A 120,280-nucleotide genomic window follows, 5' to 3' on the forward strand; every position below is an offset into this window, starting at 1 on the left:
TATTGTATCACTGTACATGTGCTCTGCACTTCCTATGAGTCTTTCCTTTAATCGAATATCTACCCCAACACTACCCATAATTAGCCTAATGGGACATATACTGTTTCAAGTTGTTTATGAATACCACAAAATATTTTTATACTAATTGTTAACGGAAAGTCCCTTCCAAATGTGCAGAGTGGCTATACACCACCATCTTGGGGAAGATGCCTTATGCCTCACTCTGTGGTATTCATCCACAACCTCACGGCGCTGCACCGCTTGCGGTTACGTAACTAACGCAAACATTTCCGCATACAGGAGTACCTTGCACTTTCGTCTGGTTCGGGACCAGAGCGTGGACGAATGTAAAAAATGGACGAATGTCAAAGCAGAGCCTTTATTTAGCTTGCACATTTAATAACTAGAGTGAATGTAGAATGTACATGCAAATAACTACAGTCACTATTTAATACATGCGTGCGAAACCTAAATAATCAGAAATAAAAGAAAAATTTATGTAAGAATACATACGAAATATGTCAATGGGAGAGTGGTGGTAGGAGACTTGCTGCGGAGCATTGACATATTTCATTGCTTCCTTTTAGTACCTTTCACGCGACGGTCAATGGTAGAGTGTATAGCAGATCGTATAATAATAAAATGTATAAAAGTGTAATGTTTAATATAATGTATAAGGTAATATATAGTATCGTAATTGTATAGTGAATATACAGCAGTGTGGTATACAGTAGTGTGGGTAGAATAATACATAGTGTAATATTACAATGTATAGTCTAAGGTATAGGGTGGTGTATAGTAATACAGTATATAAATTAATGTTGGGTTTGTCTATGGCAGTATATAGTACGGGGTAGACCCGTGTGATGGTAGAGAAAAAAGTTTAGCTGGAGGCATATAATATTTTTGCGACATAGAATTGTAATGTATGACTTACTATTAGTAGCTCAGCTTATTGGAGGGTATATTTAGTATATTGATGATACCGATGTAGTTTATATTTAAGTTTTTTTATTACGTGGTGGTTTAGCTGCTGCAGCCCCTTGCTATTAAAATTCCTTCCCTCTATTACTGCTAACCTTACTCCCTCCCTTTGATGCTGCTAATCCTGCATACTGCATAATGCACGGGCATAATATGACTTTGAAACCCCCCCACCTCCTACGCATTCCACAAGTAGTGACTAATCCCATATCTGCATTTCCCATAAATATGCTAAATTCCTCTTGATATGCAAATTCCTTTGTCAAGGCACCCCTTCCCCCTCCAACCCAGCTTAAATATACGCTGCCAAGCCTGGTGGTGCCCATTCAGACGCTGTCTTTCCGACAGACCTGTTCTTCACCTGAGGACGGCTGCTTGCGTTGTGGCCAAAACGTCGTGAGAATTATTTTATTATGTTTTATTTTTAATATTTTATTATTTCCCTTCTACGTGACTTTACCGAAAGAACCAAGAAGATGAATTCCTGCAGTCACGAAAGCTTTAAATCGAAAAATAAAACATAGGCCATTAACCTTATGCTTGACAAAGTACGATCCGAGGGAAAAATTGCAATTGTTTCTGCCATGTCATGAATAGCAAGCACTCACTTGGAAAATGGCCAAACTCTTCATTCAAGATATCTCTAGATATTAAACAATAGAGTCCACTTGTAACTTCACCAGAAGAAATGCTATGGGTCACTTGATGCAAAAAGCTCATCTCTTGGTGATAGTTGAAATCAGTATGGGCCATCACTTTACATTTTAATGCCTTGATCGCCAAATTGCAAGATGTGAAAAAAATAACATGCCTTTTGGAGGTCTTACAATCCTTTAGGCCGGAAATTTAAAGCAAATCTTGCATGTGTTTTGTCATGGAGGGAGACCTCAAATAGTCGAAGCAATGTTGAATCAATCAGTGCTTTGGTTACATATAGTGTAACTGAGACTTCAAACCAACATGCGAATTGCCACAGCTGCAGAAAATTCTGATGAAGCCAAGTTCGCCAAATGTTTAATGGATGTTGGAAATGGAAAGGTAACTGTGGATATATTACTTGTCCATTTAAAAAGTCAAATTCCAAATAAATACCGACTTTCATCTGAAAACCTTTGCAATCTCTGTTATAATGGCTATGAAGACCTAAGGGATAACTTCAAGGAGGCCATATGGGGTGCAAACCATGCCATCAGTTCTCCTAGAAAGAGTGTTGTTGATTTGATCAATTCAATGATGATGAACCATTTTCCTGATGAAGAAAACAGTTTACAAAAGCTCAGATACAGTGGATAATGAAATAATCTATCCTTTTGAATTCATCAACCATTCTGCATATCTACCGCACTTGCTCAAACTGAACGTTTGCTTCCGCATTATGCTCCTTTGGAATTTAGACACTGCGACGGAACACGCAATATCATCTTGACAATGAACAATTGCATAATTAATCAAAGCCATTGTTGTAAGTGGACCCCACTTTAAGGAGAAGCTATTGTCCTTCATTCCTCTGGCTCCAGCTGAAAAGAGATTTCCATTCTCAATGACAAGATAATTTCCAATTCATCACGCTTTTCAAGTCACCGCCAACAAGAGCCAAAGATAAACACGGCAGAAAATTGGAATCTTCCTCCTTTAGTTACTGTCTTTTACAATTTACCATATACTTGCCTTATCTTAGCCTTCATAGGTTACAATTGAAGCCCAAAGGCACCTAAGCCCTCCTGCAGGACCTATGAGATGAGGGCCCGTAGGCCCCAACATCTTCTAATTATAAAATAACACGAGAAAATGTGGTTATAATCAACAAAGTAAATACAAATAAATATTAAAGTATTTAATAATTGTTTATGAACTTAAATTATGATGATGCTGCACAGTCTCTGTCACTTAATCTCATCACTTTCTTTCTCTCTCGCTCACTCGATGCAGTTTTGTAGCGTTCCAGATGTAATTCACAGATAGCCAAAATCGCAAGTTGGTGAATATCGAGGGAACACTATATATCTACTGGGTGTACTTCATGTGAGTGTGTAATGCATGCGTGTATATTTTCTGTAATTGGTGTGTATACCTGCTGGGTGTACTGAGTGTGAGTGTGCAATGTATGTGTATATTGTATGTATTTTGAACTTTCACACCATATGTAGCCAAACGTGCTAATCGGAGGTGCATATTGTATGTAATGTATGTTTGCTGGGTGGACTGCATGTGTGTGTTTAATGTTTGTATATTTGTTTGGTGGACTGCGTGTGTGTAATGTGTGTGTGTATATCTGCTGGGTATACTGCATTTCGGTTTTTAAAGCGTGCATATATTGTGTATAATGTGTATGTATATTACGTGTAATGTATATCTACAGAATCAGTGAGATGGAGCAAAGACCCAAGACGCCGCCCGGTGCTGGTGGAACACACCAATGTGACCAGTGTCCATATGGCATGGACCAGACTGGACACATGCATCTGCACCAGAAATCACACACAGCCAAGAAGCCCTTCAAATGCACTGTGTGTGGGAAGGCATTTGGAAAGTCAACACAACTTCAAATTCACTATAGAACACACTCAGGCGAGACACCCTTCAAGTGCACTGTGTGTGAGAAGGCATTTAGACAGTTGTCACATCTTCAAATGCACCAGAGAACACACACTGGTGAAAAGCCCTTCAAATGCATTGTGTGTGGTAAAGCTTTTAAACAGTCAGCATCTCTTAATGTTCATCAGAGAACACACACAGGCGAGAAGCCCTTCAAGTGCACCCTGTGTGGAAAGGCATTTGCTGAGTCAGGACATTTTTATAAGCATCAGAGAACACACTCAGGTGAGAAGCCCTTCGTGTGCACTGTGTGTGGGAAGGCATTTAGCCAGTCATCTTATCTTCGTAATCATCAGAGAACACACACAGGCGAGAAGCCCTTCAAGTGTGCTTTGTGTGGGAAGGCATTTGCACGGTCAGAAGCCCGAAAGAGGCATGAGAAGATCCACAAGGAAACGGAGGTGGAAACGAGAAGTGAAAATCAAAGTGCTGCATTGAGCCCATCTGGCATGGAACAAGAACCGGAAGACAACCGCAGCTTCGCAACGTGGCGAGCAGTGAAGGTGGAATGTGAAGAAGTGAAGGTGGAATGTGAAGATGTGAAGGTGGATTGTGAAGAAGTGAAGGTGAAATGTGAAGTAAAGGTGAAATGTGAAGGTGAAATGTGAAGATTTAGATTTGACTCCAGAACCCGACCTCCAGGTGGTTGGAGGCAGCGTGAACCAGGAGGAGCATTCGGACTGAGGGAGAGCGAGGCGACCCCCAGGAGTTTGTCGATATGGAGGTGTAGGTGGAGTTTTTGGGGGAGCGTTGTGTTGCGAGTAAAATGGATGCATACGAGTCAGTGGTGTACAGTGAAACATGCTCCAGAGCCACAAGCAGAAATTTGAGATTTGAAACCAGTCCTGGCCAAGACAAAGGCGTGGGGCACCCACTGTTAAGGCAGCTCAGTTGAGTATCACCAAGCAGGAGCAGCACCAGCAGCAGCACCTGCGAATCTGCAGCACCAGCTGCAGCAGCAGAAGCAGTGAACAAGGGAGGATTTCCCAGCGGAGAGGACAATGTATTCATGTACGACATAAATATTCTCAATTGAGCAATACCCTGCACCTTATATGGAATGTGGCTCTGCGCCTGCCTCATGTGGTGTGCAGCAGTCTGGTTCTGGACAGCATACTGAAAGAGCTGCCCTTAGACTGAGCAGCAGATGGGGATTTGTGAGTTGCAGGGACTTGAAGGCCATCCTGACTCTACCAGCCTGAACCTGTTGACCCTCTGAGGCCTGTCGAATGGCATCTCGCTACTGTGCAGCTGCGTGTAGCTGTGTGTGCAGAAGTGCAGTGGCTGAGTGCAGCAGGACGCAGCTGCGTGTGTGGTGTAGCAGTGTATGTATGTTGAACTTATTTCACACCGTTCGTAGCCACTCATGCTCATCGGAGGTGCTAGCAGTGTGCTATGCTGTGACAGGTGCACACTGTTGTTGTGCCAAGTGTTCACTGTGCTGGGTGCATGCGAGGACGGGCTTGTGTCGGGGCGAGGTGTGTGCGGGTTTTTATTATATTCCCTGTATTTGTTCTGGGGGTGTGGCATTGATTGCAACAACCGCACCTCCCTTAACTTGGTAAGAGCCAAAATAAATCGCTCAAACCCCTAAATCTGTCTCGGCCCTGGTTTGTGCTGCCTTGCCTCCCTTGTTTGATATTGAGAGCCTCGGTAACCTTGAAGATTGCACGTGAACGGTGCACGTGTGGTTTGGATAAAACAAAATGCTGCTTAATCCAGAAACATCGGAGGTTCTGCTGGTTGACACTTGGGGTCAGTGGAAAGCATGAGTGGGAGGATCAGGTGTGGCGGCCGTGGACTCGAGGATTCAGTTTTCTACTCTTCTCAAGAACCTCGGCACCATACTCAACTGCGTGTAAAATATTGTTAGGTCCTGCAATTTCAATATCGGGCTCTACGACATCGACCACTATTGAGTCACACCATAGTCAATACAGTTGCGTGTAGCATAGGATCGACAAGGCTTGATTATTGCCACTTACTACGAGACATCTGGAAGAAAAAAACCTTACCAACCTGCAGCGTGTACAAAATTCTCTGGCATGTGTCGTGAGGTACTGCAAGATCCGACCATGCCTGTCCAGTGCTCGCTGAGCTACAATTGGCATCTGCTTGCCGAACGAATACATTATAAGGCCGCACTCATTTTACGCAAAGTGCTTGCTACAAATAAACCACAATACTTAGATGATTGTGTCAAGAGCATAAACCAGGGGTGTCCAAACTTTTTGCAAAAAGGGCCAAATTTGATAAAGTGAAGATGCCCGGGGGCCAATAGTTCCTTCTGAAATTGTTTTAACCACGAAAGTTATGTGAAAATACACTGTTATAAAAAAAAATTCAGTCAATTACCTTTAGTTTTCAAATGACAATGTAACCAAATATAAGCCACTCAGGCAGACGTGAACAACTCTAAAAACACAATTCTGCCTTTCATTCAGTCAGATAACATTGAACAAACTGTATAGAATACCTTAAATTTCCATGAGTTAAATATCTTTGCCACATGAACATTTTAAACAGGAATTATAAGTAATGCAAAGTGGTCTGTTATCATTAAACTTTAAAACAAGTAAATTTTGCCTTTGTCTTTTACAAGATCTTTCAAAAAGCAATAGTTTGTGTCACATCTACAGGCACATAACATCAACAGTTATAACCAAATCTTATTCAAGAGTTTAATAAAAACAAATGCCATAAGTCCAAGTGCATTAGTGTATTTTCGGCTTTTCACTGTTAATAGTGACAGATGTTACCATTCAAAACACTCAATTTCAGATTGGTCAAGGAACAGATAACTTGCTGACACTAATGAGAAGGGTGATACTGAGATCTAGATTTCAGTAAAGAGACCAGGTCTGGCTTGAGGGCAGTGGTTGAGATGCGTAAAATGTCACGCAAGTGGGAGTCACTCATCCTTGACCTCAATCGGTTCTTGTTTAAGTTCATGACTGAGAATATTTGCTCACACAAATATGTGGAGCCGAATAAGCTCAGCATTTTCTTAGTGAATGACCGCATTTCTGGAAACCTGCTTTTGTCCAGCTGCCGGTAAACGTCAACAAGAGAACACTGCTGGTGTTTTCCGCGGCACTCATTGTCACACTGCAGCTGTGGAGGAGCATCATCAGGGTCCACGGAGAAGGGAGAAGAGAAAAGCAACATGTCCTTTTCAATAACTGCAAAGTCCCGAAAGCGTTTGTAAAATTCCACAGAAAGATGCAATAGCTGTTGCATAACTCTTCATTTGTGCACCGATGTTGTCCTGTGGGAAACTGTCAATGACCTCTTTCAAAGCTGGGAAGTGTGTGGTGCAGGGCTCTGTTTGGGACAAGTGTCTTTGGAAAAGTTGCAGTTTGGTTCCAAAGGCCTTGATGTGAGCATATAGCTGGCTCACCACTGCATCTTTTCCTTGAAGATTAACATTCAGCACATTCAGATGCTTCGTTATGTCAACCAAAAAAGCCAGATTTGCCAGCCATACGCGATCGGACAGTTCTTCCATTGGTTGTCCCTTCTCACTCAAAAAATGTCCAATTTCCTCTTTGAGAGAGAAAAATCGCTGCAGTGTGGACCCCCGACTTAGCCACCTCACATCGTTGTGATATATTACGTCACCGTATTCAGCCTGGATGTCACGCAAGAACTGCTGAAACTGTCGGTATAGAGCTTTAGAATAAATAGACTTGATTGCCTTTGCCACTGGTTTCATAACATCGTCAAATTTGAGATGTTTGGCGCAGAGAGCCTGCTGGTGAATGATACAGTGAAGTTTAATAGCGTTACCTGCTTCTTCGCTGACTTTATTGCAGATCAGTGTGGACAATCCACTTCGCTCACCAGCCACGGCAGGTGCACCATTGGTAATGATCCCAGAAACTTTACTCCATGGTAGTTTCATATCATCAACAGCTTCACAAACAAACGAATAAATCTGTTCCTCTGGTTTGCCCTTTAAGGCTTTTGAGGTCAAGCAGCTCCTCGGTCACGTTCATGTTGTCATCAACTCCTCTTAAAAAAATAGGTAGTTGTGCAGTGTCAGATGCATCGGTGCTTTCATCGCAGGCTAATGAGAAATAATCAAAAGCCACTCCCCTGTCCCCCCAGTTGTCTCTGAATATCTGACGATATGTCCTCAACTCTCCGTGCCACAGTGTTGCATGCCAGGCAAACATGAATAAATTCTTGTTTCTTCTCGGGGCAATTGTTCTCCACCATTTTCATGACACAGTCTTTGATAAACGCACCTTCAGTAAAATGTTTGCCATGTTTAGCTATTAACATGGCCACTTCGTAGCTAGCTTTGGTGATGTTTTCCTTTGACTCACAGGCCCGCGTGAAGAATCGCTGTTGCGATGCCAGAGCAGCTTGGAGTTGCTTCACTTTTTCAGCATGGTCACTCCCTGTTAGCTTGTCGTATGTTGTAGCATGTTTAGTCTCGTAGTGTCTCTTTACGTTGAAATCCTTAAACAAGGCAACCGTCTCTTTACAAGTTAGACAAACACAATTGCCTCGATTTTCAGTGAAGAAGTATTGTAATTCCCACCGCTCCTGAAAGCGGCGGCCCTCACTGTCAACTTTTCTCTTTTTTTTGCAGTCACCATGGCAGAAATGATGCTAGAAGGGTTCGTGGCACGGATGCAGAGCCAGAGAGCATTAGAATAATGCTGCCACCGTGTGGTGAAAGAAGGAATTACATCTTTAAAATGGTATGATTTATTTATTCTGACAGAGCTAGCGAGCCATAAATAACACATTATAAGACCGAAACTGCGGGCCATATGAAATCTGACCACGGGCTGTGATTGGCCCACGGGCCGGACTTTGGACATGCCTGGCATAAACCATCACACGGACTCCGGTCATTCTTGCAGATAATTTTGCCTGGCCATCGAACAGACGGTCACTGCATCGCACACTTTCAGATATGCTTCTGCGACCACTCTTCTGATATTTGGAAGCCACTGGAGCTATGCACTTTTAAATCTAGATTGAATACTCATTTCTTTATAACTGCTTTGTGTTTAGTGTGTCCTTCCCCGCACCTCTGATCAGCACAGTTGGTTATATACGTTTAACACGTAGGCTTTCGTGAGCAATATCCATAATAGAGGTTTTTTTTTGGGTTAGATCGTGTAAATATATAAATGCGTCGTTAAAACCCACCATCACCCAACACAGCCAACCAGTAAGGGTTGTCACGTAAACAGAACGTGCCAGTTCGTCACTAGTACAGCACACCAGTGTGTTGGAGAGGCAAGCCACAACATTTACAATCTGAGTACGACGTTTTGCCAGAAATTATGACGAGCTTCATCAGGCGACAGCCAGATTTGTGGAGAAGTCTAACTGTTTCGTTCCTTATATAGAGGCGTAAATGTGGTGACCACACATTTATGCTATTCTTCACCTTGGTGGGCTCCTTAGTACCATTGATGCCAAATTAGGTACTGACCGTCAGAGTGGTGTAGTGATTTGTGCACTGCGCTATAAATCTGGAAACCTGAGTTCGATTCCCGCTCATGGCCTGCACCAGTGGCGATTATGTCAACCGGTTCTGGGCTGCCCCTAGGTCGATTCAGCCTCAAATTAGTGTACCTGGTGCGATGTCACACATCGCTACTCGGGAGATATAGGCGGTCAAGCATGGCGCTGGCTACCCACCCATCGTGTCCATGCAGGCCTTCATCGGTGGCTCACTAATAGAACTTGACTCAACATGTTAAGTCTGGGAATTCTTGGACAACGCAGAGTAGGAGGGCCCCTGCACGTGTGAAGTGGAGTCTGAGAAGATCTGTAACCAGGAGCGTGACACAGAGTCTCCATTGCGGTCACCTTACAGGCTTTTTTCGCTACAATAATGCATGCACAGCTGGAGGCGTCATCCAGCCAGAGATGAACTTTCAGTAAATTGCTGATTTCCAAAGTCGTAGGGATGCCTTTTTGCGAATGTGTTACTCCAGTTTTCTGATGATGTATTTAGTGATTGTGAGTCTCCGCGCTAACTGCTGTTTTATTTTTACGTTTAAAGCATATTAATTATTATATTAAGTTTCGTGTACCTTAATTTTTTTAAATTGCATTTTTGTTTAAATCCCCTCCCATGGTCGTTATTTTCACGAGCAACAGCTCGAATTGCGGTGATCGTTGATGAGCCGCTCGGGACTTTCACGCGGATGTCTCCACGCGGGCTGCCGGTGCCGGGCTTACCGCGACGGTGCTGATGAACAATCGCAACATCCGCTAGGGGCAGCCTCACGCTTGATCACATCCGGTCAGTCATCTGCCCAGGTTTTGGCTACGGCCAATGTCACTTCACCGTCTTTGTTGACTATGAAGCATGCGGTGCTCCTGTTTTTCTGCTGCCGTTCTTGTTGTAGCTGTTCTTGTTCCTTCTTGATTTGAAGCTTTCGTGACTGTAGGAATCCATACTCTTTGGTTCTTTCGGTAAAGTCACGTAGGTATAAAATGAAATAAATCAGGACGTTCCAGGCGCAACACAAGCGTCCATCATCAGGTGGGAAAGCACGTGGTCTGCTGCTGAGGCAGACGGACCATGCTCTTTGTTCTTGTGCCTGTTGCGGTTCTTGCTTCTATTATTGCTGTTGCTGCTGTTATTGCTACTGTTGTTGGTGCTGCTGTTGTTGCCGTTTCACATGGCAAGCGCAGGCTGCGTGTTGCAGCAATATGGGAAGCCCACGACAAAAAAGCATTCGGTTTTAGCTTCTCTGTGTGTTGTGAAGCAGGAGCAGGCTACGTAGGTCGACAGAGAGAGGCCACAGAGGCAACTCGTCTTTGAATTTAAAACACTTAATTAAAGTAAAATGGTTAAGACGTTTGAGTAGGAATTAGTAAACTAAAAATAAAGAAAAAGGATGAACATGAATACAGTAGTCTCATCTCTTCTCCAGCCTGTGTGGTGCCCATTTAGCCCCCTCTATCTGATCAAACACAAGCTGTTCAGGCATGCTTGCTGGACATGCGGGCTACGTGAACCAGCCAACGCAGCCTTGTCTGCCGGAGGAGCTCACCGATGGGACTTTGTCCAGATATTTCAAGGATTTGTGAGCTCCTCACACATTCCAACCTGCAGGTTAAACCCAGGATGGATCGTAGGCTGGCGAGTCTGAATGTTTCGAGCCGGCATAGATGTTCCATTAGCGGGGTCCAAATTTTGCAAGGGTAGAAAATGGACGGGAGATGACTGGTCGAGAAAACCCGGGAGCTTCGTGTGGAGCGAAAGACCAGGGACCTTCCACATGACAGTGTTAAGCAGCTGATGAAAATATCATGCAGCCCGACATCACGACGTGAAACACCTGTGATCAGAGACGCACGGAGTGGACTCCCTGACTCCACTTCCTGGTTCACCCCGCACCCTCAACTCCCCCCCGCACCCTCCACTCCCCCCCCGCACCCTCCACTCCCCCCCGCACCCTCCACTCCCCCCCGCACACTCCACTCCCCCCCCCGCACCCTCAACTCCCCCCCGCACCCCCCGCACCCTCCACTCCCCCCCCGCACCCTCCACTCCCCCCCGCACCCTCCACTCCCCCCCGCACCCTCCACTCCCCCCCGCACACTCCACTCCCCCCCCCGCACCCTCAACTCCCCCCCGCACCCCCCGCACCCTCCACTCCCCCCCCGCACCCTCCACTCCCCCCCCGCACCCTCCACTCCCCCCCCGCACCCTCCACTCCCCCCCGCACCCTCCACTCCCCCCCGCACCCTCAACTCCCCCCCGCACCCTCCACTCCCCCCCCGCACCCTCCACTCCCCCCCGCACCCTCCACTCCCCCCCGCACACTCCACTCCCCCCCCCGAACCCTCAACTCCCCCCCGCACCCTCCACTCCCCCCCCGCACCCTCCACTCCCCCCCGCACCCTCCACTCCCCCCCGCACCCTCTACTCCCCCCCGCACACTCCACTCCCCCCCCCGCACCCTCAACTCCCCCCCGCACCCCCCGCACCCTCCACTCCCCCCCGCACCCTCCCCCCCCCGCACCCTCCCCGCACCCTCCACACCCCCCCGCACCCTCCACGCACCCTCCACACCCCCCCCGCACCCTCCACCCCCCCCCGCACCCTCCACTCCCCCCCCGCACCCTCCACACCCCCCCGCACCCTCCACTCCCCCGCACCCTCCACTCCCCCCCCGCACCCTCCACCCTCCCCCCCCCGCACCCTCCCCCCCCGCCCGCACCCTCCACCCCCCCCCCGCACCCTCCCCCCCCGCCCGCACCCTCCACTCCCCCCCCGCACCCTCCACACCCCCCCGCACCCTCCACTCCCCCGCACCCTCCACTCCCCCCCCCGCACCCTCCCCCCCCCGCACCCTCCCCCCCCCCGCCCGCACCCTCCACCCCCCCCGCACCCTCCACCCCCCCCGCACCCTCCACTCCCCCCCCGCACCCCCCGCACCCTCCACCCCCCCGCACCCTCCACTCCCCCCCCCCGCACCCTCCACCCCCCGCACCCTCCCCCCCCGCACCCTCCACCCCCCCCCGCACCCTCCACTCCCCCCCCCCCGCACCCTCCCCCCCCGCACCCTCCCCCCCCCCCCGCACCCTCCACTCCCCCCCCCGCACCCTCCACCCCCCCCCGCACCCTCCACCCCCCCCCCCGCACCCTCCACCCCCCCCCGCACCCTCCACCCCCCCCCGCACCCAATTCCCACCCCCACCACTCTTCCCACTCGCCCCCCCCCTCACTCCCCCCACCCGCTCCCCACTCCCCCCACCCCCTCCCACTACCCCCCCCCCTCACTCTCCACTCCCCCTGCTCCCACTACCCCCGCTTCCCCCCACCCCTCTGAGCGCGTCTCTCGCCGATGACGTCACACGACGACCCCTGAACCAGGAAGTGAAGAGTCGGGCAGTCGACTCCGTGCGTCTCTGACCCGAGGTGCGGCGTTTACATCGCGGTGGTGGTGGTGGTTGTTGTGGTGGTGGTGGTTGTTGTGGTGGTTGTTGTGGTGGTTGTTGTGGTGGTGGTGGTTGTTGTGGTGGTGGTTGTTGTGGTGGTTGTTGTGGTGGTGGTGGTTGTTGTGGTGGTGGTGGTTGTTGTGGTGGTTGTTGTGGTGGTGGTGGTTGTTGTGGTGGTTGTTGTTGTGGTGGTGGTTGTTGTTGTGGTGGTGGTTGTTGTTGTGGTGGTTGTTGTGGTGGTGGTTGTTGTGGTGGCGGTTGTTGTGGTGGCGGTTGTTGTGGTGGTTGTTGTTGTGGTGGTTGTTGTTGTGGTGGTGGTTGTTGTGGTGGTGGTTGTTGTGGTGGTGGTTGTTGTGGTGGTGGTTGTTGTGGTGGCGGTGGTTGTTGTGGTGGTGGTTGTGGTGGTTGTTGTGGTGGTGGTTGTTGTGGTGGTGGTGGTTGTTGTGGTGGTGGTGGTTGTTGTGGTGGTAGTGTACTGTGTGAGTGTATTTTGTGTGTAATTTGTCATTTGAGGGTTCGCTCCCTGTAGGTCAACCACGTTATGTTTGCTGATGATCTGGTGATTGCTGCTCACTCAGAGGAGGAGTTAGAGGTGCCGCTGCTTGACCTGGAGCATGCTACTAAGAGGTGGGGCCTTTCCATCAGCCCCTCCAAACTAAGCACCCCCTCAACTACCCATTGGTGATGGGGCAGTTGTGGAGAGATTGGAGAGGTTTCCATACATGAGTAGTGTGCTAATGACCAGCTCTGGTTTGACAGCAGAGGTTTCACTGAATCAGTCAAGCAGCATTATGTTTTCATCGGCTGTGTAATGCTGCTGTCTGGAAGCTACCTGGTCTTTTGCTCCACACAAAGCTTCAGGTGTTCTCAGCCAGGGTCATGCCCTCCCTTTTCTATGCTTGCGAAACATGGACCCCCCCCCCCCGCACCTAATATAACATCTCCATCGGTTATAAACATTTAAGCTGGCCTGCCTATAATCCATCCTGGGTTTAACCAGCAGGCTGGATTGTGTGAGAAGCTAAAAAATCCTTTAAAGATCTGGACAAAGTCCCATCAGTGAGCTCATCCGGCAGGCAAGACTGCTTTTGCTTGTCATGTAGCTCGCATGCCCAGTAACCGCATGTCAAAGCAGCTTTTGTTTGGTTGGATAGACCAGGCTAAACGGGCACGACACAGGCTGGAGAAGAGATGGACTGATACGGTAAAGGATGGTGTGTATCTGAGTGGACTTTCCGAAGACTGGCACCAGCGGTATCAAGATCGGCCTTCATGGAGGAGGCTTGTGAAGTATGGTACAGTCAGTTGTAGTAAGTCGCCCTCCAACAACAACGGAGGTCATAGGAGCAATGATCACATAAACGAGTGGAGCGTCGGGCGGCTAAAATGCAGCAAGTTGGCACAGTAGTTGGCCCAGTAGGGGGCACAGCTGATGCATCTGCCAGGCACCTGGGCCTGTCTCGTGGCCTGTCAGCGAGCTTTTGACACTGTGGCCTCAAAGTTCACCTGGCCTGGCACAGGCGCCGTTGTGATGTCACCACCACTTAGTGGCGAATGGCAGTTGTTGTTTTTATTGGTGCATTGTGTGTACTGATTTGGATTCTGTATATTGTGTGCATTGTGTATGTATATTTCCTGGATGTACTGCGTGAGTGTGTAATGTGTGTATATTGTGTGCAATGTTTATGTATATCTCGTGGGTGTACTGCATGTGAGTATGTATATCTGCTGGGTGTACTACTTATAAGTGTATAATGTCTGTATATTGTGTGCAAAGTAATGTAATTAGTCATTTAAGAATCGTAAAATAATGCTTATAGCATCTCTAATGCACGTCATTCTCTGGTCACACTGTTCATTAAATTAATTTTAAGTTCTCCCTTGAAGTGGTTGAACTCAAGGCTTATGTTCTTGAGTTTGTCGGATTGATAATTACATACAAAGCGCGGTCGCCATGCATCTTTAGGCAGGGTTCGTATAACGGGATCATTACAAGCAGCAGATCTCAGGTGTTATCATTTCCGATCATTGGCGATAGTCGTGCATAACTCTGACAAATAACGGGGTGCCATGCCATGTAGGCACTTGTATACAAGTGCCTACATGGCGTGGCTATGGGAGGTGCCCAACCAGATCACATTTTTTTATGCATTCAGCTTCAGTCCATTGGATGCCATCCAGCAACTGACAATGATAACACAGATTTTTAAAGAGAAATGGATGATGCTGCTATGGCATCGGGCTCATAATGGCCGTAAAGCTGAGTATAATCTGCAAATGTGTGTAGATTAACCGCAAGTTAGTTTACCAATTCCAATAACTCAGAGATATAGATGATGAAAAGTATAGGGCCTACAGCAGACCCTTGTGGCACTTAACAAGTGACATGCACCTCCGATTAGCACAGTTGGCTACGTACGGTGCAAAAGAAGTTCAGCATACATACATGAACAGTTGATGATAAATGGCCATTGTGATACACTTTAAGTTCTGCCCATTAAGTATGAAACAAACAATGAAAGTGCAGTAACACAAATACCGAATCTTTGCTCAAGATGCTTCAGCAGTATCTATATATATATAAAATCGCGAATCTGTCTGTCTGTCTGTGTGTGTGTGTCACCGGACCATACGCACTTTTATTGGACGCCGGTTGCCCCTGGCAACGGGTAGCGACGCCTTCGCCGCTTTCATTGGACGGCGGTTGCCCCTGGCAACGGGTAGCGACGGGCCGCGGGGTGGACGCCATTTTTAATTCCCGTTAAAAATAGGCGCACGCATTAACACGCGACTCTGAGGTAAATTCATCTAAGTTTCACGTCCTCTTCACTCCCCCCCCCACCACAATGTGTGCTATTACTATTACAGGGTCGGTCGATTATTAAATTATAGCGATTACACAGTATTATTGTAGCGCGGGGGGGGGGGGGGGGGGACCGGCACCCGTACCCAGCGTCAGCCGGGTGGGAAAATCAGGCGAGGCGGGAGGCTCTGCACGGTGCTAGGCCTCGACACCCACCACGCCACTCTGAGGTAAATTCATACAAATTTCACGTCCTCTACAGAGTGGTGAGGGAGGCAGAGTGGCGAGGGAGGGAGAGTGGCGAGGGAGGGACTCAGCCTCAAAACGAGTAACTGGTGTGGCGTATTAACATCGCCACTGGGGAGACAAAGGCGGCCGGGCGTGGTGGATCCAAGTCCCGGGCAAAGCCGGGTCATGTCTATGTGTGTATGTGTTTATGTGTATGTCTGTGTGTCTGTATGTATGTGTGTATGTATGTGTGTGTATGTGTTTGTGTGTATGTATGTGTGTGTATGTATGTGGGTTTTTTGGTATGTGTTTATGTGTATGTCTGTGTGTCTGTATGTATGTGTGTATGTGTTTGTGTGTATGTATGTGTGTGTGTATGTATGTGTGTATGTGTTTCTGTGTATGTATGTGTGTGTATGTGTTTCTGTGTATGTATGTGTGTGTATGTATGTGTGTTATGTGTGTGTGTGTCTGCATGTATGTGTGTGTGTATTGTGTATGTGTTTGTATGTATGTGTGTGTTTGTGTGTATGTGTATGTGTGTGTATGTGTTTGTGTATGTGTGTGTATGTATGTGTGTGTATGTGTTTGTATGTGTTTGTGTGTTTACGCTCGCATTACACAAATGTGTTGCAGGTCTAAGGCGTTCCTCGCGCAGCATTGCCGCTTTATTATTTCAGTCGTTTACTGCCGTTAGCACCCTGAAAGTCGTGTGTGTCTGCAGCAAGCGCGTGTATGTGTACCTATGGACGCGCGCGCGTGTGTTGTGTAGGGGGAACGGTAGTGTAGTGCTTAGCGTGCTGTCTGTGTCTGTGTGTGTGTGTCTGTGTGTGTGTGTCTGTGTGTGTGTCTGTGTGTGTGCGTGTGTGGTGTGTGGGGAGCGGTAGTGTAGTGCTTAGCGTGCTGTCTGTGTGTCTGTGTGTGTGTGTGTCTGTCTGTGTCTGTCTGTGTGTGTCTGCGTGTGTCTGTGTGTGTGTCTGTGTGTGTGTGTGCGTGTGTGGTGTGTGAGGAGCGGTGGGTGTAGTGGTTAACGCTACGCTGCGCTACCAACCCGGCGAACCGAGTTCGATTCCCGCTCACGGCCACCACCGGTGACGATTATTTTAACCTCCCCTAGGTCGACTCAGCCTCAAACGAGTAACTGGTGTGGCGTATTAACATCGCCACTGGGGAGACAAAGGCGGCCGGGCGGGGTGGATCCAAGTCCCGGGCGAAGCCGGGTCATGTGTATGTGTGTATGTGTTTATGTGTGTCTGTGTGTCTGTATGTATGTGTGTATGTATGTGTGTGTATGTGTTTCTGTGTATGTATGTGTGTGTATGTATGTGTGTTATGTGTGTGTCTGTGTGTCTGCATGTATGTGTGTGTGTATTGTGTATGTGTTTGTGTGTATGTATGTGTGTGTTTGTGTGTATGTATGTGTATGTCTCTGTGTATGTATGTGTGTGTATGTGTGTGTATGTGTTTGTGTGTATGTGTGTGTATGTATGTGTGTGTATGTGTTTGTATGTGTTTGTGTGTTTACGCTCGCATTACACAAATGTGTTGCAGGTCTAAGGCGTTCCTCGCGCAGCATTGCCGCTTTATTATTTCAGTCGTTTACTGCCGTTAGCACCCTGAAAGTCGTGTGTGTCTGCAGCAAGCGCGTGTATGTGTACCTATGGACGCGCGCGCGTGTGTTGTGTAGGGGGAACGGTAGTGTAGTGCTTAGCGTGCTGTCTGTGTCTGTGTGTGTGTGTCTGTGTCTGTGTGTGTCTGTGTGTGTGCGTGTGTGTGTGCGTGTGTGGTGTGTGGGGAGCGGTAGTGTAGTGCTTAGCGTGCTGTCTGTGTGTCTGTGTGTGTGTGTGTCTGTCTGTGTCTGTCTGTGTGTGTCTGCGTGTGTCTATGTGTGTGTGTCTGTGTGTGTGTCTGTGCGTGTGTCGTGTGTGAGGAGCGGTGGATGTAGTGGTTAACGCTACGCTGCGCTACCAACCCGGTGAACCGAGTTCGATTCCCGCTCATGGCCACCACCGGTCAAGATTATTTGAACCTCCCCTAGGTCGACTCAGCCTCAAACGAGTAACTGGTGTGGCGTATTAACATCGCCACTGGGGAGACAAAGGCGGCCGGCCGTGGTGGATACAAGTCCCGGGCGAAGCCGGGTAGTACAGCTAGTAACAATATATACACGTTACACACACACTGGGTGTAATGCTTGTGAGTGTGTAATGTGTGTATTTACATACTAGCAGGAACCCGCGGAACTTCGGCGAGGATTTGGGTAGTCCCCGATTTACGAAGGGGGTCTGTCCCGAAGACATACACACATACACTGACATTCATATGTGCACACAAAAATAAAGATCCCCCATATAGTCTGAACAGACTGTTTGGGCAAGTGCTGTTAGCAAGCAGCACATCTGAAGGCCAAAACGGCTCACGAGGGGGTGAGTGGCCAGCACCACTCCAGCCTGCCTTTCTCTCCCCAGTGGTGTTGTTTACACACTGCAACAGATAGGCATTTGAGGTGAAGTAGACCTAGGTGCTGGGGATAATCGTCACAACTGTTAAGGCACACAAAAGACAGGTCCCCCATATAGCCTTAACAGAGGGTTGGGGCAAGTGCTGTTAGCGAGCACCTATGAAGGCCAGCACACGAGGGTGGGTGGGCAGCACCACGGCCGACCGCATTTGTCTCCCTAGTGGCGAAGTTTACACACTGCACTAGGTACTAATTTTAAGCTAAGTCGACCTTGGGGAGGCCCAGGAGTGGTTTCGAAAATCGTCACTGGAGTTGGGCGTGAGGGGGAATCGAACTCGGGTCGCCGGATTAGTCGAACAGTGTAGCACTAACTGCTACACTACTGCTCGTGACACACAAACGTGCACAAAACATATACACGCGCACATACAGACATTCTCAACACACACTCGCAGCGTTGACGTAAGGACTCATTACAGCTGGCGGAGGATCGCTCCGCCAAAGCAAATAGTCGGGTGGTTCGTTTCGCCAGTGCGAAGTAGGCATTTGCAAGCAGTTTTTTTTTCACGGAATTTGTTATCTCCGTGTTGTCGTTGGGCTTTTGTCCAATTAGTTTGTCGACTTACGATCAATTCAACCAATCAACAGGCCTCAGAAACAACCTCATAATAAAGGTTTTTGGGTTAGATCGCATAAGTATAAATGTCTCGAAATCCTCCACCACCGACACGCCCAATCAGTAAGAGATTTGTCACGTAAACAAAACGCCAAATAGTTACTACTTCAGCCCGCCGGTGTGTTGAAGAGTGAATCCACATTAGAAATCTGAGTACGACTTTCTGCTGGTAATTATATCTAGCATTATCGGGCGATTTGGCAGAATAGTGAAGCCATCCACCTGCTTCCGGTCTTAAATATAGAGCAGGATGACGTCATCACTGAACCCAATCAGGTACAGAGATCAGAGGCGGAGGAGGGGTGGGGGGTGTAATTATATAATAGATTAGTAATCCGTGAATGAGTGACTCCTTTTTAAGGAATTGTAATATGTATTACTTAATTACTGAACCAAATCAGGTGCAGAGATTAGTGGGGAGTAAGGGGGGGGGGGTGTTATTGCAATTATATACTAGATTAGTAATCAGTTAATTAGTATGTGTTTCCCCTATAAGGAATTGAAATATGTGTAGTGACATCGGGGATGTGACTGTATGGCGCCAGCCCGGAAGGGCCATGCTGTTCGAAGTTCCTACATCATGGACAGCATCGTGTGGGTGGCTGTGTGTAATACCAGCTCTAGCGGGGCTTGGCAAGCACCGGGATAGTGCGGGCACCACGCACAGCGTGTGGTGGGGGCTCTCCCAGGGGGGAGGGGGGGGAGTTTCAGCCCAGGAGTAGGGTTGCCCCGGGCCGTGGCACTTTGGTTGACCCCGTAGACACGTGATCCGGAATGTCCACACAGGGGGCCCCAGGTGGGCGGACTAGTGGGTGATCACGTGTCTGGGGAGAGCTCTTGAGAAGGATCGAGAGGGAACGAGAATACTCGAGAAGGCGAGTGGGGCCGAGGGCGGAGCGGTCCCGACCATAGGGGGATATAAAGCGGGTCCCTGAGAGGGACCGGGGTCGCATTCTACAAGCTGGAAGCTCAACATCCACAAGCTGGAAGCTCAACATCCACAAGCTGGAAGCTTAACATCTACAAGCTGGAAGCTCTACGTCTCAAGCTGAAGCTCTTCCTCCTATGAGGCAACCACGTGGTTGGAGACCCGAGTGAGGGTTCGATCCTTCGTAGCAGTAACTCTGGATAGTGTAGTTAGCTGGGTGGTCACCCACTCTAGGCTGTATCTGTTATGGTGTTACAATAAATGTGTTGCCTCTAAAAGGAACAACATTTGCGACTCAGTTGGACTCACTACAACTGGTGTCGGAAGTGGCCAATACGCTAGTTATTCAACTAGCTGTAGACTATGTCTACACGTCGCGGACCGAGTACCTGGATATTGGACGATGAGGACTTCATGCAACTTCAGAGAATGTGGGGAAGACGCTGCCAGTGGAGCCAGGCACCATCCAAGCGCTCGATGCTTTGCCGTCAGCAGTGGCGACCCTCCGGGAGGCGCACGAGCATCTTGCGGAGCTCCTGTTGGGCCACGTGGCTTCGGGCTGTCGCGTCCCACGTCGGCGCCTTCCGGCATCACCGCCATCCTGCTCTTCTTTACAACCTGAAGCATGTCGCGACGCACTCCACACTCGACCCCTGGCCTCACTTCACCCATCTAGGCAATTTGGTTCACGGCCTGATCGCGCGTCGGTACGGGAAAGTCCTACGCGTAATCACGAGGTGCATCAGCTCCGACCGGGTCAGCGGTCGGAACTGGCCCATCGAGTGGTGGCTGTTACCGAGGGTTCGTCTACGGTGCTTGGGTCTATCGAGGGTGTGGAATTAAGGATGCTGATCGACAGGTGCATCAGCAAATATTATTACGGTCCTGATTTTTTACATTCTGCCCCCTAAGTCTCAGGTTTTCGACCTCGTCAATGCGCTGTGTGTTGCTGCTGATGGCAGCTCATTGGGTATCATCGTTTGGATCACGGCCGAGGTATGCATCGCCGATATTAGCTTGTCGGGACAACTATGGTATAACGGCGCAGCCCCCCGTCCCGTTAGGGAGCGGCCAAGCAACAGGCCATTGAGAAAAATACTCGACCCCCACCGCTGACGGCGAAGCATCGAGCGGCCGGCTGGCGCCCTGCTCCGCCGGCAGCGTCTCCACCGCATCCTCCGGAGCTGTAGGTGGCACGAGGTCCTCGTTCTCGCTCTCTGACGTCCTGGTACGTGGTCTGCGACGTGTAGACATAGTCTACTGCTAGCTGAATATACTAGCGTGTTGGCCACTTCCGACACCAGTTGTAGTGAGTCCAACTGAGTCGCAGACGTTCTTTAGAGGCAACACATTTATTGTAACATCAACACGTTAACACGAAGAGGTAACTGCCCCTTCACCAGATACAGCCTAGGGTGATGACCACCCAACTAACTACACTATACGTAGGAGTTACAGCTACGAAGGTTCGGGTCCTCACTCGGGTCTCCGACCACGTGTTGATGCCTCATAGGACGTAGAGCTGCCAGCTTGTAGACGTAGGGCTTCCAGCATTCGCAACGATGAACCCCGGTCCCTCCCAACGGACCCACCTCATATCCCCGCCGGGTAGGGGCTGCTCCGCCCTTGGCCCCCGCCCGCCTTCTCTAGCATTCTAGCTCCCCCTCGATCCCTCTCGAGAGCTCTCCCTGGACACGTGATCACCCCCAGCTCCCCTCACCTGGGGCCCTCTCTATGGACACTCCAGATCGCGTGTCTACGGGGTCAACCAGAGTGCCATGGCCTGGGGCAACCCTGCCCCTGGGCTGACACTCTCCCACTTCCCCTGGTGGGAGCCCGCACTACACGCTATGCGTAGTGCCCATGCTATCCCAGCGTTCACCAAGCCCCATTGGGGCTGGTACTACACCCGCTTACGCGGTGTACGCGATGACGGTGTATCACACGCCGTGCTGTGCTAGAGCCAGCCTCACACAGCAACCCACCCGGTGCTGTTGGTGATGTAAGCACATCGCACGCCACAGCCCTCCCGGGCACCATACAGTGACATCCCCGATGTCACTACAAATAAATACAAGCCAGGAAGTGCCAAGTAGACACTGAATAAGGACTAAACGATGTTCTTATATATATGTAGTGAGATCGCGGATGTCACTGGGTGGTGCTGGCCCAAAAGGGGCACGGCGTGCGATGTACTTTGTTGTATGTGTTGGATTATGAAATTTTGATAAAAAAAATAAAAATAAAATAATTTTCCGGAAAATGTGCAAATCGCATTAATTATGTTAATGTCTGTATTAACATGCATAAATTATGATAATGTGTGTAATTATATGCATAAATTATTATAATCGCGGAGATCATCGTAGTAATTTATGCGGATGCTTGCGATTATGTTACTGTGAGCAGTTATGATAATTAGGCTTAGCTTCGTTTATCCAGTGTTATATCAATCAGGATAACACGATTATCATCAATTAAACGTTTACCGATTATCTTAGTGTGTTTATGTTATTTTAGGTCTCCAGTTTCAGATCTCATCACAGGATACAGTTATCAAGAATAAGACAGTTTTGCAGGGACTTGGAAAGAAGCACTCGAACAGTTGGTGTTAAGCAATTTTAATTATAAACAAACACATGACACTCTCTTATCCGAAAGCAAGTATACGTCAATAAATTCATGGGCAAGATTATGCAATTAACGAAATTGAATGACTAAAACATTTCTTATTCATGTAACTCGACGGCAGCAACTGCTTTGCACGATCAGTTGGTAGTGAACGCACCTCCTCGAAATGGCAACCCTTTTTTAAACGCAAAGAGAATTTTTTTTTAAGTCTTATTCGTGTGCGTGCTGTGTGTGCGTTGTCCCCTTGTAATATTAATTAATTCTTAGAGCCGGGAGTTGTGTCGTTAGCTTGTGTGGTGTGGGAGGATACAAACAGCGGCCAGAGGTTCCCTCTGGGTTGGGCGTGGCCGCAGCGAGTCGTGCTGCTCGGGTCGTGCTGCTCTTGCGCTCTCTCTCCCTCTACTGCTAGATGACGAGTTGGCACGACGCTCGGTGACGCCCGGATCGTGCTGCTGCTGTGGCTCACTGGGTGGTGGTCGGTCTGAGTATCAAACACACTGCGCATTCGATGGCACTTTCTCTCTCTTGGTGGCAGCCCCCGACTTCTCCACTGCTCGATTGATTGTTGAGTCGGCACGATGCTCGCCGTCGCTCTGGACGTCTTGTCTGTTCACACTGGTCGTTGGTAGGTGTGCCCTCAAACACACGGCGCATTCGATGGCGCTGTCCTCTTCCTCACAGCCGTTTGATCAGGCTTTCTCCACTGCTTCGCGCTCTCTGCTTTGCACGCTTGGTCGACGCTTGGCGATCTCCGCCCTTTTACAGGTTGATTGCTTGTCGTCACTCGTCACTCTCTCTGCTCCGTGCTTCCCTTGTTCGTGCAGCTGCCAGCTTCACTCGCACTTAACTTCGTTCTGCGAGAAGCGACACCTGCTATCGGCATCGGTGTTTCGTTTCCTCACGACGCTCCGCCAGCCGGAGCACGGCTGAAACCCAGCCCCGACCCAGGTTGAACTCAGACTTCTGCGACTCGAACGACCCCTCCTCGTTCCATCACTTCTCGAGGCATGATCTGTCCCAGCTCTCTTGCGAGCCCCGTCGCAACGCTGCGTCGCAAGCCGAGTTGCGAGACCGAGCGCGACTCGGACAGACTGCTCTCAGGCGGTCACTCTCTGACCCCTCGTCGTCCCATCTCTCCTCGAGGCACGATCTGCCCCAGCTCCCTTGCGAGCCCTGTCGCAACGCTGCGTCGCAAGCCGAGTTGCGAGACTGAGTGCGACTCGGACAGACTGCCCTCAGACTGTCACTTTAACGATGTCTCGTCGTCCCATCTCTTCTCTAGGCACGACCTGCCCCAGCTCTCTTGCGAGCCCTGTCGCAACGCCGCGTCGCACGCCGAGTTGCAAGACTGAGCGCGACTCGGGCAGACTGCCTGTTCGCTGTGTGCTTGTGCTTAACTCAAAACGTGACTCCCCTCTCTGCGCATTCTTTGCGAGAGAAAACAAACAGAAAAAAACAGATGTCTTTGGAATGTCAGGCACCGATTCTCCCCTGTGACCTTTTTGCTCCCTCCTTGCTTGCCAGACCCCGCTGGAAGACAAAGGTGGCTGAGGAGATGTTTGCAATACATTTATGTGGTCCTGTGTGTTACATTTATTCTTGAATTATATTTTATGAGTTCCTTCGGTCTTAGTATCGTGGTTATCATTCGTCTATGTTTAATTAATATTCGTAATGATTCTCGTCACATCATTATTTTGGGGCTTCGCCAAGTTTAGTTCTCCAGAGATTGGTGTTTTATTCTGAGTTATATTTTAATGTCCTGAGGTTAAGTGTAACTATGTTTCCACTTAAGCTTTCTGGAATTCGTACTCTTTAGTTTTTAGGAAGGTCATGTAGATAGGAAACATATAATTATAAATAATATGTATGCGGTGAATACGAGTAGTATAAGATAATTACTAATAAAAAAACCTATGGTTTGTTGGTTAATTCTTTGTTAAGTTTCTACTTTTCGGTAAGGAAAACGTTAAGAAAACGCGAGTGGCAAAAGTAGTTTTTCTCTGCTCGGCACCCCCTCCGTGCATCTCAAGATGTCTTGGGAGGTCAGGCCATCGATCTTTGTCCATCTGGATGTCTCTGACCTCTCTGTGACCGACTTCTTACCAGTTTAATGGCCGTTTCACAGATTCCTGGTGTGCTTGTAGTGGGTTGTTTTCATTATTTAATTAGAAAAAATATATATATATAGATATAATAAAAAAAAAAATTTCCTTAATTATTCTTAATATTAATAACGGAAAACAGGGCATAGATACAACAACTTACATTGCGGACATCACGTATGTAACGACATCGTGAATGTCACCGAGCACTGCCGGCTCTAGCGAGGCACGGCGTGCGATGCATTGTCATCGCGGACACCCCATAGGTGGGTGTAGTACCAGCCCTAGTGGGGGCTTGGTGAGCGCTGGGATAGCGCAGTGGCACCACGCGTGGCGTGCAGTGCTGACTCCTACCGGAGGGAGTGTGAGAGTGTCAGCCATGGGATGAGATTTCCCTGGGCCATGGCACTCTGGTTGACCCTGCAGGCACGTGACCGGTAAAGTCTACATGGGTCCCGCAGGTGGGGGCTAGGGGGTGGTCACGTGTCAGGGAAAAGATCCTATGGGAAGGGTCAAGATAGAGCTCTCTCGAAGGTGGGCGTGGCCAAAGGCGGAGCCGGCCACGACCCGGGAGCATATAAAACGGGTCCCCACAGGGACCGGGGTTCAGCGTTGCTACCTTAATCTGAAGATCTACGTTCTACTTCCAAGAAGAGTCTTCAAACACGTGGACCCGGATCCGAGCCGGGGTCCGGTCCATTGTAGCTAACTCCCAGTGTGTTAGTGTAGTTTAGCCAGGTGGTCCACCACCCTAGGCTGTTATCTGATAAAGGGGCAGCTACCCCTTTGTGTGTTACGTTTTGGTATAAATAAATGTGTTGCCTCCAAGTACGTCTACGACTTAGTTGAATCCACTACATATATATAATAGTTTTCTGCCTTTTGTTTCATAATACATTTTATTTATATAACCCTTTTTCTGATTTTTAAAGTGTTACATGAACAGGATAGGTGACATGTTATCATATAAAGCAACCATAAACACATGAAAAAACCTAGGTTTGCAGTTTATGAGTAAAACTCTACTATCGACACAATATATATACACGTAAAATGTAAAAACTTAAATATCTTGGTAACAGTAGCCAATCAGTTGTTTTAATTGTCATATTTGAATTCAGAAAATCTAAATACATAAACAGCACATTTCATCTCTGAAGCAGATGACGTCTAAAAAATTGTAGACCATTGTAACAGCAGATGAAAAGTGTAATTTCAGATTTGGTATCCACTCCATTATTCAGAAGCAGAGTGGGTCTCGTCCATTCTTTCTTTAAAGGCGTGAAGACAGCAGCAGAGTTTTTACAATATGGTCGATGGTTTGGGATTCGTGGCCTCACTCGCAGGGCGCTGAATCTTTGATGCACCGTTTGTGCATCAGGTGGCCCCATCGGCCATGCACGGTCCTGATTTAGTTGATGGGTCGACTATTGGCAGCGTAAAAAGGTTGAAACCGGGAGGTTCGACGGTAGGGTTCTGTACGAGATGTTTATTTTTGACGTCGGCCACAGTCCAGACTTTCTGCCATGTCTCGCCTTCATTTATATTTGTGAGGTGGAGTGAGGCTGCTGTGATCCAGAAAGGGTGCCGTGATTTTAGGCGGACAGGCGGTGTCGTGTTTATTTCCCGATGTATCGGAAGGTGCAGGTTGGCTAGAATTGTATTTGTTCAATAAAATAAATATTGTATGGACACCCTGTATTTTCTAGGTGTACTTCGTGTGCATGTTGAACGTATGTATATATTCTGTCATTTTCTAGGTGTACTGTGTGTGTGTGTGTGTTGAACGTATGTGTATGTTCTGTGTAATGTGTATATATGTCTGCTGGGTGTACTGCATGTGACTGTGTACTATGTATTATAGTGTATATTGTGTGTAATAAAAGTGCGTAATGTGTGTAATGTATATCTGCAGAATAAATGACATGGAGCAGAGACTGAATACAACGCCCGCTGCTAGAAGGCACCAATGCGACCAGTCTCCATATGACCCGAATGACACTGGACACATGAATCTGCACCAGAAATCGCACACGGCCAAGAAGCCCTTCAAGTGCACTTTGTGTGAAAAGTCATTTGGACAGTCATCACATCTTAAAGATCACCAGAGAATACACACAGGGGAGAAACCCTTCAAGTGCAATGTGTGTGGAAAGGCATTTGCAGAGTCAGGAAGTGTTCAGAAACATCAGCGAACACACTCAGGAAAGAAGCCTTTCAAGTGCACTGTGTGTGAGAAGGCATTTAGACAGTCATCACATCTTCAAATTCACCAGAGAACACACACAGGCGAGAAGCCCTTCAAGTGTACAGTGTGTGGGAAGGCATTTGCAGTATCAGGCAGTTTTCAGACACATCAGAAAACACACTCAGGCGAGAAGCCCTTTAAGTGCACTGTTTGTCAGAAGGCATTTAAACTGTCATCACATCTTCAAATTCACCAGATAACACATACAGGCGAGAAGCCATTCAAGTGTACTGTGTGTGGTAAAGGGTTTACACAATCAGGATCTCTTACTGCTCACCAGAGACAACATACGGGCGAGAAGCCCTTCAAGTGCACTCTGTGTGAGAAGGCATTCAAACTGTCATCATATCTTCAAATTCACCAAAGAACACACACAGGCGAGAAACCCTTCAAGTGTACTGTGTGTGGTAAAACCTTTACACAATCAGGGTCTCTTATCGTTCACCAGAGACAACACACAGGCGAGAAGCCCTTCACATGCACTATCTGTGGAAATGCTTTTGCAGAGTCAGAAAGTTTACAAAAGCATCAGAGAACACACACAGGCAAGAAGCTGTTCAAGTGCACTGTGTGTGAGAAAACATTTGGGGTGGCAGCATATCTTCAGAGACACCTGAAAACACACACAGGCAAAAAGCCATTCAAGTGCACTGTGTGTGGGAAGGCATTTGCACGATCAGAAGGCCGAAATAGACATGAGAAGATCCACAAGGAGACGGAGGTGGAAACGAGAAGTGAAAGTGAACGTGCTGCATTTAGCCCATTTCGCATGGAACAAGAACCAGAAGGCATCCACAGTTTTGAAACATGGCCAGGAGTGAAGGTGGAATGTGAAGACGTGAAGTTGGAATATGAAGGAGTGAAGGTGGAATATGAAGAAGTGAAGGTGGAATATGAAGAAGTGAAGGTGGAATATGAAGAAGTGAAGGTGAAAAGTGAAAATGAAGATTCAACTCCAGGACCCGACGTCCAGATGGATGGATGCAGCGTGAAGCAGGAGGAGGATTCAGACTGAGGCAACCCCCAGGAGTTGTACATATGGAGGTGTGAGTGGAATTTTTGGGGGAGTGGTGGTGTAGTGGTTAGCGCGCTGCTGTACAAACCCTGATGACCCAAGTTCGATTCCCGTTCAGGTCCACCAATACCAGTGGTGATTATCTGAACCAGTCCTGGGCCTCCCCTAGGTCGATTCAGCCTTAAATGAGTACCTGATATGGTGTGACCATCGTCATCACTGGGAAGACAAAGGCGGTCGGGCGTGATGCTGGTCACCCATCCCTAGTGTACCGTGCTGGCCTTCATTGGTGCTCGATAACAGCACTTGCCCAAAAAGTATGTTAAGGCTATGAGGGGGATCTTTGTCAATGGAGTGTTTAGACAATGCAGAGTAGGAAGGCCATACATGTGTAATAAAGGACGTTGACGACACACAGCTTGGTCTCCGTCTCTATTCTTGTTAGTTATGCCGCTCACACTCCGCCGGTCCCGACCATGGACCGGCTGTTTCACTGGCGCGCCCCGCACGCTCTTTCCGTCAGTTGCACTCCCGCACACCGTTAGCTGACGGTGTGCTTGGAGTCGTCTCCAGCCACGTGGCCGATGGCGCCGGAGACCTCCCACGGCTCGACGTGGTCCCACTTCGAGTCTATCCCAACTGCCACGAGCCTCTTCCGGATACCCCCTTATATTCCCCTCCCACGTCATCCAGTCTCCACCTTCCACCACTCCCTTTCCGAACCTTCCAGATCACTCCTACGCTCGCATTACACATGTGTAAAGTGGAGTCTGGAAAGATCTATAACCAGGAGCATGACACAAAGAGTCTCCATAGCAGTCACCTGACTCCCAGGCTTCTCTCACTACAAGAATAGATGCAGCTGTCGTCATCCAGCCAGAGATACAACTTTTTTTTTATGTATCTGCCTAAACATTTTGGAACCACCAAGGAAGTTTAGTTTCTTTGCATCTCCATGCTGCCATATCTGTCCTCACTTAAACTAAAGTTTAAGTTTGAATGTAATTTGACAACATAATTGCTAAGGACACTCAATTTATTTTGATGTTGACAAATCTGTGAAAAACTAGCTACTACTGGTCAAGACTAATTAGAGAATCTATCGAGATTGAAAGAAGTAAAAATAATTTTAACCGTTCGGATAGTGCTGCGCGGAAGCGAATCAAGTAATACATTGTTTAAATGCATGACTATACAGGTGTAATGGGTTCCGGAGACACTTGTAGAGGTAACTTCTTTATTACAATACAACACTCCAACAGTCCTGATACTCTGTTACAGCCTAGGAACACAGCCTACTCTAGCTACGCTCTGGGGTCGTCCGGCTACAATTACCCTAGAGGAGGCTACCTGACCCGACCCAGCCAAGGTGCGGGTCTAGACTCTGGCTTCCTCGGAACTCGCCCTTACAAGGGCGTAGAGCCAGGAGTCCCAGAGTCCCACCACTGGCCCGCACAGCGTCCCGGCCCTTACAAGAACAAGCGGGACGAGGGGGTCCAGGGTCCTAAGCTGGTTGGTCTTGGGTCTTGAGCTGCGACTGGCCCCGATCGGCCAGGGAGCGGCCCTTTTATCCCTCTTGCCCATCGAGGGGTGGGGTTGTGTGTGCTCCCAGATACCCCACAGCCCCCCGTTGGTGGCGCCAAGGGGCTTAGCTGTCTGGGTTGTCTGGGATCCTAGAGCCGGCGCCGACGGCTTAGCTGTCTAGGATCCTAGAGCCCCCAGCAGCCCCTCCCCTCTTGGGCTGGCACAGTGGCACCTCCCCTGGGGGTCCGAGGTACCTGCAGATGGGCCCTGTCCACCACTGCTGGTAAGTGTGGCCCACCTATGGCACTACACAGGGATTACCATTGGTACGGCTATTTTAATACAATGGACAGGCAGGGCAAGATCAAAGGGCTCGCATAATGCGCATTAATAATGTACGTTGACTCATGATTCCCCCCCCCCCCCCCCCCCCACTTTGCGTAAGAGCGCAGAAGTTTGGTCACCACATCTATGCCTCTATGTAAGGAACAGAACAGGTGGAGTTCTGCACAAATATGGCTGTTGCCTAATGAAGCTAGTTGTAATTGCTGGCAAAACGTACTCAGATTGTAAATCTTGTGGCTTGGATCTCCAACACACCGGTGTACTATACTAGTGAAGAATTGGCACGAAACCCCTTACTAGTTGGCTATGTTGGGTGGTGCTGGGTTTTAAGGACACATTTATATATTTATGCGATCTAACCCAAAAAACCCTAAAATGAATGTTGGATGTATTGTCATCTGGTGCCAGTGTAGTGGATTCAATTGAGTCGTTGACGTACTTCTTGAAGGCAACACATTTATTTACACCAACACATTAACACAAAGGGGTAACTGCCCCTTTTTACCAGATAACAGCCTATGGTGGTGGACCACCAGGCTAAACTAAACTAACCACACTGGGAATAGCTACAATGGACCAGACCCCAGCCTGGGTCCAGGTCCACGTGTTGGTGAATCTTCTCAGACGTAGAACGTAGATCTTCAGATGACAACAGTTACGCTGAACCCTGGTCCCTGTGGGGACCCGGTTTATATGCTCCCGGGTCGTGGCTGGCCCCGTCCTTGTTCACGGCCACCTTTGAGAAACCTCTTGTCGTTTTTCGACCTTTCCCGTAGGATCTCGCCCCGACGCGTGACCACCCCCTAGCCCCGACCTGGGGGCCCTGTGTATACTTTACTGGTCACGTGTCCTTCGGGGTCAACCAGTGCCATGGCCCACAGTAACCTTGTTCCTGTGGCCTGCACTCTCACACCCTACCCTGTAGTAGTCAGCACTGCACGCAGAGCGTAGTGACATCCACCCTACGTCCTTCCTTGTGGAAGAGATACGTAGATGACAGGTTCGTCATCTGGCCACATGGCCTGCCAGCACTGAACCAATTTCTCAACCACATCAATTCCATACAACCGTCTATCAAATTCACCATGAAAGTGGAAAAGGATGGCAAGCTACCATTCCTGGATGTTTTGATCGAGAAGAGACCTGATGGCTCGTTGAGACACTGTCTATAGGAAAAAAAAACCCACGGATGCCTATCTAAAGCCTGACTCCCACCACCATCCAGCCCAGAATTCCCTCATGACAACACTACACCATAGGGCCCTTTGCTTTTCTGACCAGTACCACCGAGCCAATGAGTTGGAGCACGTATACCAAGCCCTCAGGATGAACGGATACTCAGACCGTACAATCCACAAAGCTGTCTCCTCAGCCATGGGGAGACAACCTTCTGAGGATCCAACCATAACCATCACTTTACCATACATAGAAGGGTTTACCAAAATTTTAACAAACACAAGATCCAGGTTCGTTTCAACACAGTACACAAAATCCATGACGTGATCCCATCTGTAAAGGATGTGATTCCTGACATGCTATACCCTGGTGTCTACAAACTGAGTTGTGGTTGTAGCAGCAGTTACATTGGGGAAACGAAACGACATGTCTCGGACCGCGTTCGTGAACACAAGGCGGATCTGAAACACGGTAGGACCAATACCTCTGCCGTTGCTGATCATTGTTTAAACACTGTGGGGTCACACAAAATAGATTTTTCCAAGACGAAGGTACTCTGCAAACCTACCGGCTACCTTCAGAGATTTGTTCATGAAGCCATCCAGATATATAAACGTAGACATAACTTCAACCGAGAAGATGGATTACAAATTGAATAATCATTGGAAGGATGTTATTAACCAGGTAATGCCTCAACTGGTTGTTTCCATCGTACCTGCCGGTTTACTAGCACATTTCCCCCCCCCCCCCCCCATGTCCCACACTCGGCTTCTCACTTCTAGCCCCGCCCACTTCACACCCCCCCCCCCCCAGCTTCAAGTCCTCTTCCCTAAGCGCTCATGCAGCCCCCCCCTACCCCACACCCCCCCCACCTCTCTCTCCGCCGTTGTTTCCCCCCTTTCTTACCTATATAACCTCTTTCCACGGCAGCTCTCTCACCTACTTCAGCATTTTCTTGCTGTGGTTGTTCCACCTGATGAAGATTGATTGTGTTGTGATCGAAACGTCGTGATTTGTTTTATTTTATTTCTACTTACGTGACTTTACCGAAAGAACCAAAGAGTATGGATTCCTGCAGTCACGAAAGCTCCAAATCAAGATTGAACTCCTCCACTCACCACATCTCCTTGATTTATCAATCACCACCATGCAGGATGCACACACACTTCACTGACAATGTCACTTTTTATTAAACATTATCACCACCATCATCAACACCGCTATTATCACGTCGTATAAACAGGTACTAAAATGTAATTGGTAGCAGGGCTGCATTTACAAGAGCGAGGAATCCGAGATGCACAACCTATTTGCTGTACTGCAGTGTGCACGACATTGTAAACGTCATCACCATAATTTCCACCAACGACATAATCAACATTGTTCACCTTTTCACCGATATTGGCTTCATCAATTTAACATCACCACAGTTATCATCCGCATCACCACCACCACCACAACGGCACTTCTCATCACCAACCACCTCCGGGTTAGGGGCTGGGGCTACAGTCAATGTTAGGGCACCAGAGTCAGTGTTAGGGCGAGAATCGGTGATAAAAATAAGAGTCATGGTTAGGTTAGTGTCATGGTTAGGGGAAGGCCTAGTGTTAAGGGCTATGGTTAGGGGTAGTGCAATGGTTAGGGCTAGAGTCAGTGTTAGGTCTCAAGGCAGTGATAGGGCTACATACAGTGATAGGGCTAGAGTAGTGATAGGGCTAGACAGTGGATTGGGCTAGACAGTGGATAGGGCTAGAATCATGGTTAGAGGGTAAGCCTAGTGTTCGGGTCAGGGGTAGTGTGAGGGTTTAGCCATAGCACTAACAAAGACCCCCGTATAGCCTTAACATACTGTTGAGGCAAGTGCTGTTAGTGAGCAGCACCTATGAAGGCCGGCACGGCACACAATGAGGTGGGTGGCCAACACCAAAACCTTGATCTCTCCAGTGGCGATGATTTTTACACACTGCACCAAGTACTCATTTGAGGCCGAGTCGACTTAGGGGAGGCCCAGGACTGGTTCAAATAATCGTCACTGGTGTTGCCTGTGAGCGGGAATCGAACTTGGGCCAAAGGGTTCATAGTGCAGCGTAGCGCTAACCGCTACGACACTACCGCTCCTCACGGCTCAGTGCTTTGGCTAATCCCCATACAATATGGTGCTATGGGTTCAGACAGCACTGACAGACACAGCCACCTCAGTCTCTTCCCCGTGTCCCCCTCACAGAAGACGCATCCCCTCCTCCCCACGTCACTTCCCCCTCTCCGCATCCCCACGTCTCCCACGCTCCCTGTATCTCCTCTCCTCCCCATGTTTCCCCCTCCCGGCGTCTCCCCCTGCATGCTTCACACCATCTCTACCCTCGTGTACCTCCCTCTCCTCCCCGCGTTCAGCATGGGCAGGGAGAAGCGCAGGGGAACACTGGTAGAGACGTTCCCCTCCAGCACGAGGAAAATGCGGAACCACCAAAGCTTCCTGAACCAGTTCCCAGACCCCCGCGACTTGAGATCCTAAAACACCGTGAGGATGAGAGGGGGGGGGGGGGGGGAGAGATCGGTGAGATGTTAACTACCTCGCCTGGTATGCAGGAGTCCTAGGTTCGATCCCAACCAGGTCCCCTGCTGTATATTTGGAGTTTGCGTATCTCTCTGTCCCAGTCGTTGCATGAGTCATCCGGTTTTTTCCCCTCCACATTTAAAGTCAACGTCTCTACGAGTTTAGAGTATTTAGTTGGATGTGAAAAATTTGCACATGATGATAAGCCACTTCATTGAGCTATCATTTGAGATAGCCAGGTCGCTTCTGAAAAAGAGCTCTATAGCTCAGTGGGTCTTACCTGGTAAAATGTAGTTGGTTAATAGACTGTGAATGAGAGACCGACAATGAGAGTGTGAGCGAGTGGTGATCCACGGTTCATTCCTGCTCACGTTCAACGCCCATGACGATTATCTAAAGAGACAAAGACGGCCAGGCATGGTGTTCGCCACCCACCCCTTCGTGTGCCGTGCCGGCCTTCATAGGTGTTGCTCGCTAACAACTTGCTCAAACAGTCTGTTAAGGCTATATTGGGGATCTTTGTCTTTGTGCGAGTGGCTATGCGAGTGGTTGGGTCATGAAGTCCACATTCTCAGCCACCACATGCCCAAGCCAGCTTCTGTTTCGCCGGATAGAGGGGACTAAACGGGCGCACCATTGGCTAGAGAAGATGTGGAGCTGACGCGGTACAGGAGGATGTGGAGCCGATTGGACTTGCCGAAGACCAGGAGCAGCAGTGTCCAGATCTGCCTCATTGGAGGAGGCTCATGAAGGATGCTACTGGGCAGTTGGAGGCAATCGCCGTCTAACAACAGCGGAGGGCGGAGGAGCGACGCTCACAACAACGAGCGGAGTGCCGGATGGCTAAAATACAGCAAGTTGGCACAGTAGAGGACACAGGTGGTGTATCTAACGGCCATTTCAGTCAACGCATGGCACACGCAGGTCTGCGGTCACCTACCAACAGCGAGCCTTCCACACCTCGTGTGACGGCCTCAAAGGTACACCTAGCCGGGCACATGTGCCGTGGTGACATCACCGCCACTTAATTGGTGAACAGACGGTGCTGCTGTTATTTTCCGAGTGGCAAAAACAATTCCCTACCCTTCTCGGCTGGTAACACAGTAGTGGCTTCGAGCTATGGAGGATAGGTTGAGAGTCAAACCCTGACCAGGATTTGAACTTGCATTCCAGCCTCCTGGGAGCCAAGCACTCGAATGTGCCAGTGGCTCATGCGTCAAAAAAAATCCTTAAGGCAGGATTGGTTTTCAGTGCATGAGGTTAAAAGAACCCCCTACCTCTTCGGTGGTGCCGCACAGTAACGCTATGGTGGCCGAGCAACGCCATTGGGAGGGGGGGAAAGGTCGATTCCAATTGGCTGTTCCCCTCACGGCGATCGTAGCCACCACGGCGCCAATGGGGGGGTTCTGGGTGGGTGTAAGGGGCTGGTGATCCCTTCACCGCTTAACCACGGGGGAACCGAGACCAAACGAAGCTTGTGCCAGAGGCCCTGGGGGGACAGGCGTCTATGACATACCCTGGCCAAACCCCATTCGCCTGGACTTGTTGGAATACAGGAGGGGTTCGGTGGACCAGCTCTGGCTCCAGTCATCATGAGGGGTGAGTGGCTCTTCTTCTGAACAAAAGAATGAAGTGGGGCGTGGGAGCGTCGCGGTGAGGTATGGGAAGCTGTGAGTACCATGATATTATGGGCTCGTCTCCCCTTAAAAAAAAGGTCAGAAATAGTGATGGTGGTGGCTAACGCCACCACAGAAGATTAACATCAATGGAGGGATGCATGCAAGGCTGATGAGTCAGATGCCTTCTATGACCTGTCACAGGTGCGAGATAAAGTGGCCCCTCGGGATAGTCATCCTGTTGGGTGACTTTAATGCCCGAGTGGGTCATGATGCAGGAACCTGGGATAGAGCGATTGAGAAGCATGGGCCAGTTCAGCTCAATAACAATAGTAGGAGGCTGCTCGACTTCTGTGCAGCCCATGTGCTTGTAATCATGAACACGCTGTTCCAGCATCGGCGCATCCACACAACACCATGGATGCACGCCGGGTCCAGGCAAAAATATCTGCTGGACTACATAGTGATGGAACAGATAATGCAGGCCCATGTCCCAGACATCACGACCTACCGTGGAGCTGATCTGCCCACTATCGGATTGTCATCTTTAAGGTGCACCTGCCATTCTTCAACTTAGGTGGTGGGCATTCATATAAAACCTAACTCAAGCCCACAGTGGCGTGGTCTCAGCTTGCTGCTGATGAAAGTTGCAGGTGGGAATTTCATCATCGCATACAGCTGGGGTTGGCATCGTCCCCCATGACTGGTTGAATGAGTGAATGATTGGTTGAGTATATGCATGAACAGTTGAGTAAATATATAAATTAATGGTTGAACGAGTGAATGAATGGTTGAGTATAGGAATGGTCGAGTGAGTATATGAATGAATGGTTCAGTTTGTGAATTAATGGTTGCGTGAGTAAATTAATGGTTGCGTGAGTATAGGAATGAACTATCGGGCATGTGAATGGTTGAGTGAGTATATGAATGGAAGGTTGAGTGAGCATGTGAATGACCAGATGAATGAGCATGTGAATTACCAGTTCAGTGAGCATATAAATGAATGGTCCAGTGAGTATGTAAATTAACAGTTCAGTGAGTATATGGCCAGTTGAGTGAGTATATGAATGGTCTATTCAGCATATAAATGACCGGTTCAGGGAGTACATGAATGAACGGTGGAGTGGGTATATGAACGAGTGGTCAAGTGAGTCTATGGACGAATGGTCGAGTCAGTATATGAATGAACGCTTCAGCGAGTCTATGAATGAATGATTGAGTGAGTATATGAATAAACGGTCCAGTGAGTATATGAATGGATGGTTGAATGAGTACATGAATGAACAGTTCAGTGAGTATATGATTGAATGGTTGAGCGAGTGTGTGAATGTACAGTTTAAGTGAGTTTTCAAACAGTTGAATATATGAATGAATAGTTGACGTGAACAAGTGAATGACTTGTTCAGTGAGTATCTGGAAGGTTGAGTGATACTGGTAGGAACGAAGTGAACCAGCCTACAATAGATTATATCGTCCATCCGTGTAGCAACATCGCCCCCTACTGCAAACACTTGGCATGACCCTACAAAAACCTTTAGACTCAGTGAGGCTTTCCTGGCTAAACAAGTGTAACATTCCCTTATAATTCTCTGAGATAGCTTTTAATTAAAACTTTTAAATTAAAATTTAACTCACAGTGGCCTAAAGCCTACAGCTAGGCCTAAAGCCTAGAACTAGGCCTCAAACTCTCCCTTCGTATCGTACCCCCGCGTGTGTGCAAGGGAGTTAATGTTTAACAATGTTACATTCCCTGATGTTTTTAAATAGAAACATTTAAATTTAAAGCTTTTACATAAATAATAAAAACATTTAAATTACAAATTAACTCACAGCGGCCTAAAGCCTAGAACTAGGCCTCAAACTCTCCCTTCGTATCGTCCGATTAGGTGTAGCAACATCGCCTCCTACTGCAAACACTTGGCAGGACCCTACAAAAACCTTTAGACTCATTGGGGCTTTCCTGGCTAAACAAGTGTAATAATACATTATGTTTATATTCTTTGGTTATTCGTTCCTACCAGCCCACCCCGCAGGGTCCTGTTTTTATGATTGAACGTTTGAGTGAGCATGAATGGTTCAGTGAGTTTATAAAGGAATAGTCAAGTGAGCATATGAATGAATGGTTGAGTGACTTTATAAATGAACAGTTGAGTGAATACGAACGAGTGGGAGAACTCACGGTCGTGCAGGCCATGCTGTGGTAGGTGTAATGCAGGCGCGTCGTCACGTAGTACGCGGCCAGCACGTCGATGCTGTAGTGGTCGTGCGCTGCCAAGATGGCCACTACGCCGCTTGCCGCCAGCAGGAAACAGAGAATCCGGTACCAGAGCCAGCGTCGGGGGGAATCTGGAGGGTCAATGCACTACTCACTTACTCACTCGTACTCACACACTCACCGATCTACACACTCGCCCAAATAATCACTCACTTGCTGACTCAGGTACACACCTCACCAGGTACTCATTCACTCAGCTACTCACTCGTACACACTCAATGATTCTCACATGTACACACTGGCTCACCTCGCTCACTCACCCATGTGCAACCTCGCTCACTCACCCATGTGCACACTCATGTACACTCACTCATTCATGCTCGCTCACTTACTTGCTCACCCACTCGTTCACTCACCCACTTGTTCACTCACTCGCCATTAAATTGTCGGAAGAGTTTTTCGCTTTCTTGAGACCAACAGGAGTTGAAGACTTTTCTAAAACCTCTAAAATGTTGGCCTTGGCAGCTGCCTTGATCAGGCCTGTGAAGCAGTGGTGCTTGGCTGCACGTTGAAGGATCATTCCAACAGATTCCTCCATGGCCGTGGTGTAACTCGGTCATAGAGTCATCCTTGGGTTCTAGCGCGGTTTTGGTGCAGAGCGAATCAGTGAGATCTGAAGGCTGATATTGATCAATACAGGCCTAAGTTGGCTGTTTGTAAAGTCGTCAAGGACGCTTCTCGTTGATGACAGAGTTACCAATATGATCCAGTTATACAAAGCATAGATCAGGCGTGTAGCATTTTTTTCAGCGTGCCAACTTGAACGTGCCCCGGTCTTTTGCGTCGTAAAGCAGGTGATGGTCTTCTGCTGTTGCCCATTATGTCATTTGCTCACCTCTGCTTTACCATCGGCGTTGTAGCCCCGCCAAGGTATGGTGGCTATTGAAGTCGCCAACGTGAATGGTTGGGTGGCTTGGCGGTGGTCTTGCCGGATATGGCCATTCGGCACCTGGAGGCTTGTAATAATAATTTGAATGTGTAATGTGCATTCCATCCTAGGATCCCAATGCGCAATGCATGAAAAGCAGGAAACAAAAACAGAACCAGGGTGCAACCGACCAAACTAAAGAGCGAAGGGTCAGTTAAAAGAGATGGGGTTTCAAAGCAAACTTAAATATATCTATAAACGTTGATCACAGTTGCGCCATTGATCTTAATGGCAATGTAGTGGGGCGAGTTGTTGGGTGTGTTATGACCTGGGATAAAGTCCTTTAGGTCTGTCTTTACGTACGTTGCAAGGCAACGTTTCGGGTGGTGGCTTGCAGTAATGATGGTGTATCCACTTATCTTCAAGTGGGCGCACTCTCGATCTAGTTGGGATTTCTTCTGGCACCAGAATATCGATGTCATGAATCCTGAGAATCTTCACAATTTCATTGCATTTCACGCTTGAGAAGCCTTAAATGTTCAGCTGCATGATTCTCAGCGACGGACCGACAATTACATTACTTTGGCCATGAGAAGGACATTTTGTACTTTTGCTTTTCATCCGAGATGCCTTAGTGGGGCATTCGGCCGCCAATTTGATGACATTCGTTGTACTTTCACACGTAGCAGGGCAGGGAAGATAGCGATCAAGGTTGTCATCTTTTCACCCACTCACTCACGTATACACTCGCTCACTCATTCACCCACTCACCCACCCACCCACTCATTCACTCAACCACACATACACACTCAGCGGTTCATGTACACACTCGCTCACTCACGTACACGCTCGTAAATATATGAATGTATGAGTGAGTATATATCCGTATGCGTGAGCATTTATCTGTATGAGTGAATGAGTGAGCGACTCACACTCCTGGGCGAAAAGGCAGGTGAGGGTGAGCACTACGGTGTGCCCACTATAGAGGTAGTCCCCACACAGAGTGTGCGCCCCCGTGAGGCTGAGTCCACCGCCCGCGATCAGCTTCATCACGCGCCTCATCTGCAGCTCCACGTCGCCCAGCACCTAGGCGCACACACAATTACGGAGATTCAGTCACCCACTCATTCACTACCCAACTCCAGCACACACTCAGCCACTAAGCCATTCACCTACTCAAGCACCCACTCACTCACTCAGCCAGTCACCAACTCATTCACGCACTCAGTCACTCACCCACTCACTCAGCCAGTCACCCACCTACTCACCCACTCACTCAGCCACTCAATCACCCACCCACTCACTCAACCACTCACCCACTCACCTATCCACTCACTAAGCCAGCCACCCATTCATTCACGCATTGTCACTCACCCACTCACTTAGTCACCAACTAATTCACAAACTCACTCACCGACTCACGCAGCTAGTCACTCACTCACTCACCCACCCACCCACCCACTCACTAAGCCAGTCACCCACTCATTCACGCACTCATTCACGCACTCAGTCACTCACCCACCTACTCAGCCATTCACCCACCTACCTAGCCACTCACTCAATTACCCTCTCAATTACTCACTCAGCCACTCAATCACTCACTCACCCACTCATTCATTCAACCACTCAATCACTTACTCAGCCAGTTACCCACTCACTCACACCCTCAAGCACTCTCTCAGCCAGTCAGCCACTCAGTCACCCACTCACCTCATCTACTCATTCACACACTCAGTCACTCCCTCACCCTCTCAATCACTCACTCAACCAGTCACCCACTCACACTTACTCAGCCAGTCACACGCTCAGTCACGCGCTCAGTCACGCGCTCAGTCACGCGCTCAGTCACCCGCTCACCCACCCACTCACTCACTCAGCCAGTCGCTCATTCACACACTCAGCCACACACTCATCCACTCACTCATCCAGTCAGCCACCCACTCACTCAGTCACCCACTCACTCCGCCAGACACTCACTCACTCAGCCAGTCACTCACCCACGCCATCACTCACTCTCTCACTAACCAACTCACTCACCCACCCCCAAAGGCAAAGATCCCCAATATAGCCTTAACAGACTGTTGACAAGCACTTATGAAGGCCGGCACGGCACACGAGGGAGTGGGAAGCCAACACCATGCCCGGCCACCTTTGTATCCCCAGTGGTCATGTTTACACACCTCACCAGGTACTCGTTTGAGGCGAGTCGACTAGGGGCTAAGGCCCACGACCAGATCAGATAATCGCCACTGATGTTGGCCATGAACAGGAATCGAACTACGCACTAACTGTTGAGCTACCGCTCCCCACTCAGTGGTGAGGTAAATGCTGATGTGAGTGGTGGTATGAGTGAGTGGTGAGGTGAGTGCTGATGTGAGTGTTGGTATGAGTGAGTGGGAGGTGAGTGTGTGGGCGAGTGTGTGAGTGAGTGGGTGAGTAAGTGGGTGAGTAAGTGGGTGAGTAAGTGGGTAAGTGGGCGAGTGTGTGTGTGGGTGTAGGTGTGTGTGAGTAGGTGAGCATGAGTGAGTGTGTGAGTGTGTGAATGCGTGCGTGCTCGCTAACAGCACTTGCCCCAACAGTCTGTTAAGGCTATTGTCTTTGTGGGTGAGTGCTTGAGTTCGAGCGTGTGTGTGGGTGAGTGAGTGGGTGAGTGCTTGAGTGCGAGCGTGTGTGTGGGTGAGTGAGTGGGTGAGTGCTTGAGTGCGAGCGTGTGTGTGGGTGAGTGAGTGGGTGAGTGCTTAAGTGCGAGCGTATGTGTGGGTGAGTGAGTGGGTGAGTGCTTGAGTGCGAGCGTGTGTGTGGGTGAGTGAGTGGGTGAGTGCGAGCGTGTGTGTGGGTGAGTGGGTGAGTGATTGAGTGCGAGCGTGTGTGGGTGAGTGAGTGGGTGAGTGCTTGAGTGCGAGCGTGCGTGTGGGTGAGTGTTTGAGTGCGAGCGTGTGTGGGTGAGTGGGTGAGTGCTTGAGTGCGAGTGTGTGTGTGGGTGAGTGGGTGAGTGCTTGAGTGCGAGAGTGTGTGTGGGTGAGTGAGTGGGTGAGTGCTTGAGTGCGAGCGTGTGTGTGGGTGAGTGAGTGAGTGAGTGGCTGAGTGAGCGAGTGGCGAGGTGACACACCTTTGGGCTGCAGTGGAAGTGCCGTCCAGGCACGGGTAGGGTGGTGATGTACATGGTGACGCAGCGGTACAGGTACAGCGTGCCGATAATAAAGAAGTAGCGACGGCCGATGATAGACCTCAAACGCACGCAGAAACACAAAGACCACCACCCCCCATATAACCAGTCGTCTCACAGATTAATCTTGGAACTATAACTGATACCAATGAGGCAGTTTCCATAATATCGCGTGATCTTGCTGCGGCAATTTTAACTTGCGTACTTTATTTATTCAAGGGATGCCATGGTGGCTAGGATATGTTGTCTTCCACTTCTGGTATGCAGGAGGTCGTGGGATGGATCCTAAACCCTGACAATGCCTGCTGTATATTTGGAGTCTGCATCTCTCTCCGAGTGGTCACGTGAATTTTTCACCGGGTCCTGCAGTTTTACCCTTCCACATTTAGAATCAACGTCTGTACGAGTTTAGAATATTTGGCTACTGCTATACATCTCTACGTGATAAGCCACTACGTTGAGCTATCATTTGTGGCCAGGTTGCGTCTTAAAAAGAGCTACATAGCTCAGTGGGCCTTACCTCGTAAAATAAAAAAGGGTTCAGTTTATAGTTTAAAGCCTCACCAGGCTGTACAGGTAAGTGCTTTAGCAAGTAGCAGCACCTATGAACGCCAGCACTCTGGCACACGAGGGGGTGGGTGGCCAGCACCACGCCCGGGCGCCTTTGTTTCCCCAGTGGTGATGTCTACACATCACCCCGTGATACTCATTTGAAGCCAAGTCGACCTAGGGGAGGACCAGGTACAGGTTCAAATAACCATCACCAGTGGTGTTGGTGGTGGTAGCCATGAGTGGGATCGAATTCAGGTCGCCGAGTTCAAAGAGCAGTGTGAACCACTACACTACCGCTCCTCACTCTGAAACACACACGGGCACTGCACAGTTATTGTGTAGGAGTCTACAGTGTAGTCTATAGAGTAGTCTATAGTGTACTCGTAGGTGAGACAGGCCCACTGCGTATGTAGTTTATAGTGTAGTCTATAGCGTAGTAGTCTATAGTGTAGTAGTCTATCAGTATACCTGTGGGTGAGGAGACAGGCCCATTGCATGAACCACATGGAGACTAGGATGACACCGATGATCTCGCAGACAGAGAAGGCCCACTCCACATGGTTTATAGTGTAGTAGTCTATAGTCTAGTCTAAAGTAGTCTATTGCGCAGTAGTCTATCGCGCAGTAGTCTGTAGGGCAGTCTCCTCAGCCTATCCACTGCATCCAGGATCATCTCCAACCATCTAGACACAGTCTTGCCACTGGATACAGATGAGCTTGGACGAGAAAGTGAGGTCGGAGCTGCGAAACACTCCCCAACTTAAATCAAAATGGAAATCACAAGTAATGACATCATCATCCAAAGTCCTTTGGTGAGGGGCGAGCGATGAAGCAACAGGTGTGGATGCACTGTGAGCTGTAGCCGTGGACCCACACAAAAGCGGCTCAGGTTATCAGGTCGCTTTTCACTGGACTGAAGCGGCAGCAGAACTCGGCATCAGCCTGAGCGTCTGAAGCAGCCCTATTCAGGATCACACTGCTCACCTCCCCAGCACGAGGAAGTGGCTAGAAAAGGTGCCCTAATCAGTCTGCTTCACATTACCCTGGCCAGCCTACCACAGTTGAAAGGGATCCCACCTCAGTGGTCAAACAAACAAAATTAAAGTGACACCACTTAATATTGGTTCTTGGAATGTGCGCACACTTATGGACACAGCTGGACCAAATAGATCTGAGAGACGCGGCTCTCGTAGGCAGAAAACATGCCAAATACAACATTCACATTGCCGCCCTAAGTGAGACCTGGTTAGCTGACACGGGACAGATTGCAGAAGTTGGAGCCAGCTATACCTACCCTCTTTTGCAGTGGGCGTGGAAAAGCGAGACGCGACGCTGGTGTTGGTTTTGCAGTAAAATCTAACCTGGTCAACCAACTGTCAAGCTTACCCAAGGGTATAAACGACCGTTTGATGACCCTGAAGCTCCAACTACCAGGCAATACACAGGTCCCCATCATCAGTGCCGATGCACCGACCATGACTAACCCTGATGAGGTCAAAAACAAGTTCTCACCTGACCTGGAGACTGCAATTTCTGCTGTACCCAGCAAAGAGAAACGCATCAATCTCGGCGACTTCAGTGCCAAAGTTGGAACTGACCATCAGTCATGGAATGGGATCATAGATGCACGTGGTTTTAGCAAATGCAACAGCAATGGCCTTTTGCAATGAAGGACATGTGCTGTGCATGACCCACTGATCACAAACACTTTCTACTACCAAACCGCAAGTACACAACATGAATGCACCTACGGTCAAAACATTGGCACTTGATTGACTCTACATCAGGAGGAGAGACAGGCATGACATCTAAGTGACAAAGACCATGTGCGGTGCAGAATGCTGGACAGATCAGACGCATTATCTCTAAGATCAATATTCGGATCAAACCTCCCAGACGTCCACAATGCCAACAATCTTATAAGCACCTCAACATCTCTCGGCTGAAACAGGAGAGCATCCGGCAGAACTTTGCTGAAGCCCTAGACCACTGCTCGGAGTCCCTAAGCCTTGATTCTGATGATGCTGAGGCCGATAGGACAGCTCTCAGAAATCTGCTGCACTCGACGGTGCTTGCAACAGTTGGTACTGCCACACGCAAACACCACCACTGGTTCGGTTAAATTGATGCAGAGATTCAGGCACTCCTTGATGAGAAACATCGCCTGCACAGAGCCTGCCTGAATGACAGCAGCGTAGAGTCAAATAAAACTGCATTTCTCAACATCCGCAGGACTGTCCAGCTCAAGCTTAGAGCTACGCAGGATGCTTGGCTCAGTCAGAAAGTAGAGGAGATACAATCATATGCCAACAGAAACAACACAAAGCGTTTCTACAATGTACTCGAATCAGTCTATGGTCCACAACCCTCAGGAACCTCACCTATCCTGAGTGCAGATGGAACCACACTGCTTACAGAAAGACAAAATCCTTGCCAGATGGGCCAAACACAGCTCGGTCCTCAATCAGCCTTCATCCATAAATAAAAACGTCTTCAAGAGGCTGCCTCACATTTAAATGAACCTGTCACTTGCAGATCCACCCACTTTGAAGGAAACCAAAAAAAGCCATTAATCGCCTCTCATCGGGAAAAGCTCTGGGAGCTGATGCAATACCAGCGGAAGTCTACAAGGTGCGAGGGCCTTCTTTGGTTGAGAAGCTAACCAAGCTCTTCCAGTCATTGTGGAGACAAGAAGCTGTCTATCAGGAATTCAAGGATGCCTCGATTATCCACCTCTACACGAGGAAGGGCAATCGCCAAGCATTTGACAATCAGAAGTATATCCTTGCTGTCAATGGTGGGGAAATCAAGAATCCTCCTAAATAATCTAACAGAAAACATAGACCAACGCCTGCTGCCCAAGAGCCAGTGTTGGCTTCAGAAAAAGCCGTGGAACCACTGACATGGTGTTTGCAGCCCGCCAACTCCAAGAAAAATGCCAAGAGCAAAGCTCTGACCTGTAACTGACCTCTGTCGACCTGAGAAAGGCTTTCGACACAGTCAGCCACGAGAGCCTCTGGAAGATCACAGCAAAGTTTTGATGCCCAGACAAATTTATCACCATGATGCGGCAGTTGCATGATGACATGAAGGCAAGTGTGCAAGATCACCAAGAGTCCTCTGAACAGTTTTCAGTCACAAATGGAGTGAAGCAAGGCTGTGTTCTAGCATCAACCCTGTTCAGCACGATCTTCTCCACCACACTGCTAGATGCCTTCCCAAATGACCACACTGGGATCCGCTTCATCTACCGCTTTGACGGGGGCTGTTCAACCTGTAAAGGATGCAAGCCAAAACAAAGGTAGAGGAGGTGACTCTTCACGATCTTTTGTTTGCAGATGATTGCGCACTAGCTGCTGGCACACGCTTGCCAACCTGCAGACTCTCAAAGACGAGTTCTCAGCTGCATACGACAACTTCAGCCTCACAATCAGTACAAAGAAGACTGAAGTAACGTAACAACCTGCCCCCGGTAATCCTTACGTGGACCCAACCATTTCTGTGAAAGGTCAGAAACAGCTGTAGACAAATTCACCGACCTTGGCAGCACTCTGTCACGTGCTGTTCACATTCATGAAGAAATCAACAAGGATTGCCAAGGCTAGTGCAGCCTTTGGCCATCTGCGAGATTCCATGTGCAAAAGGACAGTCATCAAGCTGGCCACTAAATTGAAGGTTTACCAGGCAGTCATACCAACGACATGCCAGGAAACTCAGTCACTTTCACCTAAACTGTTTGAGGAAGCTCCTGGGGATCAAGTGGCAGGACAGAAACCCAAACAATGAAGTCCTCAGCCGTGTTGACATGCTGAGCATTCCCACACACCTTATGAAGCACAGCTCAGATGGGCCGGCCATGTGACCAGGATGCCTGCCACTCGTCTCCCGAAGCGGATCTTCTTTGGAGAGCTGAAGAATGGGAAGCGAGCACAAGGTAGGCCGAAAAAACGCTTCAAAGACACCCTGAAGGTCTCCCTCAAGAGCTTTAACATAGATCAAAAGTCATGGGAAACCCTTGCTCAGGATCGTCCGACCTGGCGAAACCTCATCTGGGATGGTGCTACCACCTCTGAAATGAGCAGGACCAAAAATACCATGGTGAAGAGACAACAGCGCAAGATGCGCATCAAGAGACCTGTCCCCCAGCAGGCTACTACCAACATATCATGCCCAGTGTGTCCCACAGAGTGTCCCGGGCTCAGATTGGCCTCTCCAGCCATCTGCGCTCTCACCGTACCCCAGACTCATCCCAATGAAGAGTATCATGGTCATCATCAACCTTTGATGGACGGACAAGGAGACCTGTGGGTGAGGCAGGCCCACTGTGTGAACCACATGAAGACTAGGATGACGCTGTTGATATCGCAGAGAAGGCCGACTACACGCGGTCTATAGTATATTAGTCTACAGTATGTAGTAGTCTATAGTGTAGTCTATTGTGTAAGAGTCTATACATCTTGACTTAAAGCTTTCGTGACTGCAGGAATTCAGATTCTTTAGGTCTTTCGGTAAAGTCACGTAGATAGGTTCAAAGAAAATAACAAAAAACGACGACGTTTCAATCGCAACACAAGCGGTCGTCTTCAGGCAACGCCTTTGACCTAAAGAATAGGAGTCTACAGATTAGTCTATTGTGTCGTAGTCTATCGTGTATGAGTCTATAGTGTACCCATGGGTGAGAGGCCCACTGTATGAACCACATGGAGACCAGCATGACACCGTTGATCTCGAAGACAGAGAAGGCCAACTCCACAGGGTCTATTTTATAGTCATCTATAGTAGTCTATTGTACCTGTGGGTGAGACACGCCCACTGTATGAACCACATGGAGACCAGGATGACGCCGTTGATCTCGCAGACAGAGAATGCCCACTTCACACGGTCGACGCGGTCAAAGAAGACATCGGGCAGCGGAGGGGACACCTCCTGGGGGAGAGCGAGAGAAAGAGGGAGCAATTTACTTGCCGACTCACAATTCACTCGCCGACTCACCATCAGCAACATACTCACCATCCAATACCAACATCCGCCATTCGCAACTAGGTGGCGGTGACGTCACCAGGGCACCTGTGCCAGATCAGGTGCACTTTTGAGGCCACGTGACATGTCGAAGGCTCGCTGCTGACAGGAGGTCGTGGGACAGACCCATCAGGTTCCATGGGCTAACCGACTGAGATGACTGGCCGATGCACTAGCTGTGCCCCCTGCTGTGCCAACTTGCTGTGTTTTAGCTACCCGGCGCTCTGCTCATTGTTGTAAGCGTCACTCCTCTGCCTTCCATTGTTGTTGGAGGCTATGAGTGTGTGGGGTGCCAGGCTATGAGCGAGTGTGTGGGGTGCTAGGTTATGAGTGAGTGTGTGGGGTGCTAGGTTATGAGCGAGTGTGTGGGGTGCCAGGCTATGAGTGAGTGTGTGGGGTGCCAGGTTATGAGTGTAAGTGTGTGGGGTGCCAGGTTATGAGTGAGTGTGTGGGGTGCTAGGTTATGAGTGTAAGTGTGTGGGGTGCCAGGTTATGAGTGTAAGTGTGTGGGGTGCCAGGTTATGAGTGTAAGTGTGTGGGGTGCCAGGTTATGAGTGTAAGTGTGTGGGGTGCCAGGTTATGAGTGTAAGTGTGTGGGGTGCCAGGTTATGAGTGTAAGTGTGTGGGGTGCCAGGTTATGAGTGTAAGTGTGTGGGGTGCCAGGTTATGAGTGTAAGTGTGTAGGGTGCCAGGTTATGAGTGAGTGTGTGGGGTGCCAGGTTATGAGTGTAAGTGTGTGGGGTGCCAGGTTATGAGTGAGTGTGTGGGGTGCCAGGTTATGAGTGTAAGTGTGTGGGGTGCCAGGTTATGAGTGTAAGTGTGTGGGGTGCCAGGTTATGAGTGTAAGTGTGTGGGGTGCCAGGTTATGAGTGTAAGTGTGTGGGGTGCCAGGTTATGAGTGTAAGTGTGTGGGGTGCCAGGTTATGAGTGTAAGTGTGTAGGGTGCCAGGTTATGAGTGAGTGTGTGGGGTGCCAGGTTATGAGTGTAAGTGTGTGGGGTGCCAGGCTATGAGTGTGAGTGTGTGGGGTGCTAGGTTATGAGTGTAAGTGTGTGGGGTGCCAGGTTATGAGTGTAAGTGTGTAGGGTGCCAGGTTATGAGTGTAAGTGTGTGGGGTGCCAGGTTATGAGTGTGAGTGTGTGGGGTGCCAGGTTATGAGTGTAAGTGTGTGGGGTGCCAGGTTATGAGTGTAAGTGTGTAGGGTGCCAGGTTATGAGTGTAAGTGTGTAGGGTGCCAGGTTATGAGTGTAAGTGTGTGGGGTGCCAGGCTATGAGTGTGAGTGTGTGGGGTGCCAGGTTATGAGTGTAAGTGTGTGGGGTGCCAGGCTATGAGTGAGTGTGTAGGGTGCCAGGCTATGAGTGAGTGTGTGGGGTGCCAGGCTATGAGTGTAAGTGTGTGGGGTGCCAGGCTATGAGTGAGTGTGTAGGGTGCCAGGCTATGAGTGTAAGTGTGTGGGGTGCCAGGTTATGAGTGTAAGTGTGTGGGGTGCCAGGTTATGAGTGTAAGTGTGTGGGGTGCCAGGCTATGAGTGTAAGTGTGTGGGGTGCCAGGTTATGAGTGTGAGTGTGTGGGGTGCCAGGTTATGAGTGTAAGTGTGTGGGGTGCCAGGTTATGAGTGTAAGTGTGTGGGGTGCCAGGCTATGAGCGAGTGTGTGGGGTGCCAGGTTATGAGTGTAAGTGTGTGGGGTGCCAGGTTATGAGTGTAAGTGTGTGGGGTGCCAGGTTATGAGTGTGAGTGTGTGGGGTGCCAGGTTATGAGTGTAAGTGTGTGGGGTGCCAGGTTATGAGTGTGAGTGTGTGGGGTGCCAGGTTATGAGTGTAAGTGTGTAGGGTGCCAGGTTATGAGTGTAAGTGTGTGGGGTGCTAGGTTATGATTGTAAGTGTGTGTAGGGTGCTAGGTTATGAGTGTAAGTGTGTGGGGTGCCAGGTTATGAGTGTGAGTGTGTGGGGTGCTAGGTTATGATTGTGTGTGTAGGGTGCTAGGTTATGAGTGTAAGTGTGTGGGGTGCCAGGTTATGAGTGTAAGTGTGTGGGGTGCCAGGTTATGAGTGTGAGTGTGTGGGGTGCCAGGTTATGAGTGTAAGTGTGTAGGGTGCCAGGTTATGAGTGAGTGTGTGGGGTGCCAGGTTATGAGTGTAAGTGTGTAGGGTGCCAGGTTATGAGTGTGAGTGTGTGGGGTGCCAGGTTATGAGTGTAAGTGTGTAGGGTGCCAGGTTATGAGTGTAAGTGTGTGGGGTGCCAGGTTATGAGTGTAAGTGTGTAGGGTGCCAGGTTATGAGTGTAAGTGTGTGGGGTGCCAGGTTATGAGTGTAAGTGTGTGGGGTGCCAGGTTATGAGTGAGTGTGTGGGGTGCCAGGTTATGAGTGTAAGTGTGTAGGGTGCCAGGTTATGAGTGTAAGTGTGTGGGGTGCCAGGTTATGAGTGTAAGTGTGTGGGGTGCCAGGTTATGAGTGTGAGTGTGTGGGGTGCCAGGTTATGAGTGTAAGTGTGTGGGGTGCCAGGCTATGAGTGAGTGTGTGGGGTGCCAGGCTATGAGTGTGAGTGTGTGGGGTGCTAGGCTATGAGCGAGTGTGTGTGGGGTGCCAGGTTATGAGTGTAAGTGTGTGGGGTGCCAGGTTATGAGTGTAAGTGTGTGGGGTGCCAGGTTATGAGTGTAAGTGTGTGGGGTGCCAGGTTATGAGTGTGAGTGTGTGGGGTGCCAGGTTATGAGTGTAAGTGTGTGGGGTGCCAGGCTATGAGTGAGTGTGTGGGGTGCCAGGCTATGAGTGTGAGTGTGTGGGGTGCTAGGCTATGAGCGAGTGTGTGTGGGGTGCCAGGTTATGAGTGTAAGTGTGTGGGGTGCCAGGCTATGAGCGAGTGTGTGTGGGGTGCCAGGTTATGAGTGTAAGTGTGTGGGGTGCTAGGCTATGAGTGTGTAGGGTGCCAGGCTATGAGCGAGTGTGTGGGGTGCCAGGTTATGAGTGTAAGTGTGTGGGGTGCTAGGCTATGAGTGAGTGTGTAGGGTGCCAGGCTATGAGCGAGTGTGTGTGGGGTGCCAGGTTATGAGTGTAAGTGTGTGGGGTGCTAGGCTATGAGTGAGTGTGTAGGGTGCCAGGCTATAAGCGAGTGTGTGGGGTGCTAGGCTATGAGTGAGTGTGTAGGGTGCCAGGCTATGAGCGAGTGTGTGGGGTGCCAGGTTATGAATGATTGTGTGGGGTGCCAGGCTATGTGCACGAGCCCCCCACCATGTCCGGCACGCGCTCGTGCACTACAGCGATGGCCACGCTGGTGGCCACGAGCGCGGACACGGCGTAGATGAAGGCAGCCGCCGTCTTCCTCCACTCGGGGGGCAGTGTGGAGCCCCCGGGGGGCCCCCCGCCCCCCCCTGCTCCTCCCACCACAGAGAGAGGGAGGAGGGGGGGGCCCCCGGGGGCCGGGGGAGGCGAGGGGGGGGGCCCCCCGGGGGCTCCGTGATGGAGGGCCGCGGGATCGCAGGGCGAAGGAGAAGGCAGCGAGAGGTCGGCGGCGAAGTCGGCGGAGACGCGGGAGCTGTGTGGGCAACGTCATTGTCATCAGCATCGTTATCATCGTCATAGTGACCATCATCATAGTGATCATCATCAACAGCATTGTCGTCAACAGCATCGTTAGCATCGTTATCATCGTCATAGTGATCATCGTCAACAGCATCGTCGTCATCAACAGCATCGTTAGCATCGTTATCATGGTCATAGTGATCATCGTCAACAGCATCGTCGTCATCAGCATCGTCGTCATGGTTATAATCAGCATCGTCGTCATAGTGATTATCGTCATCAGCACTCATCAGAATCGTCATTATCGACACCATCATCATCAGCATCGTTGTCACGATCGTCATCATCGGCATCGTTGTCATCAGCATCGTCGTCATGGTTATAATCGTCATCATCATCACTGTCATCAGAATCGTCATTATCGCCATCATCATCATCAGCATCGTTGACAACATTGTCACCATCGTCATCATCATTGTCATTATTAGCAGTCATCATCATAGCCAGCATCGTCAGTATCATTGTCAGCAGCGTCATCATCAGCATTCTTATCATCATCATCAACATCGTCAACATTGTCGTCATCAGCATTAGACGAGGGAGATAATATCTCACCAACATATGTTTGCTAAACTCAGAATCTATCTCTGTGTGAGTTTGTCTGTCTGTGTGTCTCTGTGCAAGTCTGGGCGAGTGTGTGAGTCTCTTTGAGTCTCATCTCACCTTCTCACTCCGTGTTCCCCTCTACCTCCTCCTTTCATCCCATTGCGGTGCCCGTCCATGGTGACCTGCACAGGGATCACTCCTCCCAGTCACTCAACACTCACTCATACACACACTCACTCATTCTCACTCATACAGATACTCACTCATACACACACTCACTCATACACACTCACTCATTCTCACTCATACACACACTCACTCATACACACACTCACTCACACACACACTCATACACACACTCACTCATTCTCATTCTCACTCATACACACACTCATTCTCACTCATACACTCACTCACTTATACACACACTCACTCATTCTCACTCATACACATACTCACTCATACACACACTCACTCATACATACACACACTCATTCTCACTCATACACTCACTCACTCATACATACACTCACTCATTCTCACACTCACTCATTCTCACTCATACACACACACACTCATTCAAACTCATACACTCACTTATACACACACTCACTTATTCTCACTCATACTCTCACTCACTCATTCTCTTTTATACACTCACTCATACACTCACTTATACACACACTCACTTATTCTCACTCATACTCTCACTCACTCATTCTCTTTTATACACTCACTCATACACTCACTTATACACACTCATTCTCACTCATACACTCACTCATACACACACTCACTCATACACTCACTCATACACACACTCACTCACACACACACTCATTCTCACTCATACACACACTCACTCATTCTCACTTATACACTCACTGACTTATACACTCACTTGCAAAAGATCCCCCATATAGCCTTAACAGACTGTTGGGGCAAGTGCTGTTAGCGAGCACCTATGAAAGCCAGCAAGGCACACGAGGGGGTGGGTGGCCAAAACCATGCCCGGCCGCCTTTGTCTCCCTAATGGTGATGTTTACACATCACACCAGGTACCCATTTGAGGCCGAGTCAATCTAGGAGAGACCTATGACCAGTTCAGATAATCGTCAATGGCATTAACCATGAGGGGGAATTGAACTCGAGTCGCCGGATTTCTAGCGCACTAACCACTACACTACTGCTCCCCATACAACAACCGCCGCCGTTCACCACTAAGTGACAGAGACGTCCACACAGCACCTGTGCCACGCCAGGCGCACTGAGGCCACGTGAAATGTTGAAGCCTCACTGATAGGTTACGGGACAGACCCTGCAGGTGCCATGGGTTGGCTGACTGAGATGACTGGCAGATGCACCATCTGTGCTCCCGACTGCGCCAACTGTTTGCATTTTAGCCGCCCAGCAATACGCAAGTTGTTGTGAGCATCACTCCTCTGCCCTCCATTGTTGCTGGAGGGTGACTACCTCCAACTTATCCATAGCCTCAAGGTGCACCTAGCCTGACACTGCCCAGTAGCGTCCTTCACGAGCCTCCTCCACACATGGAGGCCGATCTTGACACGACTGGCAAGTCCACTCAGCTCCACATCGTTTTGTACCACATCAGTCCATCTATTTTCTAGCCCGTGCCGTGCATGTTTAGCCCCCTCAATCAGGTTGCTCGGGCATATGGTGGCTGGGCATGCATGCTCCATGACCCATCCAATGCAGCCTTGCCTGCCGGAGGAGTTCGCTGTTGGGAAATGTGTCCAGATCATTAAAGGATTTGTGAGCTTCCTATCATAATCCAGACTGCAGGCTAAACCCAGGATGGGTCATAGGCAGGCCATCCTTAATGTTTATAACCGGCACAGATGTTCCATGAGAGGGGTTCACGTTTCACAAGCATAGAAAAGGGAGGCAATGACTGTGGCCGAGAAGACCCAGAGTTTCGCATCGAGCGACAGACCAGGTAGCTTCCACACAGTAGCGTTACGCAGCTGATAGCAAGATAATGCCGCTCGACTGATCCGGAGTGACACCTCTGCTGTCAAACCAGAATTGGTCATGAGCACACTGCACAGGAATGGAAACCTCTCCACTCTCTCCACAACTGCCCCATCACTCACACGGAGTTGAGTGTTTCACGACACGAAATACACAGGGCAGGTGCTTGCTAACTTTTCGTGGGGTTGATGGTGACGTCCCGACACATCAAGTTCGTCTTTCATACTTCCCCAACAGATGTTACCTCAGCCAGCTATGTACAGGAGATAGCTACTTCCTCTAAAATCAAGGAACTCGCTCACCCATTTTCTCACTTACACACTCACTCATCCACTCACTCATCCACTTACACACTCACTCATCCACTTACACACTCACTCATCCACTCATCTACTCACTCCCCGACTCACTCACTTACCCACCCACACACCCAACCCCCCACTCAAATCTCTGTCGTGTTCACGACTCGTAAACCTAAACAGATTGAATCTTGACTTAAAGCTTTCGTGACTGCAGGAATTTATATGTTGGGGTCTGTGGGTAAAGTCACGTAGATAGGTTCAAATTAATAAAAAATAAAATGAACAAAAACTACGTTTCGATCACTACACAAGCGATCATCATCAGGAGGAAAACAAGAGGGGGACAGCTGCTAACATATCCGCACTCCGCCTTATAATCACGCATACCTATACCGACTACATATTCTAAACACAATGCGTGGCAATGCCTATCTGAACTAGATATTTTAATTCGGCACTTGCGTTGAGCCTTATATTTATCTGCACTACGTTAAAGCTACGTATATACCAAAGCAAACCATACATTATAATTGCACATTCTAATGTAGTCTACCTATTCAAATCGGACGAGCCTATATATGTTATAAATTACAATCGCCTATACTTATGACGATTGCATTCGCAATGCCGCCGTGCTCAGGCGCCCACGGCCGGCGAGTAAACTAGACAAGGCCGAGGCTTGGGCCTAAACCCCTCGGTCTCCTTTGGGGCCCGACAACCGAGGGGCGCCCGAGGGACATTCGGAGAGCGAAGCCACAGATGGAGCCGCCGCCGCCGCCGCGGCAGCAGCGAGATGTTGAAGCGCGAAGGAGAAAGCCCCCGAGGGTGGCAGGCAGAGGTAAAACGGCGGAAGAAGCCCCCGAGCGAGAGCCACCCACCTCCACCATCACCATCGGGCCCCAAACTCCTCTCGGCGCTCGCGAGGCCCTCGCAAGACGCCTCGCTGGGAATCGATTCCATGTGCGGCTGGGAGCCCACGATTCTGTGAATCGCGGATCGATTCTCTTCCTGCTGTCGTAGCGGCGGGTGATGGATGCCAATGGACGTATTCTTAGGTTTTTTCGGTGAAGTCACGTAGGTAAAATGGACGTCCTCTCGATTTGTTATTGACAAGAAGTAATATTCTAGTAGGGGACCGCTTTCATTACATGTAGCGTGCCATAACGTAAGGGGCCGTGGTGATTTACAGCCAACGTCAGTTGAGCGTGGACAATTAGACCAAAGCCGAAACTTAACATAAAAAATAATGTAAAAAAATATCTAATTTTTATTTTTAATGATAAAATATAGTATTGTCATCAGTATGACATAAGTATACCAAGTTTGCAGTCGATACCACTTTGGGAAGTGGGTTAAAATCGAGTTACAATATTTGAGGATACGACAACAACAGACAGAGTGAATTAAATAAAAGCGTGTAATCATATTTCGATTTAAAGCTTTCGTGACTGCAGGGATTCATCTTCTTGTTTCTTTCCCTTCTACGTGACTTTACCGAAAGAAACAAGAAGACGTGTAATCATAATAAAAAGCGTGTAATCATAAAACGGCGCGTGCGACGACTCAAAATTGCGTAAATTTAAAGGTAAAATGTTCCCAGACTAAATAATGGATAATGGTTGGGGTTAGGGAGAGCACGCTATCAAACCTCATTGCCATGTCATCTCCCTATCAGTGCCCAACCTTATTTCAGACCAATTCAGACCGTATTGGTCACCCCGTGACCTTGTAAATCTCAACGTTCATCCTTCAAAGTCTCATCACAAGGGAGAAACACAACCAAATACGATTTTTTTGTGCCCGTATTGAAACGGCTGTATGCCGTATTGACTTGAAAACTCGATTTCCCTGTACAACAGGCATGTCCAAAGTCCGGCCCGCGGGCCAATGACGGCCCGCGATCAGATTTCATACGGCCCGCAGCTTCGGTCTCATAATGTGTTATTTATGGCTCGCTGGCTCTGTCAGAATAAATAAATCATAAAACTTTAAAGATGTAATTCCGGCTTCTGCCACACGGTGGCAGCACCATTCGAATGCTATCTGGCTCTACATCCGTGCCGCGAACCCTTCTCGAATAATTTCTTCCATGGCGACTGCAAAAAAAAGAGAAAAGTTGACAGTTAGGACCGCCGCTTTCAGGAGTGGTGGGAATTACAATACTTCTTCACTGAAAATCGAGGCAATTGTGTTTGTCTAATTTGTAAAGAGACGGTTGCCTTGTTTAAGGATTTCAACGTAAAGAGACCCTACGAGACTAAACATGCTACAACATACAAGCTAACAGGGAGTGACCGTGCTGAAAAAGTGAAGCAACTTCAAGCTGCTTTGGCATCGCAACAGTGATTCTTCACGCGGGCCTGTGAGACAAAAGCTAAACATGGCAAACCTTTTACTGAAGGTGCGTTTATCAAAGACTGTGTCATGAAAATGGTGGAGAACATTTGCCTCGAGAAGAAGCAAGAATTTATGAATGTTTGCCTGGCACGCAACACTGTGGCACGGAGAGTTGAGGACATATCGTCAGATATTCAGAGACAACTGGGGGACAGGGGAGTGGCTTTTGATTATTTCTCATCAGCCTGCGATGAAAGCACCGATGCATCTGACACTGCACAACTACTTGTTTTTTTAAGAGGAGTTGATGACAACATGAACGTGACAGAGGAGCTGCTTGACCTCAAAAGCCTTAAAGGGCAAACCAGAGGAACAGATTTATTCGTTTCTGTTTGTGAAGCTGTTGATGACATAAAACTACCATGGAGTAAAGTTTCTGGGATCATTACCGATGGTGCGCCTGCCATGGCTGGTGAGCGAAGTGGATTGTCCACACTGATCTGCAATAAAGTCAGCGAAGAAGCAGGCAACGCTATTAAACTTCACTGTATCATTCACCAGCAGGCTCTCTGCGCCAAACATCTCAAATTTGACGATGTTATGAAACCAGTGGCAAAGGCAATCAATTCTATTCGCTCTAAAGCTCTATACCACCGACAGTTTCAGCAGTTCTTGCGTGACATCCAGGCTGAATACGGTGACGTAATATATCACAACGATGTGAGGTGGCTAAGTCGGGGGTCCGCACTGCAGCGATTTTTCTCTCTCAAAGAGGAAATTGGACATTTTTTGGGTGAGAAGGGACAACCAATTGAAGAACTGTCCGATCCCGTATGGCTGGCAAATCTGGCTTTTTTGGTTGACATAACGAAGCATCAGAATGCGCTGAATATGAATCTTCAATGAAAAGATGCAATGGTGAGCTCACATCAAGGCCTTTGGAACCAAACTGCAACTTTTCCAAAGACACTTGTCCCAAACAGAGCCCTGCACTACGCACTTCCCAGCTTTGAAAGAGGTCATTGACAGTTTCCCACAGGACAACATCGGTGCGCAAATGAAGAGTTATGCAACAGCTATAGCATCTCTTTCTGTGGAATTTAACAAATGCTTTCGGGACTTTGCAGTTATTGAAAAGGACGTTGCTTTTCTGTTCTCCCTTCTCCGTGGACCCTGATGATGCTCCTCCACAGCTGCAGCTGGAGCTCATTGAGCTGCAGTGTGACGATGAGTGCCGCGGAAAACACCAGCAGTGTTGACTTTTACCGGCAGCTGGACAAAAGCAGGTTTCCAGAAATGCGGTCAATCGCTAAGAAAATGCTGAGCGTATTCGGCTCCACATATTTGTGTGAGCAAACATTCTCAGTCATGAACTTAAACAAGAACCGGTTGAGGTCAAGGATGAGTGACTCCCACTTGCGTGACATTTTACGTATCTCAACCACTGCCCTCAAGCCAGACCTGGTCTCTTTACGGAAATCTAGATCTCAGTATTACCCTTCTCATTAGTGTCAGGAAGTTATCTGTTCCTTGATTAATCTGAAATTGAGTGTTTTGTACGGTAACATCTGTCACTATTTAGAGTGAAAAGCCTAAAGCACACTAATGCACTTGGACTTATGGCACTTGTTTTATTAAACTCTTGAATAAGATTTGGTTATAACTGTTGATGTTATGTACCTGTAGATGTGACACAAACTATTGCTTTCTGAAAGATATTGTAAAAGACAATGGCAAAATTCACTTGTTTTAAAGTTTAATGATAACAGACCACTTTGCATTACTTTTAACTCCTGTTTAAAATGTTCATGAGGCAAAGATATTTAACTCTTGGAAATTTAAGGTATTCTATACAGTTTGTTCAATGTTATCTGACTGAATGAAAGGCTTAATTGTGTTTTTAGAGTTGTTCACGTCTGCCTGAGTGGCTTATATTTGGTTACATTGTCATTTGAAACATAAAGGTAATTGTGACAATGCAATTTTTTTTATAACAGTGTGTATTTTCACGTAACTTTTGTGGTTTAAAAAAATGTCAGAAGGAACTATTGGCCCCGGGCATCTTCACTTTATCAAATTTGTCCCTCTTTGCAAAAAGTTTGGACACCCCTGCTGTACAAGAATACGGGGTAAACCGTATGGGTTGACAGGTCTGTCATTCTTACGTCCTACATATTTCACTGGGTATAGTAACACATTTACAATACTAACGTAACTTTACCGAAATAGCCAAAGAGTATGGATCCCTGCAGTCACGAAAACTTCAAATCTAGAGTAATCAGCTTATTTAAAGAAAGAAAATCAATTTAAGTAAAACCAAAATAATCTTGATTTTTTTTAAACACGTAGTGAGATGCTTACCGGACATTATGGGATATTTTCGCCACGATCCAAGATGGTGAAAAAATAAGAATAGGTTTTGCCCTTTCTGGCAATAGAACTGATGTTAAAATGTTTGTACTTCACCTTTTGACATTCTCTGGTCTAACACTGGTGCAGAGACAAGGTCATGCAGAAGTCGTATCTCTGCTGTAGACAAATCAGTTTTAAAGCCAATGCATATATCAGAGTAGATTTGTTTGAATGTTTTGCCACAAGAATAAGGTTATGGTTAATGCAAACTTGGTGCCTTTCAAACGGTATCTATTTAGTGCTTGAACATCTTCACGCAACTACTGTTTTATTGCCACAAAGGGTCAAAACATGTTTTTTTTATCATTACCGGATGTAGCCAGTGTGAGCTTATCCGTGACTACTCGCTTGTGTATCACCGTGTACTCTGCTAATAGCTACGGGTAGCCAGGTGTGTTGTATGATTATTTAAGATCATTGGCAGTGATGAGTAGAGGTTGGACCCTGAGCCCAAAAGTACAAGGCACACCCCAATAGAAATGTGGACTATCTTCTGGACCAAGGAATTCAGCTACGGTGTTGTGACGTGGAGGGTATCTCTGATCGCTATTGCACATACCAAATTTGCCCTTCTGAAGAGGACCTTTGAAACCAGTTTTTCCGTTTCACAAACCGCCCCCTGGGTGTTCAGCCGTTGTCGAGCCGCCTACTTCTCCGGAGTACAGAACACAACGCAGAGTCACTCATCTTCTCTGAACTTTATTGTTATTGCTTATTCAGCCGACCTGTGTCTCTCCCCCCCCCCCACCCTTCTCACAATGATTCACGACGGGAGGAGAGAGGACTGGTCGGACCAGCTCCACGAACATTAATGTTTGGCGAATGCGTGTGTGACACATGATGTCAGTGAGAGTCGAGGGGAAAAAGTCCCTTATTAAAATACTCATCAGGATGCTTTTAACTCCATCCCGAACAATGACGGCTGCTCAGAGCCCAATGCTTACCCAAGCAGGATAACACTTAGACCCTGCCCTCTGGCCCCTGAAAGCAACAATCAGATTCACAACACTGTTGTTGTGAAGCAGTGAGGGGCAGTGAGAAGCAGGCTGAACTAAAAGTGTTACTTCTTCTGTACAGGTAAGTGAAATAAAGTAACTGGGTAGATTAAATATACTCTACTAGGAGGTAGGGAGCAGTGGGATAAGGATACAACTTATATCGATAAAGTTAAGTGATTAAGAATATAACACAACTCTTGCATTGAGGTAAATATTTAATAACATTGCAAATGGCAACATTCATAGTAACATAGTTACATAGTTCAGGTTAATCTCGAAACTCGTTTGTGTGACTAGAATCAAAAATAAATATGATGGGTAAAAATGCTGTATTTACATAGTTATTGACATCAATAAATACAGTATTTTAAACTGTTAAAGTCTATAAAAGCATATTAATGATTGATTTGAAGCTTTCATAACTGCAGGAATTACTCTTTGGTTCTTTCGGTAAAGTCAAGTAGAGGGAAAATAAATTAAATAATAGAATACGACGTTTCGATTGCAACACAAGCAATCGTAATCAGGTAGAAAACAAACCTCGTTAACTTAGAAATACAATGCAATCTAACAGAGAGTCGGCTAACACAACAGTCAGCACCTTACCTGATTACGTTCTTACAAAGATTGCTAAATTTGAGAGAGAGAGAGAGACAAAACACAGACAGAAACACAGACAGACAAACAAGAAGAGAGAGACACACAGAGAGACACAATATAGACTGTGTCCCCATGTCTGTGTTTTGTCTCTCTCTCAAATTTACCAATCTTTGTGTAATAAAAGACTCTGTCAGGCACTGCTGGTCTCCGCTTGCCTTTTATTCAGGTTCTTCTCCGCACCCCACTGGTCTCCTCCACGGACCAGCGTCGTCTCGCGCGCGCCCCGCGCACGCTCCCTCTCGCGTGCCACGCACGCTCCTCCGTTAGCTCCTCCACTCGTCCTCACACCCCGCTGGTCCTAACAAGGGACCAGCGTCTCCTCTCGTGTGCCACGCACGTTCCTCTCGCGTGCCATGCACGCTCCTCTCGCGTGCCCCCGCACGCTCCTCTCGTTAGTCGCTCCGCTCCTCCCCGCTCCGCACACCGCTGGCCGACGGTGTACCGAAGCACCATCAGCCACGTGGCTGATGGCGCGGCGGCCACCCAACGTGGTCACGCTTCTTCACTCCATCAACTGACCCCGATCTCTTCCGGGCTCCCCTCTATATCCTCTATCCCACGTGACCCTGACTCCTCCCCTTCCGGATCGTCCAATCCGGCCTTCCCATACTGCCCTGCTGGCTCCACCTCCATTCACCTCGCCTCCCATTGGAGCCGAGGTGAACGGCGGCCCCTCCCACACGCCCCCCATACCCCGGGCCGTGTGATTGGGCCAGAGCCCAGCAGCAACCCCAGTTATGCTCGCATTACATTTGTAAGAACGTAATCAACCAGGTAAGGTGCTGACCGTTGTGTTAGCCGACTCTCTGTGTTGGATTGCATTGTATTTCTAAGTTCACTAGGTTTGTTCTCTACCTGATGACGATTGCTTGTGTTGCAATCGGAACGTCGGATTCTATTATTAAATGACATTTATTTCTATGTGACTTTACCGAAACAACCAAAGAGCATATTAAAGACGTCGTATGTATAATGAAGCATTCAGAATAACATAGTTACGTAATTTACATGATTTTAAAAACGTGTTTGCAAGTGTAATGACTTAAATTAAGAAGCACCCCAAGCAAATGTGCAGCCAAACGGACTTCCAAGAAGAAAGATCAAGGCCTCCTATTGGCCTAAAGAGGCCTCCAGGATGATGGGTTGGGAGGCGGAGGTTTGAGGGGATTGGAGGAGAGATTCAAACGGGAAAAATGCGGGAATCAGAAGTCGAACCTGGAGGTGACGGTTGAGAACCGTAAAGGGAGAAGGACGGGGATTGGCTGGTAGAAAGACTTTGACAGAAAGTTCGAGAGAGAGAGGGCTCGAGAGGAATAGAAGGGGAGAGGGATAGAAGGGGAGAGGGGACGTTCGTGGGAGATTATGAGCGAAAACATGATGAACGAAGCCCGGGCCTAGTATTGGTGCTGTGTCCAATAAAAGGCTCCGAGTAGCAACGTGTGTCGTCATCATTACACAAATTTGCATATGATTGTAAGCAAATATGATAGGGAAATATTCTGTAATTAACGTTTATGTCGAATTAATTCATTGCGCTGAGACAAACGGGTATAAACATAATAATTGGTTAACAATAATATAATTATAAATTTAGATTTAAAGCTTTCGTGACTGCAGGGATTCATATTCTTGGTTCTTTCAGTAAAGTCACGTAGAAGGGAAATAATAAAATAATATAAATATAAAACTATATATTATATTATTTCCCTTCTATGTGACTTTATCGAAAGAACCAAGAATATAATATAATTATAGTATAATATACAATTAAGATGAATTATACCAGACCAGACATTTTTTGTTAAATGCTTCTTTTATTAAAAGTGACTGCTGTATTCATCTATATAATTAATGAGTCCATGAGAGTACAGATAAAAAGAGCCTTAAGGGACTTGCTAGAATGTCAGCTGCTCCATAAATTAATTAATACAGTACTGTAGTTAATGTTTAAAAGTTAATTGAATTCGCTAAGTGGTTTTGATTCTAAGTTATTGTTTTGGTGTTTCAATTTTTAAATGCGTTAATACTGCTGAATGTCAGTAATTATATTGTTATTTATATTCAATCGTGGGTAGATAGAAAAATAAACAATATCAGATTCACAGCAGTGATTTAACACATAGGTGTTCGCGACCAATATCATCCATAATATTTACGCGATCTAACCCAAAAAAACACATTATGGATCACAGCAGTGAGGTAGTGAGCAACGGGCTGGACTATAAGTGTTACTTCTTGTGTGCAGGAGCTGAGGGTTTGAGCTGGAGTCCCAGATTAAAATAAACCGACCTGCAAGAAGTCTCCAAGATTATTGTGTGCCCATGATGTGCAGCCACCCAACTGGACATAAGCTCTACAGTTCGGAAGTGCTACACGTGCATAATGCAAAATTCACGCGGGTAAAATCATAAAAATGGAACATGAGAAGCACTTGCTGACTGATGCTTCTGGTTGTCGTACTGCTGCACCTTCAGACATTGCTATTGGCTAGGTGGTGATGGTTGGAAATACAATGAGCTCTGTGGTATAGAGTTTTGATGAGGGAATTCTTCTGGGATGGATGGTGGTGGGAGGCAGGTTTTAGGTAAGCATCCGTATGGGTGGCTTTCCTGTAGACAGTGTCCCATTGAGCCATCAGGTCTCTTTTCGATTAAAAATCCAAGAAATGTAACTTGCCATCCTTTTCCACCTCCATGGTGAATTTGATAGCTGGGTGTATGAATTGATGTGGTTGAAGAATTGGTCCAGAGCTGGTAGGCCATGTGGCCAGATGACGAACGTATCATCAACGTATGTCTTCCACAAGGAAGGACGTAGGGCGGATGCCTGGATAGTATCTATTTCAAATTTCTCCATGCAAACATTGGCTACAACTGGAGAAAAGGGAGAACCCATAGGGGTACCTTCAACTTGTTTGTAGAATGTTCCATTCCAGGTGAAGTAAGTGTTGGTGAAGCAGTGTCTAACCAGGGCTGGTACATCAGCCCTGGTTAGACATATCTTCAATTATTGCAATTGTGTCAGGCACAGGCACTTTAGTAAACAAAGATACCACATCGAAACTGACAAACAAATCATCTGGAGATAGTGAGATGTCCTTAATGGAAGATATCAAGTGAGCTGAGTTAAGTACAGCTGAGGTGGTCTTACCAGTAAATGGTTGCAAGGTCTCAGACAGAAATCGGGCCAGTTTGTAGGTGGGTGAGCCAATGGTGGCGACGATAGGGCGGAGTGGTGTGCCTTCTTTATGGATTTTTGGTAAGCCATAAATCTAGGTGGTCTAGGAGCAGAGGGTTTTACGGCAAGCCATTTGGTTGGTTCGATTAAAGATGTCGAATCAGTGATGATGTTGTTGGCTTTCATAACCAGGCAGTTGGTAAGATCTCTATTGATTTTGGTATAGCTGCCATCATTAAGTAGGTCCTGAATTTTGTTATTGTATGTGGTTTTGTCCAAGATGACAGTGGAATTGCCATTGTCGGCTGAGAGGATGACTATGCCATCTCTCTTTTTTAGTTGAGAGAGTTCAAAGCACTCATCCTTACTGATGTTGCTAATAGGTGTCTTAGCATTTTTGAGGATTACAGCGATTTCCGATCTTGTTATGTCTGTAGGAATGTGTCCCAAAACCCTTAAGGGCTACGTCGACCTGGGCAATGATATCATCAACTCGGATGTGTTTATGGGTGACTGCAAAATTCAACCCTTTAGCTCTACTCTATTTTAGGCTGTCAGAAATTGGGCGTATTCTCTGATTGATAACAATCTTGTCACCTTCTTGGTTCTTTCGGTAAAGTCACGTAGAAGGGAAGTAATACAATAATAAAAATAAAACATAATAAAATAATTCTCACGACGTTTCGGCCACAACGCAAGCAGCCGTCCTCAGGTGAAGACCAGGTCTGTCGGGGAGACAGCGTCTCCTCATTCAGACGCTGTCTCCCCGACAGACCTGGTCTTCACCTGAGGACGAAAGCTTTAAATCGAAATCTTGTCACCATCGAACTTTTTATTGTCTGGATCTGGCTTCTTCTTGGAGAGGAGGTTGAACTTGTAAATCAAGTTATCTTTGCATTTAGCTGACATTGAGGCGGCTAAAGAGGCTGTCATGTTATCTGCATGGTCCCAATTAGATGCCGACTTTGTTTCTGTCAATGTTAAGTGTGATTGTAAGTTATTTTCGACTCTCTGAGTTACATTCACTACCACAGCCACCGTTAGCTGTGTTAGCAAATGACGGCTTGCCATTATTTTCCACCTCCATGTGGCCACTGCGCATGCTAATCTCTCAAAATACATGCTAATCTCTCACAATACAATGGCCACCCCCCACAGCTCCGTAGTACCTCTCCTACATTAACATTTGCTGCCCTGCCCATCTCTAAACCTTTATAAATAGCCTTACCTCGGCAGGTTTCCCCCTCTTTTTTCACCTAAAGACGATTGTTTGTGTTGCGATCGAAACGTCGTGATATTGTTATTATTTTGTATTATTTTTTCTATCTACGTGGCTTTACCGAAAGACCCAAAGAATATTAATTCCTGCAGTCACGAAAGCTTTAAATTAAGATTTAATGTTATCCCTATTTTGATTGGTAAAATGTTATAATAATAATTGTTGATATAAATGCTTTAAATTAAACTGCTAAATGTGTGCACGTTGAATACAGTATCACGATAAGTTGTGTTGTGCACATGCGTGCATTGTTATAGCATTTCAGTCTATGTGTCTTACCGTTTTCATACAGTACGGTACTTAATGATAGCAAAAATCACAATTAAACGAGATATACGTATCCTGTTGTTCCAAATGTAATTTCACTACGCAATCAGGGTGATCGTCATTCTAATTGTAATAGACATGCTTCCTGTTGCGTGCTATCAACCTTTCATTACGTAGACTATTTTATAGCAATGCACATGCTTTTATTTATTCTAGGCTCAATGGTTGGCATAGGCAAGCCATCATCATTACCATCTCTACAGGGTGATAAAATAGGTACCACTTTGTGCGAAGTCATCAGTGGTTGTTAGTGATGGTCCCTTTTTTGGGAACGTGAATTTCCACTGCTGGAGATGAGCGCCGCACAATGCCTGTAGGAGCATAGAGATTTTGTCAATCGACTCTACCTGTGTCAATCGACCGTCTTCCACCGCTGCTGGTCAGTGCAGATTGGTAAAGGCGGGCAGCATAGACGTACAGTATAACTGGATATAAACACAACGTGGCCCCAAAGCACTAAGACTACATGTATGTGCATTGTGGCGACCCATCCAGGTGTAGTGACATAAGAAGGGAGGGGCTGCTGTAGGCTCTGGGTTCCCAGGTGGGTCCAGACGCTTAAGCCTCTGGGCGCCACCAACGGGGGGGGCTGTGTGTGCTCTGTGGGATGTCTGGTGGCGCACACGGCCCCACCCCTCGTTGGGGACTGGGCATATAACCGGAGCTCCCTGGACGATCGGCCCAGTTGTAACTCAAGACCCAAGACCCACGACCAGCCATCTGAAGACCCTGGGATGCTGTGAGAGCCAGCGCTGGGACTCTGGAACTCCCGACGCTACGACCTTGTGAGGGCGAGTTCCGGAGCGTAGCCAGAGTAGAGTATCTAGGCTGTGTAGCTAGGCTGTGTACCTAAGCTGTAGCAGAGTACCAGGACTGTTGGAGTGTTGTGTTGTAATAAAGAAGTTACCTCTACAAGTGTCTCCGGAACCTGTTACATTTGGCGTCAGAAGTGGCAATGGAGACAAGAGGTGAACCACGTACCTTCAGTCCTGACGGCGATGAAGAGGAGCAGGCAGCGATGGGGCGGCCAACGCCGGCCGACAGCGACGCTGCACCGCCGGCCGACAACAACGCCGCACCGCCGGCTGAGCAGCTGTCTGCTCCGCCGACCGTCCCCTCTCCAGCGTCGGGAGCAGAGATGGAGGAGGCGCTGCTTCGCCTCGCAGAGCTGCTCTGCGCCACCGCCTCCCTCCTGGGCGAGCTGCGGTGCTCGCGGCCGATGGCGGGAGGGAGAGAGGAGGCGCGGCGCTCGCCCGAGCCCAACGCGCCGCCATTCCTCCCACGGATGTGAGGGACACTTCCGGGTGTGTCGTCACTTCCACCAGAGGAGCAGTGACCGCTGGGAGCGACGTCACTTCCGGGCCCAGCGTGTGCCAACCCGACGACGCCGCGTCATCAGCGCTGCGTCCCTCACCGCCGGGTGACAGCTGTTGGCAACCTAGCACAGCGCGTCATCAGCGCTGCGACCGGACAGTGAGGGCGCCATTCTTACTGTAACCGGCGCCGGGGCCGGCACATGGACCGACACGCAGCTCGCCGCCTTTGCTGCTCTGGCCAAAGGTTGGAGGTCGGGAGACCAGGCCCCTGACATTTCGTACATTTACGCGCTCCGGATTAATGATTTTTTTGTTGATATTTTCTTCGTTGTCGTCGGGGAGTCGTGACTGTTGTTGGGTAAACTGTGTGGAGCTTCGCTCGTGAGTGTTGTCAATGTGTGTGCGAAACTTTGCTTGTGATTGTTAACAATGTATGGTTTATATTGAGCTTTGTTCGTGATTGTTAATGTATAGCTTGTGCTGTCATTGTTAACGATGTATATACTGTATGGGGCATTTATCTTGAGATGGTGACATGCTGCCAAGGATTGGAATTGTCATGCTGGCTCTCAAATATCTTGGGGTGCAGATCCTGACCAGGATGTCCCAGCGGGTGTTGCGTGTCTAACACGAGAGTTGTGGTCCCGTCATGCTATAGCTGACGGCTTGACCTGACAGCCCGGAGATTGAAACACTCCGTGGCATGTCTAGCCTAGTGGGCTGTGCGCTCACATGGCTCGGAGAGTGTGGTCCCGTCATGGAATAGCTGACGGCTTGACCTGACGGCCCGGAGGTTGAGACCCTCCGTGGTACGTCTGGAGCAGTAGGCTCACCCTGACGGCCCGGAGATTGAAACACTCCGAGGCGCGTTGAAACAGTGGGCTGGAGATTCGTGGTGTTCAGGTGTAGTTGTCCCGTTACGTTGGGACTGTATCCCTCAGTTGTTAGGGTGCATGTTGTGCAGGGAGTGAACAATGGGTCGTCTCAGATCGGTCGGTATAGCTATATGCTGCGATGCGAGTCTTGGAGAGAGATTGGGTCTCAGATCGGTCGGTACAGCTATATGCTGCGATGCGAGTCTTGGAGAGAGGTTGGGTCTCAGATCGGTCGGTACAGCTATATGCTGCGATGCGAGTCTTGGAGAGAGGTTGGGTCTCAGATCGGTCGGTACAGCTATATGCTGCGATGCGAGTCTTGGAGAGAGGTTGGGTCTCAGATCGGTCGGTACAGCTATATGCTGCGATGCGAGTCTTGGAGAGAGACTGGGTTGAAGTCCCCCCCGATATGGCCGACGTGCGCGGTTTTAGGATGGAGACGCCACGTTGGAAAGGCGGGGGGTGCAAACGGTTGACATGTAATGTGGGTGGTGGTCCTCATTGAGGGCTGCTGGGACGCAAGCACGGGATGCCTTTTGGAGATGCGGTTCATGCGTGCGGCCACCATTTATGGACAGGAGCAGGCAGATTTATTTTGTTTGTGTCATGTAAATTTTATATATATATATTTTTAAAATGTAGATACTGGAGCAGCCCTGAAGTACGACTTCTTTGCCCAGTACATGGGTCGGCCCTGAAGTACGACTTCTCGACCCGGGACGTAGACAGACGTCCGGATAAGTGCGTGTAGAGGGATGCTCGACATGTTGGTCTTCGCCTTCTCTCCACCTGACGGATGGGAGGCTGGCAGGGTGGTGTGGATCCCTGCCATCCATGCGGTGATTGTGTGATTTCGGTTCGATTACCGGTGTTGGTTGGGCATCCAACGCGTCGGAATCTATATATTTGTTGTTGTTAATTCCCCGTTTTCTATGCGGATCCCGAGGAGGGCTAGGTGGGCCGCGGGTCGTTTGTTCACGTGTCATTGCTTCACCTTTTTGTTGATTGATGCTTGTATATAGTGTAGAGTTGTACAGGTTGGTTATGGTATTTATGGTTGCTTTGTTGTTCTCTTTTCTTTTCCTGTTGAAGCTCGCGTATTTTTTTTTTCTTCTCTCTCTCCCTTTCGTTAATTTAAACTTTCTAATTATTGACAGCCGGGACGGCTGGAGGCTACATAGAGGGGGGTAATGTAGTGACATAAGAAGGGAGGGGCTGCTGTAGGCTCTGGGTTCCCAGGTGGGTCCAGACGCTTAAGCCTCTGGGCGCCACCAACGGGGGGGGCTGTGTGTGCTCTGTGGGATGTCTGGTGGCGCACACGGCCCCACCCCTCGTTGGGGACTGGGCATATAACCGGAGCTCCCTGGACGATCGGCCCAGTTGTAACTCAAGACCCAAGACCCACGACCAGCCATCTGAAGACCCTGGGATGCTGTGAGAGCCAGCGCTGGGACTCTGGAACTCCCGACGCTACGACCTTGTGAGGGCGAGTTCCGGAGCGTAGCCAGAGTAGAGTATCTAGGCTGTGTAGCTAGGCTGTGTACCTAAGCTGTAGCAGAGTACCAGGACTGTTGGAGTGTTGTGTTGTAATAAAGAAGTTACCTCTACAAGTGTCTCCGGAACCTGTTACACAGGCACTAATTAAGCTCAGATCTGCTTAGCTTTCGAGGTCCGACCAGATCGGGCGCATTCCAAGTCCGGGTGATTTCATAGGCGTTGAGGGTTATAGTGATGCTGTTTTTAACAGTTAACCTATCTAAAATAAGCCACTCACTTATTCAGCACATCCAATTGTATTAATTTATCTCCTACTTTTGAGTGAAAATAAAAGTGTGTATTGAAAAGTTTTTTGTTACCAATTTTTTACCAGATGTGACCTTCGACGCAAATGATAGCACAACAAAGTAGCTTATCTTCTTGGTTCTTTCGGTAAAGTCACGTAGAAGGGAAGTAATAAAATAATAAAAATAAAACATAATAAAATAATTCTCACGACGTTTCGGCCACAACGCAAGCAGCCGTCCTCAGGTGAAAACCAGGTCTGTCGAGGCGACAGCGTCTGAATGAAACAGCACACGAACTTGGAGCATATATATAAGCTGGGCGCCTTGACAAATGAATTTGCATATCAAGAGGACTTTAGCATATTTATGGGAAATGCAGGAATGTGATTAGTACTACATATGCCTGTGCATTATGCAGGATTAGCAGCATCAAAGGGAGGGGATGTGGGAAATGCAGGTATGTGAATAGTACTAATTATGCCCGTGCATTATGCAGGATTAGCAGCATCAAAGGGAGGGGATAGGGGTAGCATTAATAAAGGGAAGGAGTGTTAATAGTATGTAGCTGCAGTAACTAAAACCAACACGTAAACAACTAAAGTATAAACTACATAGTATCATCAGTATACTAACTATACTCTACAATAAGCTTAGTTCATCTTCTTGGTTCTTTCGGTAAAGTCACGTAGAAGGGAAGTAATAAAATAATAAAAATAAAACATAATAAAACAATTCTCACGACGTTTCGGCCACAACGCAAGCAGCCGTCCTCAACGCAAGCAGCCGTCCTCAAGAGGACGGCTGCTTGCGTTGTGGCCGAAACGTCGTGAGAATTGTTTTATTATGTTTTATTTTTATTATTTTATTACTTCCCTTCTACGTGACTTTACCGAAAGAACCAAGAAGATGAATCCCTGCAGTCACGAAAGCTTTAAATCGAAAAATAAGCTTAGTTATAAACACTAAGTAATACATTACAATTCTACGTCGTAAAAATTATATAATATGCTTCCATCTAAATTTTATTCTCTTACATCACACGAGTCGAAAAGTAGCTTATCACATGGAAATTCATAGCAGCCGAATAATATATATTTATAGCAGCCGAATGATGTACGCGATCGAACCGAAATACCTTTAATATGAATAATATTGGTCGCGAAAGCCTTCTTGTTCTTGTGACTCTATGTAACCCTATGGGTCTCTATGTAAGTCTCTGAGTCTCTCATAAAAAATATCTATGGGTCTCTGTGTAAGTGTATGGGCCTCTGTAACTATGGCTTAGGTGTGTGATGTTCTGGTGGTGTACGGCTGTAGTGGTGGTGTGTGTTCAGACACCGTGGCATCACTCATATCTTCCCTTATTATTTTACATTGAGTCGTGTTTAACAGTGCAACGCTTACCTCTCTACACGATAAAGGTTTCCATGCAAAAGCAAAGCCTGAGATTCGCAGTGCTTCAACCGTTGGTCACTGGTTCGCACAAAACCTGCGCCACCCCGCCCGCATTGCGCATCGCCCAGAGCCACATTCCCACAGAGGTGGCGGGGGCGGTGAGCGAACATTGATCTCTTGCCACGCTCCAGGCTCAGGGCGAGGCAGGCTAAGGGCGAGGCGTGAGTGTTTGTCAGCGACAATTATCTGAATCGGTCCTGGGTCTCCCCTAGGTCGACTCGGCCTCAAACGACTACCTGGGACGATGTGAAAAACAGTGCCACTAGGGAGACAATTGCGGTCGAGCGTGGTGCTGGCCACCCACCTCGTGTACTTGGCCAGTCTTCATATGTGCTCGCTAACAGCACTTGCCCTAAGTCTGTTACAGGCTATACGGGGGATCTTGGTCTTTGTGGGTGACAGCATGGCTCGACGCCCACTGCATAATCACTCAGCACACAGAGGGGTGGTTTCCATAGCGACCTCACACTTAGACGAGGGCGAGGCTCCTCATTAATGCGACGCCTCCTCCTCGACTCTCTCAAGTCGCCCTCTGACCGTGTGACCGCACACTCTTCGCTCCACAGCGATGGATTCCCAGGCTCCGGAAGGAGACTTCTCATGCTCCATCTGCCTGGAGTTGTTCAAGGTCCCTCTGAGTTTGAGCTGTGGCCACAGCTTCTGCAAGTCGTGCATTGAGAGCCACTGGGCGGTGCAGACAGAGGAGACTGGGTTCTCCTGCCCCGAGTGCCGTCGGGTTTATTACCGCAAACCAGAGCTGAGCAAGAACGTGTTCATAGCCAACATGATGGAAATGCTCACGGAAATTCCCATAAGCCCACGCGCGGGGACCAACAGCCCACGTGGAGGGATCAACAGCCCACGCGCTGGGATCAACAGTCCACGCGGAGGGAGGAGATGCGAGCCTCACGGGCAGGGCCTGGAACTCTACTGCAGGACGGACGCACAGCTGATCTGCCCGGGCTGCACGAGCTGCCACAGGAGGCACGACATCGTCCCGGTGCAGGAAGAGCAGGAGGATAAGTCGGTGAGCGCGGGGCATCCGATCCACGTCGCACTCTCTCACTTCAACCAATCCTCGCCCCCCTTTTCCTGCTGTTATGCTGGGAGGCGCTTCAGTAAACACGTGAACTACAATAGTAGTAGTTCACGTGTACAATAGTCTTTATATATTTTTATTCGGCACATTACTAATTTGTGCAGTGAAAGATGATCACGTTGAACACGTCGGCTTTCGCGACCAATTTCATCCATAATAGAGGTTTTTTGAGTTAGATCGCATAAATATATTTAAATGTGTCGTTAAAACCCACCACCACTGCACACAGCCAACTAGTAAGGGTTGTTACGTGGTTTGTGGTGTTTCAAAAAGTCAGTGCACCCTAAATCATATGGGCCCTTACTGAAAATATCGTTAAGTGAAGGAGACTTTTAAGACAGTCTTTGACCTTGACTCAACTCAGGGTTCCACTTAACGATATCCTTCACCCAGGCGGGACCCTACCCCATCCTTCACTGTATCCCCACAACTACTGCATCCTCCTGTATTTCACTTGCTGGGGAAATCTGGGCGATGACCGCCCCTTCTCGCAGTCCAATCGCCCGCAATGATGTGTTCAAAACTTGCATAGACAATTGTTGGTTTCATCTTACAATGGTGTCCGCCGCCGCTAATGAATGCCAACTGATTGTTGGTCCCAATAGTGACACTATAATTGGTGCGTCTGCGTGTGAGGTAATTAATGGCACTCGATATCGCAAGGGGACCAACACCTGTGCTAGCAACGGAATCGTCATCGACTTTCCTTCTAGGGTATGTACTCTGGCAGCCTTTCCTGTCTCCATGTCAGGCTGCAAACACGTTCCTTCGGAGTGGGCAGGTAGGAACTTGGTTGGACAGCGCATTCGTGCACGACAGACAAATATGCACGACAGACAGACAAATAATCCCTGGTGGGCAGTGTGGAATCTGTTGTTCCTACCTGTATAACAGGACCCTGCGGGGTGGGCTGGTAGGAACGAATAACCAAAGAATATAAACATAATGTATTATTACACTTGTTTAGCCAGGAAAGCCCCACTGAGTCGAAAGGTTTTTGTAGGGTCCTGCCAAGTGTTTGCAGTAGGGGGCGATGTTGCTACACCTAATCGGACGATACTAAGGGAGAGATTGAGGCCTAGTTCTAGGCTTTAGGCCTAGCTGTAGGCTTTACGCCGCCGTGAGTTAATTTTTAATTGAAATGTTTTAATTATTAATGTAAAAGCTTTAAATTTAAATGTTTCTATTTAAAAACATGACGAAATGTAACATTGTTAAACATCAACTCCGTTTCACACACGCGGGGGTACAATACGAAGGGAGAGTTTCAGGCCTAGTTCTAGGCTTTAGGCCTAGCTGTAGGCTTTAGGGTGCTGTGAGTTTTTTTAATTTAATTTCAAAGTTTTAATTAAAAGCTATCTCAGGGAATTATTAGGGCGCTGTGAGTTTTTTATTTAATTTCAAAGTTTTATTAAAAGCTATCTCAGGGAATTATAAGGGAATGTTACACGTATTTAGCCAGGAAAGCCTCATTAATTTAAATGTTTTAATTAAAAGCTATCCGAGGGAATTATAAGGGAATGTTACACTTGTTTAGCCAGGATAGCGTCACTGAGTCTAAAGGTTTTTGTAGGGTCATGCCAAGTGTTTGCAGTAGGGGGCGATGTTGCTACACGGACAGACGGACGGACAAACAGACAAACAGACAAACTGACGGACGATATAATCTATTGGTGTCTGGTCCACTTCGTTTTTACCAGTAAAAGATAACTTGACTTGAGGTAGCCAGGCAGCCAGCCAGTTAGCCAGCCCCCTTAACTATCGGCCCCTCCCCCTTGATTAGGCCCCTCCCCTTACCCCCCTCCATTAGGCCCCTCCCCTGACCCTCCCTCCCTCAGGCCCCTCCGCTGACCCCCCTCCCTTAGGCCCCTCCCGTGACCACCCCCATATCCTTAGGCCCCTCCCCTTGACAACCCCCATATCCTTAGGCCCCTCCCCTGACCCCCCTTCCCTTAGGCCCCTCCCCTGACCACCCCCTCCCATATCCGGCTCTGCTGGTCCTCTGGCTCCTCTACTCTCCGTTTCCTTTGACACTTGTGCCACCATCTCAAATAGCGGTCTTGCTTCTGCGTGTGCATGGAGGCACTTTGAGAACCACATTGATTCATGTTGATTCTCTGGAATCATGTAGAAGGCCATCAGCGATCCACCGTTGAGCACTGTGGGCAGCGCTCGAAGGCCCTCCTCGCTCCATCTGCTGACTTTGACGGTGGCTTCGAATCTCTTGACAAACACCGCCCAGTCGCTTCCGGTCACCGTAAACCCCTTCATGGGACCCAACCTTCATTGGCCACATGGCCAATGGCAGCGGCGGCTCTGGCTCGGGCGTTACTGTGCACTGCGCTTCAAGGGGAAGTGGAGCTTCAGCTCGCCACATGGAGGGTGGAGGCGGCGGCTGTTCAGGCCGTGCAGCATCGGTTCTTCCTCTCTCTCTTCAATGATCGCCGTCAGCAGTCAATCAATTGCGGAGGTAAGGCGGTCCAGTCTTTTAGCTATCTGTTGCCAGTTCTCTTGATTTTTAACCAACACAAAAGGAGCCCCCGTGGTAAGCATGTCGTCCACTGCTTACGTCAGAAATTGGCCCATGTTCGTCGGATTTGACTCCTACTATAGGAGATCCATGCAGCATTTTGCTACACTGGCTAAGCCATAGCATGCACAGACCGCTAATAAGTTTAACTGGGAACCCGCTCAATGGAACAAGTTCCTATTGGTGGGGGAGGAATATTATATTCGCTGGCCCATGACGTAACCGTTGGCTGACCAAACAGCTCGGTCCATGGCAGATGTTTTTATATGGAGATATGTTTTGGGACACTGGAAAGACTCCTAACCGATCAAGGGAAAAGAAAATCCTCGCACCTACTTCATGACGTATGTAACATTATGGGGACCAAGAAGGTTAGGACCTCTCCCTATCACTCGCAGGCAGATGGGATGGTGGAGAGGCTTATCCGTACGTTGACCACAATGCTCTCGCAGGCGGTAGAGGTTGACCAAACAAATTGGGATGCTCACATCCCGGCAGTACTCGACGTGTATGGTAGGGCTCCACACGCGTCCACAGGATTTTCAACTTTCTGTCTAATCTTGATTTGAAGCCTTCTTGACTGCAGGAATCCACACTCGCTGGTTCTTTCGGTAAAGTCACGTAGATACAGCCTTGACCCTGAACAACCCTTTGAGTGTCAGCTCGTTGACCTGCCGCCTAGGTAGGCTGCTTGGCCGACCTCAGTCAAATTGGTGCAAGAGGCCCGTGATATGGTGGCGCAAAAGGTCAATGAGCACTTAAAGTTAAGAGCTGCTAAACCTGTCTACTTTAAGGTCAGGGATGAGGCCTGGCTGCATTTCTCACAGGTCCCAGAGGGAACCTCTGCTAAATTACACCGACCATGGCAGGGTTCGGTGAAAATTGTGTAAATATTGTGCCCCCAGTACCTACGCGCGCAACTTGGCTACTGCCGGTGGTTTGTGCATCTGAGCAGGCTCAAACCCCATGTCACCCCCATCACGTGGCACACTTGCCTTGATCGCCTCCTTCATCACCGTTAGCGGGGTCTAGAGGATTGCCTTGCCTGCCGGTTTCAAGGACTAACTGTTCCTCACATGGATGCACCCCCTTCGCTGACTGACCAATGGACAGCCGAGCTGCAGCCACCGGAAGACGGGCCGATTATGCGGTCCCGAGCGTGTGCGAGGTCCTTACGGTGAAATCTGTAGGGCCACACTGTGGATAACTGTTAGCGAAAAAGTTTGAGGCGTCGCCAAGAATTGTCCACCGTACACTACCCTACAGCACCTTCGGGACATTCACCCCAGAGTCACCGCATACAACACATGCAAACATATTAGACGGAGGCGTTGTTCATTCGTTCGGTTCATCTTTTTTTATGGTTAAACAAGTTTGGTTATGTGCCGGGTCCTCCTCTGCAGTTGGGCCAACTCTTCACCCTTCACAGGTGAAAAAGACTGGATGAGGTAAATATAGCTCAACTTTATGTTTTATTCACAGATAACACTGGTCTAAACATTTTTAGACGTCTGCTTCAGAGATGGAATGTGCTGTTTATTATGGATTTTGATGTGCTGAATTCAAATTTGACAATTAAAACAACTGATTGGCTTCTGTTCCCAAAATATTTAAGTTTTTACATTTAACGTCTATGTATATTGTGTAAATAGAGTTTTAGTCATAAATTGTAAACCTAGGTTTTTTAATGTGTTTATAGTTGCTTTACATGATACCATGCCATCTGTTCTGTTCATGTAACACTTAAAAAATCAGCAAAAGGGTTATATAAGTAATATCTATTATTAATCAAAAGGCAAAAAACTATTACATATAAGTACGTAGTTGAATCCTTATTCAGTGTATACTCGGCGCTTCTTGGCTTGTATTCATTAAATGGAGCATCTCTTGTCATTGTCCAGCAATAGTCTGCAAGCAATGATGGTCTCCATTTGCCCTGATAGCGTTTCTTCATTGTTGGAATGTCCTGGTGAAATCGGCTCGCCATGCTCATCGCTCACTCCGCAGTTCGGTTGGGAAAAAATCTAGATGAGAGTGAATTTTTTTTTATTTTTAGTGACATGTTACAACCAAGGCTTTTGCATGCCTTGAGGTTTTCCACCAACTCCCTGTAGTTGTCTGCCTTGTTTTTTCAGAGGAAATGTGTTGCCACTAACTGTGGAAGGCTTTTCCATGCCGTCTTTTTATTGCCACACAGTGCACTGTCAAATGCATCTCGAAGAAGTTCACGAATCTGAGGACCAACAAAGAAACCTTTCTTTATCTTAAGCTTCACTTATCCTTGGACATTTTCCACGGAGGTACTGGAAAGCTGCTTGTGTTTTGTCCATCGCTTTGACAAAGTTCTTCCTCAGACCCAGCTTGATGTGTAAGGGTGGTAACAAAATCTTCCTTGATTCAACAAGTGGTGGATGCTGAACACTTTTCCTCCCAGGCTCCAATGACTGTCAGAGTGGCCAATCTATCTTGATGTAATGGGAATCTCTCGCACGACTATCCCGTTCGCAGAGAAAACAGCACTACTCTGTGTATACAGTCTGTAGACCAAGCAAGAGAGTAACAACCTTCAAATCGCCACAAAGCTGCCACTGATGTTGGTATAGTTTATGCACCTCAAAAGTAGTTTGATGTTGTCATAGGTTTCCTTCATATGGACTGCATGACCAACTGGAATTGATGGCAAAACATTGCCATTGTGCAGCAAAACAGCTTTAAGACTCACCTTCGATGAATCAATGAACAGTCTCCACTCATCTGGATCATGAACAGTGTTGAGGGCTCCCATCACACCATCGATGTTGTTGCAGGCTTCACGATCAACTTTCTTTAAAGAAGAATGGGACATGATCCTTTTGACGGTCACGGGACATAGAAACCCTAACAGCACCTGCCAGGAGATTCCACGAGTGCCGTCTGGAGCCCAACAGCTCCGCCTTACTCTTGGGTAGTTCCAAATCCCTGACAAGATCTTTCAGTTTACCTTGTGTTATGAGGTGTGGTTCAGAGGAGGATCGGAGAAAATTTGGGTCATGTGACCTTCATGGTTCAGGACCAGAAGTTTCATCCTCTTGCTCGTCTGACTCAAGTGAGAATGATTCTGGTGCATCAGGAACCGGCAGTCATTCTCCGTGGGGTACTGGACGTATAGCTGACAGAATGTTTGGGTAATGCACAGTCCACTTTTTCTTTTTTGACACACCTTTCCCAACCGGAGGCATCATGCAGCAGTAACAATTGCTGATATCATCTGTTGGCTCCCTCCAAATCATTGGCACTGCAAAAGGCATAGATTTCCTTTTCCTGTTCAACCACTAGCAAATATTTACTGCACAAGTGTTGCAGCATATGTGTGGGGCCCACATCTTGTCCTGATCTATAATTTTGCAGCCAAAATAAAGGTGATAGGCTTCTTAACCATAGAAGTTATATTGCACTTTTGTGATGCAAAAGTCACTTCACCACAAACATAGCAGAGGTTATCTATTTTGTTCACACAAGTACGAGGCATCTCTGCTTGCTTTGGCTAAACATAAATGTGTCCCTTTGCAAAATCAAATACTGACAAATAAGAGAGCACGACACTGAATGATGTCAAGAGCTGATATAGGGCAATTTGTTCAGCAGAGTGATGTAAGCCTAACTATTATTTGCACAATCCATTACTTCTAGGAATAACATGATGCAATTCATATAATGTATAATGCAATACCAGGTTCAGATTGCACCGTTCATTGTTTTGCTCAAAAAGCAAGTACTGTCCAAACCCAGTCATACAGTGAGGGAAAAAAAGTATTTGATCCCCTGCTGATTTTGTACGTTTGCCCACTGACAAAGAAATGATCAGTCTATAATTTTAATGGTAGGTTTATTTGAACAGTGAGAGACAGAATAACAACAACTAAATCCAGAAAAACGCATGTCAAAAATGTTTTAAATTGAGTTGCATTTTAATGAGGGAAATAAGTATTTGACCCCCTCTCAATCAGAAAGATTGCTGGCTCCCAGGTGTCTTTTATACAGGTAAGGAGCACACTCTTAAAGGGAGTGCTCCTAATCTCAGCTTGTTACCTGTATAAAAGACACCTGTTCACAGAAGAAATTAATCAATCAGATTCCAAACTCTCCACCATGGCCAAGACCAAAGAGCTCTTCAAGGATGTCAGGGACAGGATTGTAGACCTTCACAAGGCTGGAATGGGCTACCAGACCATCGCCAAGCAGCTTGGCGAGAAGGTGACAACAGTTGGTGCGATTATTCGCAAATGGAAGAAACACAAAATAACTGTCAATCTCCCTCGGCCTGGGGCTCCATGCAAGATCTCACATCGCGGAGTTGCAATGATCATGCAAACGGTGAGGAATCAGCCCAGAACTACACGGGAGGATCTTGTCAATGATCTCAAGGCAGCTGGGACCATAGTCACCAAGAAAACAGTTGGTAACACACTACGCCGTGAAGGACTTAAATCCTGCAGCGCCTGCAAGGTCCCCCTGCTCAAAAAAGCATATATACATGCCCGTCTCAAGTTTGCCAATGAACATCTGAATGATTCAGAGGAAAACTGGGTGAAAGTGTTGTGATCAGATGAGACCAAAATGGAGCTCTTTGGCATCAACTCAAATCGCCATGTTTGGAGGAGGAGGAATGCTGCCTATGACCCCAAGAACACCATCCCCACCATCAAACATGGAGGTGGAAACATTATGCTTTGGGGGTGTTTTTCTGCTAAGGGGACAGGACAACTTCACCGCATCAAAGGGATGATGGACGGGGCCATGTACCGTCAAATCTTGGGTGAGAACCTCCTTCCCTCAGCCAGGGCATTGAAAATGGGTCGTGGATGGGTATTCCAGCATGACAATGATCCAAAACACACGGCCAAGGCAACAAAGGAGTGGCTCAAGATGAAGCACATTAAGGTCCTGGAGTGGCCTAGCTAGTCTCCAGACCTTAATCCCATAGAAAATCTGTGGAGGTACCTGAAGGTTCGAGTTGCCAAACGTCAGCCTCGAAACCTTAATGACTTGGAGAAGATCTGCAAAGAGGAGTGGGACAAAATCCCTCCTGAGATGTGTGCAAACCTGGTGGCCAACTACAAGAAACGCCTGACCTCTGTGATTGCCAACAAGGGTTTTGGCACCAAGTACTAAGTCATGTTTTGCAGAGGGGTCATATACTTATTTCCCTCATTAAAATGCAAATCAATTTATAACATTTTGACATGCATTTTTCTGGATTTTTTTGTTGTTATTCTGTCTCTCACTGTTCAAATAAACATACCATTAAAATTATAGACTGATCATTTCTTTGTTAGTGGGCAAACGTACAAAATCAGCAGGGGATCAAATACTTTTTTCCCCCCACTGTAGATGTATTCATAGATCCGGTCAAAGATGTATTTTAATGATTTCTGGTTATAATTGAGATCCCTTCCCTTTATAACTCACTTATCCTCCGCCATTCCCAAGTCAAGGGTCGTCGATACTGACCCAGTAGCATATCGTGAACACTAGAGCCAATAAACAATTTTAAACATCATTTTCATTCTCAGTGACCCAGAATTAGTCAAGTTGGACTGCATTTATTTCAGAAGCATTTTGTCTGTAGACCAGTGTAATGTGCAAACACATAGAGACCGTACTTATAGAAGCTTCACTACAGAAATTCGCCCCGCACTCTCTCACTCGGGTCCCTTATATATCCTCTTTTCCTCCAATCACCTTTTCCAACGGTTATCAACCGTCCCTTGTTAATTATTTTTATCTTCCCGCCTCTTCCCTTTGCACCAGTCTGATTTGAATGCTCTGTTGCCTTCCAGTCAGATTGGTGTGTGGCGTCACCGACAAAGTCGGTTGTCAGTGGCTCTGCTACTTTTAAACTTGGCCTGTCCTGTGAAGTTAAGACTTCTGGAAGACTACACCACACACAGACATAGGGTAGGCCGCCAGGCCTAACCCTTACACAGGGATGGGTGGACATAGCCGAGGACGGCTCGTTTATTCCCCACAGGTGGGGGTAATGTCGTGATTGTCTCACATGATCCCTGGGACAGAGTAATGAAGAAGGCGGGAGCAAACACTCCATGCTCTGATTGGTTAGAGCATGGTGTATGCAAAATGGAAAAGAGATATAGGGTTGGGTGAGTGTCAGGTGGAATGGTTAGGCCAGGTGAGGGTAAGAGATGATTGGTGGAGACAGTGCAACAAGGGGCAGGGCCAGAAAGAGCTTAAAAGAGGGAGCAGGAGGTGGAGTTTGGGGTCTTGCGGGAGAAGGCGAGGATGAAGGTGTGGACCCATGCTGTGAAATAAAGACCTTACCTTGTGGATAAAGAAAAGGGCCAGGGTCTTATTTCACCAGTATAAGTCCCAAAAATGTAAGCTCCCCAATTCACACCTGCACATCGATTTGCCCTTCAATCCCAAATTTATCACCATTTGCTGCCACATATGTGCTGGTGACAGGCGTCAAGCGATAGGACAGTAACAAGTCGAATATCAATTTGGAAATAATAGTGGCCGACGCCCCAGTATCCATTAAAATTCGTACCTCTACTCTTCCCACTGAGCTCACCACGACCGAGATCCCTGGGGGCTGCCGCTACGACCAGCCAAGCCAACTTCTTTCACTCTTTGCCCGACTCGGGCCACTGATAGATAAGCGAGTCCCGACCCTCTCTCGGGAATTTCACGACCCCGTTATCCCCGACGCTCACCAATTTAGATGGTATATACTGGATGGCGATGGAGGTGGTGAGAGGCAAGGAGTTCCTAGGTGCATGAGATTAATTATCTAGCCGGGTGCCTAAGGTGTCGCGACATGTCTGATGTTGTTGAGCCGTGGCAGCCAATGATGAGGTGGATGCTCTTGGCGCTGATGGCAGTGGGCCGCTCCTTTATCTGTGTGCAATGTGTCCTTGACAGCTGCAGAAATGGCAGGTGATGGGTGAGCTCCGCCGTGGAGCCACTCTTGGCCCCCACCCTCGAGGTCGCTGCAGAGCCATTCTGCTGGGCCCTGTCCACCCGTGGACCACCACTGCTATTTCTTCTATGCACCCTCCCCTCCCCCAAACTGCAGTCGCGATGGGTGGGATCCTGCTGGTGGTAGATGTGCAGGCGCCACTCCCCAGGACCTCTTCTACTCGCGCCACCACTCGGGTCCGCCAGTTCAATTATTGTGCCCGTAGACACCGGGCTACCTACAAGGAGGTATGTGCTTCCTCCTGCGTTATGGGCAGAGCAACGCCCATCTCCTAAACCAGGGCCAGCATCCTCTCCATCACCAACGAATCTAGCACCGCTTCATCCAGCCGAGGGTAAGCCGCCTGCCCAAGTACCATCAGAGTGCTATGGTAGGTGAGGGGAGACTTTGCTTCCTCTCGCTTGCGATGTTGGAATTTCCTTTTTGCGTTGGATGGCGGGTCAAAGACTTCAGCCATCTCGCGGCAGGTTGCTTGCAGCGTAGCCCTTTGCTATGCGATATGGCATTGAAGATGGTGAGTGCTTCGTCGTTTAAGGCCATGGGTGGTGTCTTTATTGCATCCTCTTCCGTCTAGTTTAATGCCTGGAAAGTAGCCTCGAACCGCCTGGTGAAGGCTCCCCAGTCGCCTCCTACCATCGGCTGAGGTGGGACATCTTCAAGTGACCCCACTTCTGACACAAGTTGTAATTATGACATATTCGTAAAGTTGTTAGGAGCTTTTATTGGTCTTCAAGCATGAGCTTCGGTTCTTCAGGTATGAACTTCGTGTTTTCTCCAAGCATCCCTTCCTTTTGTGCTATCCATTTTTATATTCCTCGAGCCTCCTTTCTCGAATGTTTCCTCACCCTATCTCCCTCAGCCAATCCCATCCTCCCAATGGTTTTCAACCATTCTACTGTCAGTCAGCCTTCATTTTCTCACCATTTGCGTTTTTATCTTTCCTCAAATAATTTCAATTCTCTGTATCCAGCCAATCCCTTTCCAGGCCCCTCTGTACTTCCCCTTTCACCATCCAGCCAACGTGGTCTCTCCCAGATTAGGGGCACCAATCGGATGCCTTGTGCTGCTTCCTGACTGCCCATGTATGTACGCTCAGTGTACGCATCAACAAGTAGTCTGTTGTGTTTTGGTCTTTACACGTTTATACGTGGATGTTTTATATTACGCCGAGCACTGTACACTACAGGCGTGTCTCTCGCTTAATGGGACGTTCTTTATACGCAGGATTCACCCTAACGAGATCATTTGAATTCAGACCCCAGTTGTTATTAAAACGAGCAAAATGTTTGCTTAGTAATGTATAGTGTAGCATATAGTGTATAGGGTAGTATATAGTAGTGTAGTGTATAGAGTCATGTATAGTGTAGCATATACAGCAGTATACTGTGTAGCCTGGAAGGGAGTGCACGGTGAACCTTCAGCTGTTTGTTTACCAGCTGTGCTGCGTGCCCGCGTGTTTAGTCGTGTGGGGGAGGCGGTCTCATGGTGGCACTGGAATGGGTGGGTGGGTAGGGCAATGGCGCTCCATCTCGCATCCCTCCATTGTGACTATGAACCCAGCAACCCTGGTTCTATTCCAAGCCACGTCTAACATCAATGGCGAGTGATATTTGAATCAGCGGTCTTGCATGGAATCTGCTGAACCCTCCACCCACGATCATCATCTACCCTTCAAACAACATTAAATGCAAGGCACCTGCAAGCACTGGTGTTCTTCATGTGTGGGAAAGTGTTTTAAATTTGATGTTTCATTCCTTTATTCTAATATAATTTGTATTTCTCACATTAACCAAAAGTCTTTCAAGAGTATGAACATTTTGAGCCCACGTCGATCCTTTCACGAGTTTTCACTTATTGAGCAATTTTCGCGGAACGCATAAGCGAGAACACACCTGTACTGTAATGTACAGTGGAATGTATTAAGGTGAAGTGTAGTGTGGCATAAAGAATCGTGTAGTGTATGATCAATTTTGTAGTCTGTGCTGTAATTTCGTGCATATAAGTGTGGTGTGTAGGGCATTTTGTGGTCTGTAGTGCATTGTATGAGACGTCATTTGAAGGTGAACGCTGAGGTTGATGTGTGTAGGGGTGAGTAGAGGGTGGTGTGGCTGAAGGGAGTGTGAATCGGGGTGAGTCTGTTGAGGCAGAGGTGAGTGTGAGTAGGGGGTATGTGTGTGTAAATATCGCCACTAGGGAGACAAAGGCAGCCGGGCGTAGTGTTGGCCATCCACCTTCTCGTGTGCAGTGTCAGCCTTCATAGGTGCTCGCTAACAGCACGTTCCACAAAAGTCTGTTTATATCGAGAGCAGAGTGTATGAGGGGCTGGTATCTCCACCTGACACTAATTTATACCAATGACCTGTGAGCAGGACACTACTGCGAGTGGCCACGTGGAATGTCCAAATGCTCACTGTGGAGGAGGGGCTTACATTCCCTGTTTGGAGCTGGACTAGTACTACCTGGACCTCTATGCTATCCAGAAGGTCCAGTGGACTTGTCGCCATGAGGGGTGGACGGTCCTCAATTCGGCAGGAAACTGTCAAACAACAGGGAGTGGCACTTTAAGGAAAAAATGAAGGGGCAAGGCAGTGTGGAAGGCGAAGTCTGACGTCCTAGGCTATTGTGGGCTTGCCTTCCCATGAATAAGACACGGAATTGTGTTTGTGATGTCTTACATACCCATAGAAGATGTACATCAGTGGAGGGATGCAACCAAGGCTGATGAGTAAGATCCCTTTCTCGGACCTCCTCTCCCTGTTGTTGGCTAAAGTGGCCACTCGGGATAGCATTATCCTGTTGGGTGACTTTAATGCCGAGTTGGGTCATGACGTAGGCACCTGGGCTGGGCCAGATCAGCTCAATAACAACGGTAGGAGGCTGTTAGACAAATATGCAGCCCATGGGCTTGTGAGCACCAAAACGCTGTTCTGACATTGGAACATTCACACATCATGGATGTATGCCAGGTCCAATCAAAAACATCTGTTAGACGACATCATTACGTAACAGTGATGTGGGGCCATGACATTGACTCTCATCTGCCCCACTGACCATCGACTTGTAATCTGAAAATTCGCCAGCCATTTCTCCTCCACTGCCGTGGTGGGTATGCACATAGAACCTTACTCAAGCCCACAGTGGCCTGGTCTCGGATCGCTGTTGGCGAAAGTCCCAAGCGAGAATGTAATCATTGGTTGCAGCTGCAGTTGGCGACCCCCCTACCCCCATCACCAATCTCTACTCCCCTCCCCTATGCAACAGCAAATGCTTCCGAGGGCAAACACACGTTGGAAAGCGTCACAGAAACCACGTGTGTGCAAGTGTGTCTCCCTTGGTTAAAATCTTAATACGAGGGGGAATATATACGGGACTTTTTAGTTAGTATACAAAATGATGAATAAAGTAAGAATAGATTTTACCTTTTGTGGCGTTGAAACAGGTGTTAAGATGTGTTTGAACATTTGCTGTGTTTGAACATCTGCTGTGTTTGAACATCTTAACACAACTCCTATTATATTGCCAGAAAGGTTAAAACCTATTTTTATTTTTTGTTCACTAAGGGCACACTTTCCCACATGCCCAGCGACAGAGAAACATTCACCATAGTCAGTAAAGCATCATCTTATATCTGAACGAAGTGAAACCCCAAATTTTTATGAAGGTGCTTTTTAGTGCAGTCATTCTTTGGTGACTGCATTGAAAACCATCAACTTCCTCCACTTCAAGCGCCAGTTTATTCATGGACGCCTGAAACTTTTCCCCGAATCAGGTCCTCAATGGTGCAGTCAGTGTGTCTTGCCTCCGAGATTCCGAGGCACATCTATTATGTTGACATTGAGTGATTAATATCTGATTGGTTGAAGTTGGATCATGGGGGGGGGGGGTAGTGAGTTCGAATAATCCAGGCATCTACGGAGCAGGAGCTGTCCCCATGTTCATTGCGAGTCGCACTCCATGCAGGAGGAGCTGAGCTCGATGAAGCTGCGACTGAGCAAGAGAGAGGGGTCGGAGATCTCCTTGGTGAACGGCCTCGTGGACTCAACCAAGACTGTGGAGGTGAGGGATCACTGTATCATCTCATGGTCACACTCGGACAGATAACCCGTTGTCAATAAAGACTGTAATCCGATACATAATTGCAGCAGAAAGACTCAACAATATATGTCACCTGTAGTCTCTGGTATAAAGCCAGGACACAGAGTCTCCACAAATCGTGTAATGACTCTCGAGGAGTTGAGAGCGACTGTGATGTTCCACTGCTGCCACCGCAGGCAGCAGCAGAGCAGATCAAGTGGAGGCTGAGCAGCAGCTATGACAAGCTCCTGCACCTCCTCTCTGAGGACAAGGCCTCGGCGCTGAGGGCCGTGGACAAGGAGCGCGACCTCAAGCTCTCGGGGATCCGGCAGGAGATTGAAAAGAGCCGGGCAACTCTGGGCAACCTGAGGGAGGCACTGAGCAGAATCCGCAGCTTGGAGGAGACCGAAGACCCCGTGGAGTTTCTCGAGGTGCTGCCATGTGCGTGACGTGGCATGGCTATGGCCCAGTGTGCTCTGTCTGCTGCGTCTGGCAATACACAATCCCTGTCCTCTTTGGTGGCTGCTGGTCGGTAACGTTGTAGACCCTCGCTATGCACCCCAACAATTGGAGGGAAGGCCGATACCAATCAGCTGATACCCTCATGGCACTTGCAGCTGTCACAGTGGCCAATCATTTTTGGACCCCGTGCCCTTCCTAAACATCTGTGAAAAAGAGCGTTCTAGCGCAATGGATTCCGCTAGTATAAATAAATAAATATTCTGATTCTGATTCCTTATGGACCTTCATGGTGGTGGGCAGGCCCAGATAAAGTTGCGTGGTCGAGTCACAACGATGTTATCTAGCCTCTACATTCGGTTTAATACGTAGGCTTTCACAACCAATATTATTCATAATAAAGGTTCTTGGATTAGATCGCGTAAGTATAAATGGGTCAATCCTCCACCACCCGATACAGCCAATTAGTAAGGGATTTGTCATGTAAACAAAGGGCCAAATTGTTACTACTTCAGTGCACCGGTGTGTAGGAGAGTAAATTCACAACATTTATAATTTAAGTACGACGTTTCACTGATAATTACATCCAGCATCGGGCGATTTACCAGAATAGTGGCCAGAATAGTGGCAAATCGCCCGATGATTCTGGGTGTAATTACACGCGAAACGTCGTAATAAAATGGTATAAATGTTGTTGATTTACTCTCCCAACACACCAGTGGGCTAAAGTAGTAACTATTTGGCGCGTTGTATACGTGACAAATCCCTTACTAATTGGCTGTATCTGGTGGTGGAGGGTTGACACATTTATACTGAAGTGATCTACATTAATTTACATATTTTTCAACCACATAGTTCGAGAAGCTTTCCATGGCTGAACTAGAGGGTATTTCCATCTGGTACGGATACAATAAGATAATCAGTGCCCATGAGCGGTCAAGGGAAGACTCCTTTATGGTGAACCATGTTTATGCATGCTGATTTTCCTGGCAATTGTTGCTCACTCTGATAATTTGAAGAGTCTGCTGCTGCACCTGGAGTGTGTCACTTAGAGATCGGCCCCACAATAATTATTAACCTGCCTGCATATTTTTTTTGTCATCAAATACTCTCCTCCCTTCATTCCTCATGATCGATGGAGCAGTTGGGCAGAGAGTGGTGACATTTCTGTACCTGGACAGTGTCCTTATGACCAGATCCCTTTTGGCAGTGGAGGTCTTACTGAATCAGTCGAGTTGGCATTTTCTTTTCATCAGCTGTGTGACGCTGTGTGGAAGCTATCTGACCTATTGCTCAATATGAAGCTCAAAGTCTTGTCCGCCAAATGTATGTGGTTCCTTCACTATGCTTGTGAAACATTTAAACTGGCGTGCCTACAATCCCTCCTTGGTTTAACGAGGCTGGATTGTGTGAGGAGCTTGAACATCTAAAAAAAAATTAGATACGGAGTTCCTCCGGCAGACGAGGCTGCATTGGCTGGGTCGTGTAGCCTGCATACCCAGCTACTTCTTGGCCAAGCAGCTTCAATTTGGCCAGATAGAGCGGGGTAAATGGGTGTCATCGCCTAGAAAATAGATTAATTGACGTGGTACAGAAGGAAGTGGAGCTGAGTGGTCTTGCTGATGATTGGTACCAGTGGCGTTAGTATCAGCCTCTATTGAGGAGGTTTGTGAAGGATGCAACTGAGGAGTAGGAGGCAGTTGGCATTCAATAAAACGACGCTAACAACAACGAGCGGAGCGGCGGGCAGATACAATGCAGCAAGTTGGTACATTAGGCACCACAGATGGTGCATCTGCGAGTCATCTCAGTGAGGCAACCCATGGCACCTGGGTCCATCCAGTGACCTCCTGCCAAGGAGCCATCGACACTTCACGTGGCCTCAAAGTGCAACTGGCCTGGTACAAGTGCTGTGGGGACATCACCACCACTTAGTGGCGAAGAACAGTTGTTCAATCTTGATTTGAAGCTTTCGTGACTGCAGGAATCCATACTCTTTGGTTCTTTCGGTAAAGTCACATAGTAGAAAAAATAATAGATCAGGACGTTTCGGTCGCCACCCAAAAAGAAAGAACCATAGAGTATGACACTTGTTGTTTGCTGTAGGTGTGTTCACTTCTTGATGCTAGTTGCCTCTAACAGCCCCACACACTCAGTACTCAGTGTTTAAAGGGAATTTGCTACCACTCACACTGACACTTTGTATTGTGCATTGACTCTGCTGCATTTTGTCTGTATGTTGTCGTGTTTTAGGGCTGCACTCTACACTGGGCAAGGTAGGGATGCCCCATCGCACTCACGTTCAGCTCTCACAAATTCCATCGATGCTCATGAAGGACCCATGCATGGTTCTCTAGGCTGCCATTTCCCCTGTTCTGAGTCTCTCTCTGATTTCTCCACTACGCCTCCACCTCGCATAGCTTCACAAGTCTGGAATGCGAGCAGATGGAGCCAACTGGGCCCAGCGCGTTGCTGGAGTTTGAGACAACGGCTGCTCTGCAGGAGCAGATAGACGAGCGCCTGCTCTCGTTCAGAACCTCCACACTTCCGGATGCACCGCAACCCAAACCCACGACTCCTAGAGGAGGAATCGGGGCTCCAGCAGCTGTTCTTGTGCCCACGGTGCGGCGGAGGTCAGCTCCATGGGGAGTCGAATCAGTCAGAGCTTCTGGACTACCTGCAGTTGCTCGGCGCGGCCTCGACAGAGCGGAACTCATCAGTAGATGTGAGTCACGCTTCATGCAGCGAGGTTGAGGTACAGTGGGAAGCTGTTGCGGATAGCACTGTTGCTGTGGTTAAGATTGTAGCTGCTTTCATCGATGATGATGATGCTGTGTTGTTGTTGATGGAAGAACATACAAACTCCCCATAGTCACTCAATTGCATTCACTCATGCTCTCACACTAACTCACACTGTAAAACAGGAGAGAAAACACAAACTCCACTTACTCAATGACACACTCTGCCTCACACTTTGATGATGGTTATGGTGGAAGTGGTGATGGTGGTGGCGACTGGCAAAAACAACCCCCTACCTCCTTAATAGTGCTGGTCGGTAATGCTGTGGTGACTGAGGGCAATGCCATTGATGGGAGGCCGATCACAATTGGCTGTTCCCCTCATGACACTCGCAGCCACCACAGATGCCCACCGAGGGCTCTGGATGGGCCAGAGGGCCAGGTGACCCCTCCAAATCACCACAAAACCACAAATAACAGAGATTAAGCTAAGTTATAGATGGAGGCTCCTGGCCATACCTCCTGGCCAAACCTCAATTGTGTGAACCAGGAGACTAAACCCACACCCTCCAGACAGCAAGAAACATGGAGTGGCCCCATGGAATGTCCGAATGCTCACTACAGAGAAGAGGCTGCCATTCCTCTTTCAGGAACCGGACCGGTATCGCACCTCTGCATAATACAGAAGGCCGAGTGGACTGCTTCTGGCTCCAGTCACCATGAGGGGTGGACAGTCCTTCACTCGGGGGTGGAAACTGCCGAACAACAGGGAGGGGCGTTCCTACTGAACAAAAGAATGAACGGGGTGTGGGAGCGTGGAGGCATTGTGTGGAAGCTGTGAGTCCTAGGCTTACTGTGTGTACACCTCCGCATCAACTGAAGGTGAGAAATGGTGGCGGTGGTGGCTTACACCCCCACAGAAGATGAACATCAGTGGAGGGATGCAGGTATAGTGAGTTACTTCGGAACCACTATTCCGGAGGCAACAAAGTTTATTCTACATTACATAACAGTTACACACGGGACTACAGTACACCTGACTCTTACACTCGTTACATACGGGACTATAACACGCCTATCTCTTGCACACACGGGATAACTAGAACCGGGTCAGAGCAGCCAACGTGCTGTCTGACCCACGATGTCAGAGACGGAGATGAAGACGAAGACGTAGCACTTGGGTTCCACTTCACCTGCAGACAGCCCCGATATGCAATCAGGGCTCCCCTTTTAACCCTGCTTGGTGCGACCTGGCTCCACCCTTGGCCGTGCCCCCCTCTGGAACATTCTCGAAGGTTCCAGACGACCTTGCACGTGCCACCTGCCCGGCTCCGGCCTTAACCACGCCCCCTTCAGAAACTTTCCAGAAGGGCTACACTTCCCATGTCCTCTCAGTCACCTTTCCCCCCCACTCCTCACCCCGGCCCATCACGTCCTTCACCCGATGCCAGGGTGACTCGTCCTCACATGCCCCCCTCCACCAGCAGCCCTCACCACGCTCCCCCATGACCAAGTATGTGGCAATTACTCGCTGCGCTGGCGGAGTGGCTGCTATTCCCTATTCTGTCGGTAGGACTCATTTGCCTCTTTCTGCTCACACCCGGTACCACACCCCTAGTGACCCACTGTATGGTATTGCACGGTGTGCTAGACTCTGCACCCATATTTCCTTGTTTTACAGCACTTAGCGCTACGTGCCTTAGTGATCCATTTTACATCACTACACAGGCAAGACTGATGAGTCAGATGCCTTCTATGACCTCCTGCTTCAGGTGCTGGCTGAAGTGGCCCCTCGGGAAAGAGTCATCCCATTGGGTGACTAATTCCCGAGTGGTGATGTACGCACAATGTAGGTACAACATTTAAGGCCAGATCAGATCAATAAAAATGTCAAGAGGCTGCTAGACTTCTGTTCAGTTCATGGGCTTGTAATTACCAACAAGTTTTGGGAGCAGAGGTCTCAATCCAAATCAGCTGAGCGGCATTATCTTTTTTTTAGGTGCGTAATGCTGTTGTGTGGAAGCGACCTTGTCTGGCACTTCATACAAAGCTCCAGGTGTTCTCAGCCACAGTTATTTCCTCCCTTTATGTTTTAGAAATGTGACCCTCTCTAATGGAATATCTGCACCGGTTTGAAACATTCAGGCTGGCCTGCCTACATTCCATCCTTGGTTTCACCAGCCTGGTTTGTGTGATGAGCTCGCAGAGCCCTGAAAGATCTGGACACATTCCCATCAGTGACCTCGTTCAGCAGGCTGTATTTGTTGGGTCATGTAGCCTGCATGCCCAGCCACTGAGTCCCCAAGCAGCTGGAGAAGAAATGGATTGATGTGGTACAGGAGGATATGGAGCTGATTGGACTTGCTGAAGACAGGTATTAGTGGTGGAGGAGGCTCATGATGGACGCTATATTGTAGTTGAAGACAGTCACCCTCCAGCAGCATAGGGCAGAGGAGCGAATCTCACAACAATGAGCAGAACGCCAGGTGGATAAAATACAGTAAGCTGGAAAAGTAGAGGCATCGGTGGTGAATCTGCCAGTCATCTCGATCAGTCATCTCGGTCAGTCACCTCCTTCCAGCATCGAGACTTTCACACATCACGTGGCCTCAAAGTGCACCTAGCCTGGCACAAGCCCTGTGGTGACGTCACTGCCACGTCGTAGCGAATGGCAGTTGTTGTACGTTTTCCTGCATTCTGCAGAATGTGAGTGAGAGTGTTGCTGATGGTGCTGATGGTGTTGATGATGTTAAATTTGTTGATGGTGATAGTTATTTTGCTGATGGTGATGTTTCTGCCAATGGTAATGGTGATGTTGATGGTGGTAATGTTGGTCTCCCAGATGGATGTTCACCGACTTTTGACACGAACTCAGCCCATAACCTGCTCCAGATTTCCCCGGATCTCAGGATGGTGGAGGTGACCCGCGACCCCCAGCGCCACCCCAATCACCCCCTCCGGTTTGAGTTCTGTCCACAAGTTCTGTGCTGCGAGAGCTTCTCGTCGGGTCAGCACTACTGGGAGGTGGACCTTGGTAACAAGGGGCAGTGGTGTTGGATTGGAGCCGCGTACGGGACGATCCCACGGAAAGGAGACAATGCTGCATGCATCCTGGGAATGGGCGATGAGTCTTGGTGTTTAAAGAAAGATGGCACCCGCTTCTCAGTGAGTCACGGTGGAGTGGAGACCCCAGTAGAGGTGAGGGAGCCTCTCCGCAGAGTCGGGGTTCTTCTGCACTGGGAAGAGGGGCTCCTGGAGTTTTACCGAGCAGACTCAATGCAGTCCCTGCACGCAATTCATGACCGATTCATTCTGCCTCTCCATCCCGCGCTGGGGGTGGGGGGTGATTACATGAGGATAATGGATCTGAGCTGTGAATCCTGAGGGTAGAGAGCGACAGAAATCCAAGAAACAGAAGGGAAGTTAGAGGAGAGGGGTGGTGACGGTGGAGGGGTGAGGGGACGAATGGTGATGGTGGAGGGGAAGGGTGAGGGGTGAAGGTGGAGGTGAGCGTCGGATAGGGATGGTTTAATTTTATTTGTAAGTTGTTGGATGATTTGTTTGCCTATCCTGTACTTTGCATTGGTCATTGTTGTAACGTGCTTACCTATTAAAAGAGTTGTAAAGCTCATCGGATTAATCTAGTATAAATACATATTCTTATTCCGACTCCAATGGTGCAGACATTTGAATTATTTTAATAAAATGTGAGGAATCGGCCCAGTTGTGTGGTGTGATCCCTGCTTCAATTGGACTGTTTGGCGTTGTCACCAGTGCAAACCTAACCATATCCTGTATAACTTGTACTTCTGTATATGTGCACCAGAGGGCATCACGTCGCATTGTACTTTACAATCTGTAGTACTATAGGCAGCTGCAACCCAACACCTCTGCCCCGTGTTCCCGAGGTCCACTTTCCAGTAGTGCTGACCCGACAAGATGCTCTTGCAACACAGGGCGTCACATATCCTTGAATTGTACAACTTGTACAAGTGTATATGGGCACTATATGGGTGGGAAAAGTGATCCTCACCACCGACCAAGGGGAGGGGTGGGCGCTTGGCCAAGCCTTGCTGGAGTTCGTTAGGTTGTGGTGCGGCCTGTTCAGCACGTGGCCAGCCTGTCCTTGCCTGCACACACTACTTCTGAGACGTTTCCTCAATGTCTCCACAACGACCAGGAGCTGCTCTCCCAGCTCTCCTCGTTAAACCTCTTCACCAAGCCATTAAACTAGGGGTTGTAGGGTGTGTGTAAATATTTGTTAAATAGACAACAACCGCCCTATTTTTCTCACAAGCTCTGCAGTGAACTGTCTCTCTTTCACCCAATAGCTCCCATAGGACTTCTGTTCGTGAAAATATATTCATTAGAGCTTCTGCCACCTCCATTGTCCCTATGGATTTCAATATTTTCGCATCTGGATAACGTGTTGCGAAATCCACCATTGAAAGTGTGCTTATAATTCATATTTACCCAAGGGAGGCTTCGGCACCCAGCCTTAGCTATTGTCCATTGACAGGCATCACACGATTGGCAATATCAGAATTGACATCCGGCCAATAATGGTTTACGAACTTGTGTGCGTGCTACTTCCATATGACCAGCCATGAATGAGTCATGTGCCAACCTCATTACTTGTGTAGTGAGTCTGAGTCGCAGACGTTAGTCTTGGGAGCAACACGTTTTATTCAACTCTTAGCACAAAATACTCCAGGCTATTAACACAACACTCAGGTGGCGACTACCCAACTAACCACTCTACGGCGGAACCGGACACGGTTCCACTATCTCGGTCCGGACCACAAGCTGGGTCCCGGACCGTGTGGCTGGAGGCTTCTTCAAGCCTGACGTGGATCTTCTGCCTCTCCAACAGTTAGAACCCCGAGCCCCTCACAGCCCTCCCCCCCCCCCCCCTTATATCGGGTCGTTGCCCGAAGGCTCTTGAGAGTTATTTCCAGACCATGTGACCACCCATTGGCCCCCTCCACCGGTGCCCTCCCTCTAGTATCATCCGGTCACATGTCCCCAGGTCAACCAGAGTATCATGCCGCCAATGTACCCCTAGCTGGGTGACACTCTCTCGCTCTCTCCAGCGCTCGCTCAACGACCTGGAATCCCTTAAGCTGCCGCCCGAGTGCAGCGAGAAGCTAAAGCCCGTCAATGAGCGCGCCACCCTCTTTCGCTTCACCTCCAATGCTATGATCAATAGTGATCTCTTGCTCCGATGACACGTTGAGGGCGGTGCTTATCTCCAAAAACTCAAACACACGTGTGAAAAGCCGTGCATGACGAGTGCGGCAAGACGTTTCTCGCGCTCGGCCTACAAGTATTTTTTTTGCTTGTGTGTTAAACTGTGTACCCTTGATATTTTAAAAATTGCAGGTCTCCTGCTGTGTATCCTACTGCTGTCCATCCCGGCCATACAGTGAGGGAAAAAAGTATTTGATCCCCTGCTGATTTTGTACGTTTGCCCACTGATAAAGAAATGATCAGTCTATAATTTTTATGGTAGGTTTATTTGAACAGTGAGAGACAGAATAACAACAACAAAATCCAGAAAAACGCATGTCAAAAATGTTATAAATTGATTTGCATTTTAATGAGGGAAATAAGTATTTGACCCCTCTGCAAAACCCTTGTTGGCAATCACAGAGGTCAGACGTTTCTTGTAGTTGGCCACCAGGTTTGAAAACATTTCAGGAGGGATTTTGTCCCACTCCTCTTTGCAGATCTTCTCCAAGTCATTAAAGTTTCGAGGCTGACGTTTCGCAACTCGAACCTTCAGCTCCCTCCAACAGATTTTCTATGGGATTAAGGTCTGGAGACTGGCTAGGCCACTCCAGGACCTTAATGTGCTTCTTCTTGAGCCACTCCTTTGTTGCCTTGGCCGTGTGTTTTGTGTCATTGTCATGCTGTAATACCCATCCACGACCCATTTCCAATGCCTTGGCTGAGGGAAGGAGGTTCTCACCCAAGATTTGACGGTACATGGCCCTGTCCATCGTCCCTTTGATGCGGTGAAGTTGTCCTGTCACCTTAGCAGAAAAACACCCCCAAAGCATAATGTTTTCACCTCGATGTTTGACGGTGGGGATGGTGTTCTTGGGGTCATAGGCAGCATTCCTCCTCCTCCAAACACGGCGAGTTGAGTTGATGCCAAAGAGCTCCATTTTGGTCTCATCTGATCACAACACTTTCACCCAGTTGTCCTCTGAATCATTCAGATGTTCATTGGCAAACTTCAGACGGGCATGTATATGTGCTTTCTTGAACGGGGGGACCTTGCGGGCGCTGCAGGATTTCAGTCCTTCACGGCGTAGTGTGTTACCAACTGTTTTCTTGGTGACTATGGTCCCAGCTGCCTTGAGATAATTGACAAGATCCTCCCCTGTAGTTCTGGGCTGATTCCTCACCGTTCTCATGATCATTGCAACTCCACGAGGTGAGATCTTGCAGGGAGCTCCAGGCCGAGGTAGATTGACAGTTCTTTTGTGTTTCTTCCATTTGCGAATAATCGCACAAACTGTTGTCACCTTCTCACCAAGCTGCTTGGCGATGGTTTTGTAGCCCATTCCAGCCTTGTGTAGGTCTACAATCTTGTCCCTGACATCCTTGGAGAGCTCTTTGGTCTTGGCAATGGTGGAGAGTTTGGAATCTGATTGATTGCTTCTGTGAACAGGCGTCTTTTATACAGGTGTTTACGGGTTCCGGAGACACTTGTAGATGTAACTTCTTTATTACGATTCAACACTCCAACAGTACTCCAACAGTCGAACACTCCAACACACTACACTCCAACAGTCCTGATAATCTGTTACAGCCTAGGTACACAACCTGGGTACACAGTCTAGATACTCTACTCTGGCTACGCTCTGGAACTCGCCCTCACAAGGTCGTAGAGTCGGGAGTTCCAGAGTCCCACCACTGGTTCTCGCAGCGTCCCCGGGTCCTGACGATGGCTGGTCTTGGGTCTTGGGTCTTGAGCTACGACTGGCCCTGATCGTCCAGGGAGCTCCGCTTTTATGCCCAGTCTCCAACGAGGGGTGGGGCCGTGTGCGCCCCCAGATATCCCACAGAGCACACACAGCCCCCCCTCTTTGGCGGCGCCAAGGGGATTAAGCGCCTGGGAACTCAACGCCTGACGCCAAGAGGCTTAAGCGTCTGACCCGCCTGAGAACCCACCGCCTGGTGCCAAGAGGCTTAAGCGCCTGGCCCACCCAGGGTCCCAGAGCCCCCAGCAGCCCCTCCCTTCTTATGTCACTACACAGGTAACAAGCTGAGATTAGGAGCACTCCCTTAAAGAGTGTGTTCCTAATCTCAGCTCGTTACCTGTATAAAAGACACCTGGGAGCCAGAAATCTTTCTGATTGAGAGGGGGTCAAATACTTATTTCCCTCATTAAAATGCAAATCAATTTATAACATTTTTGACATGCGTTTTTCTGGATTTAGTTGTTGTTATTCTGTCTCTCACTGTTCAAATAAACCTACCATTAAAATTATAGACTGATCATTTCTTTGTCAGTGGGCAAACGTACAAAATCAGCAGGGGATCAAATACTTTTTTCCCTCACTGTATGACTGGGTTTGGACAGTACTTGCTTTTTGAGCAAAACAATGAACGGTGCAATCTGAACCTGGTATTGCATCATACATTATATGAATTGCATCATGTTATTCCTAGAAATAATGGATTGTGCAAATAATAGTTAGGCTTACATCACTCTGCTGAACAAATTGCCCTATATCAGCTCTTGAAATCATTCAGTGTCGTGCTCTCTTATTTGTCAGCATTTGATTTTGCAAAGGGACACATTTATGTTTAGCCAAAGTAAGCAGAGATGCCTCGTACTTGTGTGAACAAAATAGATAACCTCTGCTATGTTTGTGGTGAAGTGACTTTTGCATCGTATATAAATCAGCTCCCAGTACTGTACGGAAGAAACTTGACTCAATTTATCACTCGGCCTTAAGATTTGCATTGAACTGCCCATATAGGAACCACCACTGCGATCTCTACATTGGGTCAAACTTAACCTCTCTTAATGATCGACGGCTTGTGCATCAGATCTTATTTATTCACGATGTACTTACAAAAAAATGTGCAGACTACCTGCTGGATCTCCTCACTGTTTCTAAGAAAAAATGTGGCCTAAGGTCTTCGCTCATTTACCAGCTTCACATTTCTTATTGCCGTACAAATACTGGAGGAAGGGCCTTTGCTATTGCTGTCCCCAGGGTCTGGAATGCTATCGCCAATAAACTGCAACTTGGATCACTACCTGTGAGATCTTCACTCAAAACTTATCTAGAGGAGTTGTACACCCCTAGCTGCCACTGCTAGTCAGTGGCCTGATATCAAAGGTATCGTTCCGGATGACCACTGCAAAGTATGATCTTGAGTTTTTCATTATAGTTTGCTGATCTTTAAAGGTGCATTGAAAAATGTTTATACTCCTACGGATACTCCTGCTGTTATGGAGTTATGGCTGCAAAGTTTGGTCGTACATGTTATGTATATCGTTTATTGTTAAATTTAAATCACAGTTCCTATGATCACTGTTACGTTGTTTTTATAGTTTTATTTTGGTGATTTCGAAATCGTTTTGGATTAGCCATATTTGTTTGTTGTACAGAGATAGACTGCAAAATGTTATCTAAATTGTCTTATGGTTGTTATTGTTTAACTTGCATCCCATTGGGATTTTTGCACACAGCATTGATATACGGTGCTTTTTCTGGAAGAGTTTGCTGTTTTTTCCTGGATTTTTCTGTTGAGCGTTGTCACTTTAAGATGTTTCTTGTTCTTGTTTTTGTTTGTTGCGGTTGCACCCGATTCAAGAGCCGAATGGCTCACAGGGCTATACCTAATAAATGAACTGAAATGAAATTAACTGAAACGGAAATGACGGCCACATCTCAACCCCGACAGGCGAGTAGCGACACACCAGACACCCGGCCCATTTCACCATCTCAGGCATCTGGAGTTCCACGGGTCATTACCCCACATCGCACTCATATTGCTGGTAGTGGCAGGGTCTAACTGCACAGGGGTGGCCTAGCTCAGGTACATAGTGGAGGAAGTTGGCGCGCGAGTGATCGCGGCCGCATCGGGTTTCTGGGTGGTGTTGGGCTCCATCCAGGGGATCGAGGTACGTGTCCTGGTGGACACGGGTGCTTCCACCACTATTATATCAGATGTGATTTTTATTTGTTGCCGTCGAGGAACCAGCATATTAAGCTGGTGGTAAATGCATGCATCACGGCGAACGGAGGGAGTATGGGTATCATAGCGCAGATGGAGGCCCGCGTCGAAATTGGCGAGATCACGGTGGTTGGGCCTGTGTTGATTTCGAGAAGGATTGTGTTGTGCCACCCACAGCTTCCGAGCCCCTGAAGGTGAGCGGGTCTTGAAGTCTCGCCGAATGTCAGGAGCCGCCGGCTGCGGCCCGGCCCACATCACCTTTGAAGCTGGGGATGGGTACCAACTTCTCCGGGTCTTCTGTTTGAGCCCACATCCCCTGTGAAGAATTCAAAAATTGCCCCCATGGATGGACCGGCGTCGAGGACTCGGTCAAAATGTTTTAGATTCCGGTGATAGGAATGGTCCTGTGTGTGTATGAGGGGGGATTTGGGGTCACGCTCACGCCTTATGCAGGCGGAACATTTTTCTTTCTTTCTACCTCTCTCTCTCTCTTCTCACCTCTCCCGAGTTGTAGCTTGGGTCTTCCTTTTTCCATGCGGTTTGTTCCGTCTTAACAAAAACATTGTTGTTGTTTTCGTTTTTTTACTGTTTTTATTGCGGAACTCTGCTTTTGTTAGTATTAGCCAGGTCGGCTATCTTCTAAATATGGGGGGGGGGGGGGGTGATGTAATGACAGGGTGCCATCTGTTGACCAGGAGGGATGATCACGAGTATCGGTGCGTTATATAAGAACTAACTAGAAGGGGGGCGAATCTGGGTTAAAGGTCGGGAAGCTCCGGGAACCTCCTCAAAGGTTCTAGAATGGGGCGTGGCCGGAGGCGGGGTCTGGCCACGCTGGGAAGTGAATAAGGGGTGCGTGACCAAAGGATTGGGGCTGTCGTGGGGTCCAGGGTCCTGGCTGTCTTCGCTGTCATCTCCCTTCATCGTCCGGCCGTATGGTCGATCCTCTTCACGGCTCCCATCATCGTCGTCACTATATTAGTCAGTCAGCTATGTAGTTAGACGCCGACAATGGGGCTGTGTAGATGGGTCGGCTATGCATAGCCCAGTGTATAAATATTTGTCGCCCAGTGATTGTGCCTGAAGTGGGAGAAATAAATAAGAAGAACACGTTGTTTGTTGGAAGTCGCTCACTACACAAGTGTTATTGGTTACAGGGAGGGAGGGACGGGGGAGGGAGGGTGTAGATTTACAATCACAATCTTTTTTTATCCTGGAGAAATCTGATGAGCTATAAAGCCTATGTTGACAGATGTCCAGTTGGTGGGGGGGGGGGTCATAAAGTTACGCCGACTGAGCTGTCCAGCTCTTTTTTTGCAGAAGCGGTCTGGCTATCACAAATGATAGCTCAACTAAGCGGCGTATCACGTGGACAGCTATAGCAGCCAAATAATCTAAAAACGATGACGATGATGAGGGTGGTAGTGATTAGGATAATAGGTTAATTTATTGCAGAGAAAAAAATATTTGCAAGAGTGGATGTTTTTTTAAAGTTACATGGTTTCTGACATCTGGTGGGATCTTATCAGCTAAACAGGTATGAGCCTGGCGAGTGTTTAGATAGGCGAGCATCTTTGGGGCTTGCCAGGTGTTGTAGATGTGTGTGTGCGTGATGCTCCGAGAATGTGTGGAGTGGTGGTGCAGCGATAAACCCACCAACCCGAGATCGATTCCCGCTTACGGCCACGACCGCCAGTGACGATTACACTGGTCTCCAGCCAAAATTCATCCGATATATTATCTACACAACTATCTACACAATATACGTAGACGTAAAATGTAAAAACTTAAATATATTGGGAACAGTAGCCAATCAGTTGTTCTAATTGTCATATTTGATTTCAGCACCTCAAAATCCATAATAAACAGCACATTTAATCTCTGAAGCAGACGACGTCTAAAGAATGTAGACCAGTGTTATCGGAACCATTCCTCTGCCTCCCCTAGGTCGACTCAGCCCCCACTCGACATCTGTGGAAGAAAGCTTCGTAGCTTTTCTCCAGGATAAATGAAGGTTCTGATCGAAATCAGTAATGTGTCGTAAAACATCACCACTGGGGAGACAAAGGCGGACGGGCGTTCTTTTTGTTAAACCTATCCCCTCGTGTGCCACAGTGCCGGCCTTCATAGGTGCTCGCAATGAATGGCACTTGCACCTACAGTCTGTTAAAATGCTATACGGGGGATCTTGGTCTATTGTTTGTGTTCCCCCACAGCCATACGTTTTTTTGCGTGTGTGTGGTCTTTTTTCGCTCCTAACGTGCGTACGAAATACGAAAGTATTTTGTGATAACTTTCGAACAAGGAAGGGATACACGATCCGAAGCCGTTGGACCTGAGCAAAGTTGAGCTCTTAAGATTTCCTTACACAGACGCGCACTTTGACACACACAGACAAAGAACCCCCATATAGCCTTTTTACAGACTGCAGGGACAAGCGGACGGCACTGTTGGCACACGAGGGGGTGGGTAGCCAGCACCACGCCCGGACACCTTTGTCCGGCTCTGAGCAGGAATCGAACTCGGGTTGCCAGGTTCGTAGCGCAGCAGCGCGCTAACCGCTACACCACCGCTCCCCACTTTTACATGCACACACAACCATGTGTCTAAAAACATCGACAAAGCTAAAGAAGACGAGGCAGAGTGCTTTAATGTTCAACCTGATGAAAGCGATTTCAGCAGAAGCACCTCATCGATAGCACAGATATTGTGAGTGTCTCTGTGTGTCTATGTATGTGTACATGTTTTTTCTGTCGTTTAGTGGTAAATTATTTGAATGTGGAGGAGTTACCAGCCCCTCGCACCCGTCCAGAGTCCCCTTTGGCCGCTGTGGTGGCTACAAACGCCATGAGGGGAATGGACAATCGCAATTGGCCCTCCCCCCATGGCACCGCTGCCCACAGCGTTACCATCTGGCACCAACGAGAGGAGGTAGGGGTTGTTTTGCCGGACTGTCTGTTAGACTATTGGTTGTGCGTCTATTATTTTCCACAAACTTTGCTTTTGTGACCAGGACAGTGATATTTTGAAATTTACTTATGTTCCATGAGAAAACGGGCGAATTTGCATATTTTTGTTCACATAAAGTCAGAAAAAAAACAACATTAATCAAAATTAACATGTATTTATACTAAAGTAATACAAAAATTACTGCACAAGATTTAGATACCAAGGCGCACTACCACAGGCGGGACTGGCCACAGCGGAACGAGTTCTCTGTGGGGAGGAACAACGTCAAGTGGGAGCCATTGGTAGACCGCCGAAAGATGCGGATCCCACCACTGCACTTCAAATTGGGCCTTATCAAACAATTTGTCAGAGCTGTAGATAAGGATTCGGCAGCCTTCAAGTACCTTCAAGATTTCTTCCCTAAGCTGTCTGAGGCAAATGTCAATGCCGGTGTCTTCGTCGGACCACAGATGAAGAAGATCCTGGAGTGCAATGAATTCCCCAAGATGCTCTCTAGTAGTGAGAAAGCGGCTTGGGACAGCTTTGTCGCAGTGGTTCGTGGCTTCCTGGGCAATCACAAGGTCGAAAACTATGTGGAGCTGGTTGACACTGGTGTAGAACTACGGCACAATGGGCTGTAGGATGTCCCTCAAAGTCCATATCTTTAATGCTCATCTTGATAAATTCAAGGAGAACATGAGAACGTATACGGAGAAGCAAGGCGAGCGCTTCCACCAGGATATACTAGAATTTAAACGCCGCTACCAAGGACAGTGTAACGAGAAGATGATGGGAGACAACATTTATTGGGCAGATTCGTGAAAGTGATTTACAGTATAATCGTAGATTTCGAAAAACTACTCAATTCTAAATGTTTTGTAGTAATTTTGTATTACTTTAGTATAAATACATGTTAATTTTGATTCATATGTTGTTTTTTCTGACTTTATGTGAACGAAAAGACAATTCGTTTTCTCATTGAAAATAGGTAAATTCCAAAATATCACTGTCCTGGTCACAAAAGCAAAGTTTGTGGGGAATAATAGCCATTTTCTATACTTTCTAAGCATAAGCAATTACGAAATAATACTTACTACCCAGAAACAAAAATTGTGTTACATAGTGTTATTTATATTATTTTGCTGATATACATTTCTACGTGATGATAAGCCAATTTGTTGAGCTATTATATGTGGCCAGATCAGTCTGTAAAAGAGCTATACAAGCTCAATGGGCTTTACCTAGTGAGATAAATATACGTTGTATATGTCCGTTTCTTGCGATTTGTTGTCTTTCCTATATTTCCGTCGCGCGTGTGTTTGGGCACCGTTTGTCGTTGTAACTTGTTTACCCCCCATGACCCTTACTGGACATCTGCGACAAAATAACATCATAGCTATAGTGCAGTGCAGTGCAGATATAGATTCTGCTTGTGATGTTTAACAGACTGACTGTAAGCATCCGCGATAAGGAAACCGGCTTGGTGCTGATCCACTGTGGCTTTGGAGATATCATCTATCTCGCCTGCTATGCAGGAGGTCGTGGATTCGATCTCGACCCTGACGCCACGGTGGCTAGGAGATGTTAACTACCTCGCCTAGTATGCAGAAGGTCGTGTAAACAAAACGTGTACAATTATTTACTAACTTCAGCACCACCGGTGTGTTGGCGAGCTAAACCCACTACTACAACATTTACAATTTGAGCACCACCCGTGACGTTTCGCTGGTAATTACATCCAGCATCATAGGGCGATTTTTTTTTGCCAGAATTGTTCACGACACATCTATATTTCATGGAACCGTTTTTTTGCGAGTGTCATACTTTGATACTGACAAAAGTTATCCCATGATATAGCTGCCCACATCGAGCTATAAATGCTCTGATAGTGCATTGTCTTTGTACTGTTTTGCCTTTTGGCGTTCTATAGTCTGATACTGGTAGTGAAACTGATTGTAAGCCAATCAGTTTCAAAGACAATGGGTATATTATAAAATAATTATTATCAGAGCCATGTTTGCATATTCACCACAAGTAGTGTGTGTCGATAATGTAGTAACTTGAATCCTTGCAAAAGTTACAGTATATTTAGTGTTTGGACATTTTAATACCTCCTGTTTGATTACTTCCAAAAAGGGTAAAAGCTATTTTCAGATTTTTGTACAGATTTATATACTTAAGCGATCTACTCACAACCCCCCCCCCCCTTTATTATTAAAGCATGCAACGTGTCAAACTAGCAAAACACTGTTTTTCAAAACTCCTGAAAAAATTCTATGGGGTGTAAAAAAGGGAATCACCGTTATAAGACGGAGTTAGGACGTGTCCAGTAAGTTTTGCTACTTAAAAAACGTAAAAAAAAACATTAACGAAAACTGAACGATAGCAGTGTAAAGTGCAAAACATGGGGCAAAACAAATCGCACCCATAAAAACAACCGATACAATTGGTAAAACTAAACCATTCCCATATCCTTACCAGGCAGAGCCCCCCTCTCCAACTGAGCTATTGACTTTATTTGAAATTTGTATTCAGAGACCATCACAAACGATAGCCACTCGACAAAACGGGTGCAACTTGACACACTCTGAAACACAAAGACAAAGATCCCCCGTGTAGCCTGTAACAGACTGTTGGGGCAAGTGCTGTTAGCGAGTAGCAACTATGAAGGCTACCGGCACTGTGGCACACGAGGCGACGGGTGGCCAGCACCACGCCCGGCAGCCTTTGTCTCCCCATTGGCGATGCTTACTACACACACACAACACCAGGTACCCCTACATACACACACATACACACACACACACACCAGGTACCCCTACACACACACACACACCAGGTACCCCTACACACACACACACCAGGTACCCCTACACACACACACACACCAGGTACCCCTACACACACACACACACCAGGTACCTCTACACACACACACACACACACCAGGTACCCCTACACACACACACCAGGTACACCTACACACACACACACACACCAGGTACCCCTACACACACACACACCAGGTACCTCTACACACACACACACACCAGGTACCCCTACACACACACACACCAGGTACCCCTACACACACACACACCAGGTACCCCTACACACACACACACCAGGTACCCCTACACACACACACACACCAGGTACCCCTACACACACACACACCAGGTACACCTACACACACACACCAGGTACCTCTACACACACACACACCAGGTACACCTACACACACACACAACACCTACACACACACACACACAACACCAGGTACCTCTACACACACACACAACACCAGGTACCCCTACACACACACACACCAGGTACCTCTACACACACACACACACCAGGTACTCCTACACACACACACACACACCAGGTACCCCTACACACACACACACACCAGGTACCTCTACACACACACACACCAGGTACCTCTACACACACACACACACACCAGGTACCCGTACACACACACACACACACCAGGTACCTCTACACACACACACACCAGGTACCCTACACACACACACACACCAGGTACCTCTACACACACACACACCAGGTACCCTACACACACACACACACACCAGGTACCTCTACACACACACACACCAGGTACCCCTACACACACACCAGGTACACCTACACACACACACACACACCAGGTACCTCTACACACACACACACACACACACCAGGTACCCCTACACACACACACACACCAGGTACCCCTACACACACACACACCAGGTACCCCTACACACACACACACCAGGTACCCCTACACACACACACACACCAGGTACCCCTACACACACACACACCAGGTACACCTACACACACACACACACCAGGTACCTCTACACACACACACACCAGGTACACCTACACACACACACAACACCTACACACACACACACACACAACACCAGGTACCTCTACACACACACACAACACCAGGTACCCCTACACACACACACACACCAGGTACCTCTACACACACACACCAGGTACTCCTACACACACACACACACACACCAGGTACCCCTACACACACACACACACCAGGTACCTCTACACACACACACACCAGGTACCTCTACACACACACACACACCAGGTACCCGTACACACACACACACACCAGGTACCTCTACACACACACACACCAGGTACCCTACACACACACACACACCAGGTACCTCTACACACACATACACCAGGTACCCTACACACACACACACCAGGTACCTCTACACACACACACACCAGGTACCCCTACACACACACACACCAGGTACACCTACACACACACACACACACCAGGTACCTCTACACACACACACCAGGTACCCTACACACACACACACACACCAGGTACCTCTACACACACACACACCAGGTACCTCTACACACACACACACCAGGTACCTCTACACACACAACACCAGGTACCTCTACACACACACACAACACCAGGTACCCCTACATACACACACACACCAGGTACCCCTACACACACACACACACCAGGTACACCTACACACACACACACCAGGTACCTACACACACACACACCAGGTACCTACACACACACACACACCAGGTACCCCTACACACACACACACACCAGGTACCCCTACACACACACACACACCAGGTACCCTACACACACACACACACCAGGTACCTCTACACACACACACACACCAGGTACCTCTACACACACACACCAGGTACCCCTACACACACACACACCAGGTACCCCTACACACACACACACCAGGTACCTACACACACACACACCAGGTACCTACACACACACACACCAGGTACCCCTACACACACACACACACCAGGTACCCCTACACACACACACACACCAGGTACCCTACACACACACACACACCAGGTACCTCTACACACACACACACACCAGGTACCTCTACACACACACACCAGGTACCCCTACACACGCACACACCAGGTACCCCTACACACACACACACCAGGTACCTACACACACACACACACCAGGTACCCTACACACACACACACAAACCAGGTACCCCTACACACACACACACAACCAGGTACCCCTACACACACACACACACCAGGTACCTCTACACACACCACACACACCAGGGTACCCTACACACACACACACACACCAGGTACCCCTACACACACACACACCAGGTACCCCTACACACACACACAACCAGGTACCCCTACACACACACACACCAGGTACACCTACACACACACACACACACCAGGTACCTCTACACACACACACACCAGGTACACCTACACACACACACAACACCTACACACACACACACAACACCAGGTACCTCTACACACACACACAAACACCAGGTACCCCTACACACACACACACACCAGGTACCTCTACACACACACACACACCAGGTACTCCTACACACACACACACCAGGTACCCCTACACACACACCACACCAGGTACCTCTACACACACACACACCAGGTACCTCTACACACACACACACACACCAGGTACCCGTACACACACACACACCAGGTACCTCTACACACACACACACCAGGTACCCTACACACACACACACACACCAGGTACCCGTACCACACACACACACCAGGTACCTCTACACACACACACACCAGGTACCCTACACACACACACACACCAGGTACCTCTACACACACACACCACCAGGTACCCTACACACACACACACACACCAGGTACCTCTACACACACACACACACCAGGTACCCCTACACACACACACACACCAGGTACCCCTACACACACACACACCAGGTACCTCTACACACACACACACACCAGGTACCCTCTACACACACACAACACCAGGTACCCCTACACACGCACACACCAGGTACCCCTACACACACACACACCAGGTACCCTACACACACACACACACAGGTACCCCTACACACACACACACAACACCAGGTACACCTACACACACACACACACCAGGTACCTCTACACACACACACACACCAGGTACCCCTACACACACACACACACCAGGTACCTCTACACACACACCACACCAGGTACCTCTACACACACACAACACCAGGTACCTCTACACACACACAACACCAGGTACCCCTACTACACACACACACCAGGTACCCCTACACACACACACACCAGGTACACCTACACACACACACACCAGGTACCTCTACACACACACACACACCAGGTACCCCTACACACACACACACCAGGTACCCCTACACACACACACACACCAGGTACCCCTACACACACACACACCAGGTACCCCTACACACACACACCAGGTACCCCTACACACACACACACCAGGTACACCTACACACACACACCAGGTACCTCTACACACACACACCAGGTACACCTACACACACACACAACACCTACACACACACACAACAACACCAGGTACCTCTACACACACACACAACACCAGGTACCCCTACACACACACACACCAGGTACCTCTACACACACACACACACCAGGTACTCCTACACACACACACACACACCAGGTACCCCTACACACACACACACACCAGGTACCTCTACACACACACACACCAGGTACCTCTACACACACACACACACACCAGGTACCCGTACACACACACACACACACCAGGTACCTCTACAACACACACACACCAGGTACCCTACACACACACACACCAGGTACCTCTACACACACACACACCAGGTACCCTACACACACACACACACACCACAGGTACCTCTACACACACACACACCAGGTACCCCTACACACACACACACCAGGTACACCTACACACACACACACACACCAGGTACCTCTACACACACACACACAACCAGGTACCCCTACACACACACACACACCAGGTACCCCTACACACACACACACCAGGTACCCCTACACACACACACACCAGGTACCCCTACACACACACACACACCAGGTACCCTACACCACACACACCAGGTACACCTACACACACCACACACACCAGGTACCTCTACACACACACACACCAGGTACACCTACACACACACACAACACCTACACACACACACACAACACCAGGTACCTCTACACACACACACAACACCAGGTACCCCTACACACACGCACACACCAGGTACCTCTACACACACACACACACCAGGTACTCCTACACACACACACACACACCAGGTACCCCTACACACACACACACACCAGGTACCTCTACACACACACACCAGGTACCTCTACACACACACACACACCAGGTACCCGTACACACACACACACACCAGGTACCTCTACACACACACACACCAGGTACCCTACACACACACACACACCAGGTACCTCTACACACACACACACCAGGTACCCTACACACATACACACCAGGTACCTCTACACACACACACACCAGGTACCCCTACACACACACACACCAGGTACACCTACACACACACACACACGCCAGGTACCTCTACACACACACACCAGGTACCCTACACACACACACACACACCAGGTACCTCTACACACACACACACCAGGTACCTCTACACACACACACACCAGGTACCTCTACACACACAACACCAGGTACCTCTACACACACACACAACACCAGGTACCCCTACATACACACACACACCAGGTACCCCTACACACACACACACCAGGTACACCTACACACACACACACCAGGTACCTACACACACACACACCAGGTACCTACACACACACACCACCAGGTACCCCTACACACACACACACACCAGGTACCCCTACACACACACACACACCAGGTACCCTACACACACACACACCAGGTACCTCTACACACACACACACACCAGGTACCTCTACACACACACACCAGGTACCCCTACACACACACACCAGGTACCCCTACACACACACACACCAGGTACCTACACACACACACACCAGGTACCTACACACACACACACACCAGGTACCCCTACACACACACACACACCAGGTACCCCTACACACACACACACACCAGGTACCCTACACACACACACACACCAGGTACCTCTACACACACACACACACCAGGTACCTCTACACACACACACCAGGTACCCCTACACACGCACACACCAGGTACCCCTACACACACACACACCAGGTACCTACACACACACACACACCAGGTACCCCTACACACACACACACACAAACCAGGTACCCCTACACACACACACACACACCAGGTACCTCTACACACACACACACACCAGGTACCCCTACACACACACACACACACCAGGTACCCCTACACACACACACACCAGGTACCCCTACACACACACACACCAGGTACCCCTACACACACACACACCAGGTACACCTACACACACACACCAGGTACCTCTACACACACACACACCAGGTACACCTACACACACACACAACACCTACACACACACACACAACACCAGGTACCTCTACACACACACACAACACCAGGTACCCCTACACACACACACACACCAGGTACCTCTACACACACACACACACCAGGTACTCCTACACACACACACCAGGTACCCCTACACACACACACACACCAGGTACCTCTACACACACACACACCAGGTACCTCTACACACACACACACACACCAGGTACCCGTACACACACACACACCAGGTACCTCTACACACACACACACCAGGTACCCTACACACACACACACACACCAGGTACCTCTACACACACACACACCAGGTACCCTACAACACACACACACACCAGGTACCTCTACACACACACACACCAGGTACCTCTACACACACACACACCAGGTACACCTACACACACATACACACACCAGGTACCTCTACACACACACACACCAGGTACCCTACACACACACACACACACCAGGTACCTCTACACACACACACACCAGGTACCTCTACACACACACACACCAGGTACCTCTACACACACACAACACCAGGTACCTCTACACACACACAACACCAGGTACCCCTACATACACACACACACACCAGGTACCCCTACACACACACACACCAGGTACACCTACACACACACACACCAGGTACCTACACACACACACACCAGGTACCTACACACACACACACCAGGTACCCCTACACACACACACACACGCCAGGTACCCCTACACACACACACACACCAGGTACCCTACACACACACACACACCAGGTACCTCTACACACACACACACACACACCAGGTACCTCTACACACACACACCAGGTACCCCTACACAACACACACACCAGGTACCCCTACACACACACACACCAGGTACCCCTACACACACACACCAGGTACCTACACACACACACACACACCAGGTACCTACACACACACACACACCAGGTACCCCTACACACACACACACCAGGTACCTCTACACACACACACACCAGGTACCCCTACACACACACACACACACCAGGTACCCCTACACACACACACACACCAGGTACCTCTACACACACACACACACTAGGTACCTCTACACACACACACACAACAACAGGTACCCCTAAACACACACCAGGTACCACTACACACACACACACCAGGTACCTCTACACACACACACACCAGGTACCTCTACACACACACACACACCAGGTACCTCTACACACACACACACACACCAGGTACCTCTACACACAGACACACCAGGTACCTCTACACACACACACACACCAGGTACCTCTACACACACACACACACCAGGTACCTCTACACACACACACACCAGGTACCTCTACACACACACACACACCAGGTACAACAACCGCCATTCGCCACTAAGTGGCGGTGACGTCACCATGACGCTTGTGCCAGGCCAAGTGCACCTTGAGGCCACGTGAAGTGTCGAACGCCCGCTGGCAGGTCACGGGGCAGACCCAGCAGGTGCCACGGGTCGACTGACTGAGATGACTGAGATGACTGGCTGATGCACCACCTGTGCTCCCTACTGTGCCAACCTGCTATGCTTTAGCCACCCGGCGCTCCGTTCGTTGTTGTGAGCGTCGCTCCTCCGCCCTCCGTTGTTGTTGGAGGGCGACTGCCTCCAACTGCCCAGTAGCGTCCTTCACGAGCCTCCTCCACAGAGGCCGATCTTGACACCGCTGGTACCAGTCATCGGCACGTCTACTCAGCTCCACATCCTCCTGTACCACGTCACTCCATCTCTTCTCTAGCCCATGCCGCACGCGTTTAACCCCCACAATCCGGCCAAACAAAAGCTGTTTGGGCATGCGGTGATTGGGCATGCGGGCTACATGGCACCGCCAACACAGCCTTGCCTGCCGGAGGTGTTCACCGATGGGACTTTTTCCAGATCTTTCGAGGATTTGTGAGCTCCCCACACAATCCAGCCTGGTTAAACCCAGGATTGATCATAGGCAGGCCAGCCTAAATGTTTCTAACCGGCGAAGATGTTCCATTAGGGGGGGTCCACGTTTCGCATGCGTAGAGAAGGGAGGGAATGACCGTGGCCGAGAAGACCTGAAGCTTCGTGCGGAGCGACAGACCAGGTAGCTTCCGCACAACATTACGCAACCGACAAAAATATAATGCCGCTCGACTGATTCAGAGTGAGACCTCTGCTGTTAAACCGGAGCCGGTCATGAGCACACTGCCCAGGTATGGGAACCTCTCCACTCTCTTCACAACTGCCCCATCACCGATTGGGAGTTGTGGGGGTGGAGTGCCCGATGTTACAAAATACCCAAGCAGGTGCTTCGTTTTGGTGGGGCTGATGGTAAGGCCCCACCTCTTAATGGCACACTCCCCTGAGTGAGCCGCAATTACCAGGTCGTTGGCATACATAACGAGGTTGACCAATAGGGAGCTATCCCTTGACCACACCCGGACATCGATCAGACTCCCATTGTATCTGTACCAGATGGAAATTCCTCCGGTACAGCGATTGGAGGCTTCACGAACTACGTGGTCAAAATAGATGTTAAATAATGTGGGAGCCAGAGGACATCCCTGTCGCACCCCAAGGTGTACAGGGAATGGCTCTGACTCCCGGCCACGTAGTTTTACCCGGGCCTGCTCACCATCATGAAGGTCCTTAATGAGTGTGAGCAGAGGGTCAGGGACTCCGAAAGCACGAAGAACAACCCAGAGCTCAGGCCTACTGATGGTATCATAGGCCTTGACCAGGTCAATGAAGCAGAGATGTAGGCCTTGTAGGAATTCCCTACACCTCTGCTGTAGCAGACAGAGAGAAAATTTGGCATCTGTACAGACCGCCCTTTCCTGAAACCGCATTGGGGCTCCGCAAGCCTCTCCTCAGCGTTCCTGGCAAGATGATGTTGAAACATCCTTGCCAGGACCTTTCCCGACACACTGAGATTTAAGATGCCCCTGTAGTTGTTACAGTCTGTGCGGTCCCCCTTCTTAAAGAGGGGGACGACCAGGGCATCCTTCCAATCCTGCGGAACCCATCCTTGCAGCGCCTCACGGTTCTCCGAACCTCCGAGCGAAGGCTGCGGTAAGCCTCTTCATTCTCTGACGTGGGATGCTGTAGACGATGAGAGTGGGCCTGTCGCTTTTTCTCAACCATCCTGAACACCCCCTCTGTCAGCCAGGGTCTCTGAGGACGTCTGGACTGCGTACCCAAAGCAGCCATTGCAGCTGCATGAGTAACAGTCTTAAACCTCGCCCATTTACCCTCGACATCAGGGGGAGTGAGGGACGATGCCAACCCCAGCCGCAAGCGATGATGAAATTCTCACTTGCAGCTTTCATCTGCGAACTGACACCAGGCCACCATAGGTTGGAATGGGGTCCTGGGTGTACACCACCGGAGTGGAAGAATGGCAGGCGCATCTTACAGATGACTAGTCGATGGTCAGAGGGCAGATCAGCTCCACGGTAGGTCCTGGTGTAAAGAACAATGGCTGGCATCCTCAGTTCCGTCACTATGTAGTCGAGCAGATGTTCTTGCTTGGACCCAGCATGCATCCATGTTGTGGTGTGGATGCGCATATGCCGGAACAGCGTTTTGGTAATTACAAGCCCATGGGCTACACATACACACCAAGAACCCCTTCACACACTCACACACACCAGGAACCCCTACACACACACACCAGGTACCCCTACACACACACACCGTGTGATGAGTGGTGTTGTAGGTGTGTGTAGGGGTGGCTGTGTGTGTGTGTAGTAGTTGCTGTGTGTGTGTGTAGTAGTTGCTGTGTGTGTGTAGGGGTTCCTGTGTGTGTGTGTAGTGGTTGATGTGTGTGTGTGTAGGGGTTGCTGTGTGTGTGTGTGTAGTGGTTGCTGTGTGTGTGTGTAGTGGTTGCTGTGTGTGTGTAGTAGTTGCGGTGTATGTGTGTAGTGGTTGCTGTGTGTGTGTGTAGTGGTTGCTGTGTGTGTGTGTGTAGTGGTTGCTGTGTGTGTGTAGTAGTTGCTGTGTGTGTGTGTGGAGTAGTTGCTGTGTGTGTGTGTAGTGGTTGCTGTGTGTGTGTGTAGTAGTTGCTGTGTGTGTGTGTAGTGGTTGCTGTGTGTGTGTGTAGTGGTTGCTGTGTGTGTGTGTAGTGGTTGCTGTGTGTGTGTAGGGGTTGCTGTGTGTGTGTGTAGGGGTTGCTGTGTGTGTGTGTGTAGTGGTTGCTGTGTGTGTGTGTAGTAGTTGCTGTGTGTGTGTGTAGTGGTTGCTGTGTGTGTGTAGTAGTTGCTGTGTGTGTGTGTAAGGCGCGCCACTTCGTTACTGTGGACTGCGGCTGTGGCCTACCAGCTATGGTTTGAAATAGCAGGGAAGGTGGATCTCTTCAGCCTTGGAAGGCCGTCTACCTAGGAGAAGGAAACTCTGATGTAAAACCTACGGCCCGAGGACCTCGCTGTCACCGTCCCAGCTTGCTAGGCCATGGCAGACGAACCCCGGGTTTAAAGGGTGGGGTCAGTTCTGCGCACACTGCACTCCACTTGAAAGCTCCTTTGCGCAGGCAAGAAGGAAATCTTCACGTCTACCCCCCCCCCCCCGGTCTCACTAAGTCCTGTAGCGATGGGAAAGGGGCGAACTCGGCAGGTGTAAGATGACACTGGCAGCCGCAGTCTCAATCCTGCATGCAGGCGGCTCAGGCGCAAGTGGTCGTCTGATGATGACCTGGAAACGACATCATCACCCGGCAGCACCCTGAGCGACCAAGCAGCCTTTTCTAGGGACAGCACTGCTTGCTCCACACGGAGAGGGGCCTAGAAAAGGTGGCCTAAACAAAGCTCGTCTCCTCCTCCCTCAGTTGGCTTACCGCGGTCAACGGGCATCTTCATATGCGGTCGAATTACATCAAAGAATCGACGGCGCATCCCACTCGCCTTAAAAGGTGGGAAAGGACTCAAACTCGCATGCTGGAACATCAGAACCATGCTAGACTCAGCTGACAGCACTCGACCTGAGTGACGATCTGCTCTAATTGCACACGAACTCGCTCTGCTGGATGTTGACATCGCCGCCCTCAGCGAAATCCGCTTTTCAGAGGAAGGCAGTCTGAGGGAGCATGGCGCAGGCTACACTCTCTACTGGTCAGGTAAACCAGCGACAGAGAGACGCCGTTCAGGTGTCGGCTTCATGATCAGGGACTCTATCGCTACCAAGCTTGCAAGCCTGCCAACTGGTCACTCTGACCGCATCATCTCAATGCGTCTACCACTTCGTGACCAACAACACGCAACGCTGCTCAGTGTGTATGTGTAGTGGTGGTATTGACGTGCGCCGGCAGTGAGGGATCACGGGGCGCGGGGTTGGGAACGCAGTGTGGGCGTGGCATGGACGCGCGCGCCGGTGGTGAGGCGCGCTCACACAAGCTGGGAAGAGAGGATCGTAGCGAGTGCGCAGTGATTGGTCAGATAAGTGGGTACTCTCAGCGACGTCCGCAGGAGGGGTATAAAGGGGGACGCGCGAGAGCACTCGTGGTCAGTGTTAACCAGTTGAAGACCGAAGACGGGGTGGAGGAGATAGGGGCCCTGTGTGGCTCGGAGCCGAGACTGGGGGGACCGTAGTCCGACGCCCGTGTGGGTCGGGACGGTGGTACCCAGAGCCGAGACGGGCACCCCGGCTGGGTGTGTCCCGGACGGCAACGGGGCGTAAGAGCCCGTGTCAGTACAGCTGAGTGGGTGTTAGTCGCCCGTGTAGCTGAGTGGGTGTTAGTCACCCGTGTAGCTGAGTGGGTGTTAGTCACCCGTGTAGCTGAGTGGGTGTTAGTCACCCGTGTAGCTGAGTGGGTGTTAGTCACCCGTGTAGCTGAGTGGGTGTTAGTCACCCGAGTAGCTGAGTGGGTGTGGGTCACCCGTGTAGCTGAGTGGGTGTGGGTCACCCGTGTAGCTAAGTGGGTGTTGGTCACCCGTGTAACGAAGTCGTAGCTGAGTGGGTGTCCGTCACCCGTGTAGCTAAGTGGGTGTTGGTCACCCGTGTAACGAAGTCGTAGCTGAGTGGGTGTCCGTCACCCGTGTAGCTAAGTGGGTGTTGGTCACCCGTGTAACGAAGTAGGGTGTTAGTCATCCGTGTAACTACAAGTTGGTGAAAATAAAGAGTGTGCTACCCGTGAAGTCGTCTCCTGCCGAGTTACTACTTTACAACTGGCGTCAGAAGTAAACCTGTCTTCAAGGAGAAATGGACACAAGGAAGACTTCTCGTTCCCACGTGCAAGACCGGGGAGACGACGACGTACCGGTGACACCACCCTCGGGAGGAGAGGACGAGGAGTTGCCGCCGATGCAGCACTTCGCGGAAATGGCCGATGCTCCGCCCGCCTCCGACACCAGCCTGCAGGACGCACATTCCCGCCTGGCGGAGTTGCTGCTCGCCGCCGCTGCAATCTTGGCGGAGATCTCCGTTCCAGCGGCCGGAGGAACGCCTGCGGGGTTGGAAGAGGCGGCGCGGCTGGAGGGTTCCCGCCATACGGCGTTTCGCGCCAAAAGTTTGGGAGTTGGCGCCATTTTTGAGGGCCCGACTCCGCTTGGCGGGAAACGAGGACACCACGTGGCCAGAGGTCTCCACACAGCGCAGCCCGCGTCATCGGCGAGCGCCGGAGCTCTCCATTTTGCGCCTGCAGAGGGAGCCGACATTTTCTACAACCACAGCGGCGCGCGGGAAAATCGCTCCAACGACGACGACGACGATCGAGTTCTCCAGCAACGATTGCCCGCGCTGTCGGTGTTCAAGGCGGACGGGGGCGACTGGGGAGCCTTCCAGCGACGGTTCATCGCGCATCAAGAAATGTCGGGGTGGTCCGACACCACTGCCCTGCGCGCGCTGCCAGCGATGCTCGACGACGACGCGCTTGCGGCCTTCACGTCTGCCCCGAGGTCGTCCCGCTCAACGCTCCAGGCCGCGCTGCACCTGTTGGCCAAGGTGTTCGGGCCGCCCTCGACCTGTCGCCACCAGTTCTACGATCGGCGGAAGGTGGTTGGAGAAACAACGCTCGCCTATCGCACGGCGCTGCTCGCCCTGGCAGATTCAGCTTTTCCCCGTATGGACAAGGAGGGGAAGGACGCCATGGTGACGGAGCAGCTGCTGGCGCTGGCTCACGGATTGGGAGTTCCCATTAATACGGCGGACGAGATGGACATCTGCTCCCTGGGGATTGCCACGAGTATCCACGCTTACGAGGTCCTACAGCGGAAACCGACGGTCGTCTGCGCATCGGTGGAGAACGGGGCACCGGCCGCCACGATCATCGGACCTCAGCCTGCTGTGCCTCGGGAGGAGGCCTTCGCGGGTTCGAGGCCGGGGGAGTGGAGAACGGGCGGTCGTTCGCCCACACGCTCCTCCCGCAAGCTGGAGCAACCGAAACCCACGACGTCCCTCGTCGTCTGCTACAACTGCGGCCTTCGGGGCCACGTCGCGTCGGGATGCCGGGCCCCGCGTCAACGCACCGCGGGACCACGTCCGGACGACGCCCAGGGACTCAAGACATCCCAACTGAACCCGGCAAGTCGCGGCACCTCACACGTTCGGTCCACAAGCACGGCACATTCGGGTCGCCGCTTAGCGGTGGGGGGACCGGGTATGGGCGCCGGGGGTTCGGTTCGGCGAGAGGGGTCCGCGTACGGCCCGAAGGCAGTCGAGTGGTCCGAATTAGCCCACAGGATTGTGGCTGCGTCGGCCGGGTCGTCCGTGGTAACGGGGTACATTGACGGGGTTGAGGTCCGGGTGCTCGTGGACACGGGTGCGTCGGCCACTATTATTTCGGACCTGATTTATAATATTCTTCCCGTACAATGTCGACCACTTCTGCCGGTGGACGTACCGTTTTACGCGGCAAACGGGGGATCTTTGGGAATCATCGGCCAGATTCGGGCGAATATTTGTATTGGCGACATTAAATTGGCGGGTCCTATTTTTGTATCATCATCGTTGGCCGTTCCTTGTTTACTAGGCACGGATTTTCTGTCTAAGATGCCCATAAAAATTCTCATAGACCAGGCCTGCATTGAGCTTCCATCGGGTCGGCGGGTTGAGTTTTTGAAGAGTCCAAATAAGATACGCACGGCTTGTGCGACGGTGCAGGCGCTGGCAACCCGGACTGTACGGGTGCCCCCGGGATCGCAAATGTTGGTGCCCCTTCGGTTGAGAAAACCCCTTGGGGCGGATGCGGGGGCGCAGGGAGTTCTATTGGGGCCGTCTAACAGGGCTAAAGGGGACCTCGACTTAGCGGTGGCCCAGACCATGGTGAGGGGGGACAGTGAGCCGTTCGTTGTGGTCCTGAATACGGGGTCGCGGCCGGCCGTGATTACGCAGGGAACGGTACTCGCTCACGCCGCGCCGCTGCCCGTCGAGGAACAGCTCGTTGCTCACGCCGATTCGCATGTCGATACGCATCCCCAAAGTGAGGAGGGGACGGAGTGGTTGGACTCGTTGTGTGCCGGGTCCAGTACCTTGTCCAGTGTGCAGAGGGGTGCATTGAGGGGCTTGCTGCTCGAGTTCGCTGACGTGTTTAGCAGGCACAAGTACGACATTGGCTGCACAGACCTGTTGCGCCACCACATAGAGACTGGGGATGCGGCCCCTATTCGACAGAATCCCTTCCGGCTCAGTCCAGCCGAGAAGGAGCATGTGCAGTCAGCAGTAAATGACATGTTGGCGGCCGACATCATTGCGCCCTCTTCCAGTCCGTGGGGTGCTCCTATCGTCTTGGTTAAAAAACAGGATGGATCCCTGCGGTTCTGTGTTGATTTCCGCCGCCTAAACAAAATATCAATGGCCGATGCGTATCCGCTCCCCAGGATGGATGAGTCGCTGGATGCCTTGGCAGGAGCACAGTTTTTTTCGACGCTCGATTTGCTTTCGGGATTTTGGCAATTGCCCCTCGATGACGAATCGAAACCTAAAACCGCTTTCCGGACACCGGGAGGCCTATTTGAGTTCAACCGATTGCCCATGGGTTTACATTCCGCTCCTGCCACGTTCCAGAGGCTCATGGAATTGGTTTTGTCAGGCCTTCAATGGGACACCTGTTTGATTTACCTCGACGATATCATCGTTTTCAGCCGAACTTTTGAGGAGCACCTCCAGCGACTGAGGGCAGTGTTTCTCAGGATGCGTTCCGCGAAGCTTAAATTTAAACCGGCTAAATGTTTTCTGCTTCGGGAATCGGTCAGGTATTTGGGCCATATCGTTAGCCGTTCGGGGATCTCGACGGACCCTGCTAAGACGGAATGCGTCGGCTCATGGCCAACACCGACCTCTGTTACTGAAGTCCGCAGCTTCATAGGATTTGCCTCCTATTACCGTCGTTTTGTCAAACAGTTTGCCACCATAGCCAGGCCCCTGCACGCCTTGACGGCTAAAGGGGTGCGGTTTCACTGGGGGCCGGAGGAGGAGGCCGCGTTCTGCTCCCTGCGTGACGCCTTGGTGCAGGCTCCCCCCTTGTGTTACCCCGATTTCACGCAACCGTTTGTGCTCGACACGGATGCCAGTAACACGGGTATCGGGGGAGTGCTCTCACAGGTGGTCGGGGGGGTCGAACGGGTGGTCGCCTACGGTAGCAGGGTTCTGTCCCCCGCGGAACAACGCTACTGTGTGACACGGCGTGAATTGCTGGCGATCGTGTTTTTTATACAGCAATTCAGGCCGTATCTGTATGGCCGTCACTTTACGGTTCGCACGGACCATGCGGCTCTCCAATACGCTATGCGGGTGGCGCAGCCATCCGGCCAATTGTCCCGATGGTTGGAGGTCCTTCAGGACTACCAATTCACGACGATTTACCGCAAGGGGTTGCGCCACTCGAATGCGGATGCATTGTCACGGTTGCCGACGCGTACGGAATGCGCATGTCAGTTGGGATCGGCGCGGTGTAAACCTTCTGTCGATGTTCCCGCGGAAGTGGTGCTAGCCGCCACGGATACGACGGGGGTCGACGCCCCCACGGGGAGGGACTCGCTGTTAGCATTGCCTCTCATCGAGTGGGGCCGTCTGCAAATGGCCGACAGCTCCCTACTCGCGCTACGTCGGAAGGTTAACGTTCCCGAGGGCGGGGAAACGCGGGTCGGTTCCTGGGTGTGCAGACAGGGCCTCTTGATGAAGTGGGACTCCATGTCCCGGCGTCACGTGCTTGTGGTGCCGGTTGCTGTACGGGGTAAAGTCGTCCTGGCTGCCCATGAACGACTCATGCACCTGGGGTTTCACAAAACGCTCGCCCTCATTCAGCGAGACTACTATTGGCCTGGGATGGGCAGTGACGTGGCGAACATTCTTAAGGGGTGTGTAGGGTGCGCTAAAAGAAAACCGCCACCAATAGCGGCTAATCCACCGCTTCAATCCATTCAAGTTTCGCGCACGAACGAATTGGTCGCGCTAGACATCTTGGGGCCCTTTCCCACCACACCTCGGGGAAATAAGTTCCTGCTGGTTGGCGTAGAGTACTTCACCCGCTGGCCCATGGCGTGGCCACTCGCCAACCAGTCGGCTGCGGCGGTGGCGGACGCCTTTGTCCAAGGTTACGTTTTGGACAAAGGCGCCCCCGAATGCTTGCTCACGGATCAAGGAAAAAACTTTTCGAGTGTTTTGTTGCGCGAGGTGTGCGACCTGTTGGGTACGAAGAAAGTACGTACCTCCCCGTACCACCCGCAGACTGACGGTATGGTTGAACGTCTGAACAGGACGATTACGTCTATGCTGTGCCAACAGGTATGCGACGACCAGGTGGATTGGGACTTACAGGTACCGGGGGTACTAGCGGCCTATCGGATGGCACCCCATGCGGCGACGGGGTTTTCTCCATTTTTTCTGATGTATGGGCGGGAGGCTGATCCGGCCATGGACGTCCAACTGGGGATTTCACAGCCACGTGCAAAATCTAAATTGGCAGACCACATTAAGTTTAACATCGCCAAATTGGGGGAGGCGCGAGAGGCTGCGAGATTGAATTCACGCTCTCGGCAGATCGCGAACGAGCGATTGCATGAACGGAAGGTGCGTACGCACAATTGGGAACCGGGCGATAAAGCCTGGCTGCATTGTCCACACGCACCGTTGGCTACGTCCCCCAAACTGTTGAGACCGTGGAGGGGACCGGTGGAAATTGTGCGGGTTGCACGACCCCAGAGTATACAGATTAAATGGGGAAAACGCCGTTGGTACGTGCACCCCTCCCGACTGAAACCCTACGCGGCGCCGCGTGACCCCGGGTTGTGCCGTGACGACCGAGCGTGGGATGTGACCGTCGACTCGGGGAGGGATGTGTCGCAGGCTGATCCTCACGTGTCTCCACCTGACCCACCCCCAGGTGTCTCGGACCTGACGGCTGTTGACCGTCGGGAACCGGAACCCCGGGGCTCGCACGGAGCCCCGATGCCTGTCCCATGCCTCCCTGAACTGCCGGCGCTGCCGGATGGCCAACTGCGTCCTGTGCCGTACGACGGTCCGGCAAGGCGGACTCGATCAAGGACGCAACACTTTTCATGAAAAAAAAAAATATATATATATTCTTTTTTTGTTAAAGCCCGACTTCGTTGCCGGCTTCCCCCCCTCTGCCGGGGTAATGTCCCGTTCAAGGGACGCTCGGACATTGGGACATTGCATGAGTCGGAGAGAAAAGAAGAGAAAATGATTAAAGAAATTTTTTTTATTGTTACTCTTTCCGCATACACAGTATCGTTGCCACTCGCCGGATTGTGCATGTTGTTCTTGTTGCGGGTGGGGCGGTTGCTGGGTTTTGCGGATTGCGGTGTTCATGTTGTGTTATGTTACGGGGCACACATGGGAGTGAAGGGGTGTTGTATGGTTTATTAGCAGCCGGGTCGGCTGCGAGCTATGTGGTAGGGGGTGATGTAGTGGTGGTATTGACGTGCGCCGGCAGTGAGGGATCACGGGGCGCGGGGTTGGGAACGCAGTGTGGGCGTGGCATGGACGCGCGCGCCGGTGGTGAGGCGCGCTCACACAAGCT

The 120,280-nt window shown here is 49.2% G+C and overlaps 5 protein-coding genes across 7 annotated transcripts; 4 read left to right on the forward strand and 1 right to left on the reverse strand.

Moving 5' to 3' along the window:
* Positions 1-26: 26 nt before the first annotated feature.
* On the forward strand, positions 27-5,168 carry LOC133362380 (zinc finger protein 239-like). The gene has a single exon (XM_061581312.1). The coding sequence runs from the start codon at positions 3,330-3,332 to the stop codon at positions 4,185-4,187; it is 858 nt and encodes a 285-aa protein (XP_061437296.1). The 5' UTR covers positions 27-3,329; the 3' UTR covers positions 4,188-5,168.
* Positions 5,169-12,430: 7,262 nt separating this feature from the next.
* On the forward strand, positions 12,431-28,019 carry LOC133362386 (zinc finger protein 501-like). The gene is made up of 3 exons (XM_061581330.1): positions 12,431-12,487; positions 13,037-13,134; positions 26,255-28,019. Exons 2-3 carry the CDS (start codon positions 13,049-13,051, stop codon positions 27,600-27,602), a joined length of 1,434 nt encoding a protein of 477 aa, XP_061437314.1. The 5' UTR covers positions 12,431-12,487; positions 13,037-13,048; the 3' UTR covers positions 27,603-28,019.
* Positions 28,020-31,813: 3,794 nt separating this feature from the next.
* Positions 31,814-54,174, reverse strand: LOC133362384 (phosphatidylcholine:ceramide cholinephosphotransferase 1-like). 2 transcript variants are annotated; one of them, XM_061581327.1, is made up of 9 exons: positions 53,994-54,121; positions 50,936-51,000; positions 50,161-50,225; positions 49,922-50,040; positions 46,471-46,604; positions 41,070-41,187; positions 38,893-39,046; positions 36,997-37,163; positions 31,814-33,155 (listed from the first exon to the last, which is right to left on the reverse strand). In XM_061581327.1, exons 1-9 carry the CDS (start codon positions 54,006-54,008, stop codon positions 32,991-32,993), a joined length of 1,002 nt encoding a protein of 333 aa, XP_061437311.1. In that variant the 5' UTR covers positions 54,009-54,121; the 3' UTR covers positions 31,814-32,990. The 2 variants fall into 2 exon arrangements, with proteins under 2 accessions (XP_061437311.1, XP_061437310.1); XM_061581326.1 differs by having other exon boundaries at positions 49,922-50,225; positions 53,994-54,174.
* A 4,538-nt stretch (positions 54,175-58,712) lies between these two features.
* On the forward strand, positions 58,713-91,079 carry LOC133362385 (E3 ubiquitin-protein ligase RNF135-like). 2 transcript variants are annotated; one of them, XM_061581328.1, is made up of 7 exons: positions 58,713-58,941; positions 70,302-70,762; positions 84,304-84,399; positions 84,615-84,848; positions 87,130-87,152; positions 87,297-87,601; positions 90,457-91,079. In XM_061581328.1, the coding sequence occupies exons 2-7, from the start codon at positions 70,304-70,306 to the stop codon at positions 90,996-90,998; spliced, it is 1,659 nt and encodes a 552-aa protein (XP_061437312.1). In that variant the 5' UTR covers positions 58,713-58,941; positions 70,302-70,303; the 3' UTR covers positions 90,999-91,079. The 2 variants fall into 2 exon arrangements, with proteins under 2 accessions (XP_061437312.1, XP_061437313.1); XM_061581329.1 differs by lacking the exons at positions 58,713-58,941; positions 70,302-70,762 and adding an exon at positions 72,962-73,304 and having other exon boundaries at positions 90,457-91,078.
* A 23,427-nt stretch (positions 91,080-114,506) lies between these two features.
* LOC133362381 (uncharacterized) lies at positions 114,507-119,800 on the forward strand. The gene is made up of 2 exons (XM_061581314.1): positions 114,507-115,821; positions 119,621-119,800. The coding sequence occupies exons 1-2, from the start codon at positions 114,604-114,606 to the stop codon at positions 119,633-119,635; spliced, it is 1,233 nt and encodes a 410-aa protein (XP_061437298.1). The 5' UTR covers positions 114,507-114,603; the 3' UTR covers positions 119,636-119,800.
* Positions 119,801-120,280: the final 480 nt, after the last annotated feature.

The sequence above is a fragment of the Lethenteron reissneri genome, unplaced genomic scaffold, assembly GCF_015708825.2.
Source record: "Lethenteron reissneri isolate LAM-NWPU_2019-01 unplaced genomic scaffold, ASM1570882v1 scaffold_146, whole genome shotgun sequence".
Taxonomy (NCBI): domain Eukaryota; kingdom Metazoa; phylum Chordata; class Hyperoartia; order Petromyzontiformes; family Petromyzontidae; genus Lethenteron; species Lethenteron reissneri.

What these genes read in the sequence shown, in the direction of transcription:
- LOC133362380 (XM_061581312.1), top strand. Translation starts at nt 3,330, where the DNA reads ATGTATATCTACAGAATCAGTGAGATGGAGCAAAGACCCAAGACGCCG.
- LOC133362386 (XM_061581330.1), top strand. Translation starts at nt 13,049, where the DNA reads ATGTTTGCTGATGATCTGGTGATTGCTGCTCACTCAGAGGAGGAGTTA. An exon ending in CTGGAGCATGCTACTAAGAG is followed by an intron (nt 13,135 to 26,254) that starts GTGGGGCCTTTC and finishes GTATATCTGCAG; the next exon opens with AATAAATGACATGGAGCAGA.
- LOC133362384 (XM_061581326.1), bottom strand. An exon ending in ACGAGCGCGTGCCGGACATG is followed by an intron (nt 46,605 to 49,921) that starts GTGGGGGGCTCG and finishes GCTCTCCCCCAG; the next exon opens with GAGGTGTCCCCTCCGCTGCC. An exon ending in TGGGCGTGTCTCACCCACAG is followed by an intron (nt 41,188 to 46,470) that starts GTACAATAGACT and finishes CGTGCGTTTGAG; the next exon opens with GTCTATCATCGGCCGTCGCT.
- LOC133362385 (XM_061581328.1), top strand. Translation starts at nt 70,304, where the DNA reads ATGGATTCCCAGGCTCCGGAAGGAGACTTCTCATGCTCCATCTGCCTG. An exon ending in ACTCAACCAAGACTGTGGAG is followed by an intron (nt 84,400 to 84,614) that starts GTGAGGGATCAC and finishes CTGCCACCGCAG; the next exon opens with GCAGCAGCAGAGCAGATCAA. An exon ending in ACCCCGTGGAGTTTCTCGAG is followed by an intron (nt 84,849 to 87,129) that starts GTGCTGCCATGT and finishes GTCGTGTTTTAG; the next exon opens with GGCTGCACTCTACACTGGGC.
- LOC133362381 (XM_061581314.1), top strand. Translation starts at nt 114,604, where the DNA reads ATGCAGCACTTCGCGGAAATGGCCGATGCTCCGCCCGCCTCCGACACC.